The 144,179-nt window shown below is 43.0% G+C and overlaps 1 protein-coding gene across 1 annotated transcript; it reads right to left on the reverse strand.

The window, feature by feature from the left end:
• Positions 1 to 43,961: 43,961 nt before the first annotated feature.
• PPA2 (inorganic pyrophosphatase 2) lies at positions 43,962 to 87,295 on the reverse strand. Its single transcript, XM_044276784.1, has 12 exons — positions 87,081 to 87,295; positions 75,911 to 75,975; positions 64,925 to 64,969; positions 61,223 to 61,276; positions 60,994 to 61,113; positions 60,739 to 60,825; positions 59,198 to 59,324; positions 57,210 to 57,337; positions 52,409 to 52,494; positions 50,638 to 50,707; positions 45,199 to 45,238; positions 43,962 to 44,118 (listed from the first exon to the last, which is right to left on the reverse strand). The coding sequence occupies exons 1-12, from the start codon at positions 87,238 to 87,240 to the stop codon at positions 44,090 to 44,092; spliced, it is 1,011 nt and encodes a 336-aa protein (XP_044132719.1). The 5' UTR covers positions 87,241 to 87,295; the 3' UTR covers positions 43,962 to 44,089.
• Positions 87,296 to 144,179: the final 56,884 nt, after the last annotated feature.

Here is a 144,179-nt window from a genome sequence, read left to right on the forward strand (position 1 = left end):
AGGATTCCATCCAATTTTCATATACATTACATAACTTTATTCTGCGTGTCACTACAAATTTGCGGTTGCCTATGCCTTCTTGATTAGCTTTCATAAAATTTGTAAGGGTGGGATGAACAAAAAAAGTAATACCCAGAATTGTTTTTTTGGGTTTTTTTTTTTTGCCACAGCATCGAAAGTGTTAAACAGCTGGGATGGAATTTATTTCTCATCCCAGCCCCAAGTTCACATTAATGACCTCCAGCCCATGCCGTAAATATATTGTGCAGGTGGACATGAGTTAAATGACCTCTCAATAAAAAATTAAAAAAACAGATTATAAATGTTTCTCTTTTATTAGTCTGCAGCGGTCATTTCATATAGAAGTATTGCAGGCTCCAGGGGTGTTCTGCCTACTGTAACTTGGGGCATTAATGGGGCTTTCAGAGACTTATATACTAATACCCTATTCTCAGGATAGGTTATCAATATCTGATCATTGGGGGGTTTGATGTGGGCCAGTGTTGCGGCCTTTTCCTTAGTCCGTGATGTCAAATCCATTGGTCACATGGCCTTTCTGCAGCTCAGTCCCATTTAAGTGAATGGGACTGATCAGCAAAACCAAGCACAGCTGCTATACAATGTACATCACTGTGCTAGGTATACTAGGAGCCCTCATCCAGGCCCCACCACCCCTGCAAACGGACCATCACCGTGGATACTGGGAGTGCGCCTCCACCGATCTGATACTGATGATCCTATTCTAGTCTAGGACTAAATCCTTTGAAGGGAAACTGTGCCATGGATTTGTCACACTAAACCAACTTCAGCCCTATGTATTGGCAGTTTGGTGTACCAAATCCAAGTGACAGGTTTCCTTTAAGTTGCAACCTTCCTCAGCCATTTTGGAATTATTGATTTAACATGATGAAGTATATTTCGACTTCTCCATATCCTGTTGAATTTCCTCCTCATCTTAGTATTGCTGCACACTCCCATAGGCACAACCCTGCACCTTTGTGCCTAGTCAGATTTAATACATACAGGAAAGGTAGGAAAACTTGCATAACAATACATATGCACCTCTTAAAAAATAAACTTATTGCTTTCTAAAAGCTCTTACGGACTTAAAGATGTTGTCCCATTACACCAACTTATCCCCTATCCACACGATATGGTATAAGTGTCTGATCGGTCTGGGTCTGACCACAGGGGCCCCTGCCGGTCACGAGAACGGAGCTGTGTTCTCCTCTTTACATGAAGATGCAGACACACGTGTGTCTGCCTCTTCAGTCAGCTCTATGGGACTGCTGGAGTTAGCTGACTACAAGGATTCACAATTTTAGCATAAAATGCTCTACACGTTGATTGCAGTGTATAGATGATTAACCCCTTAAGGACCCAGGACAAGAATGCTCATCTTAAATGGCCGGTACTTTACGCCCCAGCATTCTCGCCCGGTGGTCCCCCCCCCCCCCCCCATATGCGGTGCCGCGATCAGCAGCACGGATCAGGCTGTTACTGACAGCAGCAATTTGGAGGTTTCTGCTTCCTCTCTTTAGCCATCGGGTCCCCGCGCTGCGGTGGAGGGGACCCAAAGGTTGCCATGGCAGCCCCAAGCCTTTCCAAGGCCTTGAGGCCCGGCATGTACGGAGGCCTACAAGGACCAGCCGTACATGCTGGTTCTCATAGGCAAACTATCAGTGTATTACACTAAAACATAATTATTATTTTTTTGTTTCAAAAATGCTGTCATTGTGTAAAACGTATACATATTAGGTATTGCTGAGTCCGTAACAACCTGCTCTATAAAAAATACCACATGACCTAACCCCTCAGATGAATACCAAAAAAAAGGGTCAAAAAAGCAATTTTTTGTCACCTTACATCACAAAAAGTGTAATACCAAGCGATCAAAAAGGCTTAAGCACCCTAAAATAGTACCAATCAAACTGACATCTCATACCGAAAAAAATGAGCCCCTACATAAGACAGTCACCCAAAAAAAAAAAAACACAACAACTATGGCTTTTTTTTTTCAAAAATGCTTTATTATGTAAAACTGAAACAAACAACCAAAAAAGTAGTCATATTTGGTATTGTCACGTCCATAACAACCTGCTTTATAAAAATACCACATGATCTAACCTGTCAGATGAAAATTGTAAATAACAAAAATAAAAACGGTGCCAAAATAGCGATTTTTTTTTGTTACCTTGCCTTACAAAAATGTAATATAGAGCAACTAAAAACCATATGTACCCTAAAATAGTACCAACAAAACTGCCACCTTATCTCGTAGTTTCGAAATTGGGGTAATTTTTTGGGGAGTTTCTACTCAGGGGGTCTTCAACTGTGACATGGCCACTTATAATTATCCCAGTGAAATCTGCCTTCCAAAAACCAAATGGAATTCTATTCCTTCTACGCCCTGCCATGTGCCTGTACAGCAGTAAACTACAGAATCAGGGTAATAAATATTGAGTTTTGTTTGGCTGTTAACCCTTGCTTGGCTACTGGAAAAAAAATGATTAAAATGGAAAATCTGCCAAAAAAGTGAAATTCAGAATTTTCCTTTAATTCTTGTGGAACACCTTAGGCCTCTTTCACACGAGCGTGACGGATTAGGTCCGGGTGCGTTCAGTGTTTTTTCCGCGCGGGTGCAATGCGTTTTGATGCGTTCTTCACGCGCGCGATAAAAAACTGAAGGTTTACAAACAACATCTCTTAGCAACCATCAGTGAAAAACGTATCGCACCCACACTTGCTTGCGGATGCAATGCGTTTTTCACGCAGCCCCATTCACTTCTATGGGACCAGGGCTGCATGAAAAACTTAGAATATAGAACATGCTGCGATTTTTATGCAACGCAGAACTGATGCGTGAAAAACAATGCTCATGTACACAGACCCATTGAAATTAATGTGTCAGGATTCACTGCAGGTGCTATGCGTTCACGTTACGCATTGCACCCACGCGTTAAACTCGCTCGTGTGATAGGGGCCTAAAGGCCTCTTTCATACGGGCATCGCATGTGAGGGCCGGATAGGATGCAGGTGCGTCTCGGGAAAATCGTGCGATTTTTGCCTGCAATTGCATTTTTCTGTTTTTTCCGCGAAAGTGCAATGAATTTTGCACGCGTGTGAAAAAAATTGAATGCGGTACCCAGACCCAAACCCGGACTTCTTCACTGAAGTTCGGGTTTGGGTTAGGTATTCTGTAGATTTTAATATTTTCCCTTATAACATGGTTATAAGGGAAAATAATAGCATTCTTAATACAGAATGCTAAGTAAATTAGGGATGGAGGGGTTAAAAAAAAAAAAAGTAAAAATTAAACTCACCTCATCCACTTGTTCGCGCAGCCCAGCTTGTCTTCTTTCTTCTTCTTTGAGGACCTGGGAGAAAAGAACCTTTGGTGATGTCACTGCGCTCATCACATGGTCCTTCACCATGGTGATGTACTATGTGATGGACCATGTGATGAGCGCAGTGACGTCACCCAAGGTCCTTTTCTCCCAGGTCCTCCAAGAAGAAGAAAGAAGACAAGCCAGGCTGTGCGAACAAGTGGATGAGTTGAGTTGAATTTTATTTTTTTAACTCCTCTATCCCTAATTTACTTAGCATTCTGTATTAATAATGCTATTATTTTTCCTTATAACAATGTTATAAGGGAAAATAATAAAGATCGGGTCCCAATCCCGATCGTCACGTAGCAACCATGCGTAAAAATCGCACCGCATCCGCACTTACTTGCGGATGCTTTCGACTCTTGCGCAGCCCCATTTCACTTCTATGGGGCCTGTATTGTGTGACAAACCGCACATGTGCACAGCCCAATTGAAGTGAATGGGTCTGGATTCAGTGCGGGTGCAATGCGTTCACCTCAAGCATTGCACCCGCGCGGAATTCTCGCCCGTGTGAAAGGGGCCAAAGGGTTAACACAGTTTGTAAAATCAGTTTTGAATACCTTGAGTGGTGAAGTTTCTAAAATGGGGCCATTTATGGGTGGTTTCTATTATGTAAGCCTCACAAAGTGACTTCAGACCTGAACTGGTCCTAAAAAAGTGGGTTTTAGAAAGTTTCAGAAAAATGTCAAGATTTTCTTCTAAACTTCTAAGCCTTCTAACGTCCCAAAAAAAGAAAATGTCATTTGCAAATTATCCAAACATGAAGTAGACTTATGGAAAATGTAACTATTTTAGGAGGTATCACTATCTGTTTTAGACGCAGAGAAATAGAAATTTAGAAAATTGCAAATTTTGGGTAAGGCTACTTTCACACTTGCGGCAGTGTGATCTGGCGGGCAGTTCCGTCGTCGGAACTGGCCGCCGGATCCGCCGATCTGCTGCTGCCTGAAAGCATTTGTGAGACGGATCCGGATGCGGATCCGTCTCACAAATGCATTGCAAGGACGGATCCATCTCTCCGCTTGTCATGCGGACCGACGGATCCGTCTTGTAAATTTTTCGCATATTTACCGATCTGCGCATGCGCATGCCGGAACGACGGATCCGGCATTCCGGTATTCTGAATGCCGGATCCGGCGCTAATACATTCCTATGGGAAAAAATGCCGGATCCGGCGTTCAGGCATGTCTTCAGTTTTTTTCGCCGGAGAAAAAACCATAGCATGCTACGGTTTTCTCTTTTGCCTGATCAGTCAAAACGACTGAACTGAAGACATCCTGATGCAAACTGAACGGATTACTCTCCATTCAGAATGCATGGGGATATGCCTGATCAGTTCTTTTCCGGTATAGAGCCCCTGTGACGGAACTCTATGCCGGAAAAGAAAAACGCTAGTGTGAAAGTACCCTCAATTTGGTATTTTTTTATAAATAAAAATGAAATATTTTGATTCAAATTTACCACTGTCATGAAGTACAATATGTGACAAGAAAACGATTTCAGAATGGCTTGGATAAGTAAAAGCGTTTTAAATTTATCACCACATAAAGTGACATTATTCACCTTAAAGGGAACCTGTCACCGGGATTTTGTGTATAGAGCTGAGGACATGGGTTGCTAGATGGCCGCTAGCACATCCGCAATACCCAGTCCCCATAGCTCTGTGTGCTTTTATTGTGTCAAAAAAAGATTTGATACATATGCAAATTAACCTGAGATGAGTCCTGTCCCAGACTTATCTCATGGACAGGACTCATCTCAGGGCTATGGGGACTGGGTATTGTGGATGTGCTAGCGGCCATCTAGCAACCCATGTCCTCAGCTCTATACACAAAATCCCGGTGACAGGTTCCCTTTAAGGTGAATAATGGCAAGACCCTTTAGGGGTTAAAAGTAATGTAATAAAAAGGTAAATAAAAAGAAAACATCAACTAGAGATGAGCAAAGCATGCAGAAATGTGATTTGGCTGCTTCGCCGAATTTGTAAAAAAAATACAATTTGTGACGAATTACTTTGTCATGAAGCGCATTTTTCTGTAAATAGTGGGTGCAATGAGAGGAAGCAGCAATTGCGCCGCTCCCCATCATTGTACCCTTCCGATGTGGCGTTCATAATGTAAAAATTTAAAAAAATAAAATAAAATCATACTTACCTCATCCATTTGCTCGTGACGAGCAGGCCGCCGCCGCCGTCTTGACTCCTGTCACTTGGTGGACTTTAAATCGCTCAACACTAATCATTGGTATCACCACATACAGAAATGACCAAACTTTTAAAATATAAAAACATTTATTCCGTACAGTGAACACAGTAACAAAAAAAAATCAAAACAGTCAAATCGCAGTTTTTGGGTCACCTTGACTTTCAATTGAATAAAAAGTTATCAAAAAGTCATACATACCCCAAAATAGTATCAATAAAGAATACATCTTGCCCCACAAAGAAACAAGCCGTCACACAACCCTAAACATGGAAAAAGAAAAAAGGTTATAGGTGTCAGAATATGGCAAGATTTTTGTTCCATTTTTTGGAGTATTAAAACTTTTTTTTTTTTAACTATGTAAATCTGGTATCTCTGTAATTGTACTGACCAGTAGAAAAAAGATGACATCATTTTTACTGCCCATTGAACCTTGCAAATACCAAACCCATAAAACCATGTTTTGTTTTTAGACAATTATATCCATCTCTATGATAACTACATTATTATATATATTGCGTTATACATCTTCAGTTCTGAGAAGCTCTGTATATCTTTCCATACATGTCTACAAATTGTATCAGCTACTATTGTGATCAGCCATATTCAGCAATGAGCTGCGTTCTTTGGGTTTATTGTGCCTTTAAGGTAAAGATAATTGAAAATCGGGTTGAATCTAAGGCAATTTCATTCAAAGCAACAACAAAAGTTGGACAATTGAAGAACGGCTATTCTTACATATATGTCCGATGTCTCACTCAGTTTGCATTTTATTGGCAGTAACAAGTGTATGACCATATGACAGCAGCCGTTACTTCACTGGTTTTAGCCACCTCTTGCTATTGAGACCTGGAAGGAATATCTACTTTGTGAATTCATTGAAGCATGTAGTTTTTACAGCCTTTAACCAAACTTTGATGGCTATGTCAGATGTTTTTGCAGAGACATGATAATATCCTACAACAGCACACATAGGCACTATAGTAGCTTCTGGGTTTGTTCATGAATTTCTATTAATGCAGCTCAAAGTGGCAGATGTGGTGATGCTAACGATGGCTTGTTGGCCCTGTGGCTCTTTTTCAGAATCAATGGATGCTTAATCAGATTTCTCTTTTTATTTCCCTAATGTCCAATTCATTTGGTTCATTGTTAAAGAGGCTGAGAACTGCAATCTGCTCTTGCGTGAAAACCTTGGCAAACTTTGCCCTGGGTTGGTCCCCTTGTAATTAAACTTTCGCTGCTGGTTGCAAACCTCTGCTGTTCAAGGCAGCAATTAGTAAGCATGACACACTTTGCCTGCTAGGAAAATCTTATGAGTGATATTAACCTGTTAATAAGATGTACTCTGCTGAATATAGTTCTTTTTATCTTTATTTTTAATCTTTATTTTTTTATCTTTATTTATACCTATTTGGCTTATATTCCCCATATATTATCCATGAATGGTCAGTCACTTGTGAATGGTTAACATTAAAGTTAGTAGTTACACATAAACTATAGAAATCTCACAACATCCCTTTTATCTCTTTTGATCCTGACTCATATTGCAAAACTGTAAGAAATACACAAATAATTATTTTAGATGTGTCCTAGGAGTTCAACCACTTCTGTCTCCTGCTTTAGTTATAGAAGGCTGTAAGGAAGTTGGCTGAAGAAGAACCCCTTCAGTCTCTGCAGTAGGAGAACAAGCTCTGCCCCTACCACCCACAAAAAGTGGGTAAAAATTAAAGGTGTATTCCCATCTAGACAATCTTCTTTCATAGTGTACTTTTTGTAAATATTAGGCACTTACCCAATGGTTGTATTTTTCAAATGTTCCTCCTTTTCTTTTTGGGATTTCCTTTCCTCTTTGTTTATAGCTCATTGTCAGGGGTTATGGTCTCTAACACGGGTGGACAAGTGTGTGTGGTGCAATCTCTTCAGTTTATGAGTCTTGGGAACCTGCATACTCACACATGCATGGATGCTCTTGGCCCAGGCAACTATCTGCAACAGGAAGAGGAATTGGAAAAGGCTTGGGTTTAAAGAGGGTGGCAAAGTCCCACAAAGTTAATGATCCCTATTAAAACTTCTATTAGTAGCATCATATAGGCAAGTGGTTTGATGATGTCACAATTTTGTTAATTCAGTTATTTTTTGTTACAAAATGTTTATCTTTTTTATTTTCTTTTTTTCTCCTAAATTTGATTTAAAATCTATTACAGCCCCTTCATGTGTTAAATTACTACTTGTTAATAAATAAAATGAACACACACTTTATACATATTGAATAACACATTTTACACACCCCAATAAAAAAAACATACAAAATGTCCCAAAGAGTATATTCAGCTGAGGAGGCATACATCATCATTGCCTCTGATACTGATATGGTTACAATATTCCTCTACTCCTCCTCATCATGATCCAGTGATGAGGGACCCTCAGGAAGGCACACCTGGAGAACATCTGAGGCAGCCTCTCAGAGTGATCCCGTATGGAATCCACCACCTGAGTATCATCAGCCCCAAATTCATCAGTGTGTGGGCAGCTCAGAAATCCAGGTTGATGCTGCATGCTTGACAGAAATCTATTTCCCTGAGGATTCTATACATTTTTGGTGGCCCAAACTAACTTATATGCAAGGCAATTTATTGTCCATCATCCAATATCAGCATTTGCTCAACCCCCTGATGTGGACACCAGTAAATGCTACAGAGATTATGACATGTTGAGGGTTCATGCTACATATGGGGCTTGTTCAAAAGAAATTGTGCAATATTGGAGCACAAATGTTTTGTACCACACTCCATTTAACAGTATGGCCATGGCACGGAAATGATTCAAATGAATTTAAATCAATTCTGAAATGACCTACGATTACATCAGCGTTACCCTACTCAAGTCCCTAGGTTCCAGCAGTACTGTAGCTTGTGGCACAATACGCAAAAATCTGAAAGGCCTCCCTTCTTGGGCAACCAGTCAGAAATTGAGACAGCAGGGCTCTCTGCAATGAGAACATGTTGGTGGTTAAGTACAAAGACAAGAGCAATGTCCTTGTACTGACAACCGTTCACAGAAACAGCAGCTCCCCTGACCCTCTATTAGGTATCCCTACCACTACATCCAACTACACTACAAACTGCATCCTAGACCACATTAGGCACATGGGAGGGGTTTAAAAACCAGGAAGGAGAGGGCCACAGTATTTATGTAAGTTATGACACCCATATTGTATAATGCTTAATAGGGTTATTCTATGAGTGATGCAAAAAAATGAAAATCTGACATCATATAGTACATGCCAATCTCTTTCTAACAAAGCTAAAACCTGCCCTATACTTCATGTAAACCCCCATTGATTGCTACATTTATTTCAAGCTGGCAGCTCAAGAGGCATGTCCTTGCTCAGGGGGAGTGTCCTGTAACTGTCATTGTTTCTAACAGAGGATATAGCTGTTGGCAGTTGAATGATGGAACAGAGGTTGTGCCAGAGACATGAGGAAAAAAAGAAACAGCAGATAGTGTTATACATACTGATTTTATTGAATAGCTCAGTAGCTAAACTACATTTTTAATTACATGCAATTATGAAAATATTCAGATCCAGGTGCTTGTTTATAAAATATGGAGTTTTTTTTGTTGGGCATTCTCTTTAAGAATACTTAGTATTCCAAAGTATTATCCTGACAGGCAACCAATTAGGTAAACCTCTGTTATGGCTTAATAGGCAGATACTGATGGCAGACCTGGTGCCACAATCTTGTGGTTATATTGGACAGTACACAAAGGCTATTATGACAGATGTGAGTTTTCAGAAAATGGTTGGAACTCCGCTAAATGTGTGGCGCATGGGGAAAGACTTGCGTCTTGCAATATTTTTGTATTTTGTTTATCCAAACGTCATAGCAAGTATAATCTCTGGCGTTTCGGCAGCCCACAGCCTCTTTTAACTGCATGAACACACAATATGCTAGTATCATATATACTTAAGTCAGGGCTCTCTCTGATTGGGGAAGACATTATCCAGTTAATGAACATAAACAATCCATAATATAGATCAATGATACTTATATTACAACAAAACATACACTAATAACAAAGTAATAAAATAAGACAATATGTTGAACCCATATTCTTCCCACTAGTAATATCAGCGTGGTTGTTGCATCTGTAAGAAGAAAAGACTAAAATCAATTTCATATGTACAATAATACATTATGATTAATTGATTAAATGCATTATACACTCTTGAGTCACATTATTATGACTTCCAGCTAATATCCAGAGGAACCTCCGTGTGCAACGCGGACAGCAGCTAGACGGGCTGGGAGTTACTCAATAAGGTCCTAGTTGTCCAGCCATGTAAAATGTTATTTTTGAAATCTGATTAGAATCCCATAAAAAAAGCATGCCTCTCCCATTCCCACTAATCTCACCACTAGGTGAGCTCTTGGCATCACTCTTGGGTAAGGTGAAGCTCAAGGGTGGTGAGTGTGGCACACATATGTGTTGTATGTGTGAAATATGTGGATAATACACACTTTTGCAGCGGACCGGACCGCAGGGGCAGTATGTGAATGCACGGTGGGCTGATGGGGGTAGTAGTCGTACTCACGGTTTTGCAGCTCCCTGGGTCGGCGTGCAGTGATGAGGAAGACAGCACTAAATCCTCCAAAGCACTCTCTATTGCAGGGAACACCAGCCAGATGGAAGTTGAGGTGCCCTTGATGGTAGTGGGTATGCTTAGGGTGCTTTGGTGGCTGGGCCCCTGTGTTGTTCGTGACGCCATCACCGTGAGGTGCAATTAGGAGATGATGTGGAATAAGGAGACCAAGTTTCTTAACAAACTCCCAATACTTTACTGAAGCTGATCCAAAGGTCATCAATGAATGCAAAAGTCATTTACAGCAAGGCAGCTTTTACAGTGATTCAGATTAGTTCCCAGAAGTTGCATAAGGGGCCGTTTTCTATGACAATCAATCTTTCTCCCTTGTTTCTCCAGGCTGGAGGGATGTATTATCTCTGCTGTACTGTATAATCATATACTTCTGTATCCTCTCTAGGAATACTGTATTCTGACAGATGGTCTTTCTGTCCTTGGTTATGGTGGGCAGCTTGTAGCTTAGAATCTCTCCACCTAATGCAAAGGAGACTAGAGCCTGATAAACGACAGTTACCTTCCTTTGCCAATGTTCTCACTCCCTCTCTGGGTTGCCTGGTTCTTCTGTAATCTTTCCCTTCTATGGGCTGGTACATGGAACTAACTTTGGAGTTTTTGGAACTCTCCAAGATGGCTGCTGAGGTGTAACTTTGTCCTCAAACATCACACAGACACACTGACCTCCTTCTCCTTCTTCTCTCTGTACTGTGTGCAGGGCAGAGTCAGCCCTGGGTGGTTTGTTAGAACCTCCCCCTCCCTATTCAACTTTATGCAAACTCATATACAAGCACAATTTACATGAAACACAATCACAGTATTAAGCAGTTTGTTTCAGGACACTGCATCTTTAACTCAGAACAGTGGGGCTCCTGTGTGGGCTGTGAGTACTGCACTGCACAGCTGTGTATACATCTATATTGTATCGTATTTTAAATGAACGTGGCTATTCAAGTGGACATTTTTTCTATATGCGGCCAAGTTTAACACCCTTGATCTAATATATAGACTGGTGCAATGCTCTGAATATACTTATCCTAATATAGTTTAACCGGGCAGCTTGTATGGTTGCAGTATCCTAGTTTAGTGTGGTGTAGCTGTTTGTGGCTCTTTGGACTGGAGGATATAGGAGCATGGTGAGAGTTTGCATATATTATACAAGGTTTTAATTAGTGGTTGAACGGTTACTATTGTCGGTATAGTTATGTCACTTGTGTTCTGGTGTGTGTTGGGTGCGGAGTGTACAATATCTGTTTGGTTAATTGATTAAATGCCTCATATGTCTCATTCCTTATTTATCCCTCTGAGTTCCTGTGTTTAAAGCTGGGGTGGATTTGCCATTGACTCTACAGGGAAATTTGCTAGTGGAAGGATGCCAGGGGCAGTTTATTGTGTTGCACTGAGTTATTTGACTCTGCTAGAGTGGTATTTTGTGCCACAATATGTTATTGCTGGCTCCGCCTATTTTTTTTAGCCATCACTTCTGTCAATTTGGACCCACCTACAACATGAGTACACTTTTATTTTTGTTTTCCAGGGCCACTTTAACCCTTTTTTTTTTGTTTCGTTTTTTTGCGTTTTCGTTTTGCGCTTCCTGCCTTCCCAGAGCCATAACTTTTTTATTTGTCTGTTCACATAGCCATATTAGGGCTTTTTTTTTGCAGGACAAGTTGTACTTTCCAACGCCACCATTTAATATTGCATATGATGTAGTGGGAAGCGGGAAAATAATTCCCCCCCCCCCCCCCAAAAAAAGCAATTCCACCAGCTTTACAGGTTTTTATTTTATTTACGTTCGATGTGCGATAAAACTGACCAGTTACTTTTATTTAACAGGTCAGTACGAATCCAGCAATACCATATATGTTTAGTTTTTTTTGCGTTTTGGTAGTGATAAAAAAAATTATATCTGTTTTATTTTTTTGTCGCCATATTTTGACCCCTATAACTTTTTTGTAATTATGTGTACGGAGCTGTATGGGGGCTCATTTTTTGCGGGGTGAATTGAACTTTTTATTGATACCATTCTGGGGTGTGTATGGCTTTTTGATCACTTTTTATTTAATTTTTTTGTAGAAAATGAAGCAAAATAACTGAAATAAAGTGGCCTAAATGGGAGGAAATGCTCAAAAACCCCAAACACTGTGGTGTGTTTATAACCGGGGGAGCAATTCCTCCGCATGTGATCTGTTGCTAACGGGAATTCCCAGCAAAAATGCATACAATGGAGGATGTCGGCAGCGGACCACATGCACCACAAAAGCATCCTACACAAGATGGGATAATGTGTGGATGCAAATATAAAAATACATAAATCACTGCGAAAGGTGCACCACAATGATATGCAACTCACAACACTGGCTAACCACCCAAGCTGATGTTAAGAACTGAGACTTTAGCCAATGTATTCCTGTCAGGAACACATCGGAGCCCTTTTGCACTACCGTCAAGGTATATCAGTGTGGCATGTGTTCCTACCACTAGACTACCTACGGTGTGTGAACACGGTCTGAGAGGTGCCAAGATACAACTTACAGCCAAGCTCCCACATACCTCCATAGTGAAATAACTAAGATAGTGGGAGAGAAGATAGGGCTGCATGCCCCACCTATAACATGCCATGTGACACAGGCTACCAGGTGCAACAGAATGCTGCCAGCAGTACGCAATGGCACATTCTAGACATATCAAGAAAAATAACTGAAATAAAGTGGCCTAAATCGGAGGAAATGCTCAAAAAACCTAAACACTGTGGCGTGTTTATAACCAGGGGAGCAACCAAAAACGGCAAATTGGCCATTTGGACGCTTTTTTCTGTTGTGCCGTTTGTCGTATGGGTAATATATTTTTATATTTTTAAACTATGGATGTTTTCGCACATCGTGATACCCATAGTTCCCATAGGGAACTATAACAATCAATCATCTTATTGCTATTATCATAGACTCCAATGCACTAGCATTGGAACCTATGATTTTACTAGTTTCCTATGGAACCCTATTACAGGCAAGGGCTCCATAAAAAATGTCTCCTGTCATTACCAAAGACAGGGGCTGCTGCACACAAGCTCCGACTTCTCCGATCGACACACGTGTGAGGCGGAGCACCACCGAAAGAGTGCACTTTTGGTTTTCAGCGCGCTCAGATGCCGTAGTCAGGTTTAATCATGGCATCTGAGGGGTTAATGTCCGCGATAGGCATTACTGCGGATTGCGGACATGAGCCGCAGGTGTCTGCTATAAGAAGCAGGCAGAAACCTGCTGCTATGGCGGCCACCTGCGGCTATGGCACCCGCAGCGCTCCAGAGCGGGCACCATCTTTAAAGACCCGGCATGCTGGGGGTGAAGGGGTTAAGCTCCCAGTCTGCCTCTGGTTTGAAGGGTGTTAATTCAGTAGGCCTCTCTACACAGTAACTATTTTTTTATGTCACCAACTGATCTAGGAAATGCTATCTGCTCTATGATCTGAAATTGGAGTTGGGCAATAGAGTGGAATTTTTCTTTGAATTGATGTGGAATTGGCAAAGTAAATTACCCCCATTGGATTGTAGACTTATGCTTGGCTATGCAATTATATAAATGGTAAAAAAGTTAAACCTTTAAGTGTTAGCATTTTAAGCAGTGATGAGGGATGAGTTGTAGAGGGTGATAAGGAAAGCAAATTTATTTTAAAAAAAATTCTCCACTGTATTCACTGAGGAAGATGAAATGTCAGATAAAATGCTGAGTGTCAAAGTAAACTCCCCATTAAATGTGGTCTGTCCCAGAAAGAAGTGCCGCAGCATTTTAAAAATATTTAAATAGACAAATCTCCAGGTCCAGATGGCATACAACCTTACTAAGAGAATTAAGTAATGTAATAGACAGACCCTTATTTCTGATATTTAAGGACCCTATAATGACAAGGTCTGTCCCACAGAATTGTCAAATGTGGTGCAAAAAGGGGTCAAAAACAGAGCCTGTAAACTATAGGCTGGTAAGTTTTTACATCAGTTATGGGTAAACTGTTTAAAGTTTTTTCTTGGTGGAATTGTGTGCAGAAAATGCAGAATGTTTACAGTTACAATAAAATGGGTAAGATTTTAACAAATCTGATCCACACGCTGCTAAACATTTTATGAAATTAAATCTAAACAAAACTTGACATGTGGTGCAGCTTTCAAAAGTGTTGTCCATGACTGTAAACTAACATCCTAGAGGCCAAGCACAAAAATAAAAAACAGTTCAAAACACACACACTCCCCTATCACTGCCCCATTGCTGCTTTGACACGTCCATGGACATAACATCACAGGAACTGCATGGACATGATTATATAACCATAGCTGAGATAGAAGCAATAAAGGTAAAAGAAATACAGTTGCAAGAAAAAGTATGTGAACTCTTTGCTTACAGTATAACAAGCAACTCAATGCAAAAGCCAAAAATATTTAATGCTGGATTTACAAAGCCTGATGGAGCAGGCGATTATCAGGAAGGAAGCATTCCTTTCCAATAAATGCCTACTCCCCAGTGGATCTGAAAATTTACATGCAGTGATCACCTCCACTGTATGAGGATAAGCGATGACTATTGCTATCACTCATACAAATTTACTCTGCTGCCCATAAACGATGATTGAGGTGTCTGCATAAAAAGATTGTTTCAGCTTAAAGAAAGGCTTACTGGCTTTCCAAAGGAGCCAGGCTGCAACAGAGAGATGAGCTAACCCACACTAATGAATTAGCTGTGAGGTAGTTGCATAGTTACTGACATAAAGAAGTAGAGTAGACAGAACCACAGTATTCCTGCAGATAGTAACATTACCCCACTTACTTCAAGAAGGACTGAAGAGCCCTTAATCCTGGGTGTACCGGGAATGGCTGCATAAAAGGCTCTTATCAATCTATCGACATGAAAGTTCCAAGGATCTTTCTTCAGGAGTAAAACCCTGCAACTCTACAACATAATGGAAAAGCCTGCCACACCACTTAGTGTAAAAAAATCTTTGTATATTGGACAAGAATAGGTGGGGGTCTTCTAAAAGGACACACAGGCTTAAAAAGAGAACAACGATAGGTCTTTTGAAGTTCCATGCTTTAGGGCAGGTCCAACAAAAAAAAAAAAGACTAGATTAATTTGTCTTAAAATCATCTTATAGACCAACAAACCTGGGCCTCAACTTGCCACATGGCTGCTTTACCTGGTCAGTTTATACATGCTGTGTATATATAACTGTCCTTATATACCATATAACTGCTTCTTCCTACTTTCTATACTTATGGTCAATGGTGAGCGCTGACTGTCAACTATATAAAGCAATAATCAGGCACAGGAATTGGGACCAGAGGCCAGTATGTGGGTTGTGTAGAAATAATTATCAGAGGTCAGTATTTAGGTTGTATGGAAATAATTATCCAAATAGCGTGCCTAAGGAAATTCAATGAAAATAAATAAATACATGAAAATACAGATAAATATAATAAACAGCAAAAAAACCAAAAAAAAAACCTGATGAGCTGAAACTGAGACCAATCATGTAATTCTGAAACACAATGCTTGAGATTTTGCTCTAAAGTTTGGTTCACTCTCTTAGTCTGACTGTTAGTCTGCGGTCGATAAGCAGTAGAGAAGTTCAGAGCAATACCTAAATTAGTACAGAAAGTACTTCCAAAATCTGGCTACAAACTCTGAACCTCTGTCCATGTTTTCTGGTAAACCATGAAGTTTCACCACTGGCTGGATAAAGAGAGTAGGCAGAATATCAGCACAAGGCAAGCCATACAAAGGAATTAATATGCTATCTTACTGAACCTGTCCATGACTACCCAAATGGTATCCCTCCCCCTTGAGTTGAGCAACTTGACAGTGAAGTTCATGGATATATGTGTCCATGGTCTCTTGGAGTGGGCAAAGAGCTTAACCAACCAAAGGGTAAAGCACTAAGGGGAGATTTATCAAAATAGTTGCAAAGTAAAATTGGCTTGCCCATAGCAACACCAATTTTGATAAATGCCACAGATGTCACATTCTCCAATAAACCTCTCCTCTTTCCTCATAGCTGCCCAACAAACAGATTGAGACAAGGTCATACACATATTAGTGAAACCTAGATGAGGCCAGTCATCTTGCTACTCTGTCATCTTGACAATCTGAAAACATAACACTCCTAAAACTTCTGGGAACAACCAATAATCAGGATGATTTTTCAAGAAATGCCTGAGATTGAGTAAGCAAGTGTAAGTCGGAAATGTCCTGTGTTAATCCCATCATAATTTTACCAGGAGGAGTGACAGGGGATGGTGCAGGTGTCACCCAAGAAAGGGAATCAACTTTAAGGTTTTTAGAAGCTTGATGGAAGGTAATGGCAAAAATCAAACCTAGAGATTTTACATGCAAAAGATTTTTAGTCAGTATAGACATCAAATTAATTTGAAACTTGTCTCCCTTCCTTAAAAAATCCAAAACTCACTATTATGTGGCAGAGGATTCCGGCAGGCAGTTCCGTACGGCAATCCGGACGCAAACAGATGGCATTTGTCAGATGGATCTGGATGCGGATCCCTCTGACAAATGCATTGAAATACCGGATCCGTCTCTCCGGTGTCATCCGTAAAAAAAGGAACAGGTATTTCTGTGCATGCGCAGACCGGAAAGCCAGATCCGGAAAGCTGGATCCTTTTTGCCAGAACACTTAATGCCAGATCCGGCACTAATACACGTCAATGTAAATTAATGCCGGATCCGGCATTCTGGCAAGTGTTCAGTATTTTTGGCCGGAGAGAAAACTGCAGCATCCTGTGGTATTTTCTACATCCAAAAAACGTTAGCGGGACTGAACTGATGCTCTCCATTCAGAATGCATTAGGATAAAACTGATCAGTTTTTGTCCGGTAATGAGCCCCTGTGACGGATCTCAATACCGGAAAACAAAAACGCTAGTGTAAAAGTACCCTTACCTACATTTCAACTCTACAGCGAAAAAACTTCAGAGAGGAAAAGCACGTGGGTGTAACTTATGGTCCTTAGGATTTTCTTGCAACAGTATAGCCCCTCTCAACAATAAACTGTAGCTCAATATCTAGGTCTCTCAAGATAGAAGAAAATAATGCTTTGAGCGTAGAAAATACCAGCCATTATCCCATGATTAATGTAAAAAATGAAAATCAGACATTATATAGAACATGACTAACAAAGCAAGAAACAGCCATGTACCTCAAATGGATCCGGATCTCTTCCCATTCATTGCTTTGCTAGAATCATTTTAAGCTGGCAGCTGATAGGGTGTGTCCTTTCCGCCGCAGCTCTCTCTCTTTAACTGTCAAGGCCTCTAGCATAGCATTGTTACTGAGGTGAAATAACAGAAAATGAGAAATAAGTAAAAGAAGAAAACACCAGATGGCACTATACAGATATATTTTAGTAAATAACTCGATGGCTATGCTAAATATTTAATTACATGCAACTACAAAAGCATTCAGATCCAAAAGCTGGTTTTAAAAATGTAGAATACATTTTGTGGGACAACCCCTTCAAAGGGAACCTGTCAGGTTAAACATGGTGTCTGAGCTGCAGGCAGCATGATATAGAGCAGTAGGGGAGTAGCAGATTCCTGCATAGTTTTATGAGAAAATATTCAGTAAAACTTGTACTTTATTCATTTATATTCCTGCTGATTCTGGACTTTGAAGTCCAGGAGGCGGTCCTATCAGTGATTGACAGCTATATCTGTATACACAGTCATAGGGGGAAGGCTGTCAGTCACTGATAGGTCTCCTTCCTTGACTTGAAAGCCTAGAATAGGCACAAATTTAAATAAATAAAGTACAAGTTTTACTGAATATTTTCCCATAAACCTATATATCAATCTTCTCAGCTCCGCCTGCTATAAAACATGTTGTCTTTAGCTCAGAAACCATGTTAAATGTGACAGGGACACCAATCAGCAGGATAGGCAACATTTTTATTTACAGCAGTAATGGGGACCACTATAGAAGAAACGTATCTAATAAACCTCTTCAGAAAATCTATTCACAGCCTTGAGATTAGTAGGTTAGAAGTGCCCTATCCTGGAAGGCCTACTCATTACTGGATACATAGAATACCCTTAAGAGGAAATGGTGTTAAAAAAAAACCTCTCCATCTGAAACTCACAATTTATAGGAATGTGTAGGAAGACTGAGCACTCACCAGCTGGACCAATTAGAGAACAAACGGATATATAGCAAAATATTTATTTAATATTATATCTAAAATGCAGCGGAATCAATAATAATATGGTATATAAAATTGATATTCAAAAATACATACACCTATAATAAAATGCAGTCATATATATATAACTTAGACAATATTAAAAAATATATAATAGGCCTAAAAAAAAAAAAAAAAAAAAAAAAAAGAGCAATTATTCACAGTACATATTCAGATGATTGGATTAAATATTTGGTAGACTGCTGATCAGTTCGGCGAGTACGCCAAATGAAGTGTCCAGATCGGAATATTGTAATGAATATGCGATAAGTCACTGGTTAGTACAATAGATGCGCCAGATATGGTATCCAATAGTTATCAATAGTCAAAAGCAGATTAGTATCCCTGTGTTAGTTCACTTCGTATAAGATGCTTTGATTCAATATGGCTAGGTGGACATATAAATGGGTATAGTACACCTGTTATACGCCGTCTAATGTGAGTATAACCGTGGCGTCCCACGAGGCTCACTAGATTAGATTCGGCGGTACCTGAATCTGGTCGCTTGCTTGAGGTGGTTGAAATGAGCGTATAGCTCTCGGCGTGAGAAGTCTTCTGATGATATTCACCGATGCTGCAAGCCTGGACCTGGTTGATGAGTAACAATGTGTTTCCTCCACACTAGCAAAGAAGGGTATACTTCCGGCAGAGTCAAAGTTCAATTGTCGGGATGTTAGGGTCTCGTGAGTTTTTTCATCAGCTGATGTCCGAGTACAATAACCAGACGCGTTTCGGGGTCCTTTCCTGGCCCCTTCCTCAGTGGGGAAGGGGCCAGGAACTTATGACTGGGTGAGTCATAATAGACTTAGCAGCACCCATTTCCACACCTGTATGCGGAGTGAGCCACCATACTATAAATATGAAACTCACAATTCTCCATTTTAGCAAAAATTTGATTCTCGGCAGGAATCTCTTAACATGAGAACAATGTTCTTCAAAAGATGAGGAACATATCATCTATCTAACCACTACGAATTGACCCAAAAACTGATTGAATAAATCATTCAGAGAGTCCTGGAAGACAGAAGGCCATTGCAGAGCCCAAAAGGCATTACTAAGTACTCTGAATGCCCTGTATGGGTATTAAAGGCTGGATCCTGAGATTATATTGTCCCTTAAGGTCGATTTTAGAGAATAAGACTGCTCTATTGGGTTGATAAAATAATTCTGAGGTAAGAGGTAAAAGATACTGGTTATATAAGGTGCTCCTATTCAGTCATCTGTAGTCTAGGCAGGGACTAACTGCCATCTTTTTGGGCCGCAATAAAAGAACCCTGCACCAACTGAAGATTAGGAAAGATGAATAAATCCCTTCTCCATGTTCTCCTTGATACTGTATTGCTTCAATGCCCGAGTCTCCAAAGCAGACAAGGAGTATGTCCTCCGCTTGAAAATCTTTGAACTAAATCAATGGGAAAGTCATATACTCTATGAGGGAAAAGAACATTAAAAGGCAAACCTTATAGACTACTGGCAGGTGAACCTTATAGACTGGTGGCAGCGACAAAAACAGGGAAATTAAAGCATTTTCCCATACAAGCATTTCGACACTGGGTTAATTCTCCAGAACCTCAATTAATTACTGGTTTATGGAGGGCCAGCCAAGGGTAACCCAAAATACAGTAAGAAGGGTGGTGAACAAAAAGTAAAGAAATCTCCTCATGGTGGATACTTTGCACCTGGAGTTTGGAATCTTGACAATCCCTCAGTCTACAAAAGTGTGCAGACATACTCTCCCATTCTATCTTAGAAGGCAACAACAATATACTGTATGATTGGGAGAGAAATTAAGGATGCCTAGAAGAAGCTTCTTTTTATCTTCTAGGCTCTATTTTTCATTAGACTTCAGATCAGACCAGCAAATCAGACCCCCAATGTTAAGACCCCCAATAGGACCTCAGATCAGACCCACAATCAGACCTCAGCTCAGACCCCAATGTGAATGACCCACAATCATACAATAAGAGCCCCAATATAAATAAGATCCCCATTCAGACCTCAGATGAGCCTCTATGCCTCCAGCCATAGATCAGCCCCCCATGCCTTAGATTACATAAAATAAAAATCAACTTACATATCCTGCTCCGGACGCCTCCACTCCTCACCTCAAGCGATCTCTCTTCTTCTTCCTGCCATCATATATGCTGTGATCCGATGCGCACAGTGTGAGGTTACAGAGCGCCCTCATGCTGTGCGCAGCCACAGCACAGCCGACAGCAGAGGACCAGGAAGAGGTTAGTACAGAGTCCGGGGAGCGTTGTATTCATCGCTTTCAGATCCTCTGGTACTAATGAGCACTTCCATAATGGAAGCACGCATTAGTATTTCCCATAAGACGCAATGAATTTTTCCCCCGCTTTGGGGAGAAAAATACGGCAATTGCCATTTTCTTATACAAACTCGAATCCTAATTAAAAATTGTGCTTCCTGATTGATGGGGGAAGGAAGATTGATACCATGAACAGAAATCAATTTTATTCTCCTCTGGGGATAAGTACAGTTAGACAGGGATAAAGAACATTTTGCTTCCGTTTTCTCCTCCTGCAGACTGTCAGCACTCCTCACTTCCTCCAGGCTGGCTGACATCTCAGTAAGCTGAAGGGAAGGCTGCTTTATCATGCAAATCTCGGGCTGTGTAGCTGCTACAAAAGTGAGCCTAGTTAATGCTGACAGTGTAAGCTTTAAAACAAAATCAAGATCACATCGTTAGTACCGCTACATCAGGAGATATAGCCTTTAGAAAGTTAAAAAATGCTGCAATCTGCAACTGGTCATCCTTCCACGATCATGTACCACAGGTGAGTTACTGCACATTACTGCATGGTTGAGACATTACATACAGCATGTGTCACCACAGGGATCAACCTAAAATCTGCTACTATGGCATCACAATACCCCATATATGGTTGTAATCTGCTAATAGGACTCAGGAGTGGGATAAAGATGTATGGCATTTGAGGCCACACTTTGATCATTTTGCACCATTGTGGCATACAGGCTTTAGGTAATGGAATATTAGAAAACCAAAACAAATGACACCATTTTGAGAACATGCTGAAATTTGTTTTAACTAAGGCTGTGCTAAATGTTTCAACCTCTCAAGAGGTTTCTAAAAAATTAATGCACAATAGTGGGTGTAGAATAAAAATTTCAATTACTTTCCATTGCTTTCACATTCAGTCCTGCACAGGGGATTTGCTAAAAAATATCTTTAGTGCAGTAAGAGCAGACAGCTTAACAATGTATTTATTCAATGTCAGTACCTCAATTTATTTCATTTTACCTCATTGTAGAATTCCACATATTAGCCCAAGCATAATAAGGTGGGGTTTGAAGAGATACATTTCATGGAGTTTACTAAAGTTTCATCCACGATTTGGGTGATTAAATCTTTAGTGAAGAACAAACTAAAAGTGTCAAATTCATTATACCCTGAGGTTTTATAGTCGCTACAGGAATTGAAATTAAAACAGAAGGGGGTATAATTAACCTCTTTGCCCACCATGATGTACATGTATGTCACAGGTAGGCAGAGATTGCATGAAGCAAGATCACAGCAGAGGGAGATGACCGTTTTATAGACCAATCCTGGCTGTTTAACCACGGAGATGCAGTTGTCAATAGCAATTGTGGCATATACGCAGTTATACAGACAGAGGGGCCTATCTTTGTCTCTCATCTGGCCTCTCCACTATGCAATGGTGGGGGTTCCAGTTGGTTGCCATGAAGGTCCATAGTCCTGCCATTGTAGTACTTCCATTAAATCTATTCTATAAATTAGAAAAAAATAACAAAAAAAAAACAAAACAGGTATTTGCCTTTGAAAATATCCAAATTATTGAAAAATCATGTTGATTCTGTAAGCTCAATGCTGAAAAAAAAATATGCAAGGACTGACGTTTTTTGGTCACCCTGCCTCTCAAAAAATAATTGAAAATTTCTATGTACCCCAAAATGAAACCAATGGAAACTACAGCTAGCCCCACACAAGAAAGCCTTCACACAGATCTGTTAACAGAAAAAATTAAAAAGTAGTAAAACAAAGGTTATAAATATGTGATTGACATAATCATACTGACCTGCAGAATAAACGTAATATGTCATTTTTACTGCACAATGAATGCCAATAAAACAAAACTCAACAACCAACAATAGATTTCCGATTGATGTTTGTGGGTAAATGCTAGGTCCCGATAGAAAATACATGCAAAGGTAGCTTAACAAAAAAAATAAAAAAAAAAATAAAAGATTGTATCTATTTCAAGAGCAGTTCTCAATCATCTAGCTCTGAGGAGACATCGCGAAATGGTCTTATAGGACCCTTTGAATAGCATGCCCTCATAGTGCACTCTCAAGTAAATATGAGCATACACATGAGATTAGCGTAATTTTGGCTGACCACGGATAAAAAGATTAGCGTGCCAACAACAGTCTTTTGTCTGATGAAAATGTTACTGATAGGTTGGCTGGCTGAAAGTTATGCAGCTGGCCCATAACTAGCCAATCATTTGCCATTGTGCTCAAGGACTTCCTGGTTGGCTAGTTTAGTCTGGCATGTTTTCTGATGGGATCATTCGATAGCTATTATAACTCGGGACGATAATTCTATGGAAAACTTGTCAACCCAAGAGTGGATCCAACACTCCCTGAATTTTATGGCGGCCATCATGGCGCATAACCGGTAGTATTTAGTGTTAGGACCCGTCTAACAGAGATCTCCTTGACGTACGGCAGACGGGCTCAGAGGGTTTTGTACAAAATGCACTGGCCAAGCATCTCACTTTATAAATAAGCGTAGCATTAGCACCATTATTATTGTAATCATAATTTTTGTGACTATGGCATTGTTGTACTTTATCCGATTTGCAGTGTGCTGCTGCATTGTCTTTTTTTCTTCTAGGTTTTTGCCATGGCAGCGTGCACCTGTGCACTGGGAGGTGCTGACTAACCCCCTTTTTGTCCCCATACACAATCATTGCTTCTGGGCAGCATATCATTATTTTGACAGTGTGATCTGCTGGCCAATAACAATGATCGAGGTGACCGCATCGATATTGCTTTGACAAGATGAACAAACTTTTACACTTTCACTCAGGACAATTATCAGGAACAGGAATTTCTAGGAGCCCTCCTTCCCAATAATGGCCCATAACATTGGCCAGTGTATAGGTGCCTTAACAAATGTTTTTAAAGTGTTACAGGATAAAATTAGTTAACTAGAAAAGCTACAATTTCTGGGGAAATTGTGTGAAGTGTTCTTGCCTCCACCAGTAGTCTACAACTGGAGTGGGTGGAGTAACTGGGTGGAGTGGCTTGAGTACCTGTTGTGTCGTTGGAGTGGCTGGAGTAACTGTGGAAAGGTTGGACTGGGCAGAGTAACTGTGTGGAGTGTTTGGAGAGAGTAAATATAGTAAACATTATACTAACCAATTGATTGATCAAATTTAAAAAAAGTGCACATGGCAAGCTTAATAGAGTGAGAAATGCATTTCAACTTTTATTCATATAGCACATTTAATTGCAATGTTGTTGCCCAAAGTGCTTCACAGTTACATTAAAATATACATTTATAAAAAACATTAGCAGCCGATTTGTGTAGGTGGGCTTGAAAATTAGGGAGTGGTGGCAGTTTAGAAATCATGTCCTTATTTTTCAGCTCACACTCTAGCTTTCGTCACTCTGCTGGCTGCTCACACACCTGGGTTCCTATGGCAACTCACTCTACAGCAAGAGCAGAGAAGAGCGGTTAAAAACAAACTTGCTCACTTCACTGGCAGTTGCAATCTTCAAACAGTTGTAGTTTAAAAATTATAAATCCTACAGCGAAGAGCTTTATATCATGAGAATCACAAGATCCAGACATTTTGATGCATAGTATGTCTCTGAAATATTAAAAATGAAGGCACAGTCGCAGTTTAGAAATTGCCCTTCAAATTTGTGGTGGCTAGAGTGGAGTTTCAATGAATGTCAATGGGTGGCGTGATTTGCAAACAAATGGTCATATTGTGAAAACTATCAGGACTATGGCTTAGCCGTGGACATTTTTAGCGGCAGCAGGGATAGCTGAACGTTTTGATATAAGATTTGTGTAGGTGGGCTTGAAAATGAGGGAGTGGTGGCAGTTTAGAAATCATGTCCTGATTTTTCAGCTCCCACTCTAGTTTTGAACATTTCGCCATTTAATCCTATGGGACCAATTTCGCCACAAAAACGCAGATATTTCGTAAACCATTCAGCGAATCGTTCCACAAAGTAATAGCACACCGATCGGGAACAATCTGCAGATTTAGGTATATTACTGTCTATGTAGTGTAAAAACTGTGGGAGGAGTTAGGGTGGTAAATTTGGCTCTAATAATGAGACTATATATGTGAGATAACAGTGGTCTGTTAACAGTGCCATGCAAGAACACTTAAAAAAAAAAAAAAATTTTACTGCACGCACATTAAAGGATCCCTATCTACGGCATACATATTAGGACATCGTCAGACATCATCCACAACTCCATCCTCCGTCAGGCAAAACTCCATCAGCCCTCAGACATCAGACAAAACTCCGTCCTCCATCAGGCAAAACTCCATCAGACATCAGACAAAACTCCGTCCTCCGTCAGACAAAACTCCATCAGCCCTCAGACATCAGACAAAACTCCGCCCTCCGTCACCCAAAACTCCATCAGACCTCAGACATCAGACAAAACTCCGTCCTCCATCAGGCAAAACTCCATCAGCCCTCAGACATCAGACAAAACTCCGTCCTCCGTCACCCAAAACTCCATCAGCCCTCAGACATCAGACAAAACTCCGCCCTCCGTCACCCAAAACTCCATCAGACCTCAGACATCAGACAAAACTCCGTCCTCCATCAGGCAAAACTCCATCAGACCTCAGACATCAGACAAAACTCCGTCCTCCGTCACCCAAAACTCCATCAGACCTCAGACATCAGACAAAACTCCGTCCTCCATCAGGCAAAACTCCATCAGACCTCAGACATCAGCTAAAACTCTGTCCTCCCTCAGACATCAGCCAAAACTCCGTCCTCCCTAACTCAAAATACGCCCTACTACACACACTCTTCACCTGACGGAGCTGCTAGCTGCTGGAGAGGCAAAGGACCTGTGATGACGTCATGACCATGTGACGAGTCACATGTGTGGGAGGGGTCAGATGTGCACAGCAGCTGGTAGAGTGTACAGAACAGTAGCCATCAAATAGAGCTCTGTACTAGAGATGTGTGTGTAACCTGCATGTAGCAGAGCTGTGTACTGTGTTACAGAGATGTATGTGTAACCTGCAGGCAGCAGATCTGTATGTGTAACCTGCAGGTAGCAGAGCTGTGTACTGTGTAGCAGATCTGTATGTGTAACCTGCAGGTAGCAGAGCTGTGTACTGTGTTACAGAGATGTATGTGTAACCTGCATGTAGCAGAGCTGTGTACTGTGTTACAGAGATGTATGTGTAACCTGCAGGTAGGCTGTAGCAGATCTGTATGTGTAACCTGCAGGTAGCAGAGCTGTGTACTGTGTTACAGAGATGTATGTGTAACCTGCAGGTAGCAGATCTGTATGTGTAACCTGCAGGTAGCAGAGCTGTGTACTGTGTAGCAGATCTGTATGTGTAACCTGCAGGTAGCAGAGCTGTGTACTGTGTTACAGAGATGTATGTGTAACCTGCATGTAACAGAGCTGTGTACTGTGTTACAGAGATGTATGTGTAACCTGCAGGTAGCAGATCTGTATGTGTAACCTGCAGGTAGCAGAGCTGTGTACTGTGTAGCAGATCTGTATGTGTAACCTGCATGTAGCAGAGCTGTGTACTGTGTAGCAGAGCTGTATGTGTAACCTGCATGTAGCAGAGCTGTGTACTGTGTAGCAGTGCTGAATGTGTAATCTGCATGTAGCAGTGCTGTGTACTGTGTAGCAGAGCTGTATGTGTAACCTGCATGTAGCAGTGCTGTGTACTGTGTAGCAGAGCTGTATGTGTAACCTGCATGTAGCAGAGCTGTGTACTGTGTTACAGAGATGTATGTGTAACCTGCAGGTAGCAGAGCTGTGTACTGTGTAGCAGATCTGTATGTGTAACCTGCAGGTAGCAGAGCTGTGTACTGTGTAGCAGAGCTGTATGTGTAACCTGCATGTAGCAGAGCTGTGTACTGTGTAGCAGTGCTGTATGTGTAACCTGCATGTAGCAGAGCTGTGTACTGTGTAGCAAAGCTGTATGTGTAACCTGCATGTAGCAGAGCTGTGTACTGTGTAGCAGAGCTGTATGTGTAACCTGCATGTAGCAGAGCTGTGTACTGTGTAGCAGAGCTGTATGTGTAATCTGCATGTATCAGAGCTGTGTGCTGTGTAGCGGAGCTGTAAGTGTAACCTGCATGTAGCAGGCTGTGTACTGTGTTACAGGGATGTATGTGCAACCTGCATGTAGCAGTGCTGTGTACTGTGTTACAGAGATGTGTGTGTAACCGCATGTAGCAGAGCTTTTTACTGTGTAACAGAGATGTGTGTGTAACCTGGGAACTATAAAAAAGTGTAAAATAAAACATAAAAATTCAGATCACCCCCCTTTTCCCAAAATGAAAATAAAAGAACTAAAAAAATACACATCATGGGTGTCGCAATGTGTAAAAACACCCATTGTATAAAAATATATTCCCCATACGGCAAACGGCAAAACAGAAGAAAAAAAAGAGTTCATATGTCCAATTCGCCGTTTTTGGTCGCTTCATTTGCTACAAAAATGTAAATAAAAAGTGATCAAAAAGTCTTAAACACCCAAGAATGGTATCAGTGAAAAGTTCAGATTGTCCCGCAAAAAATGAGCCCCCATCCAGCTCTGTACACATAATTACAAAAAAGTTATAGAGCTCAAAATATGACGACAAAAAAAAAATCTGATTCTGTAAATCTCCTGTCACTCCGAGTTACTCAGAATTGGTAGCCCTAATTAATAAATACATGCAACATGAATGCATATATGCCGCTTCACACAGATCACAAGTGTTAGGCCTCTTGCACATGAACGTTGTTGGTCCATTCCGTGCATTGGGGACAGCAATTTGCAGTCCCCAATGCACGGGCAACGTGCGTGCAGCAGCCGGGACAGATCCAGACCCATTCAACTTGAATAGGTCCGTGAATATGTTCTACTTTTTTGCTGTGCGGAGGCATGGCCAGAAACACCACGGAAGCACTCTGTAGTGCTTCTGTGGGGATCCGATCCGTGTTTCTGTTCCGTTCAAGTGAATGGGTCGACATCACGGATGCGGGATGCACACGGCTGGTGCCCTGTGTATTGCGGAACCGCCGTATGTGGTCCACAATACGACCACAGGCACACAGCGACCATGTGCAAGAGGCCTTACAAAGATGGGATTTATGGTGCACGTCCTCTTATGCTTCCCATATTCCACAGATTTAGATCACACAGCTACTTACAGTTGTGCTGATAAGTTTACATACCCTTGCAGAATTTATGATTTCTTAAAGGGGTATTCTCATCTTCCCTTTTTCATACTTACCTTCCTTGAGCGTGACGTTCACTTCCTGTATTCTTCTCCTGGCCGGGCCGCGCTTGCGCAGAAGACTGAAGATTCTCTCCCGGCCGGGCCGCGCAATGTCCTGAACGCGCACAGCGCCGCGCATGTGCCATGGTGACTGGCCAGGAAGAAGTCATCATGGCGCATGCGCGGCGGCATGCGCGTTCAGGACATTGCGCGGCCCAGCCGGGAAAGAATTTTCCGTCTTCTGCGCAAGAGTGGCCCGGCTGGATTCGACAGGAGAGGTGGCCGTGACCAGGGGAGACCAAAGACAACATCAGGTAAGAGGGGACTTATTTTCTAAAAAAGGATGGGAATTGGGTAATAAAATGTATTTAGAAAAATTATCACTGTCAAATCATTAACAGATTTAACAGTGATCATTAAGATGAGAATACCCCTTTAACCATTGTTCAGAGAATATGATTGATACCACAGACACTTCTCTCTCGCTCACGGTTAGTGGTCGGCTGAAGCCATTTATGTCAAACAACGGTGTTTACTCTTTATAAATCATAATCACAACACAAACTCCCCAAATGACCCTGATCAGAAGTTTACACACCCCAGTTATTAATACCATGTATTGCCCCCTTTAACATCAATGACAGCTTGAAGTCTTTTGTGGTAGTTATGGATGAGGCTCTTTATTTTCTCAGATGGTAAAACTGCCCATTCTTCCTGTTGAAAAAAAAAAGCAATTCCACCACAGTTTTACGTGATTTTTATTTACGACATTCGATGTGCGATAAAACTGACTGGTTACTTTTATTCTACAGGTCAGATCGAATCCGGCAATACCTTATATGTATAGTTTTTCTTGCGTTTTAATAGTGATAAAAAAATAAAAATATCCGATTTTTTTTGTCGCCAGATTTTGAGCCCCATAACTTTTTTGTAATTATGTGTACAGAGCTGGATGGGGGCTCATTTTTTGCGGGGCAATCTAAACTTTTTACTGATACCATTCTGGGGTGTTTAAGACTTTTTGATCACTTTTTATTTACATTTTTGTAGCAAATGAAGTGACCAAAAACGGCGAATCGGACATCTGGACTCTTTTTTTTTTTCTGTTTTGCTGTTTGCCGTATGGGGAATATATTTTTATACAATGGGCGTTTTTACACATTGCGAAACCCATGATGTGTCTTTTATTTTAATTTTGGGAACAGGGGGGTGATCTGAATATTTATGGTTTTTTTTTACACTTTTTTATAGTTCCCAGGTTACACACACATCTCTGTAACACAGTACACAGCTCTGCTACATGCGGTTAGACAAACTGCTCTATATACACAGTACACAGCTCTGCTACCTGCAGGTTGCACATACATCCCTGTAACACAGTACACAGCTCTGCTACATGCAGGTTACACATACAGCTCTGCTACACAGTACACAGCACTTCTACATGCAGGTTACACACACATCTCTGTAACACAGTACACAGCTCTGCTACATGCTGTTACACACACTGCTCTATATACACAGTACACAGCTCTGCTACATGCAGGTTACACACACATCTCTGTAACACAGTACACCTCTCTGCTACACAGTACACAGCACTGCTACCTGCAGGTTGCACATACATCCCTGTAACACAGTACACAGCTCTGCTACATGCAGGTTACACATACAGCTCTGCTACACAGTTCACAGCTCTGCTACATGCATGTTACACATACAGCTCTGCTACATGCAGGTTACACATACAGATCTGCTACACAGTACACAGCTCTGCTACCTGCAGGTTACACGTACATCTCTGTAACACAGTACACAGCTCTGCTACATGCAGGTTACACATACATCTCTGTAACACAGTACACAGCTCTGCTACATGCAGGTTACACACACATCTCTAGTACAGAGCTCTATTTGATGGCTACTGTTCTGTACACTCTACCAGCTGCTATGCACATCTGACCCCTCCCACACATGTGACTCGTCACATGGTCATGACGTCATCACAGGTCCTTTGCCTCTCCAGCAGCTAGCAGCTCCGTCAGGTGAAGAGTGTGTGTAGTAGGGCGTATTTTGAGTTAGGGAGGACGGAGTTTTGGCTGATGTCTGAGGGAGGACAGAGTTTTAGCTGATGTCTGAGGTCTGATGGAGTTTTGGGTGACGGAGGACGGAGTTTTGTCTGATGTCTGATGTCTGAGGTCTGATGGAGTTTTGGGTGACGGAGGACGGAGTTTTGTCTGATGTCTGAGGTCTGATGGAGTTTTGGGTGACGGAGGACGGAGTTTTGTCTGATATCTGAGGTCTGATGGAGTTTTGCCTGATGGAGGACGGAGTATTGTCTGATGTCTGAGGTCTGATGGAGTTTTGCCTGATGGAGGACGGAGTATTGTCTGATGTCTGAGGTCTGATGGAGTTTTGGGTGACGGAGGACGGAGTTTTGTCTGATGTCTGAGGTCTGATGGAGTTTAGCCTGATGGAGGACGGAGTTTTGTCTGATGTCTGAGGTCTGATGGAGTTTTGCCTGATGGAGGACGGAGTTTTGTCTGATGTCTGAGGTCTGATGGAGTTTTGTCTGACGGAGGACGGAGTTTTGTCTGATGTCTGATGGAGTTTTGTCTGACTGTAGGATGGAGTTTTGTCTGATGTCTGAGGGCTGATGGAGTTTTGCCTGACGGAGGATGGAGTTGTGGATGATGTCTGACGATGTCCTAATATGTATGCCGTACCTATCAATTCATAAAATTGATAAAGTGACGTCAAAAGTTTTGATTGGTGGGGGTCTGGGTTCATAGAAATTATGCAGTTTTTGAAGTCAAAACCTAGTGTGGATCAAAAAGGCATCATTAAGGGAGAGAGAAAGCCTACAAGGCAGATTCTACTTCTTTTGTGAATCCACACCTGGATTTAGCTTCAAACCTGCATCAGAAAACCTGAATGTGTACAGGGAGCCTAAGGCTTTTACTACATCGAATGTACTCCATTACATGGTAACATTTTACACAGTACACTTTTGAATTCTACATACCCACCTAATCTCTAAAGTGTGCTCCAATTAACCTCAAATTAAAAACAGCCAGTGGCTAATTACAGAAATCGTACTAAGCTCATTGCATTTATCAGGGGAAATAAAAATTCAGCAGAGCCGCAACTAATATTTGGTGATTTGCATATGGTGCTTGTACCATAAGGTTCCCTCACTTTCAAAGGAGAACTGTATGCAATAAGCATGCATTGCCGGATCATAGGATGAAAGGTTCTACCAGAAACAGGTAAAAGTTTCCTATCATGGCCCCATTGAATTCATGGTGATCAGATTACTGCTGCAGAGGTAACCCACAAATTTAAAACTCCTTTTTTATTCACATATCTGGTGGACTGTCTTCCCTTTATGTGGGGGGGCAGCAGCTCATCATGAGACAATCACACACTTCTCCCAGGATGCATTGCAATCAGCTCTTGTTAGCCAGGTGTTAACAGAAATTGGTCCCTCTCATATAGCCCCAGAGATACGTATAGTATGTAATACCCCAATAATTTCCTTCTCGAGACAGGGAAATTAATCCATGTAATTAATCCCTGTAGTGCCGCAAGTAATTATGATGGCCCACTGTAGTGCCATATATATATCTCCTTGTAGCGCCCTCAGTAGGTATAATGCACTCTGTAGTGCCCCCAGTAGGTATGCCTCATACACTGCCCTGATCAGGTATAATTCCCCTCTGAAGTGCCCCTAGCAGGTATACTGCCCCTCTTTAATACCGTCCATAACTTTAATGCCCTCTGTAGGTAAAATGATGCTCTGGAGGACTCCCCTGCATAACGGAAACGGGACGGATCCATTTTGCAGCACATAGACTTCTATTATGATGGAATGAATAACGGAATGCCTTTAAAGCGTGAACGAATTTCATAAGCGGAAATTCGCTCATCTCTAATCATTTTGTCATCTGAGACCAGGCACAGGGAGTCACGATGATAGCATCATTTCACGACCACCTGAGCCGGTATACTGTCTCATAAACCTCAGGCCTGATGGCCTATGAGAGTAAACTGTAGGGCACAGAGCCATTGACCCTACCTAGACAGAATATGTAGATGCAAAGAAAAAAAATGATTTTTTTCAAACCTATTATTTTTTTTAATGTATTAAAACAATAAAAAAAGTTCTAAATTTTGATATTGCTGTAATTGTACTGACATTCAGGTTGTCATGTCATTTTTAGCAGACAGTGAACGCCATAAAAACAAAGCCCAAAAATCAATGGCAAAATTGTAGTTTTTTTTCCCCCAATTGTATACCCCGGAAAAGTTTTTCAATACAAGATATGGTAAACTAATTGGTGCCATAAAAAAAAAAAAAAAAAAAAAATTATATATATATATTATATATATATACATATATACATATACACACACACATATACATATACACACACACACACACACACACACACACACACACACAACTTGTTCCTCCAAAAAATAAATAAAATAAAAATAAAAATAGAAACAAGCCCTTATATGGCTAGGTAAACAAATCATAGCTTTTTAAGGAAGGGGGGGGGGGGGGGGTTATATGAAAAAAATAAAATAGGCTGTGTCCTGAAAGGGTTAAGAATATGTAATTAGAAAGGGTTAAAAAATTTAATTAGTATAAAACAAATAGCACAAAATATTAAAAGCAGTGTTCTGTATAAACACAGAAGAATCTGTCACAAAACTTTATAAGGAATAAACCCATAGCAGAGCATATTGTTCATCTTTGTCGTACATGTCATATTTTCCATACCTTCATGGAATTTACCGTTTCTCACTTAAGAAATTTTCCATTACTCATTAATAGAATGAATCTGTTTCTTAAGCAGCAAATTAGAGTTTCAGAACTAAATAACTGCAAACTCAAGAAAGTACGAGTTCAAAAAGGCTCTCGACTCAGATCACGTGTTCATGAACTTGGATATGTCAGACTGAACAGAAACTACACCGGACTGAGATTCAGTGATGTCAACACCACTAATCTCTAGCCAAAGTACAGTAAGGGCCCATTCACCTGACTGTATGGCTGCTGTGATTGTGTTGCGGATTGCAAGTAGTCTGCAAAACACAGGCCTTAGCCGGCGAACTCTGTGCTGCAGTGCTGTCCCATTGACTTGAAGGGTCTGCGATTCGCAAGATACGGAAGAAGATAGGACATATCCTATATTTTGCGGTGCAGAGGCACAGACCACGGAAGCCCTTCTGATCCGTGCCTCTGCACCTGCAGTTTTTATGGCTTTTTTTTAGTGGCAAAAAAAAAAAAATACGGAAAATTTATATGTGGAATAATGCTACAGGAAAATGTGGATATTAAGTGTGCTGACAAAAATGGTCATGAAGTAACTATGTCTAAGGGTACAGCCACCCCCACCCATGGCAGGCATTGGCTTCAGTTGGTGTGGCTTGCCCATGTGCAGCTAGAACTGCTCTATGGCTGTATCTTCAAGATCCACATTAAACAGCTAAATTAAAAATGATAGCATAAAGGGTTAAAGAGGCTATCCACTTATGACAATCCTGTTCATCTGTCCTGAAAGGGCATATGGGTGTCATATCATCCAGAGAGGCAGCAAAGACAGTCCCCTGGTCTGAATGACATGGTATGACCATGTACTACATGGATGTTTAGGCCGGCTTCACACATGACTGAATAGCTGCGAATCTGCCCTTACAGATCTTCGTGTGGCATATCCACAGTCCAGTACAGTACCAGCAAAGTGGATAAGAATCTCTAAATTGTCATCCATGATTTTTTGTTAAAAAAATTTATAATGCAGCTGAAAATGTGCGGCTTTATAGATTTAAAATCGACAGCATCTCAATTTATACTGTGGATCTCTCCTGCAGATTTCACCCTTTGCAATGGAGAGCGTGAAATCTGCCAGGTTTCCCACAGCAAAAATCACATATATATGTATTTTTTGAATTTTTGCGCTGGATTTTCAGTCACTTGTGAACCCAGCTTTCCCCATTATAGGAGTTATCCAGGAATACTAATTATACTGCTGTAGTTTAACTAGTCTTGATGCCATTAAGTGATGTATCTTACAGATCTGTTTTTCTATTCACTGGTCCCTCAGGTCTCCTTCCACACGCTGATCCATTGCTCTGGTTTCTTGTCAAGTTTCAGCTATAGGCCTGTTTCAAACAGTCAGTAGTTTACGATTTGGTCTGTATTCGTAGGCTAAAACCAGAATTGGAACCTACAGAGAAAAGGTATCATAGAAATATTTGTGCCTATTCTGTATTTTGGGCCCACTCCTTGTTTTGGCTTACAAATACTGAGGCAAAAATACTGACCAAGTACTGGCCGTGTGAAAGAGGCCATCGAGCAGTGCCCACAATTCACAGACTGCTCTGGCTTCCAGCGTCAATGGTCAGCACCCTCTACACTCACATGTGCAATGGAGACTTGTCCATCGCACCCAGGAGCATGCACAGTGCAGTGCATATTATCTACGCATGTGCAGAAGGATAGGGTGACATCACGGAAGGTCCTTGCACAGCAGAAAATTCTGACTGTGCTCACGGGGTAATAATTTTCCGGGCGTGCACAGTACAAAGACAACGGGACCCAGCCCGTGTACGTGTAGTCATTAATGGGTGATACCAGCAGTGGGTTGAAACCTATGTACTCCATATGGCACGTAATTCTTATGCAAGCAAGTGCAGAGAGGTGGGGAGGCTTAAGAGCTTTGAAATAGTAATGCATTTTAATTAAAAAAATATTTAAAAGTATACCATTGAGACATGCTGTACATAATACAATAAAAATAATTCTTGGATAACCCCTTTAATACCAGGTGGTCAGCTCACCTCCATTTGAATGAGCCCTTAAAAGGAACCAAGCTAAAAAGTAGCTAAGCTAGCACTGTGAAAAACAGCAATAACCATATATAGCAAACATGTTCCTATATATACTGCTTACAACATATAATTACACCTCACAACTGTACAGCCACTAAGCGCCTTTATATTGACTTCTACACAAAATAAATGTTCATCCATCCAACTTGCTGTAGTACAAGTTTTGATGCATTTTGCCATCGTAAACACAGGAGACATGTAAAAGATCAAAAGTGCCTTGTGTGAACTAAACTTACAGAGGTTAAAGGGTTGTTTTAATCAACTTAAAATTGGTTGCAGTGGGATACATACAAACTACAAATAGATGGCGTGGTGTCAAAAGGCAGGAAGTGCTCAACCCCATATGCAGTTGTGCATCTATTCCCAGGGCAGCAGATCCTGCACTTGTGGCCCATTGCTAATGGCGATCCCCAGCAAAAATGCATACAGTGGAGGATGCCCGCAGCGAACCACAAGAAGACATCCTACACAAGATAGAAAAATGTGTGGATGTAAAAAGCTATATGAAATAAACATTAATAAGGAAGGTGCACTACTGTGGATGCAAACAAACAAGCCTGACTAAACCCTCAAACTGGTGTTAAAATTAAGAATTTCGCCAATATATCCTTATATGAAGGACATATCTGAGCCTGAGCACCGCGCCAAGGTATCTCAAGTAGCTCGGGACCTAATGCTAACCTACCTGTGCCGTATGGGCAATACTATTATAGGAGAGTATGGGATGCAAATGGTTTTATTATATATATATATATATATATATATATATATATATATATATATATATATATATACTGCCAATGGTTCCCGGGTCCCCACTGTTCTTGGCAGGAAATAAGTATGAATACCGCCCAGCCTATCATTGGCTACAGTGACAGCCTGACATTCCCAGCCATTTGCTGCCGTGTCAAGATCTCTGCAGGAAGTACAGCACAACGTTTGTATCCTACTGCAACCTTTCTTTAGCTGTAATACCCCTATAATATTTGATAACCTGGTGCCCTTTAACTCTCCCCATAAGATTACAAAGCAGAAAAAAAACTTCTTAAAAAGCCATTCTGCTAACTTGTAGTCACTATAAGGGGACATTAACACATTAGGTTTTACAGCCGAACTTTGGCTGGGACAGCCGCACTGAAATTCACTGAAAACCCGCCAGCGACCCCATTCCTTCTGCCTCCCATACATCTTTTCAGCAGAATTTCAGCATGGCTTTCTGAGCCAAAGTTCCTCTGTAAAAAGCGTCAAGTGAATGTGCCCTAATACTACTAGGATATTACAAAATCAAACTTTTCCACTCCTCCTTACATTCCATATTAAGACAATAGGCAGTACATTAACTATCACTATTGTTATGCAGCACTGACGTCTTCGATTTGAATCAGATCAAGAGTGACAGGAGGTTTCTTCTAGGTACTTGGATTTCCTCCCTAAAACATGCTGAGGGCTTAATTTCATAGCTAGTTTTCCTATTGTGAATGTCTGAGATATGGGGAAGAATATGTAGAGCCCTTTTGAGGACAGGAACTTTATAAGCAATGGGAAAAACATCAGGAGAAACAGAAAACCATTTACCTCAGATGTAAATGTCTAATAGACTCTTACAAAGTGGTTCTCCTTGGATAACAAATGACTACATAATGCTTTATCTATACTATGGATGAGCAAGGCAACCTCACCATTAGGTCATCGTGTCTTAGGTCTTTATTTGGCTTTGCACAAAGATGCATTGCTCATTGTAACAGTCCTTTACCGGCTGAGAGATTAAGTTTATACTGGAAGTTCTCCAGTAGATCATTTACCAAACTGAAAATGACCTCAGTCAACGTGCTTATTTCACCCCATTGTTTCTATACAGCAATGGAAATGACAGAACCTGCTAGAGGGAAGATTTTGCTATAGATTTACTGGTGGCGATGGCACTCAATGTGACTATGCAGAATAGCTTAAATAAATCACCAGGCAGTGTAACTGGGGGATGTCTTAATATCTTTACTTCACACATTGCATGAATCAAGAATTGCTTTTAACAGTTTGCCAATATGTTTGCATGCTGTCAGTGGAAAGAGAAAAAGCCAAGCACTTGACTCCATGCCAATATTCTGAAAGGTTCTGGGGAATGGAATTTCAAACTACTAGCATTCAAAGAACATCTGCAAAGAATCAATGAGCTCTTTAAGAATACTCACAGGAAACATTTAAGTCGAAGAAAAAACTGATCTTGTGTTTGCATTAGAAGTTTTCTGCAGGTTTCAAAGTACATTTAAATATGCTCATCCTTCCGTTCCCGCAACACAAATCAGAACGGATCCTAGCATGGACTCTAATGCAAAAGCTGCATGTTGGCCACAACTGTCAGACCACTGAAGGCTAGGCCTCCCAACTCAATCACAATGTACTGTATGGTGTTCACCTTTACATCAACAACATGGAACATCTCTGGGCTGATAGCTACATGTGTGAAGGGCAAACTCCGGTAGATCTCCGGACCGGATATTCAGGAGTTTAGGTATGAAAACAGATTAAGCCTGTTTTTCTTTGTACCAGTTTTGATAAATCTCACCCTATGTGCAAACCCATATCTACTACTAGTCTAGTTATCGAGATTCTTGCCTTTCTCGGGTACTGTACGTAAAAGGGATGCTGATAAAATATTCAGTGAATACCCAAACAATATTTAGTCCAGTATCAAAAGAGAAGCTGAAATGTAGAAAAAATACAAGTGTGAACTGTCATAGAATTTTTTTTTTTCTGGATTTGTAGAATCCAGAGATTAAGAATTATCAGCTCACTGAGATATCAGTTTACAGCTACTGTCTATTGGACTCTATGGAGGCAGAGGAGCTACTGGCTTTATTATATCTTCCCAGTGCTTGGCTCACAGATTCACTGCTCAGTACTGCTGTATAATATCCTTCATTCTACTGCACTTGAGGGTGTGCTAAAGACATAAGAAAGCAGGATCTTCTGTACATGTGCAGTGTATTGGAGACAGCATAGCAGCTAGTCTCCAGCCACTTGTAGGGTGTCAGACTGTGCAGGAGAACACATCTACTGGTAACACAGGTACAATTTACTAAAGTCCTAGTAGGAATAATAAGGGAACTGCAAAACAAAAGTAATATGAAAATGCCCCGGTATCAATTTTTCATGGGGAGTAGTTACTAAAGCAGGCATGTGAGGAAAACCAACATGTCCTCTTTAACGACAAGTCACCCCAGGGTTTGCCAAAACATAAAATAACTGCTGCTCCATGCTGGACTTTGCCTGGCTGAGCACTGGCCTCAGTTGGGCAACAGTGAGGCCATTGATTGGCTGCAGTGTCATGTTTTGTCATCATGATGTCATTGCTGCACCCATGTATAGAAAGGCCTGTGGGGAGAGACAGAACAGTAGTACTCAATCTAATAGCTGCCTTTATTATTTTACGGTTTATCCCCAAATTACCAATTCTTTGGTTGAAAGGGGTCTGAAAAACTCTTTAATAAGGGGTGTTAAAATGGATGGTCACATCCATGGATAGATGGTGTGGTGGGTAGATTTGTTTCACCACTTCAGAACTCACCTTTTAAAAGAAATGTATCACCTATGTAATGTTTACTAATTAAAACCAGATTTTATTTTAATTTTCTGTATATGATGAGGGCTGCCATCATAAATATTTCGAGATATGCTTTGCAGCAGCCACATGGACTAAGGGCCACAATGCACAGGATAAAACTTACTGACTTCCATGAGAGCATTTTCTAGGCATGCTCAGTGTCTTGCACATAGGTCATTGTACAGGGATAATGGTGGATCCAGCGATATCTACATGGTGTTCTCAGTCACTGAAACCATGCCTGTGGTTATGAGAGGACTGCTAAAAGTGATCACTTCATAATAAGTCTATAATTTGGTTTAGTATGAAAATTGCAAGATTTTAGGATTTTGTTTAAATATAGCGACAAGAAAATAAAAAAATATCACAAATTTTAAACATAAAGGTTAAAATAAAAGTTCAATTAAAAATGTAATTATTTAGGGTACATTCATGTGACCGTATTTATGGACCCATTCATTTCAATAGGGCAACAAAAGATGTGGACAGCACACTGTACTTCTGTTCCACGGGCCAGCAAAAAAGATAGAGCATGTCCTATTCTTGTCAGTAATTGCGGACAAAAATAGGCATTTCTATCATAGGGTGGACCGCAAAACACATATGGTCATGTGAATGTACCCTTTAAGAACACAATTTAGCAGCTGGCTGTACAGTAAAGTATGATATGATAGGATACTAAAAACAAGAGAGCTTTATCATTTTCCATAGGAATGTCTTGTAATATAACATTCATTGTAACAGACGTTCTTTACAATGTTCCCTACTGCTTATATAAATACCCGAGCTAGTTTGGCAGCCATACCATAAGTAAAGTTGCTTTTCCCACTTAGAATCTGATATCTTCTTTTTTGAACAAAAAATGCAGCAATTCATCCTATTATCTAGTACTAGCTGAAGGACCCGGCTTCGCTCGGGTATATTTAATTTTATGTGACATCTAAAGCACCCCGCCCCCTTAACAGTGACCTCCACAGCCCCCCACCCCTTAACACTGACCCCCCCACCCACAGTGCCCCATCTCTTAAAATTGGACCTCCACAGCAGCCCACCCCCTTACCTTTACAGCAGCCTTCCCCTTTAACAGTGAGTTTCACAGCACACCAAACCCTTGACAGTGACCTCCACAGGGGCTCACCCCCTTAAAGGGAACCCGTCACCGAGATTTTGTGTATAGAGCTGAGGACATAGGTTGCTAGATGGCCGCTAGCACATCCGCAATACCCAGTTACCATAGCTCTGTGTGCTTTTATCGAGTTAAAAAAACGATTTGATACATATGCAAATTAACCTGAAATAAGTCCTGTCCCTGACTCATCTCACATACAGGACTCATCTCATGTTCATTTGCATATGTATCAAATAGTTGTTTTTTTACACAATAAAAGCACACAGAGCTATGGGGACTGGGTATTGCGGGTATGTCCTCAGCTCTATACACAAAATCCCGGTGACAGGTTCCCTTTAACAGTGGCCTTTACAGCAATCTGCCCCTTAACACTGACCTCCCCTGCGGACCATCCTCTTAACTGTGACTTCCACAGCAGCCTGCCCCTAGGGTGGCCAGAGGTCCAGTATTCGTGTGGCTTTTAGACTCCCTGTCTTCCGTCTGGTGCAGGGCTTGGATGGACACAAGGATGTCCTTTTGAATAGCACACTCTGTGAGCTGCAGGAAGAAAGTCACCATCCCTCCCACCTCTGCAGCTGACAGAAGTTGATTTTTAACTTCATTTTTTCAATCCCTGTCAGCTGAGTGGGAGGGGGTGTGGCCTTTTGAACAGCTCACTCTAAGACAGCAGCACTGTGCAGTCTGTGAGCTGCAGTCACCCTCCCTCTCACCCCAGCTAACAGTCAATTTTTACCTTAACTTTTTCAATCCGTCGGCTGATGAGTGGGCGTGGCCTAACTGGATCAGGGGTGTGGCTTAGTGGGACCTTGGGGCGGGGTTAGTCTTGAGGGTGGACACATTGTGGCAGGGGGCTTGTCTGGGCTCCTTCCTGCAAGAGTGACTCCCCTCTGGGCACCTTACTGCTCATTTGCATACCAAATAAACTGGATTTTCAGAGGATAAAAACATCTATTGCTAGAACAAAGGCACAGGTACTAAGTGCTATTAGGCCATAACTTTACTTCAATAGAAATTATCCTGTGACAGATTTCCTTTAAAGCTCTCCTACAGCAGTGAAGATAAATGGCTGGGTTGTTATGGAAACCTGTAGTAAAACTGTATGTGGAGGCTGGAGGACCTGCAAAGAATTACAGCAGTTTGCATATGTGCTTCCCACTTGTGAAGGGACCAAAAGGTAATTGGACAGTATAATCATAAATCAAACTTTTACTTTTTTATACTTGGTTGCAAATCCTTTGCAGTCAATCACAGCCTGAAGTCTGGAACGCATAGACCTCACCAGACGCTGGGTTTCATCCCTGGTGATGCTCTGCCAGGCCTCTACTGCAACCGTTTTCAGTTCCTGCTTGTTCTTGGGGCATTTTCCCTTCAGTTTTGTCTTCAGCAAGTGAAATGCATGCTCAATCGGATCCAGGTCAGGTGATTGACTTGGCCATTGCATAACATTGCACTTCTTTCCCTTAAAAAACTCTTTGGTTGCTTTTGCAGTATGCTTTGGGTCATTGTCCATCTGCACTGTGAAGCGCCGTCCAATGCGTTCTGAAGCATTTGGCTGAATATGAGCAGATAATATTGCCCAAAACACTTCAGAATTCATCCTGCTGCTTTTGTCAGCAGTCACATCATCAATAAATACAAGAGAACCAGTTCCATTGGCAGCCATACATGCCCACGCCATGACACTACCACCACCATGCTTCACTGATGAGGTGGTATGCTTAGGATTATGAGCAGTTCCTTTCCTTCTCCATAATCTTCTCTTCCCATCACTCTGGTACAAGTTGATCTTGGTCTCATCTGTCCATAGGATGTTGTTCCAGAACTGTGAAGGCTTTTTTTAGATGTCATTTGGCAAACTCTAATCTGGCCTTCCTGTTTTCGAGGCTCACCAATGGTTTACATCTTATGGTGAACCCTCTGGTGAAGTCTTCTCTTGGTTGTTGACTTTGACACGCATACACCTACCTTCTGGAGAGTGTTCTTGATCTGGCCAACTGTTGTGAAGGGTGTTTTCTTCACCAGGGAAAGAATTCTTCGGTCATCCACCACAGTTTTTCCGTGGTCTTCTGGTGTTGCTGAGCTCACCGATGCGTTCCTTCTTTTTAAGAATATTCCAAACAGTTGTTTTGGCCACTCCTAATGTTTTTGCTATCTCTGATGGGTTTGTTTGTTTTTTCAGCCTAATGATGACTTGCTTCACTGATAGTGACAGCTCTTTGGATCTCCTCTTCACAGTTGACAGCAACAGATTCCAAATGCAAATAGCACACTTGAAATTAACTCTGGACCTTTTATCTCCTCATTATAATTGGGATAATGAGGGAATAAAACACACCTGGTCATGGAACAGCTGAGAAGCCAATTGTCCCATTACTTTTGGTCCCTTAACAAGTGGGATGCACATATGCAAACTGCTGTAATTCCTACACCGTTCACCTGATTTGGATGTAAATACCAAATTAAAGATGACAGTCTGCAGTTAAAGTACAGTCGTTGCCATATTAGTTTTCACAATATTTGCTGCTAAACTGCTTTTAGATCTTTGTTTCAGTTGTTTCTGTGATGTGGTGAAATATAATTACACGCATTTCATAAGTTTCAAAGGTCTTTATCAACAATTACATGACATTTATGCAAAGAGTCGGTATTTGCAGTGTTGGCCCTTCTTTTTCAGGACCTCTGCAATTCGACTAGGCATGCTCTCAATCAACTTCTGGGCCAATTCCTGACTGATAGCAACCCATTCTTTCATAATCACTTCTTGGAGTTTGTCAGAATTAGTGGGTTTTTGTTTGCCCACCCGCCTCTTGAGGATTGACCACAAGTTCTCAATGGGATTAAGATCTGGGGAGTTTCCAGGCTATGGACCCAAAATGTCAACGTTTTGGTCCCCGAGCCACTTCGTTATCACTTTTGCCTTATGGCACGGTGCTCCATCGTGCTGGAAAATGCATTGTTCTTCACCAAACTGTTGTTGGAAGAAGTTGCTGTTGGAGGGTGTTTTGGTACCATTCTTTATTCATGGCTGTGTTTTTGGGCAAAATTGTGAGTGAGCCCACTCCCTTGGATGAGAAGCAACCCCACACATGAATGGTCTCAGGATGCTTTACTGTTGGCATGACACAGGACTGATGGTAGCGCTCACCTTTTCTTCTCTGGACAAGCCTTTTTCCTGATGCCCCAAACAATCGGAAAGAGGCTTCATCGGAGAATATGACTTTGCCCCAGTCGTCAGCAGTCCATTCTCCATATTTTCTGCAGAAGATCAATCTGTCCCTGATGGGTTTTTTTTTGGAGAGAAGTGGCTTCTTTGCTGCCCTTCTTGACACCAGGCCATCTTCCAAAAGTCTTCACCTCACTGTGCGTGCAGATGCGCTTACACCTGCCTGCTGCCATTCCTGAGCAAGTTCTGCACTGGTGGCACTCTAATCCCGCAGCTGAATCCTCTTTAGGAGAAGATCCTGGCGCATGCTGGACTTTCTTGGAGGCCCTGAAGCCTTCTTAACAAGAATTGAACCTCTTTCCTTGAAGTTCTTGATCATCCTATAAATTGTTGATTGAGGTGCAATCTTAGTAGCCACAATATCCTTGCCTGTGAAGCCATTTTTATGCAACGCAATGATGGCTGCACGCGTTTCTTTGCAGGTCACCATGGTTAACAATGGAAGAACCATTTTAACCCAATCAGCCTGACATAATGATCTCCAGCCTTGTGCTCGTCAACATTCTCACCTGAGTTAACAAGACGATTACTGAAATGATCTCTGCAGGTCCTTTAATGACAGCAATGAAATGCAGTGGAACGTTTTTTTGGGGATTAAGTTAATTTTCATGGCAAAGAAGGACTATGCAATTCATCTGATCACTCTTCAAAACATTCTGGAGTATATGCAAATTGCTATTATAAAAACTTAAGTAGCAACTTTTCCAAATTTCAATATTTATGTAATTTTCAAAACTTTTGGCCTCGACTGTACATCTTGTTTGTTTCATTTCAAATCCATTGTGGTGGCGTATAGAGCCAAAAATGTTAGAATCGTGGATTTATGGACCTGACTGTATGTATATGTTTTTTGTATACATTGAATGTAAGATTTAAAAAAAAAAACGCGATATGAGCTTAAGATGGTCAGTAAATTGGAGAGTGTACATACCAACCAAGAAGATTGCCCCATTACTGGAAACTGCTCTTCTAAAGTCTATGACTGACCTATGACCAGGTTTTCCCTCCTATAGTACAAGTCATATTTTTTGGGGGTAAAACAAAGTTGTACAAGCATAAAGTACATACAAAGTACGAGCTCAGCAAAAAGATTCCACATTTCAAAATTCTAAAGATACCAAGGAAATGACTTGTGCACTTTAACAAAAGAAAATGTGTTTATTTACACAGCCATCAGGATCCACGGCGTAATAAAATAATATATACACAGATACACTGTCCAAGGATCTTGACAATGTGCTCCGACAAAGTGAGGAAATAAATGTTTCACTTTTTAATGAAGTGCCATAGGTCAACTGCAAAATAAAAATAAAGAGGTTAGCAAGACATCTCCTGTAAGGGGAAAAAAAATAAAGTGACATCAGAAACGAGACAGATCAGATCATTTGCTTTGAACTACATACAATCACTTTCACTACCTTTTGTGTCGCCCCTATTCCCTCACAGATTGCAAGCTCTTGAGAGCAGGGCCCTCACTCCTAGTCTTTCACTTGTATTTTAGCCTGTAATCCTGTGATGTCTATTTTGATTTAAACATGCGCGGAATATGGTAGCACTGTATAAAAGGTTTTTATTTCATTAGCCAAACTATACAAAAAAAATATATCAAAAATAGACGGCAGTTATTGCAACAAATGTTCAAAGTAGTAACTTTGGCTAGCAACTATAATATATAGGGGAGGAGATATACAGGTCTGGGGGCTCTCTTTCAGGATCAGCAGACCAGGGGAATCTGTAGTGGTCGATATGCTGGATATGTTTAGAAGCTAGAAGATTCTATCCCAATTGATGTGCAGTTCTTTTAAATGTAACACCCCTCAAGAAAGGCAGCCCCAACATGCTCCTGGGTGTCACAGCAATTACATCAGGATGCCAGTGTAGGGTGCCTGAGTTTTTCAGCACTCAATGGCATTCTAAGTTATAGAGGCGTCTGAAGTCACAGCCATGATACTGACTGACCATGTGATGAAAGAGAGAAGAGAAGGGAGCTCCTTGCTCAACGAATCTCCCAGTCTGTGATGGCTACACTGGCCTGATCCTGCACCACACTTCCGGGGCCCTCATACTGAAGGATTTATGCCCAAGAGCTGCTGCCTGGCCATCCTGGTCTCTGCTCCAGCACTGCCAGTGGTAAACCATGGAAGGAAACTGGCTGGAAAGGATCTTCTCACCTTCTGCTATATACTGACTGGATAGTCTTCCAAGCATCCCAAGGGACAGGAATCAGACTCATTCTAGCGGGGAGGAATTTTTTGAACTGTTTTCCAAGTTGCTTCCTGTCCCTAGGAGGCAGACAACCACTCCTGTATGGTGTTAGGAAAATACAGTATTTCTGTTACAGTTATGATAAATCTCTTTCATTGTTACACACTGACCTTCAGGGGGCACTGTACTTGATTCCCCCGGCAGTGGTGCCTGCAAGAAAAAAATAAATTTGCTTTCTTATTACAGTTTACAAATTTTAAGTTTCAAGCTGTATAGCTTAGATATACGTTTTTGGTAAAAGAGCAATCATAAAATCTAAATCTTAGCTTTCAATTGTTGACTAATACAAATCAGCAACTTAAAGTTGCAAGGATCTCAAGGCCTAAAGGGGTTGTCAGAGTTATTTTTTTATTAAGTAACTAGGCAAATGTAACAGATTTCCAATTATCTCCGGTGGATCGTTTCTCAAATCTCACTGAGGGTCACATGACCTGTGATGTCAGCTTCTCTCCCTGCTCTGATAATGTTGGTGCACAAGCCTGAGAGATCTGTACAGGAGACGTCACTGTGCTGGCCACGCCCCCCTGCACTGCCAGCTGCTGCTTATTGCCCTCTCCCAGCATTCTTAACCCCTTCAGCTGCACAGACTCCGTGCTGAAGTGTTTACTGTGCAGCTGCAAGCAGTGAGGAGACAAATGCTGGGCACAGGAGCTGAAAGAAGTTCTGCAGAGCATTGCAGGTAGGGGGAAGATCCTGTGTGTATTAGCAGTGTCAACGTACAGCTAGGACTTGTAGTTCTATACATACAACATGCTGCTGAGTCTCCAAGCAGGCAGAGATGTCACTCAGGGCAGCACTTGTATTCACTCCCTTAGCAGTGCAGGGGGAGGGGCAGAGATTGTTTTTATTGCAAGTAAACAAAGGGCCAGAAGAGAACCAGGGAAATGAGGAAATAGATATTATTTTGCCTAAAACTTGCTTAGCTTAGTTATATCGCTGACCATCCGATTTACAGTGCTATATCTCTTTTCCATAACTCGGACAACCCCTTTAAGAATTAAATAAGCCATATAATTTCAACGGCAAAGTAAATGTACTAATAAAACCATTTGACACATGGTAGATCCTTGCACTTAAGTTTGGTTAAATATCTGTGGCAACAATGTCTCAGTGTGTTTAAAAGGGACTTTCCAGCTTTGCCCGTGTCCACAAGTCATTGTTAGACCAGAAGGTAAAGCGGGGGAGGGGGATCTGTGAGGAGATTACAGCTTTTATTTAATCTATTCACAGCATTCTGATTAGCTTTAAATATCTTTTGTTTCTGCTGGAAACCCCTTGGATGTCAAAGACTATGAACAAGTACTCGGTCATTTGATCACAGAATCTTTGTATCGTGCAAACATTTGCTGTTTGGACATCAGTAAGTGATAATGTAATCATACCGTGTTGAAACCTATCAATGATGTTACCCTTTAACCCCTTAAGGACCAGGCTCATTTTCACCTTAAGGACCAGGCCATTTTTTGCAAATCTGACCAGTGTCACTTTAAGTGCTGATAACTTTAAAACGCTTTTACTTATACAGGCCATTCTGAGATTGTTTTTTCGTCACATATTGTACTTCATGACACTGGTAAAATAAAGTCAAAAAAATTAATTTTTTTGCATAATAAAATACCTAATTTACCAAAAATTTGGAAAAATTAGCAAATTTCAAAGTTTCAGTTTCTCTACTTCTGTAATACATAGTAATACCCCCAAAAATTGTGATGACTTTACATTCCCCATATGTCTACTTCATGTTTGAATTATTTTGGGAATGATATTTTATTTTTTGGGGATGTTACAAGGCTTAGAAGTTTAGAAGCAAATCTTGAAATTTTTCAGAAATTTACAAAAACCCAATTTTTAGGGACCACTACAGCTCTGAAGTCACTTTGCAAGGCTTACATAATAGAAACCGCCCAAAAATGACCCCATTCTATAAACTACACCCCTCAAGGTATTCAAAACTGATTTTACAAACTCTGTTAACCCTTTAGGTGTTGCACAAGAGTTATTGGCAAATGGGGATGAAATTTGAGAATTTCATTTTTTTGCCTAATTTTCAATTTTAACCCATTTTTTCCACTAACAAAGCAAGGGTTAACAGCCAAAAAAGACTATCTTTATTGCCCTGACTCTGCCGTTTACAGAAACACCCCATATGTGGCCGTAAACTACTGTACGGCCACACAGCGGGGCATAGAGTGAAAGGTACGCTGTATGGTTTTTGGAAGCCAGATTTTGCTGGACAGTTTTTTTGACACCATGTCCCATTTGAAGCCCCCTGATGCACCCCTAGAGTAGAAATTCCATAAAAGTGACCCCATCTAAGAAACTACACCCCTCAAGGTATTCAAAACTGATTTTACAAACTTCGTTAACCCTTTAGGTGTTGCACAAGAGTTATTGGCAAATGGGGATGAAATTTGAGAATTTCATTTTTTTGCCTAATTTTCAATTTTAACCCATTTTTTCCACTAACAAAGCAAGGGTTAACAGCCAAACAAGACTGTATCTTTATTGCCCTGACTCTGCCGTTTACAGAAACACCCCATATGTGGCCGTAAACTACTGTACGGCCACACAGCGGGGCATAGAGTGAAAGGTACGCTGTATGGTTTTTGGAAGCCAGATTTTGCTGGACAGTTTTTTTGACACCATGTCCCATTTGAAGCCCCCTGATGCACCCCTAGAGTAGAAACTCCATAAAAGTGACCCCATCTAAGAAACTACACCCCTCAAGGTATTCAAAACTGATTTTACAAACTTTGTTAACCCTTTAGGTGTTGCACAAGATTTAATGGAAAATAGAGATACAATTTCAAAATTTCACTTTTTTGGCAGATTTTCCATTTTAATATTTTTTTTCCAGTTACAAAGCAAGGGTTAACAGCCAAACAAAACTCATTATTTATGGCCCTGATTCTGTAGTTTACAGAAACACCTCATATGTGGCTGTAGACCGCTGTACGGGCACACGGCAGGGCGCAGAAGGAAAGGAATGCCATACGGTTTTTGGAAGGCAGATTTTGCTGGACTGGTTTTTTGACACCATGTCCCATTTGAAGCCCCCTGATGCACCCCTAGAGTAGAAACTCCATAAAAGTTACCCCATCTAAGAAACTACACCCCTCAAGGTATTCAAACTGATTTTACAAACTTTGTTAACCCTTTAGGTGTTGCACAAGATTTAATGGAAAATAGAGATACAATTTCAAAATTTAACTTTTTTGGCAGATTTTCCATTTTAATATTTTTTTTCCAGTTACAAAGCAAGGGTTAACAGCCAAACAAAACTCATTATTTATGGCCCTGATTCTGTAGTTTACAGAAACGCCTCATATGTGGTTGTAGACCGCTGTACGGGCACACGGCAGGGAGCAGAAGGAAAGGAATGCCATACGGTTTTTGGAAGGCAGATTTTGCTGGACTGGTTTTTTTGACACCATGTCCTATTTGAAGCCCCCCTGATGCACCCCTAGAGTAGAAACTCCAAAAAAGTGACCCCATTTTAGAAAGTACGGAATAGGGTGGCAGTATTGTTGGTACTAGTTCAGGGTAGATATGATTTTTGGTTGCTCTATATTACACTTTTTGTGCGGCAAGGTAACAAGAAATAGCTTTTTTGGCACGTTTTTTTTTTTTGCTATTTACAACATTCATCTGACAGGTTAGATCACGTGGTAATTTTATAGAGCAGGTTGTCACGGACGCAGCGATACCTAATATGTATACAATTTTTTTTATTTATGTAAGTTTTATACAATAACTTCATTTTTAAAACCAAAAAATTGTTTAGTGTCTCCATAGTCTGAGAGCCATAGTTTTTTCAGTTTTTGGGCGATTATCTTGAGTAGGGTCTAATTTTTTGCGGGATGAGATGACAGTTTGATTGGCACTATTTTGGGGTGCATATGACTTTTTGATCGCTTGCTATTACACTTTTTGTGACGTAAGATGGCAAAAAATTGCTTTTTTTGCACAATTTATTATTTTTATTTTTTATGGTGGTCACCTGAGGGGTTAGGTCATATGATATTTATATAGAGCCGGTCGATACGGACGCGGCAATACCTAATATGTATACTTTATTTTTATTTATGTAGGTTTTACACAATGATTTTATTTTTGAAACAAAAAAAATGATGTTTTAGTGTTTCCATAGTCTAAGAGCCATAGTTTTTTCAGTTTTTGGGCGATTATCTTGAGTAGGGTCAAATTTTTTGCGGGATGAGATGACGGTTTGATTGGTACTATTTTGGCGTACATGCGACTTTTTTGATCACTTTTATTACCTTTTTTGGGAAGTAAGGTGGGCAAAATTTCAATTTTCTCATAGTTTTTATTTTTTTATTTTTATGGCGTTCACTGTGCGGGGAAAGTAACATGACCGTTTTATAGATCAGGTCGTTACGGACGCGGCGATACCTAATATGTGTAGTTTATTTTATTTTTTTTAATTTTTATTCAGTGATAAATGTTTTTTTTTTTTATCTTAACTTTTTTCACTTATTTTTTTTTTTTTTTGACCCAGACCCACTTGGTTCTTGAAGATCCAGTGGGTCTGATGTCTGTAAAATACAGTACAGAACCTATATAGGTATCTGTAACTGTATTTTACTTACACTGAACAGATCTATGCTTTCAGCATAGATCTGTTCAGCACCATGGACAGCAGGACGCCTGAGCAGGCGTCCTGTTGTCATGGGAACCTTCCCCGTCTGCTCAGTTATGGTCAGAACTGCGCAGACGGGGAAGGGTAAGGACGGGGCTCTGGGGGGGCTGTCTGGGGGCTCTCTCCCTCTCCCATCGGGGGGCTGCAAAGGCACAGCAGCCCCCCGATCGGAGAGGGAGGGAGCTCCCTTTTACTGTTAACCTTTTCCATACAGCGGTCCGTACGGACTGCTGTATGGAAAGGGTTAAACGGCTGACATCGCATCAACGATGTCAGCCGTTTATACCAGGGTGCCAGCAATGTGCTGGCACCCTGGTATACCCACTGTACACCAACGATTATTCAATGGGAGGCGGGCGGGGGATCGCGATCCCGCCTGCCGCACCGCCCGCCTCCCGCAACGCCCCCACCGCCTGCGACACCCCCCCTGCACCACCCGCTGCCATCAAATCATGCAGGGGTGCGGGGGGGTGTACTATATTGATTTTAGACACTCTAAAGTTTCTGATCCCCGCGGTCAGGGACCGCGGGGATCAGAAACTGCAAAAAGCGCAGCAAACCGCAGGTCTGAATTGACCTGCGGTTTGCTGCGATCGCCGACACGGGGGGGTCACATGACCCCCCCTGGCGTTTTAACAGGATGCCGGCTGAATGATTTCAGCCGGCATCCTGTTCAAATTAACCCCTGCGGCGCCGGAATGCCGATTTTAAAGTCAGGACGTACCGGTACGTCCTTGGTCCTTAAGGACTCGGGAAATAGGGCGTACCGGTACGTCCTATGTCCTTAAGGGGTTAACAGTTCTTTACATTTAAGAGAATAAAGGTGACGTGACAAGCCTGCAAAGCAATGCAATACTACATCTAAAAAAAAAAAAGACAATAAACTCACAGCTTTGATTATAGCAGCGGCTTCTTCTTCACTGCAGCAAAAAGGGCTGTCACTAACCAAAACGTTTTTACTACGGGGCAAAAAACAAAATGAAATTGTCATTTGGTGCATTTCATAAAATTATTACTTCCTATAAGCACTGATCACCGCTGCCACACTTCTGTGTTCCCAGGGTGCACTGGGAATATAGGTAGAGGAGTGGGGATGCAGCCATCCGCACCGACAATAACTGCAATATGTTCCGGTATACCTACTGTCAAGCACTGATCGCCGCATCCCTGTTCCTATCATCTCATCTTCCAGCGATAACCAGAGACGCGCTGGGAAGGTTGAGGGCAATGCTGCTGCCAGAGACAAGCGTTGGCAGCAGATAAACTGTCTGCAGGAAAGCGTGTCAAATCATTTTTAGTAAAGTTCATAACATATATGGAGGCAGAGAGAACAAAGGCAGGCCGAGAAGCCTGCCTCTGCATGATTCAGCCATCCAGTGTCTTTAGTGTTCTGTAAAATGCTGAAGATAGATTGTCCTTAGCAACCGTCATAGGACTGCTAAGGTGAGACTTTACATAGTGTTCTAATAAAAGTGATCATATTTACATAATAAAGTAGCATACAAACACACTCAATGTCCCTACACAAAGAAAAGAAATAGCAGTTATACTTTAATGCATTAAAACCTCACATATATATTAAGGAAAAAAACATTCAAATATGAAGAAAAATGTATGGACATTACATTAAAGAGGTTCTCTATCTATTGTTCTGTGGATAGGAGATAAATGCTGTTTAGTGGAATAATCCATTTAACGACAAATGCTTCTTTCTCCACTCAAACTCCTCTTTTCCTCCACTATAGAACCTACTATCATACAGGTCAACATCATGGTAACAAATAAAATTATTTTTATATAGTAAATTTCAAGAAATGCAGCACAGAAGCTGGAGAAACCTAGGAAGCTACCCAGGACATTGATCAGGACCTGCTGCTAGTTCAGTGGAACCAGGCACTATGATACTGCATGCAGGAACATCTCATAGCAGGTAATGTCTGCCCAATCTGAAGCAGAGCTCAGAAAAACAGAATAGAATAGACCAGGATAAGCCATTACACAAACACAATTGACCATTGTGATAATTCATCTGGAATAAATGATATGCGTTAAAGGGGTTGACCCATTAAGGCAATTTATCCCATATCCAAAGGGGACTGGATAACTATCTGATCAGCAGGGGTCTGACCACAGGGGCCCCCTTTTAATGGAGTTCCAGACATGCATCCAAGTCCAACGTTGAACTCTATGGGACTGTTGGAGATAGCCGAGTACAAGTTAGCCACAGCAGCTCCATAAAGCAGAACAGAGTGGCAGCGCACATATGGGACTTCGCAAATGAGGGAGCATGGGCCCCTGTTCTCGTAATAAGCAAGGTCCTAGCAGCCAGACCCCCACCGATCAAACATTCATCCAGTATCCTGTGGATTGGGGTTAATTTGTCTTACTCCAAATTTAGGCATTTGCCTTGTGAGCATTAATAACACTGTTTCTGTGCAGGTTACATCAGCAGTATGCAAGATGTCCACCAGCACACTGACGTGAGACAGTTACATGACAATTGTTAGAAGGCTTCAAGCCAAATCTTTAAAAAGTAATAAATAAAAAAAATCAGCACTAGTTCTACTGGACTTTTACTACAAGAGATCAAAATGTGCATGGACACTGTACAAAGAACAAGAGTATCCAACAGTCCAGCAGCAAAGACACCCATAACTTACCACACTATATCACCACACTCTGACTTCTTATGAACCATGTTCAACCAAAATTCATGAGTTTCTTTAACAACGTCAACCGCAAATGCCTAAGAAAAAAAAAAAAAGAAAAAAAAAAATTCCTAAAAATGTTATAGAATAGTACTAGCATTAGATTCCTTAAGAAAATGGAGCAGGAAGTAACAATGTTCCCAGAGCTCTGATGACAAAGCCTGTGCCAGTAGTAGGATCTTCCAGAACAAAGGACACTTGTGACTCAAACACGTGTACATAGAGCCGTACAGGGCAGAAGGAGTCCCATGTTTGATTGCCAAAACTGTGAAAAAGCACATGTTTAAAACTGAAGACATCTACTGTGAACACCAATTGGCACCATTACTTTCTGCTTACTTTTTACATGTTTTCAGCCACAGAAATGAAAACGACCGAAAACTGCTACCAATGACTTCACTTTAACATCTGTTTGAAGTTCATAATTTTCAAGGACGGCACATTTCCATTTTAAGAATAATGAGCAACTAATTTATTAAACAAGTGTTCATAGCCGCTTCCCGCCGCAGACAGTTTTGGCCTTCCTGAAACCACCTCATTCTCCGTTTCTGATGTGTCATTGTGTGGTAATAAAATAACTTTAAAATGTTTTTAATTATCCAAGTGATTCTGACATTGCTTTTTCGTGACAGATTGTACTTCATGTTAGGCTGTATTCACATCTGCTTCACAGGCTTTGCTTGGGGCCTGTTGCAGGTTCCATAAAAAAATAAAAATAAAAAAAATAACCGAGATTACGGCAATCTGACTATCTGAGCAACGAGGAGATTCGTGGATACAGGCGGTGCTGGGCTCCTTCACAGGGTGGCACGACTGGGCTCCAGAACTGTTAGTACAGCCCCTTAGGCTCCGTACCAGGCTGATTTACAATATATATATCTCTATATCTATATATCACCACTCAGAGATATGGGACATGTATATTGTGGACATGCTAGCGGCGATCTAGCTGTGCATGTCCGCATCTCTATAGGGTAAAAAGGAGGTGACAGGATCCCTTTAAGATGTTTCCATTCCAGCTCCTACTCCATCCATACCAGATTTTCTGTGTTACCACTTTTCCAGCATGCCTGTCAGTATATATTTTTCTATGTCCTGTATGTTATGAGGAAGGGCTTGTATGCCCAAAACACATAAGTCACAGTGATTTTAACCCCTTCCCGACCAGCGCCATAATATAAAGGCGCTGTGGGAAGTGACATCCCTAACAGCTGCACCTGCTCGATCAACTGCAGAGGACCGGCTGTTCCCGTTAGCGCATTAATCCTCACTATGCCACGGTCAGTGCTGACCGTGGCATGTGCAGGGTGTGTTGAGAGAGCTCCCTCTCCTTCCCCATTGGGTCCCCGCGCTGCTGTGACGGGGACCCGATGGCAGCCTGATGCCTTCCACAGGCATCGGGGCTGCCTTCCATGTAAGCCTGTAAGATCCAGACCCCTGAATCTCACAGGCAGGAAGGCTGTAAGCGTATTACAGTGTGTAGTACACTTACAGCTAATGCATTACAATACAGAAGTATTGTAATGCATTGTACAGGGGATCAGACCCCCAAAAGTTGCAAGAAAAAAAAAAAAACACAACATTCTTTTCCCATAATAAAGTAATAAAAAGATTGTAAAAAAAAAAAAAAAAAAAAAAAAAAAAAAGTATACATATTGGGTATTGCCGCGTCCGTATCGACCGGCTCTATAAAAAATATCACATGATCCACCCTGTCAGTGTCAGATGAATGCACCTTCCCTCACAAGAAGTGCAATACCAAGCGATCAAAAAGGCGTATTTAGCCCAAAATTATACCAATCAAACCGTCATCTCATCGCGCAAAAAATTAGACCCTACCTAAGACAATCGCCCAAAAAAAATAAAACAAGATTTAATTCTGTTCAAAAATGCATTTACTGTGTAAAACTTAACAAAAATAAAAATACTACACATATTGGGTATCCAACATTGGGTATCACCGCATACGTAACAACCTGCTCTATAAAAATATCACATAATATGCCCCCTCAGGTGACTACTGTAAAAAAAAAATTTTTTTTAAAACTACACCAAAACAGCCTTTCACCTTGCCTCAAAAAAAGGGTAAAACCAAGCGATCAAAAAGTCTTCTGTACCCTAAAATGGTAGCCAATGAAAAGGTCTCCTAATCCCACAAAAAATGAGCCCCCACATAAGACAATCACAAAAAAAAAAAACACATGGCCATGGCCCACAGCAGTTTACCACCACATATGGGGTGTTTCCGTATCCAGGAGAAAATGGATTAAAAAAAATTATGGGGTGCTTTTTCTCCTGTTACCCCTTGAGAAAATGAAAAATTTGGGGCTAAAGCAACATTTTATTGGAAGTAATGAAACTTTTCATTTTCACAGCCAAGTGTTTTCAAATTCTGTAAAACGTTTAGGGGGTCAAAGTGCTCAGTACCCCCCTTAATATATTTTTTGAAGGGTGTAGTTTCCAAAATGGGGTCACTTTTTGAGGGTTTCCACTGTAGGGGTACGTCAGGGTCTCTTCAAATACAAAATGGTATCCAAATACCATTCTAGCAAAACCTGCCTCCAAAATCCATATGGCGCTCCTTTCCTTCTGACTACTGCCACGTGCCCATAGAGAAGTTTACCACCACATATGTTGTATTTCTGTAAAATGCAAAATCAGAGTAATATATATTGAGGTTTAGTTTGCTGTTGACCCTTGCTGTATTGCAAGAAAAAAATTGATTAACATGAAAAATCTGCATAAAAATATGAAAATTTTGAAATTTCGCCTCCATTTTCCTTTAATTCTTGTGAAATACCTAAAGGGTAAACAAAGTTTGGAACATCAGTTTTGAATAATTTGAGGGGTGTAGTTTCTAAAATGTTTCCATTATGTAATCCCCTCAAAATCACTTTGTAACTGAATTGGTGCTTAAAAAATGGTTCGGGAAATTTTGTTGAAAATGTGAAAAACTGCTTCTAAATTTCTAAGCCTTCTAACGTCCTAAAAAAATTAAAATTAAATTTAAGAAATGATGCCAACATAAAGCAGATATATGCAGAATGATGACTGATAACTATTTTATGAGGCATTACTATCTGTCTAAAAAGTAGAGAAATTCAAATTTATAAAATTGTGAAATTTTTCCCAAATTTTCGGTAAATTTGGGATTTTTTTTTTTATACGTAAAGGAAAAATATATTGACTCAAATTTAGCACTGTCGTGAAGTACAATGTGTCATGAGAAAACAGTCTCAGAATGGCTTGGATAAGTAAAAGCGCTCCAAAAGTAATTAACACATAAAGTGACACGTGTCAGATTTGCAAAAAAATGGCCTGGGCAGGAAGGTGAAAACTGGGCCGGGGTAGAAAAGGTTAATATTTTTCTACTATGTTCTGAGTCAATAAAGGAATTTGTTTTTATTTCGGGGCCGGATCTATTCAAATTTTTCCTGCATTGTGCCGGGTTGACAATCCAGATCGCGTATACCATACCTGTATGGAGGCGAGCTGATCCAAATTTATTTTTCATTCGGTGGCATAGCTTTTTCATTCGGGGGCAGAGTACATCAGGGAATAATGCAGTATTTTTGGGCAGTGGGCAATGGACAAAAAGCAGCAATTCCACCAGTTTGACCAGCGTCCACCATGTGGTAAAAATTACATGTTTTCCTTTATTATGCAGGTCAGTACGATTACCAAATTTAGATTTTTATTTCATTTATTATGGGATACTTTTTTTTATTATTTGTGTTTATTTTCTCTCAACGTAACTATGTGAAGGCTTAATTTTTACAGGATAAGTTGCCATTTTCATTAGTACTATTTTGGGATAAATACAACTTTTTGATAGCTTTTTTTATTTCATTTTTTTGGGCTGCTGGATAAACAGCAATTCCAACATTCTTCGTGGAGTTTCACTTTTACAGAGTTTATTGTGCAGTAAAATGACAATTTAGGCTACTTTCACGCTCACGTTTTGTGCAGATCTGTTCAGATAATGCAACCGTCTGCATCCATTCACAACGCATCCATCGTGTGCCAGGACGGATCCGTTTGGCTCAGTTTCATCAGGTTGACACCTATACGCTGCAAGCAGCGTTTTGGTGTCCATCTCCAAAGCGGAATGGAGACTGATCGGAGGCAAACTGATGCATTCTGAGCGGATCCTTTTCCATTCAGAACGCATTAGGGCAAAACTGATCCGTTTTGGACCACTGGTGAGAGCCCTGAACAGATCTCACAAACGGAAAGCCAAAACGCCAGTGCGAAAGTAGACAACTTCATTCTGCTGGTCAGTATGATTTCATATACTGTACATGTTTTTTTTTTTACATTTTACTCCTTTTACACAATACAGACACTTTAAAAAACATAATGTCATATTTTATCTTTCTGTCAACAAAACTGTGTAACGGCTTGATTTTGAGGGAAGAGTTGACGTTTTCATTGTCCCCATTTGGGGTACATATTACTTTCTAAGAACTTTTAATTAATTATGTTTTGTATGTTATGGACAAAAAAAAATAAAAAATGACGGTCCTTCTCCCCACTCGGACTCAGAATGTGAATTCCAAATTAACCAATCAGTATGTTTTTGGAGTGTGAAAGTAAACCAGAACACAGAGGAAACCCATACAAACACGGGGAGAACATACAAAGCCCATGCAAATTTTGCCATTGGTCAGATTCGAACCCCAATGTAAGGCAAGAGTACTAGACAGGTTCTTTGTAAAGAAAGATCACTCCTAACAATATTCTCTGGACTGACCTGATCTTTAAATTGTCCATTAAAGCCAAACTGGTTTTCCTGTTTCCCATCAGGCACTTTATAGGTTTTCAGCCATTCAACAGTAGCCTCGAGATAGCCAGGTTTCAACTTTTTGATATCATCAATGTCTGCAACAATATACAGTGAAAAGACTGAATAGGTTAGTTGCTATCAGTACAATTTACAACAGCTTCCCAATCTTTTAATAGACCAGCAAGGATAAAAAAATATTTTATTTAAGAATATTTCACGCATACAATTTCTGTGATGGAGGCACAATGAAAATAAGGGGTTATTCACCTACTGAGCGGCACATAGAGCTGGAGCAATAGAAGGATCTCAGCGAGACTACCGCTACATCTCATGTTATAAAAAGCTTGATTTTTTTTGTCTATTGAGAACACCCTCCCCCACTCCAATCCTAACACTCTTTCAGCAGAATGATGTACTGATTGAACATAAGTCAAGCAAGGTCGAGTCACTGAAACCTTAATAATAGTCTCAACTGAAATAAGATAGAATGCAAGATCCAAAATTTCATTTGGCACACTGATCAAAACCCAAAACCAATTTAAAATGGAAGCCACTAAAACTTAAAGGGGTTCTCCCACAAAAAATATTCCACAGTTTTCAAACCAGCACCTGGATCTGAATACTTTTGCAATTGCATGTAAAATTTTGTATAGCTACTAAGCTATTCAATGAAATGCATCTGTATAGCGCCACATGCTGTTTATTCATTTTCTTATTTCTTTGACCAGCTCACTGAGAAGGTCGCACATGCTCAGTTTCATCCTACAACTGCCTCCTGAGCTGTGATAGGGAGCGCTGAGACACGCCCCTTTAGCGTGATAGGGAGAGCTGAGACACACCCCTTAGCTGTAGTAGAAAAGACCCTCCCCTTGAGCTGTCAGCTTGATATGAATCTAGCAGAGAAATGACTGGGGAGATCTCTGGATCCATGTGAGGTACAGGGCTGGTTCTAGCTTTGTTAGAAAGAGATCATATACTATATGATGTCTGATTTTCATTTTTTACATTGGACAAGGGATAACTGAATTGATTGCACTCAACACTACAAACATGTTGACACATAACAAACAGAAGCATTGCACCCAAAATGTAAAGAAGCATACGTACAAAACAGTTTTTTTGTTTATTGTTGTTTTGCTAAGGTGACCGTTTTTGCATACATGAAAACAGGAAGTGCAGCCATATTGGTTACTTGCAGATTAACTCCTCTAAAGGTGCTGACTAATTCAATAATAGTGGCCACTAGTCCATCATTTTCTGAGAGGTTAATTAAAAAAATGTCACAATCCAGGTGGCCTGATTTGCAACTAATTGGTTACTGCATCAAAAAAAATAAAGGGCTTTTCCAGGTTTCTGATATTAGTGACCTAATCTCAGGATAGGTCATCAATAGGCCATGACTGAGGGGCCAACACCTGGCACCCCCACTATTTAGCTGTTCCCCGCAGTATCTGGCACTGCAACTAGCACCATGAACAGGACAAGAAGAAAAGCTCCACTCAGAGTGAAGTGGCCGTGGCTGATTAATTTCAGCTCCTATTCACTTCAATGGAAGCTGGGATGCAGAAACCCAGCATGGCCACTACACTGTCAATGAAACCATGATTCCTTTTCCATTCAAGGTGCTAGCTCCAGAATCAGAGGTTGAAGGGAAGGGATCTAAAAGGGATGCCGGGTGTCAGATAACCACTGATCGGATATTAATGACTTATCCTCACGATAGGTCATCAATATCAGGGAAAAACAAAATCATCAGACATAGGTTACTAATATTTGATCACTTTTACATTTTGGGTGGAAATACTTTCATCTGGGTCTTGGGGCAGGTGCCTAGGAGATCAACTCGCAGCAAATATATCCAAGCTATGAAATAAAACGTGACATTTAGACAAAACAAACACCTATACACAACCGTCATGCAGCAACGCAATCACTTCTACTGTAATTTAACCAACCATTGAATTTGTCGGCTTCAGGATCTTCAATATTGATTGCAATAATCTTCCAGTCCATTTCTCCTTCATCTATCAAAGCTAGAACTCCAAGTGGTTTTACTTGAATTACTTCTCCCCTAAAGCAAACCTGCAACACATGATTCATCCTGTTAAGATTTTACTACGAAATGCTTTTAATTTGATCATCTAATCTTTCCCTAGCAAGCAGCCTCCCATCACTACTGTATGGGCAAAGCCGCTATTCATCTGGGGGGACATCTTTTTAACAGGAATCAACTGAATGAAGAATTAGGGCTCCTGCACGCGAACGTGTGCGCCTCATGCTGCAAACTGGAAATAGCGGTCTGGAATTTATGGGAAACTGCCGTGTGCAGTCGTTTGCAGATCCAGTCACTTGAATGGGTCCACATTCCGCAAGATTCAGTCTGTACCACCAAAATATATAGAACGTTCTACTGGAAGCGCTGCGTAGGGCTTCTGCTCTGTAACTTGCGGACCGATTCAAGTGAATGGGTCCACATCTGTGATATGGAGTGCACACGTCCGATGCCTGTATATTGAGGACCCGCTGTTTGCGACCTGCAATAGGTGTATGGGCCACAGATGTTCATGTGTATGAGCCCTTAGAATTCTCTAAAGTGTTACTTATTTTGTTCCTTTGATCCAAATAGTGTACATAAATAATCCTGTCTCCACAACATTACACAACCCATCTTTGACACTGACTATGCCCAGGCTGATACAATTGACATTGGGTTGGCAAATGATTCTCACAGCATTGCCATCACACCAATATTTGTATGCTTTTCATAATTCTTGCAGATTTTTTTTTTTTTTTTTTTTTTTTTTTCCAGTAAAACTACATGTTAGGCTACTTTCACACTAGCGTTTTTCTTTTCCGGTATTGAGTTCCGTCACAGGGGCTCAATACCGGAAAGAAAAATGATCAGTTTTTTATCCTAATGCATTCTGAATAAAGAGCATCAGTTCAGTCCCTCTTACGTTTTTTGGCCGGAGAAAATAGCTCAGCATGCTGCAGTTTTCTTTCCGGCCAAAAATTCTAAACACTTGCCGGAGAGAAATGTATTAATGCAAGGTTCCGGTACTAAGTGTTCCGGAAAACCAAATCTGCGCATGCACAGACCTTTAAAAATGTGAAAAAAATAAATACTGGATCAGTTTTTCCGGATAACAAACAGAAAGACGGATCTGGTATTGCAATGCATTTGTCAGATGGATCCGCATCCGTCTCACAAATGCATCCGTTTGCGTCCGGATTACCGGACCCAGCAGGCAGTTCCGGTGAAGGAACTGCCTGTCGGAATCCTCTGCCGCAAGTGTGAAAGTACCCTTAAACCCATTGCTAACATTACGCTCTACTTCGGGCATGTGAAATTCAAGTGCCTGACCATTGTTTCCCTGTCATCTGCCTTTGGGACAATCAATGTGTTCAGCAGACATCATCTAATGTGTATGTCCAACCTAAGAACTAAACTTGAAGACAAAAAACACTAAAGATTGTTTATGAAGCAAAAAAGCACCTTGGAGCCGATTTCGCAGACATCAATAGGGTCATTATCGCCACAACATTTCGTATCTTTGTCTTTATGACCAGGATCTTCCCAGGTCTGTTGAACAGGGCAGAAAAAAAAACAAAAAAAAAACAACACAGAAATCAAAGAAGCTCAAAAGATAGTTTTCCAGCAGCAACCTCCACACTCTCAACCATCTTCCCCAGAAAAATAATTAGCAGTCTTGGTCAATACTAAATGCCTTTAAAATACAAACATTTTTACCTGAGGTAAAGCGCCATAGTTCCAAATGTATCCCTTGTGAGGGAAGATATTTGACACATATCGAAGTTTTCCTTTTTTTACATCTTGTTTAATTGGATTTAAAGACTCCTTTGTTGCAATCTAATAAAAGAAATATTGTGCATAGAAAAGCGAGACTGAAATGAAACCCCACAGCCAGTGGACATCGAAACAGTTTCTCAAACGTAAATCTCAAAAAGTAGCCCGTTACCTCCATTTTGGCATTCGTCCATCGTGGCACTTCAACCACCATGTTGAATATGTTCTGAAATATAAATTAAAGGTATTTGAATGACAGAGACCTATAGAAAAGCCCTGGTGGGCACCTGCATATCACCAATCAAAAAGAATGAAACCTGTAACCACATTTCAAAGGTTATTGTACAGGTACATAGCAAGCTTGAAACTTCAACGGTAACTAGGTGCCAGTGCGGTGCACATGACTTCTGCCATGCTGCTGGAGCAGGGTATTAGACAAACTGCATTCCCTGTTGCTGCGCCTAAGGGCTTGTTCACACGATCGTGTTTTGCGTTCCATATACGGAACCATTCATTTCAATGGGTCCGCAAAAGATACAGACAGCACTCGGTGTGCTGTCCTCATCCGTTGCTCTGTTCCATGGCCCCGCAAAAATGAGGAGTCCAGTAAGCCTCAAAGCTGCTTCATATCTGTTGGATGGCATGGGTGGACTTGAACACCTAGATCAATATCATTAGGGTGACAAAAAGTTTTCTGATTGTCCTAACATAAAAGTCAATGACCTTTCTATACAGTTTAGTCATGTAAAAACTAATTTGCATAAACATTGGCATATGGGAAAGACATGCAAATGAGCAGAATCTGCCATGTTTTTCAGCTGAAAACCATTTGCATGGAAAATTTGCAATAAAAATTTGCGATTACAATATTCGCAATCTACACTACTCATGAATAGCGCCATCTATTGGATTCATAGTCTTTTCATAAGACTATCGATCCAATAAATGGCGCTGTTCATGAGTAGTGTTGATCGCTAATTTTCTATGCAAATGGTGTTTCAACTGAAAAACAAGCAGATTTAGATAATGTGCCATATGCCCATGATTATGCAAATTAGTTTACATGAGAAAACTGTATAGAAAGGTTATTGAATATTATGTTAGGACAATCAGAAAACTTTTTGTCACCCTAATGATAATGATCTAGGTGCGCAGGTCCACCCAAGCCATCCAACAGATGTGAAGCAACTTTGACGCTTACTGGCTCTCACTCAGATAAGAGCTGATTTGGAATGTCTCATAGTGCACAAGGCTGCCATTGTAAGGTATAACTGTATCTGTGTCATGGATAGATTGTTGGCTTGCACATACCTGGCTTTTGGTATATAGCCTTTGTGTGGTTGTCTATTGTATGTCATAAGTAATAGGAGTCCAAGATGCATCCAGACATCCTTCCCATGCTGTTTCGAAACCATTTCGGTGGTGTTTCCATCAATTTTTTAACCTTTTTCTGTGAACCAGACACCCTCTCTTCTTCAAAGCACGGGGTGCCTGGTTTAATGCTCGGGTCGCCCATTAATTTTCATTGTGTTCAATTGTGCTCGAGCATACACAGCATTCGGCCGAACACGACGATGTGCCAAGCATAGCGATGCTCGAGCCGAACTGCTGTTCGGCTGAGCATGCTCACTTAACACTAGTCTATACAAAAGCCATGTTTCTGATAGGTGCCTCAAACAAAGACCTCTCCTGTCACATACCTGGAGCACTTTAAATCAATTATCCCATTTAGAACACCCATTTCCATATTCTCTATTAGGGAAGCCTTAGTTAATATAAGGGGATGGGTCCTCTGGCTTGGGATGCTCATCTCTTGACTAAAGAGGAGAGCAGTTACAAAGTGTGTTACGGTGAAGGACCTGTATTACACAACGTCCACCTATCTGAATGTGCATAGTAACACTTCATTTCCCCTGTGGTGGTGCTGAGGTAAAAAAAAGCAAGACCAGCTTACATGGGCCAAGGCTTGCTCCATATAATTGCCCCATGTAATGCCTCATTCAGTGTTTGGTCAGTGTTTTGGTCAGCGATTTTGAGCCAAAACCAGGTGCGGCTCAACACATAACAGGAGCAAATCTTTACCTTATACCTTATGTGGAGGCTTCAAACCTGGTTTGGGCTCCCGATCACCGATGGAAATCACTGACCAAAACACTGGCGTGTGAAGGAGTCTTAAGAGGACCTTTACCGCTAGGTTTCCTATACAGATTACAGCTGATCACTTATAGTTCTAGCAGGGGGAGCACTTTGTGATCAGCCTACTGCCAAGGGGGCCCTTCATATTAGTATGGGTCGCCTAAAGAGGTATATTGAGGATTGACCATCAATATTATTAAAATCCTTGAATGCCCCTTTAAGGGAGAGTTCCCATCTCTGTTTCATTTTCCATTCTTCTGACCCCTCAGAAACAGGAAAAAATAAATCAATAAAAAAGGATCCTGTACAAAAAACAGATCCTTTTGCACATTTCACATCTGCTTGAGCCATTTCGGTCAGAGATCCATTTTATTAGATGGGGAAAAATAAGTCCTGCATGCAGTACTTTTTTTCCTGTAAAAAAAAATAATAAAAAAAAATAAAATCCAGTTTTTTTTTCTGTTTCTCAAGGGTCAGAAGAATGTAAGGTGAAACAGATATGTGAACTTTCCCTTAAAGGGGCATTCAAGGATTTTAATACTGATCAATCCTCAAGAATGGCCATTAACATCACATCGCATTGATCATGTAGAGAAAAATAATACAAGGCACTTACTAATGTATTGTAATTGTCCATACGACTCCCTTTGCTGTCTGGATTCATTTTTCCATCACATTATACACTGGTGCTTTTTCCTATAGTGTGCAAGCATGACCACCACTGATGGATTGCAGGGTGGTCTGTAACCATGGAAACAATCAGTGTATAATGTGATGGAAAAATGAATCCAGCCAGCAAAGGAGGCAATATGGACAATCACAATACATTAGTAAGGGCCTTGTATTAACTTTCTCTACATGATCAATGACACTTAGGGTACTTTCACACTTGCGTTGTTTGATTCCGGCAGGCAGTTCCGTTGCCTGAACTGACTGCCTGATCAGGCAAACTGTATGCAAACGGATGTCATTATTTCTGACTGATCAGGCATTTTTCTGACTGATCAGGATCCTGATCAGTCAGAAAAATGCATTGCAATACCGGATCCGTTTTTCCGGTGTCATCAGGCAAAACGGATCAGTTTTTTTCATTTTTTTCATTTTTAAAGGTCTGCGCATGCGCAGACCGGAATGACGGATCCGGCATTCCGGTATTTTGAATTCCGGATCCGGCACTAATACATTCCTATGGAAAAAAATGCCGGATCCGGCATTCAGGCAAGTCTTCAGTTTTTTTCGCCGGAGATAAAACCGTAGCATGCTACGGTTTTCTCTTTTGCCTGATCAGTCAAAACGACTGAACTGAAGACATCCTGATGCAAACTGAACGGATTACTCTCCATTCAGAATGCATGGGGATATGCCTGATCAGTTCTTTTCCGGTATAGAGCCCCTGTGACGGAACTCTATGCCGGAAAAGAAAAACGCAAGTGTGAAAGTACCCTTACTGAAGTGAATGTAATGCTTCACGTTTTCATACATGCAATTGCCTGTCTATCTGGAGTAGATGTTCTTTGAATATGCATTGCCTGTCAAGATCCTGGCTTCAAACACAGTATGTGGTACTCAACTGAAGATTTGTTTTGGCAATCTAAACATATAGGACCAGTATTCAGGCCAAGCTGGAGAGCAAAGATCTAATGACGAGACTGAAACTGTATATAACTCCGCTTTACTACAGAATTAGGAAGCTTGGTTGATAATGTCTCTACCAACTTGTACGATTAGTTCTCATTACCTTAGCCCAATTAGACTTTGATTTCTTTGCTGGCACATCAAGGTCCTTAAAATAAAAAATAAAAATGTAAAAGAATTTGGCAGGAAAAAAAAGTGAACATTCAATTTGCATAAACTACTTTAGGGATTATATGAGAAGAAAAAAAAAAAAAAAAAAGGGTCTGCATCTTTCCAGGATCTTTTATGCTTGTAACACAACTCTTGCACTACTGACGTCATCTTCCTGGCTGCAGCAGTGATGCTCCTTGCACACAGATCACTGTGTAGCCAATCACTGGCCTCAGCAGTATAAGCGATTTTACTGATGAAGCCAGCAATTGGCTGCAGTGATGACATTATTTGCACAAAACATCAATCCTCCAGACAGGAAAACCGCGGTGGAGAGAACTGGTGATCGATGCTGGAAGGGACGGGGGAGAAAAGTGGGAAGTATCACTTCTTTTGTTATTCTAGACCATTTTGCCACTTTCAGACGAGTGAGTGTCATGCTGCAGACTCGCAGCGCAGCACCCGGCCTGAACTTCCAGCACTGCCGGGGTTGCCTAGCATTATATTGATTTATGATGCTATGTAACCCTTACAGTTCTGGAATGTACTTGATAACACTGACATAATGCGGTCAGTGTTATCCAATACATTTCAGACCTCTAATGTTTACATAGCATCATAAATCAATAATAATGCTATGTGATCCCGGCAGTGCTGAAGTTCAGGCCGGGTGCTGCGCTGTGAGTCTGCAGTGTGCCACTCGCTCGTCTGAAAGGGGCCTTACAGCTGTCGTCTGAGTTTTTATTTCACTTGAATAACCACTTTAAGATCAGTACAGAAATAATAATACAAGGCTTTGCTGTTACTGCACTCATACTGAGAAATCTTGTTAAAGGGAATGTGTTATAAAAAGAACCTATTGATTAAAGAAGGTTAACTTTTTAAAAATTTTGTTAATTTTTGCCCCCATGTCCCCAACTATAATAAAAATAAATGTCAAGACTTCCTGTTCTTTGAGAGCTAGACTAGAAATAACCTCACTGACTCTCTATGAGAGAGTTTTCTAGTTATGATCTGTCGCCTGTGCCCGAGGTCAAGAAGGAGATTGTTATTAGTGGATCCTGTACAGAGGCGTCATTTGTCATTGTACTCCTGCCTGTGATAATAATGTGATGGCTACTGAAAAGTTACCTGTACAGGACAAGAAGTCCTAACAAATTAAGCTTAGCGGCCAGTACAAAAACTGCACAGTTTTAGGAGATATATAGGGCAGCAACAGTCACTTTAGAGCTATATTTCTAGGGCTCATGCAAGCAGCCATTCCACGTATTAGGGACCGCAATTTGCCGGGCACACACAGCTGGTGCCCGTGTATTGCGGACCCGCCAACAGCCGTGTGCGTGAGCCCTTATAGAAATGTACGATTTCAGTAATTAAAGTACGTTACAAAAGTGGACATGAACACTGCCCCGATACATTACAAAAGTAAAGAGTTACACTTTAAATATAGATTAGGACATGGAAAAATGTAAAAAAAAAAATTATAAATAATTAAAAAAATCTGCAAAAAAAATTCTAAGAAAATAAAAATAAATGGGGTGCCCATGACGCCACCCCATGCGACCAGGGACCTCCCATCCGGGACAGGAAACCTGAGAAGATAAAAGGTTCACACCCCCACCAAGCACCAGTGATAGTAATAAACAGTACTCCGGAGGTGAATACACGTAAGAAAAAGAGAGAAGAGAGATCCAATACGGTACATTATATCTCTTCTGAACTCTAGAGAGTTTTCCTAAGAAACTTATCAAGGAGTAGCAGGCTACTCCGTATATAACCTATTAAGGTAACTATAACACCTATAGAGACATTCTATAGAGACTTAAAGCTGCCACATGCATTCTCAGTGTGGAATCCCTAAGCCCCTTATCCAGGCCAGCTTGTAAAAAGTCTAGGACAGTAGAGACATTTGGAGGAGAGAAGGGGTCAGGATTGATCCCTAAGAAGGAGGAGAAGACCTCCTAGATCTTATTATATTTCCTAGCTGTAGTAGCTTTCCTACTTCCCAGAATGGTGGTCACTACTGATTGGGACAGACCCTGACCTAACCAAATCCCCCTCTCAGTCTCCACACTGCCAGGTGCAAGATTTTTGGATTGGGATGCAGGATTGGGCCTTGATACAATAGATCCTCCCGGGGCGGAAGAATCCATGGGGGGCTATCGCTAGGTCTAGGAGGCAGGAGTACCAGGACTTTTTCGGCCATACTGGGGCAACTAGGGTAATTGTCGCTTTCTCCCTCTGGACTTTCTTTAGGACCTACGGAATTAGGGAAAAAGGAGGGAAGGCGTAACCCTCCTCCTGAGACCAATCCTGTGCCAATCCGTCTAGGGCTGTTGGATCGTCCAAACGATTTAGGGAGAAGAATCTTTCTACTTTCCTGTTCTTCCTGGAGGCAAATAGGTCTACCGTGGGGAGGCCGAATTTTTGAGTTAGGCCTCATGCACACGACCGTTGGACCGTTTTCCGGCCCCCCCCCCCCTCCCTCCTCTGTAGTACTGTAGATTCATTGGTGGCCAGTGGGCGCGCTCCCCCCCCCCCCCCCCCCATCATTGGTGGCAGCGGAGAGTACCGATCGGAGTCCCAGTTTAATCGCTGGGGCTCCAATCGATAACCATGGCAACCAGGACACTACTGCAGTCCCGGTTGCCATGGTTACTTAGCAATTTGTAGAAGCATTATACTTACCTGCTAGCTGCGATGTCTGTGACTGGCCGGGCGCTCCTCCTACTGGTAAGTGACAGGTCTGTGCGGCGCATTGCTTAATGATCTGTCACTTACCAGTAGGAGGAGCGCCCGGCCAGTCACAGACATCGCAGCTAGCAGGTAAGTATAATGCTTCTACAAATTGCTAAGTAACCATGGCAACCGGGACTGCAGTAGCGTCCTGGTTGCCATGGTTACCGATCGGAGCCCCAGCGATTAACCACTTCAACCCCCCTAGCTGAAACACCCTTAATGACCAGGCCACTTTTTACACTTCTGCACTACACTACTTTCACAGTTTTTTGCTCGGTCATGCAACTTACCACCCAAATTAATTTTACCTCCTTTTCTTCTCACTAATAGAGCTTTCATTTGGTGGTATTTCATTGCTGCTGACATTTTTTACTTTTTTGTTATTAGTCGAAATGTAACGATTTTTTTGCAAAAAAATGACATGACATATTTCACTTTCAGTTGTAAAATTTTGCAAAAAAAAAAAAAAAACCCGACATCCATATATAAATTTTTCGCTAAATTTATTGTTCTACATGTCTTTGATTAAAAAAAAAATGTTTGGGTAAAAGTTATAGCGTTTACAAACTATGGTACAAAAATGTGAATTTCCACTTTTTGAAGCAGCTCTGACTTTCTGAGCACCTGTCATGTTTCCTGAGGTTCTACAATGCCCAGACAGTAGAAAACCCCCACAAATGACCCCATTTCGGAAAGTAGACACCCTAAGGTATTCACTGATGGGCATAGTGAGTTCATAGAACTTTTTATTTTTTGTCACAAGTTAGCGGAAAATGATGATTTTTTTTTTCTTTTTTTTTTTTTTTTACAAAGTCTCATATTCCACTAACTTGTGATAAAAAATAAAAACTTCCATGAACTCACTATGCCCATCACGAAATACCTTGGGGTGTTCTTCTTTCCAAAATGGGGTCACTTGTGGGGTAGTTATACTGCCCTGGCATTTTAGGGGCCCAGATGCGTGAGAAGTAGTTTGAAATCAAAATCTGTAAAAAAATGGCCTGTGAAATCCGAAAGGTGCTCTTTGGAATGTGTGCCCCTTTGCCCACCTAGGCGGCAAAAAAGTGTCACATGTGGTATTGCCGTACTCAGGAGAAGTTGGGGAATGTGTTTTGGGGTGTCATTTTACATATACCCATGCTGGGTGAGAGAAATATCTTGGCAAAAGACAACTTTTCCCTTTTTTTTTTATACAAAGTTGGCATTTGACCAAGATATTAATCTCACCCAGCATGGGTATAGGTAAAATGACACCCCAAAACACATTCCCCAACTTCTCCTGAGTACGGCGATACCACGTGTGATACTTTTTTGCAGCCTAGATGCGCAAAGCGGCCCAAATTCCTTTTAGGAGGGCATTTTTAGACATTTGGATCCCAGACTTCTTCTCACGCTTTCGGGCCCCTAAAATCCCAGGGCAGTATAAATACCCCACATGTGACCCCACGGTATTCAATGAGGGGCATGGCGAGTTCATAGAATTTTTTTTTTTTGGCACAAGTTAGCGGAAATAGTTTTTTTTTTTTGTATTTTCTCACAAAGTCTCCCTTTCCGCTAACTTGGGACAAAAATTTCAATCTTTCATGGACTCAATATGCCCCTCACGGAATACCTTGGGGTGTCTTTCCGAAATGGGGTTACATGTGGGGTATTTATACTGCCCTGGCATTTTAGGGGCCCTAAAGCGTGAGAATAAGTCTGGAATATAAATGTCTAAAAATATTTTACGCATTTGGATTCCGTGAGGGCTATGGTGAGTTCATGTGAGATTTTATTTTTTGACACAAGTTAGTGAAATATGAGACTTTGTAAGGAAAAAAATAAATAAAAAATTTCCGCTAACTTGGGCCAAAAAAATTTCTGAATGGAGCCTTACAAGGGGGTGATCACCCATATAGACTCCCTTATCAGCCCCCTGTCATTGATCACCCCCCTGTAAGGCTCCATTCAGACGTCCGTATGATTTTTACGGATCTACGGATACATGGATCGGATCCGATCCACAAAACACATACGGACGTCTGAATGGAGCCTTACAGGGGGGTGATCATGGGTGATCAGGGGTTCATAAGGGGTTAATAAGTGACAGGGGGGGGGTGTAGTGTAGTGTAATGGTGTTTGGTGGTACTTTACTGAGCTACCTGTGTCCTCTGGTGGTCGATCCAAGCAAAAGGGACCACCAGAGGACCAGGTAGCAGGTATATTAGACGCTGTTATCAAAACAGTGTCTAATATACCTGTTAGGGGTTAAAAAAAAAAAAAAAAAAAAAAAAAAAAAATCGCGTTCACAGGAAATCTCGCCTCTCGCGAGATGACGCACGGATGCGTCCAGGAGGAATGAATCGACCGCCTTCCGGAAGCATCCGTGCGTCGGTACTCTCTGCTGCCACCAATGATAGGGGGGAGATTTTAATTAGGAGGGGGAGGCCCACTGGCCACCAATGAATCTATAGTACTACAGGGGAGGGAGGGGGGGGCCGGCCGCACTGGCCACCAATGTGTTAAATACGGGGAGGGGGGGGGCAGTCATGTACACAGTTCGAGTATATTCTAACCTGAAGCGTCCCCATCACCATGGGAACGCCTCTGTTAGAATATACTGTTGGATCTGAGTTTCACAATCTAACTCAAATCCGATGGTATATTCTAACAGAGGCATTCCCATGGTGATGAGGACGCTTCAAGTTAAAATATACCATCAGATTGGAGAAAACTCTAATCCGATGGTATAAAAGGGACTCCTGACTTTACATTGAAAGTCTATGAGGGACGGATCCGTTTGCAATTGCACCATATTGTGTCAACGTCAAACAGATCCGTCCCCATTGACTTGCATTGTAATTCAGGACGGATCCATTTGGCTCCGCACGGCCAGGCGGACACCAAAACAACTTCATGTCCGTGGATCCTCCAAAAATCAAGAAAGACCCACGGACGAAAAAACGGTCACGGATCACGGACCTACGGAACCCGTTTTTGCAGACCTTAGAAAAAAAAAAAAAAAGGTAGTGTGCATGAGGCCTTAACTGGGAGAAAACCTCTGGGTTTAGGCACCAATCTCCCGGTTTTAGCCCTTCCCCTTTATGTGGACTGGCGACAGGGATAGAGGTTTCTGTTCTGCTAGCTGAAAAATCTGGTGACAGAGTATTGCCAGAGAAGGTACCCTTGTTCCACCATGATGGTTGATGTATGCAACTGTTGTCAAGTTGTCCGAGTATAGAATTATCTTCTTGTGGGATACGTCCGGGAACTATCACTTTTAACGCCATTTCTACTGCCTTTAGTTCTTTGAAGTTTGAGGTGGCTTTCCTGGTATTCAAATCCCACCTCCCTTGCCAACCTTTGTTCTCCGAGTGAGCCCCCCATCCCCATGGGCTGGCATCCGTCGTTATTATCGGATTCAAATTTTTATTGCGAATTTTTCAACTTTTAGACAAAGAAGATTATAGCACTATATTAGCTAAATTGCTCTATATTCGTTTTTTTGAATATTCGCTATATTGCTATATAGTCTTGTTTTAGAATATTACAAATATTCGAAAAAATGAAGTTATAGCAATATAGCGAATATTCGAAAAAAACGAATAGAGCAATTTAGCTAATATAGTGCTATAATCTTCTTTGTCTAATAGTTGTAAGTTGAAAAATTTGAATCCGAAAATTCGAACTACGAAAATTCGCATATAACACAATCATTACCTTGCCGATTTTTTTCAAGAAAAAAAAAATCGTGAATTTTCGACGAATATTCTAAAAAATATTCGCGAATTCGAATATGACCCCTGCCGCTCATCACTACTGAAAAGATCCCAAACATGCTCCCTGATGGAGGTTATCTTGGCAGATGGGAGGAAGGTTTTCTCTACTCGGGAGTCTAATAGGATGCCTAAAAAAAAAAAAAAACACAAAGTCTGAGATGGTGACAGGCAAGACTTTTTCCAATTTATTTTCCAGCCCAGGCTCTTTAACAGGGCGCAGGAAACACCAATGTTTTGAATCAACTTTTCTTTGGTCTGGGAAATAAACAGGAAGTCGTCTAGATATGGCAGCAACGGAACCCCTGACAATCTTAGAAAGGAAGCCACCTCCACAATCACTTTTGTGAAGATTCTGGGGGCTTGTGAAACCCCAAAGAGTAGAGCTTTGTATTGCAGGTGTAGACACTCTCCCTGAACCCAGACTGCTGTCCTCAAAATTTTTTGGGAGGACACATGAATTGGCACATGGTAATATGTGTCCTCTAAGTCCAGAGTCGCCATCCAGCAATCTCTTGATAGGAGATCTATGGCTGATCTTATGGTCTCCATGCGAAACTTCTTGTATTTGAGGAATTTGTTTAATTTCTTCAAGTTCAGGATTACCCGGAAGGAGCCATTGGAACTGGGACAACTACCCCTTTCCGTAGGAGAAGCAACACCTCTGACTCTAAGGCCTGTCTTTTGATTTGGTCCTTGGGGCAGTCTGTCTGTATGAATTAATCCTGGGGACAGGTCAGAAACTCTAGCCGAAACCCCTCTCCAATCCCTCCCAGGATCCAACCATTTTTGGTTATAGTCTTCCAGGCTGGGAGAAAAAAAAAAAAAAAAAAGATAAATCTTCCCCCTACCTGGGATTCGGCGTCATTGCTTATCCTTAGGTCTTTGGTCTTAAAAAGGAAACTGCCGGATTTCTTAGGAAATTTATCCTTTTCCCTTCTGTTTTTTATTTTGGTATCTACGAAAAAAGGGAACCGGAAAGCCCTCTTTTTAGTCTGAAAGCCCGTCACCCTCACAGGGGATGGAGCACAGTCTAGCCTTTGAGCCCTGATCCGCTTTCCAGGATTTCAGCCAGATAGCTCTCCTAGCCGCATTGGACATGGCGGATGATCTGGCTAAAAACCTAATTATATCCGTGGAGGCATCTGCTAAAAAGTCGGCGGCCTTAAGAAAGGTAGGAAGGGAGGCCAAAACATCTTCTATTGGCTTTTTCTCACAGATGCTGTTCTAACTGTTCCAGCCAGATATGCAGTGATCTAGAAACCCATGACGCCGCAACAGCAGGTCTCAAGCAGGTAGAGGACGATTCCCACACCTTCTTTAAATAAAAATCCGCTTTCTTGTCAAGAGGGTCAGACAGGCTACCCAAGTCATCAAATGGTAGAGCAGACTTCTTGGCGATCTTTGTAACCGGAGCGTCTACTGTAGGGGCCTTGTCCCAACTAGCTGCTACTTTCTCGTCAAAGGGATATTTCCTTTTAACTGAGTTTGGGATAAAAAAGTTCCTATCAGGATTTTTCCATTCCTTCTTAATTAATGCTTGAACATTCTCGTGAATGGTGACAACCCTATGCTTCCTGGGGCCTAACCCCTGAAAAGCTATATCTGCTGTAGACTTAGCCTGTTTCACATCTTCCAGTTGCATGGTTGCTCTGACAGTATTAAGAAGGTTTTGGGTGTCTTCGGGCGGAAAAAAGGAACCCCCCGCTTCCTCCTCCGCTGACGATGTAGCGTCATTAGAGAGTAACTGGCCTGCTTCTCTTTCCTCCACATCGGAGCGGTCTATATCCAAATCCCTAACATCCAGGGCCTTTTCCGGAGACCTAGGGCGGCTTTCACTCAAAGACTTTAAAGAGGCCTTGACCTCAGATCTTATTAAAGGGATTCTGTCACCTCCCCTAAGGCAAAAAACGATTTAAAAGCAGCCATGCAGCACAGCTTACCTGGATTAGGCTGTGCTGTTCTATCTTGAAATCCGTCCAGCAGTTACTTCAAAAAACGAGTTTGATCAATAAGGAAATGCGTCCTGAAGGTGCCCAGAGGGGCGTTTTTTTCTTCTGAGAGAGCCCAGTACCGCCCCTCTTTCAGTGCCCAGCCCGCCTTCCTAGTACTTTCTAACCGCCGCCCCCAGCCTGCCACAGCCTCCCCTCCCTCTCCTCCCCCTCCCTCACGCCGAACGAAGTCTCGCACAGGCGCAGTAACCACTGAGGGCTGCGCCTGTGCGATCATCAGGAGACTGAGGGCGGCAGCTTCATCTTCGTCACTGGGCATGCGCCGAGCCCAGTGACGTCCGATGTTAGCTCTTTCCCTCAGTCAGCCTGGTAGGAAGCGCAGAGGATTGCCGATCGGCTGCTGCACCCTGCGCTTTCTCCAGTCTGCCTGCCTTTACTTAATATAATAATACCTAATTCGCCCCAACAAATACTTATTTCTTTCCTGAAGGGAGGGTGGGGAAAGAAATCGCTGGCCGTCTTCACTGTGGCAGGCAGACTGGAGAAAGCGCAGGGTGCAGCAGCGATCGGCAATCCTCTGCGCTTCCTACAAGACTGACTGAGGGAAAGAGCTAATATCGGACGTCACTGGGCTCGGCGCATGCCCAGTGACGAAGATGAAGCTGCCGCCCTCAGTCTCCTGATGATCGCACAGGCGCAGCCCTCAGTGGTTACTGCGCCTGTGCGAGACTTCGTTCGGCGTGAGGGAGGGGGAGGAGAGGGAGGGGAGGCTGTGGCAGGCTGGGGGCGGCAGTTAGAAAGTACTAGGAAGGCGGGCTGGGCACTGAAAGAGGGGCGGTACTGGGCTCTCTCAGAAGAAAAAAACGCCCCTCTGGGCACCTTCAGGACGCATTTCCTTATTGATCAAACTCGTTTTTTGAAGTAACTGCTGGACGGATTTCAAGATAGAACAGCACAGCCTAATCCAGGTAAGCTGTGCTGCATGGCTGCTTTTAAATCGTTTTTTGCCTTAGGGGAGGTGACAGAATCCCTTTAAGGACCTCATATTTTTGGAGAGGCTTTGGGATTCCTCCGCCACCAACTTATCAATACACGGGGTGCATAACGGTTTAGAATAGGAGGATGCCAGGGCGACTTTACATCCCGCACACTCCTTATGTTTCGTTTTTGAAGGTCTTTGCCACCTAAAGAAACCAAGCAAACAACACCCCATTAATAAAGAAAAAGATCCATCTCACCACTGATCTTTGTCCCCACTCCTCAGGACTGGTACCGGACTAGCGGGCCTTGAGGGGTTCGGCGCGTCCATCTACCGGCTCCGCCATCTTGCAGGGAAACAAGCTTCTTCAGCACAACGCTGTGTGCTACATCAGCTGGCTGGATTCCCCCAACTGCCACATTTATATTTTAAAAGACGCGCCTAGGCCACTCCGGCGCTTCTTCCTACTAGAGGGAAGCCGCCTGAACATTGCCATAGCGGCTCCCTCGGATCAGCGCCGGAATGCGGGGGAGAAAACAGACTGGAGGTAGCAGCCCCGGAGAGCCTTCAGCCACCTGGGGGAGGCCACCTACCGGATCAGAGCCCGGGCCTCCCCCCAGCTGACGATGAGGACCATCTTAGGAGCTTCCCAGGGACTTCCTATCCGGAGGACAGGAAACCTGAACTGGTGCTTGGTGGGGGTGTGAACCTTTTATCTTCTCAGGTTTCCTGTCCCGGATGGGAGGTCCCTGGTCGCATGGGGTGCCGTCATGGGTGAGGGGAAAAAAAGGCTGAACAGAAAAAGGTGATTTAAACAGATCATTTTCTGATGACACATTATCATTTAAAAAGCAGAATATGATTTTAAAAGGGGTATTCCATTAACACCAAGTCATCCCCTATCCACTGGATAAAGTCTAACTTTTAGATTAGTGGGAGTCTAAGGGGGGGTCTTTACACGTTGGCGATTTTGTTAGAGAAAATTTATGTGACTGAAAATCTGTTCCATTCGCCTGAATGAGGCTTGCAGAAATCCATGTGCTTGCAATTAAAACAACCCCTTTCACATGAATGAAATTATTTTCAGCTGCAGAAACTTCTGCAACAAAATCAGCCGTGTGTGAAGGCTGTCTAAAGCGCTGGAACCCCCACCAATAACGTGTCCCTCATTAACATGGGGCAGTGTGCTGCTCCACTCAATGGCTAATTGACTGCCAGAGATAGGGTGCTGTCTTTGGTAATTCCATATACTTTGAATGGAGCAGTGGGGCTCAACCTGCCGCTCCAAGAGTTATCCCCCATAAAGTGGGCAGGGGATAAAGGGGTATTCTAGTAACAAGTCAAGTTTGACAAGTTCAGTTGAACAGCTTGCTGGTTCCAAAAATGAATGAGCACCTTGCTACTAATCTCACATGGAAATGAGCCATCACTGATTTACGTAAATATACAGCCATTTGTATGCAGAAACATCACATCTGTATATGCATGGTTTCTATGTAAATGTTAAATTGTACCTCTTCAGTTCTTGGATACAGGGGGATGTCATGAAAAGGAGAGATGAATTTACCATCTTCATTCTCTGCAAAGCAAAGAGAACAACTTTACAAAAATAAAAACTTGGAAACCTTTTAAAAACCTTGCATGTGCTACCACTAAAATGGAAAAGCATGATTCACACTTAGAACATCAAGGTTTCATCCAGTGAGTACTGCCTGAGCACATGTATTAATGTTTTGCTAGAAGCACATGGCTAGAACTTTCTTGATCTGGTTGCTGCAACCCACTTCCAAACTGGTGACAACTGAGTTGAGAGCAAGATTTAAAAAAACAAACAAAAAAAAAAACACTTCCTTGGCTATGCATTTGTGACCAGAAAAATAAAAATTAGAATAGACCTGTCCAAAAATCGGAGGTGCCCATCTCAACCTTAAGGCCCCTTTCACACGGGTGAGTATTCCGCGCGGATGCGATGCGTGAGGTGAACGCATTGCACCCGCACTGAATCCCGACCCATTCATTTCTATGGGGCTGTGCACATGAGCGGTGATTTTCACGTATCACTTGTGCGTTGCGTGAAAATCACAGCATGCTCTATTTTGTGTGTTTTTCACGTAAAGCAGGCCCCATAGAAATGAATGGGGTTGCATGAAAATCGCAAGCATCAGAAAGCAAGTGCGGATGCAGTGCGATTTTCACGCACGGTTGCTAGGAGACGATCGGGATGGAGAACTAATCATTATTTTACCTTATAACATGGTTATAAGGGAAAATAATAGCATTCTGAATACAGAATGCATTGTAAAATAGCGCTAGAGGGGTTAAAGAAAAATAAAATAATTTAACTCAACTTAATCGCGCAGCCGGCATCTCTTCTGTCTTCATCTGTGCTGTGTGCAGGAACAGGACCTGTGGTGACGTCACCAGTAATCACATGGTCCATCAAAGAAAGAAGACAGAAGAGATGCTGGCTGCGCGATCAAGTGGATTAAGGCGAGTTAAATATATATTTTTATTTTTTTTTAACCCCTCCAGCGCTATTTTACTATGCATTCTGTATTCAGAATGTATCATTTTCCCTTATAACATGGTTATAAGGGAAAATAATAGCAATCTACAGAACACCAATCCCAAGCCCGAACTCCTGTACGCACGTGAGAAAAATGTGCATTACAATGTTTTGCACTCACGCAGAAAAATGGTGCATGTTCCCGCAACTCCCGTCCGAAAGAGGCCTAATTCTCACCACTCAAATCCACAGGTCTCTTCAGTCCTGCCTGCACACTCAGACTCCAGGTAGTGGTGATGGGTAACTTGTATAGTCCATGCCAAACCTCGCTGGAACACTGGGGCAGATTTGCTATTGCAAATACATTAAAACCTTTGGCTGATTGAGCCAAAATTCTGTTGTAGGTGCCTTACACCACACATTTTTCCTCCATACCTGACAAGGGCCAGGGCATGGCTTAAGATGAAGCACCACACACTAAAATTTCTACAAGCCAAGCAATAGTTTGCAAAAAGTTAGTTTAAGGCTACATGCACATGACCGTATGTGTTTTGCGGCTGCAAATTGCGGATCCGCAATAAATAAATATATATATTTTTTTTTTTTTCCCGGAACCATTTTAACAATGCCCAAAACAGACAAGAATAGGACATGTTCTATTTTTTTTGCGGGGCTACGGAATGGACATACTGATGCGGACAGCACACGGTGTGCTATCCGTAATTTTTGCGGACCTATTGAAATTAATAGGTCCGTATCCTATCCGGAAAAAAAAAAGGGACACGGAAACAAACGTTTGTGTGCATAAGGCCTAAAAATGTGCCAGATTTACTATTCAGCTTTAGCCACCGAGATAAATCTTACACATTTCAAGACTACATAATGTTAGAGCAGATTAGCAAATCTGCTCCAGTATGTTCCAAATGCATGCACAATTGGTTCAATTATTGAGTCATCTATGTTGCTGATCAATGTGATTGTAGAAGCATAAGGCTAGGGCTACACGACGACATGTGTCGCGCAACTTTTATAATGATACAGTCTATGGTGTCGCACTGCAACATGCTGCGACAGACAGTAGCAAAAAATACATCCAAGATGGATTTTTCTGCAACGGTTGCATCGCAGTCGTAGAATGTTGTCGCGCGACACACGTCGTCATGTAGCCCTAGCCTAAAGCTGTGTCTATGGCTTCTTTTCATCTTGCTTTAATATGGAGGAAGGCACATTAATTTTAGAGCGCTCTTCTGGCTGCTGCATGGTTGACCAGGAACCTTATTTAGGTCTAGACTAGAGGATTGATACTTGTGTGCAACATGATGTTCAACCCGGTCAAATGATCTCATCCAGTGTCAAACAAAGTGCTGCCTACTGTAGTAAACTAAGCCAAAGACTAAACTGAAGAGATCCAAGTCACATTTCTGCAGCCTTCTAAATGAAGACACTGTGATCCACGTTCCAAGCCAGAAATAGTTATGCAATGAAGGGCCATCTGTCTAATAATAGAATAAAAAGACATTTTAACGTACCCTGCAGCCACCACTGCCTGAGTCTCCAAGCGGTTTATTTCTAGACCGACATTTTCTCTATGGTGACATGTCATGCCGGCAGTGATGGGTTATGGTTGGTTTGCAACTTTGAATGAAGGCCACTTTACTATACCATGGAGTAATTAGAGACCCAGAAATTGAGTTGCAAGTCAGAATAAGGGCTCATGCACACGAACGTATTTTCTTTCCGCTTCCGTTTTTCTATTGCCGACCATATGTGGAACCATTCACTTCAATGGGGCTGTAGAAAATACAGGAGTTAGGGCTCGTTCACATGAACATATTTTGCATATGGAACCATTCATTTCAATGGGTCCGCAAAAGCACTCCTGTCCTATTCTTGTCTTGCGGACAAGAATAGGCATTTCTCTATCAGGCCTCCTGTTCCGTTCCGCAAATTGCGGAAGGCACTTTTGCGGACCGTAAAAAAAAAAACGGCACTTTCCTGTGAACGAGCCCTTACTCAGTGTGCATTCCATTTCCGTTTGTCCGCATGGTCATTCCGCAAAAAAGTAGTTCATGTCCTAATATTCTCCGCAAATCAAGGTCCGAGGCCTCATTTAAGTCAATAGGGCCGGAAAAAATACAGAACGCACACGGAACACATCCATATTTAATCCGTATTTTGCAGATCCATACTGTAGAAATGCTATGCTCAGCCCATATTGCTCATGTGTTTGGGGGATTAATAAATTACTGTTTCTGTATACGATTCGCAAAAAACGGATCAAATACGTAAACCATACGGATATGTTTTGTGCAATAACGGAACGGAAGAGGACCTTTCATCAGAAAAGAGTGTGTTAAATTCTTATACGACCTTATGGGGCTGCTCTCACTGATGCCCGGACACTTTTTTCAAATTGACCCCCGTTCGGCCGCTACGCTCTCCGTTAGTTTCGTCGCCTCATGCAAATGAGGCGACAAAGTTATAGTAGGCGTCGTTCTGGCAATGCTCTGCGCTGGGGACTCCAAGATGGCGCTCGGTTCGGATGTCTAGAAGCTCAAGTTCACGAATCTCGCGAGAACTGGACGCACTCGCTGCCAGGGAGAGCATGACCGCCCCCACCAGAACTTAGAGAACAACGCCTACTATAACTTTGTCGCCTCATTTGCATATAAGGCGACGAAACTAACAGAGCGTAGTGGCCGAACGGGGGGGGTCTATTTGAAAAAAAAAAAAAAAAAAGTCCTATAAGAATTTAACACACTATTTTCTGTTGAAAGGTCCTTTTTTTTTTTCTCCTTTCCTTCTCCGATTTAAAAACACCTCAGATACGGAACAGATCCGAGAAAAACGGACCGCAAAACAACGGTCGTGTGCATGAGCCCTTAAGCAGAGAACAGCTTCTTAGACATCAGATCAGACGTTGCTGGATACTACCGTTCACTGGCGGAACCCATAGACCAGTGATGGTTAACCTCTGGCACTTCAGCTGTGGTGAAACTACAACTCCCAGCATGCCCCATTCTTGGGAGTTGTAGTTTTACCACAGCTGGAGTGCCAGAGGTTAGCCATCACAGCAGAGAACTGTAGTATCTGGCAATGCCTGATCCGGTGAACTCCAGCAGGCTGTCCTCTGCCATATCAGGCTACCACACATATTAATGTAGCCTAACTTACCAGTGGAAAAAATGCTACTGGACTGGTGCAAGTGGCTTCTAAAAACTACAGTATTCGGCCTCTTTCACACGACCGTATGGCTGGTTCTGCAAAAACTAAAATGATTTTTTGCAGACCCATTGACTTGAATGGAGCCACGGAACGCGATTTGCAGGCAATACTAAGACATGTTCTATCTTTCAACGGAACGGAAAAACAGAAATGGAATGCATACAAAGTACATTCTGTTTTTTTGGTGGAACCATTGAAATGAATGGTTACCTACACGGAACGCAAAAAACGTCCCATAAACGAAAAAAAAAAAAAAAGGATCTGTGAGCCCTCTACAAAAATGTATACTGCACGTTGTTTGTCAATGACAACAAAAAGGGGTTGTACAAGCCTAAAGGCAATATAAAGTCAACATAGGGGTCCCTTGATCAGGACCCCCTACATGAGCAAGGGCAGCTGTTCTAGCAAGTGGAGAACAGCACCCTAAGGCCTCATGCACACAACGTTTTTTGTATCAGTGTCTGATCCACATTTTTCAGAAGATTGCCCATGGATGCATTCAGTTCTATGGGACCGTTCAGTGAATTATACAACATGGTCTTTTCTTGTCCGTACTGCAGACAATAGCCATTTTGAGTCATGGGAGTGAGGAAAAATGCAGATTGGATCTTGGGTTTGCGGACCACAATCCGGACACAGTTATTTGCATGAGGCCTAAATAAACATACTACCATTCACTTCAACTGGTGTAAGGTTTAATTTTTCCTGCAGAGATGAGACATTTCCATTGAAGCATCGTCATTGAAAGCCATAGGTTTAAAATAAATAACTGAATGAAAATGTACTGAGAAAAAGAAACTTTATTGTAGCGGCGAATAAAATACAAGTTTATGCATTTTGGGCTACACTAGCCCATTCTCAAAGCATATCGACATTGTAATAAGTAAATTAAAAATACTAACCAAATTAAGGGTCCATTCTCTGATCCACAATACACCCGGCGGGCCCGCTCATAGAACTGCCCATTTTTGTCCGCAATCGAGGACAATAATAGGACATGTTCCATTTTTTTTCCAGGGCCGCGCTCTGGAAATGCGGATGCATCCATTCCTGCCCCATAGAGAATGAATGGGTCCGCACCCGTTCTAGATAATTGCAGAACGGGTGCAGACACATTCTACGGACATGTGAATGGATCTTAAGGATGAGGAGGTAGTCTAGCTGGTCACTAATAAATGCGAGGCGAGAATTGGCAAACACAAGTAGGTATGAATTGTTACTAAAGGATAAATCAAGTAAGATTAAGATAGTACTGAGCAGCTTCAAGTTTTTAGCACGTTCTATAGCCAGGAACATCATGAAGCGACTAAGATTATCAGTAGATAATAGTAATAATAGTATATTCCAAGTTCTGAGAAGGAGTTGTCCTGATATAGAAATTTTGCAGAAGAGCTTATTCACACAAACATATTTTTTCCATGTCAGTTCCATTTTTTTTTTTTGCAGCCTGTATGTGGAACCATTCACTTCAACAGGGCTGCAAAAAAAACAGAAATAACTGAGCATTCAGTGTCCACATGGTCGTTCCACAAAAATAACCAAAAATCATGTGCATGAGCCCTAAAGGGTTATAAACATTTCACAGAGGGCCCATATCTAATATTGTCTTGCCTAGATTATGTATGGAGAAACTGTAAAAAAAAAAAAACAGTGTCAGGCAGCTGCTGCCAAGGCCAATAAGATAATGGGTTGCATCAAATGGGGCATAGATGCCCGTGATGAGAACATAGTCCTACCACTTTACAAATCGCTAGTCAGACCACACATGGTGTACTGTGTACAGTTCTGGGCTCCTGTAAACAAGGCAGACATAGCAGAGCTGGAGAAGGTCCAGAGGAGGGCATCTAACGTAATAACTGGAATGGGGCAACTACAGTACCCTAAAAGATTATCAAAATTAGGGTTATTCACTTTAGAAAAAAAAAGACTGAGGGGAGATCTAATTAATATGTATAAATATATCAGGGGTCAGTACAGAGATCTATCCCATCTCCTTATCCCCAGGACTGTGACGAGGGGACATCCTCTGCGTCTGGAGGAAAGAAGGTTTGTCCACAAACATAGAAGAGGATTCTTTACGGTAAGAGCAGTGAGACTATGGAACTCTCTGCCTGAGGAGGTAGGTGATGGTGAGTACAATAAAGGAATTCAGGAGGGGCCTGGATGTATTTCTGGAGCGTAATATTACAGGCTATACAGCTGTCTTTTTTTTATCCCAATTGCCTAAAATTATTCTCCAACCTGTTAGAAAGGTACATTATGTAAATTGTAGTGAATGTAATCTTACCAGTGAGTATTTGTGAGTTATAACCTCCCTTCTGATCCTCAGCTGTGTCATGTGACCAACTCTCTGATCTCCACAGGACAGGACGTCAGTTACTTCTCTATTCATTCCTATGAGCCTGACATTGAAGCTCCCATAGGAATACATAGAGAAACTGGCTTCCCATCCACACATAAGATGCTGTGTTATTTGGAAAGGCAGTGTGTTGGTCACATGACACAGCTGAGGATCAGAAGGGAGCGGATAACTCACAAGTACAGTCTCTGGTAAGAAAATTACCTTCACTAGATATTACATCATGTACCTTTCTAACAGGTCAGAGAATTGAAAACATTTGTGGGAGTTCTTCACATTTATTTTTATTTTTTTATGTGGCCACAAGGTTTGTCTTGCATGTAAATTTGAGAAACCCACTCGGCAATTTTGTTCATTCAAGGGTAAGACTTTCACACTTGCGTTCAGAGCGGATCCGCTTGGTGTCTGCACAGACGGATCCGTACCTATAATGCAAACGCTTAGATCCGTTCAGAACGGATCCGTTTGCATTACCATGAACATGATAGTGCAAACGGATCTGTTTTGACTTTACATTGAAAGTCAATGGGGGACGGATCAGTTTGAAAATTGAGCCATGTTGTGTCAACTTCAAACGGATCCGTCCCCATTGACTTACATTGTAAGTCTGGACGGATCCGTTTGCCTCCGCACGGCCAGGCGGACACCCGAACTCTGCAAGCAGCGTTCGAGTGTTCGCCTGCTGAGCGGAGGACAAACGGTGCCAGACTGATGCATTCTGAGCGGATCCGCATACATTCAGAATGCATTGGGGCCGTACGGATGCGTTCTGGGCCGCTTGTGAGAGCCTTCCAACGGAACTGACAAGCTGAGCCCCGAACGCAAGTGTGAAAGTAGCCTAATGTGTATAAGATACTTACCTACATCAGTTGTAATAGAGCATTTGTAGAGCACCTCATTAATTTTGCCATTTGACAGGTGCAGTATTTGTGTTGAACCACTGATGCCTTAAAAGTGAAGATCCTCAGACACAAACATTGATAATACGACTGCAGTTAACCTTTTACCGGTGTCTAGGTATTTCACTACAGTTGGGGGGGGGGGGTCAATAACTTAGGTTATAAGAGGGTGTCAGTTAGAGGAGGTGATCTGAGTAGGAAACACTTGGCTAGGGAAACTTCCAGGATTCTCACATTTGGGACTTGCATTGGGATTGACAGTGAAGCGAGACGTAATCCTCCATTATTGACTTGTTGTCCAATTTTCACACCAGTTTTGTATATTGAAGTAGTTTCAATAACTATTTATGTTTGTTCCAGCATCATTACTTTTTGCATAGGCTCCACACAGACTTGTAAATCAGAGGTCATGCTTTGTATTTAGGGCTATTTAAAGGGGTTGTGTCATCTGGAACTTTAATAGCACATCACTAGGACATGCCAAAGTCAAACAATTTTCTCAGAGAAGGGACCCACACCTATCTCCAAGACAGGTGCCCTGGAGTATAAGAAGGGTGACAGAGTGCTCCTCATTAAGTTCCAAAAAAGCCGTGCGCGCAAGCTGGGCTACTTTTGGCATACCCATAGAAATGAATGGCGAGCGCAGCCACCACTCCATTCACTTCTATGGGACTGTTAGAAATAGTAAGCAATCTCAGCAGTTTTCAGAACTCCCACAGAAATTAATGGGGGTGGTCAAGCATGCTCGACTGCTCTCGTCAGGGGTCCTGTCATGCAGATGGGACCCGCACGTACTTAATGTTGGTCGCATATCCCAGTGCAGTGATGGCAAACCTTTTAGAGAGAATGCCCAAACTGCAACCCAAAACACACTTATTTTTCTCAAAGTGCCAACACGGCAACTTAGAGGTTTTGGTTTAGAAAAAAAACCCGCCTACATTTACATAGGCCAGACTGGCAATTAAAAGCAGCCCTGGAACCTAAACATCACCAGCCCTTGGAAGCCCAGCAGAATGTCTGACGTGCTCCTTCCTGCGCAAGGCAATGTTGCTGAAGACCCTCGTAGCACTAGTGGAGGACAGGCGTACAGTCAGCCCGGACGCATCACCGTGCCTCACTTTTAAAAGGGGTTTTACCATCACATACAATTGGGGCATATCGCTAAGATATGCCCCCATTGTCTGATAGGGAGTAGGGACCCACACCTACAACAAAAACAGAGAAATGAATGGAGGGCGCACTGCACAGCCACCCTGCATTCATTTCAACAGGGCCGGCAAAAATAGAGCGCTGGCTCGGCCATTGCCGTCTGCCCCATCGAAATGAATGGGAGCGGTGGCCGCAGTGCGCTCCAGCCACAGCTCTCCCCGCTTAGTTCACCTTGTAGGTGTGGGTCTCAGAGGTGGGACCTGCACCTATCAGACAATGGGGGCATATCCTAGCGATATGCCCCCATTGTACGTGATGGGAATACCACTTTAAAGAGCAGACTGGCCGGCCTGCTTATAATCCATGCCATAGGTTTGCAACCAATGCCCTAGCGCATTTAATGCACAGTATAACACATGAAATGTGTAGAGCAATATATCCACTGCAGTAATATCTGACTTATTATATCTGAATTAACGAGGTCTCCTATTGGTTGCACACACAATTTGGTTAGTATTTTAAAGAGGACCTTTTTTTTGTTAAACCTAGTACCTTTACAAGCAGGGTACGCTCCGCTGCTGCATGTTCTTTTTGCAAACGCCTCTCGGCTGCCCCCGTTCTGTTTTCGCACCCTGTCTGCTAATAGATAGCATCAGTACAGGGAGGAGGCGCCAGCGCTTTTCAGTGGGAGTTTCCTTCTCCTTTGCTGTGGCGCGGTCTAATCACATTGGACCACGTCCCACCAGGGAGAAAAAACAGCTCTCCTCCCGCCTGGGTGTGACGCTCTCTGCTGCGATTGGACAGCGTCACAGCCAGAGAGAAGGAGACACCCATTGAAAAGCGCTGGCATCTCCTCCCTGTACCGATGCCATTAAATAGCATACAGGGCACAAAAAAAAAAAACAGAAGGGCACAGTGGAGCGGTTTGGGGAAAAAATAAAATGATAGTTATAGCAGCATCAGTGGAGAGTACCCCATTTGTAAAGGTACTTAGTTTTGCTTGTCACAACGTCAATATGCTTTAAGGGTGCATGTAGCCCGAAACACAGCAATGTTATTCCCTACAAGAACGTTCCTGTTTTCTGGAGATCGACGCTCGATAGGGCCCCTTTCACACAAGCGTGTGCGATGCGCGACATGAACGCATAGCACCGGTGTTCTGCCAAATCTCTATACCTTGCGAAAAGTCTTTCCTGGAAGTGACGAGGCTGAACAGAAATTAGCTGGAGGAGGGAGTGTGGGGCGCTGCGCAAGCGCACATCCACCAGCTTAGCAAAGAATTATTGCAGCACCGCGATAGAATTACTTCTACACCGCGCTTGCGCACTTAGGGGTATAGAGATTTTGCAGCGCAAAATGTTTCATCAGATCTCCCTACCCCTGAGTGTGCAGGCGCCCACAAATCATCAGTTGCAGTTCAGCTCTACTATGTGGTGAGCTCGGTATTCAGCACTCAGCTCTGCGGTAAGGATGAACTGCAAATGATTTGTGGGCACCTGCGCACTCAGGGGTAGGGAGATCTGATTAAACATTTTGCGCTGCAAAATCGCTATACCCCTAAGTGCGCACGTGCGGTGTACAAAGTACTTCTATCGCAGCGCTGCAATAATTCTTTGCTAAGTCGGTGGATGTGCGCTTGCGCAGCGCCACGCACACCCTCCTCCAGCTGATTTCTGTGCAGCCTCGTCACTTCCGGTATAGACTTTTCGCAAGGTATAGAGATTTGGCAGAACACCGGCACCAAATCCTGACCCGTTCCTTTCAATGGGTCTGTGTACATGAGCTTTTTTTCACGTATAATTTCTGCGTTGGGTGAGAATCGCAGCATGTTCTATATGCTGGGTCTATCACACAGCCCTGGCCCCATAGAATTGAATGGGGCTTCAGTAAAAAAGTTTTTTGTAAATCTTTTTTTTCCCACACGTGAAATACGTATCAAAAACAATTGCACCCATGTGGAAATAACTGAAATATTGAAGGCAATCCCAGACAAAACTGACTGAATTTGCTTCTGAAACAGTGCGAGTTTCACTGGAAACCCCCTTACGCAATCTGCATTGTTCACAGTCATTTCCACTGTGAAGTTTTTGTACAAATTCAGTTAGTGTATGGGTTAAAAGACAAAAAAAAAAAAAAAAAACACAAGCCCACAGCAGGTCACTTTGAGGTGCAGCCATTATACATGTGCAGTCTGCAGTGGGGGCCACGAGCCTTGTCACTGCCTCATACAATTCCACCTCCCCCTCTGACAGCCAGCCGTGTTATAAACTCCTTTTCGCTGGCGTTTGTCCCGCGTCCAGGGCAGGTTTCTTTGATGAGTACAACAGGTGTGGCAAGGTGACCGGGGAGACCAGCCGGCACTACAGCCATCCAAACAGCAGTAGTGACTGGTACCACACTGCTACACCGCACGGTGGAAGGGCTTATTTGTAGTCTCCGCTAGGTCCATGTGGTTTGACGGGAGAGGGGAGTTCCAATGCTCCTTGACAGCAGCGCGCCAGGCTCATCCATCAGAACACCCCTCTCCAGAAACTGCTCCTACTTACTGAAGTAGAGCCGGTACTCGGCAGTGTTGGGTCGCCCCCGCTCCTCGGTGCTGTAGCGCTGCATGCTGAACCAGCGGCGACACGCTACAGGTCTTCCGGGACTACAGGCGGTCGCGGCTCGGTAGAGCTTGAGCAAGCCGCAGCGCCATAGACCGCTCATGTTTTATCCCCTCCTCTGACAGTGAGGCACTGCCCCTGCATGTACACTAGGGCGAGCCGACACTGCCATCTACACGCCTGACAAGGGCAGGGCAAGGAGACCTCCTAGCCAGAACATGGCCGCTGGGAAAATAAAGCGTCGCATAGAAAATGGCTGACCAGGCTGTGACAGCTATAATGAGCCGTGCCGCCGCTCATTGGCGTCCTTGTCAGTGCGCACGTGCCGGGAATTTCATTGTCAGGTTCCCGCGCAGCCCCGTGCACACAGAGCGGTGGAGCCTGCGTGCTGTCCGCACCTGACTGAGGCTGCAGTGATTCTGCTTCAGGAAAAAAGGCGCCAAATAGGGCCCGTCCGAGTAGCGGATTCGGCTGTCAGTGTATTGCAGGCTATTTATTAAAAGTGCCACAGCAGTTGATGAGGCGACATTTGTTATATTGATAGTCAATGATGTCGCAAAAACATCCAGCCATGTAGAATTTTTGAGCAACTGTCCCCAGTATGGCGCAGTCACCGTTAAAAAAAAAAAGTTGAGCAAATTTTTGTGATATGAATGTCGTAACGTAATGTCCGTAAATTAGGAATAGAACATGTTGAGGCACATTTACTGAAGTGTCTGCACCACATTTTTGTCATATTTTCTCCTTGATACCCTTGGTTTTCTTGTGTCCGCACAATTTAGTAACATTTTTTAGACTTTGTTTTATAGTTTGCGGCGCCTGTGCGATTTTCAGACTTTACGACTAATTCTTCAGGCGCACTTAGGTACACCTTTTTTGAGGACATATTTAACAATGTGCACCAATTTGTCCGTCCTTTATTGGCGTACAAAGTGACTTAAAACTACAACACTTTGGGGGAAGTATTTTTTGTCCACATGTGGACGATTTTGTGGCGCAATTGAGATTATTATATTTTTTTGGTGCACTTTTTCAGATGTGTTCTACAATGTAATCTTTGACTTTTTTCAAAAAGCTTTTTCTCTAATAAACTTCGTTTTACTTTTTTTTCTTTTTTCTTGCTAATGTACAGGGATAGGGAACATTTTTCTAATATACTTTATTTAGGGAAAACCTTTATAGTATAAAACTACGGCAGAAATGTCCCTGAGGCCTTTTTCACAATGTGTACCGCATTTGCAGATCCGCAATACACAGGCGCCGTTCCGTGGGCATTCCGCATCACGGATGCGGACCCATTCACTACGGACCGCTTCCGTGGAGTTTCGTCCTGTACTTCCGTTCCGCAAAAAGATAGAACATGTCCTATCTTTTTGCGGATTGCGGACCCATTAAAGTGAACGGGCCGCCCCACGGTTGGTGTTCATGCATTGCGGCCCGCAGCACGGCCACGGGGCGCACATGTTCGTGTGCAAGAGGCCTAAGGCCCCTTTCACACCACGAGCGAGTTTTCAGTGCGGGTGCAATGCGTGACGTGAACACATAGCACCCGCACTGAATCCTGACCCATTTCAATGGGTCTGTGTACATGAGTGTTTTTTTTCACGCATCAGTTCTGCGTTGCGTGAAAAACGCAGCATGTTCTATATTCTGCGTTTTTCACACAGCCCTGGCCCCATAGAAGTGAATGGGGCTCCAGTGAAAAACGCATTGCATCAGCAAGCAAGTGCGGATGCAATGCATTTTTCACTGATGGTTGCTAGGAGATGTTGTTTGAAAACCTTCAAAGTTTTTTTTATCATGCACGTGAAAAACGCATCAAAACGCATTGCACCCGCGCGGCAAAAACTGAACGCAATCGCAGACGGAACTTGCTTTCAAAATGGTGCGAGTTTCACTGAATGCACCGTGAACGCATCCGGACCTAATCTATCACACTCATGTGAAAGAGGCCTGAGGCCCCTTACTCACGGACGAGTTTTCCGCTCGGGTGCAATGCGTGAGGTGAAGGCATTGCTCCCGCACTGAATCCGAACCCATATACTTCAATGAAGCTGTGCACATGAGCGGTGATTTTCATGCATAACTTGTGCGTTGCAGGAAAATCGCAGCATGTTCTATATTGTGCGTTTTTCACTCAACGCAGGCCCTATAGAAATGAATGGGGCTGCGTGAAAATCGCAAGCATCCGCAAGTAAGTGCGGATACGGTGCGATTTTCACGCATGGTTGCTAGGAGATGATGTTAGTAAATTGATTAAAGTCAATTTACTATATTATTTTCCCTTATAACATGATTATAAGGGAAAATAATAGCATTCTTAATACAGGATGCTTAGTAAAATGTTGCTTGAGGTGTTAAAAATAAAAGCAATTAAGGGTACTTTCACACTAGCGTTTTTCTTTTCCGGCGCCGAGTTCCGTCCTAGAGGCTCAAATCCGGAAAAGAACTGATCAGTTTTATCCCCATGCATTCTGAATGGAAAGTAATCCGTCCCTCTGGATGCCTTCAGTTCAGTCTTTTTGACTGATCAGGCTTTTCAGAAAACTGTAGCATTTTATATTTTTACCTCCGGCCAAGAATCCTGAACACTTTGAACGCCGGATCAGGCCTTTTTCCCATTGACTTGCATTAACGCCGTGTGTTCAGTCAAACCGGATCCGGCTTTTGCATGTGAAACCCGAAAAATGTGAAAAAAAAGTTAAAGTCCATAAATGGCGGATCCGTTTTTTCCAATGCATTTTTTTATTGTGATCAAAATCCTGATCAGGATTCAAATGTAATCCATTTTCACACGTTTTTCCGGATCCGGCGGGCAGTTCCGGTGTCGGAATTGAACGCCGGATTTAAAGAGGACCTTTCACTACTCTACAAACTAAAAACTAACTATACCTGTGGGCAGAGCGGCGCCCAGGGGCCCCCCTGCACTTACTAGTATGCCTGGGCGCCGCTCCGTTCGCCCGGTATAGGCTCCGGTGTCTGCGCTCCCTCTGACTAATTTCTTGTAGGAGGCGTGTCCCTTGCTGCACTGCTGGCCAATCGCAGCGCACAGCTCATAGCCAGGCTATGAGCTGTGTGCTACGATTGGCCAGCAGTGCAGCAAGGGACACGCCTCCTACAAGAAATCAGTCAGAGGGAGCGCAGACACCGGAGCCTATACCGGGCGAATGGAGCGGCGCCCAGGCATACTAGTAAGTGCAGGGGGACCCCTGGGCGCCGCTCTGCCCACTGATCTAGTTAGTTTTTAGTTTGTAGAGTAGTGAAAGGTCCTCTTTAAACAATGCTAGTGTGAAAGTAGCCTTACTTACCTCATCCACTTGATCGCGCAGCCGGCATCATCTTCTTTCTTCTTCTTGCAGGACCTGCAAAAGGACTTTTAATGACGTAATCGCACTCACCACGTGGTGAGCGTGGTGACGTCAGCACGGGTCCTGCTGGATGAAGATAGAAGGGATCTGAAAGAAGACGATGCCGGCTGTGTGATCAAGTGGATAAGGTGAGTTCATTTCTTTTATTTTTTAACCCCTTAATCGACATTATACTTAGCATTCTGTATTAAAAATGCTATTATTTTCCTTTATAACCATGTTATAAGGGAAAATAATAACATCTACACAACATCGAACCCAAACCCGAACTTCAGTGAAAAAGTTCTGGTCTGGGTACCACATTCAGTTTTTTATCTTGCACGTGCAAAACGCATTGCACCTGCGCGATAAAAACTGAACAACGCAATTGCAGTCAAAACTGACTGAAATTGTGTGCGCACTCGCGCGGGTTTCCCACAATGCACCAGGGGCGCCTGTCTGAAAGAGGCCTAAGGGTCCATCCACCAGTCCGCAAAATGGGTCCGGATCCGTTCCGCAACATTGCGGAACGTATCCGGACCCATTTATTTTCAATGGGGCCGGAAAAGATGTGGACAGCACACAGTGTGCTGTCCGCATCCGCACTTCTGTTCCGCAGACACGGACAAGAAAAGGCATTTCTTTTTAAAGTGCTGGCAATGTGCGGTCCACAAAATGCGGAACGCACATAGCCGGTGTCCGTGTTCTGCGGACCTCAAAACTAGGGCTGCAGCTAACGATTATTTGAATAATTGATTAGTTGTCGATAATTTAATCGATTAATTGGGAAAAACACCAACATTAGAAAACAAAGAGGTTTATATGATTTTACTTGAAAAATTATGTTCAAAGGCCATATTAAAGGAGGGGATCTGTGGATGGCACTGTTATGGAGGGGATCTGTGGATGGCACTGTTATGGGGGATCTGTGGATGGCACTGTTATGGAGGGGATCTGTGGATGGCACTGTTTTGGAGGGGATCTGTGGATGGCACTGTTATGGAGGGGATCTGTGGATGGCACTGTTATGGAGGGGATCTGTGGATGGCACTGTTATGGAGGGGATCTGTGTATGGCACTGTTATGGAGGGGATCTGTGGATGGCACTGTTATGGGGGATCTGTGGAAGGCACTGTTATGGAGGGGATCTGTGGATGGCACTGTTATGGAGGGGATCTGTGGATGGCACTGTTATGGAGGGGATCTGTGGATGGCACTGTTATGGGGGGGATCTGTGGATGGCACTGTTATGGAGGGGATCTGTGGATGGCACTGTTATGGAGAGGATCTGTGGATGGCACTATTATGGAGGGGATCTGTGGATGGCATTGTTATGGGTTAGGGGATCTGTGGATGGCATTGTTATGGGTTAGGGGATCTGTGGATGACACTGATATGGGGGGGATCTATCGATGACACTATATAGCATCTTATGCTATATGTGTCATCCACAGACCCCCCTCCCCATAACAGCCCGGCCCGCTGCTCACAGCAGACTATTCTGGCAGTAACTTTTACTCAGCGCATCTTTATTACCTTACAATGAAGCTCAATTAACAGGCAGAGCGGGCGGCGGCGTAATGTCACTCACTCACGTAAAGCATCTGCTCTGCCCACTTTATGAATGAAGGAGGCGGAGCAGGCGCGTCACGTGAGTAAGTAACGTTACGCCGCTGTCCGCTTTGCCTGTTAACTTACTGGAGCTTCATTGTAAGGTAAAATAAAGATGTGCTGATTTAAAGTAAACCGCCCGCCCGCATAGCAACGAATTGGCGATTATTCAACAACAAATCCCGTTATCGAATATTATCGATAAAGTCGATTAATCGTTGCAGCCCTACTCAAAACACTTGCGGACGTGTGAATGGACCCTTAGCAGCGCTCTCAAACAATCCGTCTTCCTTAGGCTACTTTCACAGTAGCATTTTTGCTGGATCCGGCAGGGTTCAGCAAAAACGCTTCCGTTGCTGATAATACAAACATCTGCATCCGTTATGAACGGATCCGGTTGTATTATCTGTAACATTGCCAATACGGATCCGTCATGAACTCCACTGAAAGTCAAAGGAGGACGGATCAGTTTTCTATTGTGTCAGAGTTAAACGGATCCATCCCCCATTGACTTGCATTGTCGGTCATGCCGGATCCATCTTGCTCAGCATCCCATGAAGGAAAGAAAATTGCAGTATGCTGCGGTTTGCTCTCCAGTATAGGAACACAACCAAACGGAACGGAATGCATTTTGGTGCACTCCGTTCTGTTCAGTTACGTTTTGTCCCCATTGAAAATGAATAGGGAGAAAGCGGAAGCGTTTTTTTCCAGTATTGAGACCCTATAACGCATCTCAATACCGGAAAAGAGAAACGTTAGTGCGAAAGTAGCCTAACAGGGCAGTGCTGCACTGACTAGGAAGTAGGGTTGTCACGATACCAAAATTTTTATTAAATTTTGATACCCTTAAAAAGTATTGCGATACTCGATACCATTTGATACCACGCAAAAAAAATAAAACACCAAAAATGCAGTGTGCATTCCACATTTTATATGGAACGGCCGTCCCATAATAGAACAGTCCTATCTTGTTTTTTGGGGGACAAGGTGATTTTAAAAAATGGCGAATTGCGTGTTTTTTGTTGTTGTTTTTTTCTGTTACGGCGTTCACCGCATAGGAGATACTTTTTAATATTTTAATAGTTCAAACTCTTTCGGACTTGGCGATAACTAATATGTTTTTTTATTGTTTATATATTTTATTTTGTGAAAGGGGACAATTTAAACTTTTAATATTTTGGTGTTTCGGAGGCTCGTGATTTTACTGGTGGGTCTCAGTTCGGAAGCTGCCACTGCCACCAATGAAATTTCTGAGGAGGAGGGGAGAGGACCCTGTGGCCACTGCCACCAATGAAGATAATTTGATTTGATTCAACTTTATTGTCATTACACATGTTTAAATACAGGGTAACGAAATACAGTTTGCATCTAATTAGAAGTGCAAAGAGCAACAAATGCAATAAAAACAAGTTATATATACAGATAAGGATAGTGTAGAAAGTAGGAATAGTTATGTACAAATAGGTATACAGGTGTTTATGTTGCTATGTAGAGAGCAAATATACATATGTACTATGGACAAATATACAGATGTACTGATGTATACATGTATACAGATGTGCTGATATAAACTGCCTGTCCCAAAAAAAAGTTCCCACCCCCCAAAAAAAGGACACACAATCTAATATTTTGTTGGATCGCCTTTAGCTTTGATTATGGCACGCATTCGCTGTGCCATTGTTTCGATAAGCTTCTGCAATGTCACAAGATTTATTTCCATCCAGTGTTGCATTAATTTTTCACCAAGTTCTTGCATTGATGATGGTAGAGTCTGACTGCTGCTCAAAGCCTTCTCCAGCACATCCCAAAGATTCTCAATGGGGTTAAGGTCTGGACTCTGTGGTGGCCAATCCATGTGTGAAAATGATGTCTCATGCTCCCTGAACCACTCTTTCACAATTTAAGCCTGGTGAATCCTGCCATTGTCATCTTGGAATATGCCCATGCCATCAGGGAAGAGCAAATCCAGTGATGGAATAACCTTGGTCATTCAGTGTGTTCAAGTAGTCAGCTGACTTCATTCTTGGAGCACATACTGTTGCTGAACCTAGACCTGACCAACTGCAGCAAACCTAGATCATAGCACTGCCCCCACAGGCTTGTACAGTGGGCACTAGGCATGATGGGTGCATCACTTCATCTGCCTCTCTTCTTACCCTGATGCGCCCATCACTCTGAAATCTTGACTCATTAGACCACATGACCTTCTTCCATTGCTCCAGAGTCCAATCTTTATGCTACTTAGCAAATTGAAGCTTTTTTTCTGGTTTGCCTCACTGATTAGTGGTTTTCTTACTGCTACACAGCTGTTCGGTCCCAATCCCTTGAGTTCCCTTTGCACTGTGCGTGTGGAAATGCTCTTACTTTCACTATTAAACATAGCCCTGAGTTCTACTGTTGTTTTCCTTCGATTTGATTTCACCAAACGTTTAAGTGATCGCCGATCACGATCATTTAGGATGTTTTTCCCGCCACATTTTTTCTTCAAATACGATGGGTCCCCACAATCTTTCCAGTTTTTAATAATGCGTTGGACAGTTCTAATCTTAACCCAATTTTAGTAATTTCTGCAATCTCCTTAGATGTTTTCTCTGCTTGATGCATGCCAATGATTTGACCCTTCTCAAACAGACTAACATCTTTTCCACGACCACAAGATGTGTCTTTCGACATGGTTGTTTAACCACTTCAACCCCCCTAGCTGAAACACCCTTAATGACCAGGCCACTTTTTACACTTCTGCACTACACTACTTTCACCGTTTATTGCTCAGTCATGCAACTTACCACCACAACTTACTTTTTTTGTTATTAATTGAAATGTAACGAAATGTTTGCAAAAAAATGACATTTGTCACTTTCACTTTGACGTGGTGAGTGGCTTATTACGCTTTGGCCAAAATGTACACCAATGCCTTATTCAACATCCAGCATAAAGGCAGGGCAGAGTGCTGGTTGCAGAGTGCGATTGCATTTGTGTTTTTGCGTTTGTATCTGTATTTCGCCGTAGCAATCTGCACCTGCATAGGGTTGTGCGGGCTGTACCCCCAATATTCTTTTCTTTGAAGTATATATTGGAGGCGTGGCGATCTCCAAGCAGTCATGCACACCTGACCAGTTAGTATGCCCTGGAGGCTGGTTTTAAAGTCAGTATAAAGCTGAGTCTGCTTATATAGCACCTACCAGTATCCATTTGGCTCCAGGAGAAGTATATAGTGGGCTCAGCATGCATGTTGGTACTTGCATCCCTGGATCCGATGAAAGCTGTAATGGCACCGGACGGGGTTAAAGGCAGAGTGTGCCTGGCGTGCATGCTGTACCTACACTCCCTGGACTTTGTGTGGCTATCATGGCCCATAACAGGTAGGAACTAGTGTTAGGGACCACTCATGAAGGCGACCTTGACGTGGTGAGTGGCTTATTATGCTTTGGCCAAAATGTACACCAATGCCTTATTCAGCATCCAGCATAAAGGCAGGGCAGAGTGCTGGTTGCAGAGTGCGATTGCATTTGTTTTTTTTTTGCGTTTGTATCTGTATTTCGCTGTAGCAATCTGCACCTGCATAGGGTAGTGCGGGCTGTACCCCCCATATTTTTCACTTTCAGTTGTAAATTTTTTTTTAAAAAACGACATCCATATATAAATTTTTCTCTAAATTTATTGTTCTACATGTCTTTGATAAAACAAAAATGTTTGGGTAAAAAAAAAAAAATGGTTTGGGTAAAAGTTATAGCATTTACAAACTATGGTACAAAAATGTGAATTTCCGCTTTTTGAAGCAGCTCTGACTTTCTGAGCACCTGTCATGTTTCCTGAGATTCTACAATGCCCAGACAGTAGAAAACCCCCACAAATGACCCCATTTCGGAAAGTAGACACCCCAAGGTATTTCATGATGGGCATAGTGAGTTCATGGAAGTTTTTATTTTTTGTCGCAAGTTAGAGGAAAATGATGATTTTTTTTTTTTTTCCTTACAAAGTCTCATATTCCACTAACTTGTGCCAAAAAATAAAAACTTCCATGAACTCACTATGCCCATCATGAAATACCTTGGGGTGTCTTCTTTCCAAAATAGGATCACTTGTGGGGTAGTTATACTGCCCTGGCATTTTAGGGGCCCAAATGTGTGGGAAGTAGTTTGAAATCAAAATCTGTAAAAAATGGCCTGTGAAATCCAAAAGGTGCTCTTTGGAATGTGGGCCCCTTTGCCCACCTAGGCTGCAAAAAAGTGTCACACATCTGGTATCGCCTGAAATTTGAGGAAGGATCGTGTTCTCCCAGCCTTACTGTAGAGAACAAAACTATTATACAGAGCCAATTGAATTAAATATATAGACACCTTCTTATACCAGCGTCTGGTTCTGCGGGAAACTAAATACGGAGACAACAGCTGGTCATTGAAGTCCACCCCTCCCATGTGAAGGTTATAGTCGTGGACTGAGAGGGGCTTTTCAATGACACGGGTTGCTCGCTCAATTTGGATTGTTGTGTCTGCGTGAATGGAGGAGAGCATGTAAACGTCACGCTTGTCTCTCCATTTCAACGCGAGCAGTTCTTGGTTACACAAGACAGCCCTCTCCCCCCTTGCAAGATGGGTGGTAACGAGCCGTTGGGGGAAGCCTGCGCGACTACTTCTAGAAACAAATGCCTGAAGAGGGCCACACTTGTGTAGAAATTGTCCACATAAAGATGGTACCCCTTGCCAAATAAGGGTCTTCCCACTGCTCCCCAGGTAGTCAGGGCAACCGACCGGCTCCAGGGTCTGATCTTTTTCCTCATAGACACGAAACCGGGCGCGCTTGCTTGGGATGTATTGTTTGAAGCCAAGGCGCCCGGTAAAATATATTAGGGACTCGTCTACGCAGATGTTTTGCTCAGGGGTATACAAATCTGCAAATTTCTGGTTGAAGTGGTCTATGAGGGGCCAAATTTTGTGGAGCCGGTCAAAAGCTGGGTGGCCTCTGGGACGGGAGGTGGTGTTGTCGCTAAAGTGCAGGAAACGCAGGATGGTCTCAAATCGTGTCCTGGACATAGCAGCAGAGAACATGGGCATGTAATGAATTGGGTTCGTGGACCAATATGACCGCAATTCATGCTTTTTGGTTAGACCCAGGTTGAGGAGAAGGCCCAGAAAAATGTTAATTTCGGAAACTTGGACTGGTTTCCTGGTTTCCACCGGAAAGGCTGGGCATAAAAACTTCCCGGGTTGGCGGATATAAATTGAGTGGCATACCGATTTGTTTCTGCCACAACTAAGTCCAAGAGCTCCGCAGTCAAGAACAGCTAAAAAAATCCCAGGGCCGAACCGATCTGAGCTGTCTCAACCCGAACTCCAGACTGGGCGGTTAGAGGGGGAACTACGGGTGCGGCTGAAGTTGGGGACTAATGAAAATAGTGGTGATTTATTCACTCAAGCAGCCAGTATACAGCGACGTTTCGACCTCAGTTGGTCTTTATCAAGCAGTGAGTGACCATATCCCAGTGTGCCTTAAATAGTGTGTATGGGTGGATACAATAATGGATGTATATAGTTCCGCCCCCCAGTGGGAGTATACTTCCATTTACACAAAACATGATTCAATTAACTGAACATTCAACAAATACTTAATTATCATCAAAGTAATTAAACAGCATATAAAGTGATGAAGTGGACATATTCCCCTATATATTACCTGTGTATGAGGATCTCCACGCTATCCCTGCACTCCACGCTAGTCCCGGTAACATGCCAGACACTGGCGTCCCCTCCTTTACAATACGCATGCTCAAGGACCTGCCACAGCACCTAGGCAACGGAGGCGTTCCCCAGCATCGGCCAATAGGAAAAAAGGCTGTTGATGACGTCACTAGTTGCCGATTCCCAGAGCAAATAAGAATATTCCTCTGCTAGGTGACTGGAGCCAATAGGAAAAATGGGTTTATCGTGACCTCAGCTGTTGCTGTGTGGAGGGGAGATTGCTCCCCCCCTCAACACAGACTCAATGCAGGACAGCTAGCTCCGGTCGTCAGGGAGACAGGGACGCTCCATAATAAAAACGGAGCACTCCATGTCATCTGGCACACCAGGCCAGTCGGACCTGCAGCCATTTATTAGTAGGGGGAGTCAGTCAACCTGCCAGGAGGTTTTTAATGGACCATCCATCCATCCATCTCCAGCCGTAAATACATCATATTGAGCACATTACCTCCAGGGTGACAATCGGCAACCGCCACTTGCACACCCCCTTGAGGCAACTGTGTTCACATCCATTCCACCCCAGGAAACTGGTCACCGCTCCCGTCCCTACCACGGGACTGGGCGTGTGTCCAATTATTTTGGGGATGTGGATACACAAGCATGACCCCCGTGGTCCATAACAGCCACCCGCAGGGTCGAGAGTGCACCCACTCATGCATCAGCTAGAGACCACCCAGGAGACAACATGGTCCCCCCAGGGATACAACCAGCGACAGCCGGCTGAACACCCAGTCGGGGTTCCCATGTTCCCATGTATTCAGCCCCAAGAAACAGATCACACCTCCATATTCAAATATATGGAGTGGCGTATGTCACGTTATTTAGGGGGATTGTGGACACAAAAAATGCCCCACAGCTGCTCATAACAACCAGCCGTAGGAACAGGATTGTGTCCACACATGCAGGCAGTCCAAACACACCTCTCCAGACAGGAGTAGCCAGACCCATCCCCAATTCGTTCAAAGCTGGGCATAACATCCCACAGTCTTCCAAATTGGTATCCAGATTCCCCTTTACCTTCGACTAGTAGCTGTAGAGAGGTACCACGAGTTCAACAGTCGGGGATAGACCAGGATAAGCGTAGAGCGCAGAGGAACACATAGGGACCCACCATCCACAGGCTGGAAAAGGAGAAAAAAATTTATGTGTAAATGTGTTCATATCACCATGGTCTATTAAAACCTAACACAACATACATGTTGGGCACAAAACTTAAGATACAGTATTAAAAAAGCTCCTATACACGGAATAAAGGGGTATGAAACGAGGATCACAAAATCAGGCAAAAAACCCCAAATTAAAGTCCCTATTAAGACCCCTGGGCTCCAGGGTGTCTAGTCTATGAATCCATTTTAGCTCTAGACGTTTCAACAAGGTCTCTCGATCCCCTCCTCGTCGGGGCTGTCTAATCCCATCAATAATTTGGAACCTCAGCTGTGAGACGTTATGTCCAGCCTTGAAAAAATGTTCCGGGACAGGGAGGTCCAAAGCAGGTTTACGAATTTTAGACTTATGCTTGTGTCAGTCTTTTTTACATTCTTGGGTCGTCTCGCCCACATATAAAAGTCCACATGGGCACCAAAGTATATAAATCACAAAAGAAGAGTTACATGTAAAAAATTGTCTGATACTGTACCTCCTGCCTGTCCTGGGATGTACGAAGGAGTTCCCTTTCACCATGCTGTTACAATGACAGCATCCGAGACACGGAAAACATCCCGTTTTTTTACTGGCTTGTAATTTGAGAGGGGTTTGATCAGCATGGACTAACCTGTCCTTAAGGTTCGGACCTCTTCTATATGAGAACAATGGCGGGTTCTGAAACTCTGGAATTCCCGGAAAGGCCTGTGTCAAAAGACCCCAGTTTTTCGTGATCACTGCTGCTACTCTACTGCTCAAGCATGTATATCTTGATACAAAGGGAATTCTGCTCGATGTTTTTTTGTTAGATTTACTATGTAACAACGCTTGTCTCTGTGTATCAAGAACCCTATCTTTATGCCTATCCACTAGTGGTGCAGGGTAACCCCTCTCTATGAATTTCATTTTCATTTCCTCTAGTCTGGTCAGTGATACTTCTTCTTCGCTGACAATTATTTTAACTCGTAAGAGCTGACTATATGGAAGTGACTTGACCATACCTCATGGATGTGCACTATCGTACTGTAAGATGTTGTTCTTGTCCGTTGTCTTGATATGTATATCAGTAATTAACGAGCTGCCCTGTATATACACTGATGTGTCTAAAAACTAGCTTTTCAGTGGAACTCACTCTAGTGAATTTTAGATTCTGATGTATGTTGTTCAAGTATTCATTAAACCCCTGCAGATCGGTCTCAGTTCCGGTCCACACAAAGAAAATGTCATCAATGTATCTCATCCAGCCCCTTACCTGATTGAAGAAGCTGGATGGATACACGGACATTTCTTCAAAATGTGTCATATAGATGTTCGGGTACGATGGGGCCACATTGGACCCCATCGCAGTTCCCCGACTTTGTATATAAAACTCGTCCCTAAACAGGAAGTAGTTACAGGTCAGCACGATTTCGAGCAATGATAGAATGAACTCTGCCTTCCTCGGTGTATATTGAGAGTTTTGAAGGCTATGTTTCACTGCCTCCAAGCCCTTGTCATGGTCTATACTTGTATATAGGCTGACGACGTCAAACGATACAAGCTGATCTCCTTCAGTAAATGTCAGCGTTTCCAACTTACAGAGGAAATGGGTAGTATCCCTAACATAGGATTTAGCCCTCATTGCAAATTCCTTTAAGATGTGATCTAAGAAGATGGCTATTGGGGAAAGCAACGAATTCACACCCGATACTATTGGACGTCCGGGCGGATTGTCTCTATTTTTGTGAATTTTTGGTAAAGTGTATAACACCGGTGTAATGGGATGTATAGCAATCAGATATTTATGAAGTGAATCATCAATGGTCCCCTCGGCATATGCGTCGTCAACCAGGAGCCTAATTCTCTGTGCGATTTCGAATTTTGGATCCTGGCTGACAAGGCGATATACCGAGGTATCATCAAGTTGACGCCTGATTTCCTGCTCATACTTAATAGTGTCCATAATCACTATTGCGCCCCCTTTATCAGCGGGTTTAACAGTGACATCCTTCCTGTTGCTCAGTTCCACTAGTGTAGCATTCTCGGACCTGGTGAGGTTGGATTTAAATCTCAATTGTGGGGATTGTTCCCTCAGCTTTAACATGTCTTTCTGCACTAATGTGATGTAGGCTTCAATTACCTTGTTGTTAGGGGGGGGTGAAAAATTGCTTTTAGTCGGGATTTTGTAATCTCGTAGGGACAAAGTACCACTCCCTACATCTTCAGACCCTCCTACAGCATCATTTATTGTTTTTTCAGAGAAGAAGCCTTTTAGCCTCAGACGCCTGAAAAAAGCATACATGTCAACCTCATAGTCAAACCAGTCCACCTGTGTGGTAGGGCAATAGGACAGTCCCCTGTCAAGTATAGCAAGTTCAGAATCAGTGAATGTGGATGAAGAAATATTTACCACTAATGATTCGGTCTTTGTTTGTTCAGAGGGGTTTCTCTGGACTTGCTGATCTGTTCCATTCGACCCGGACCTATTGGTGGTCTCCTTGATCTGGTGATGATTGTTTTTCCTCCACCGTTTGTGTTTGGACCCTCCTCTTCTTTGTTGCCTAGTTTTTCTTGGGGTCTCGCCCCTCCATCCTCTAAAAAAAGGGCATCATCGCTAGGTTCCTCTGACGATTCCGTAGTAGTCGCATTCTTATCGGTCTTCTCGCTGTACTGTCTACGTTTAGACTTTGGTTTTCCTCTTTTTGGTTGATTTCCTTGTCGTCCCGTTATTTGTTTTTTGTATATATCCCCTTTTAGATAGTCATCCAGGTCCCTGTGCCATTTCTGCCTTTTGGTGATTTCAATATTCTGTCAATATTTCTGTAAGTCGCCGTCAATCTTGGTTTTTACTGTTGCTGCTTCTAATGCGGGTAACAAAGTATCCAGTTGAGCCTCCAACGTGTCAACCCGCTTGCGATTATTTTCTATTTCAATCTGCAGAAACTCCATGTTCAGCAACATAACGTCCATAGAGTAGCGATTTGAAATCCTCTCAAGCTTTGCACAGAAGTCCTGATTATTGGGTAACAGGATGGGTCTAAGGTGGGATCTGAGACCCCTGGGAATACGTTCTGCTCTATAATATTCACGTAGAGTTGAAAGATGGAGTTCATGTGAAATACCTGACTTTTTTTCTTGTTCCAGTTTGCGTTTGACCAAATCCACAGTTGGTTTATTTAAAAAGGATTCTTCCTCTGAGGTGTGTCCCAGTATCCGGACTACCTCCTCATCCGTGTATATGGAGCTTCCAGCTGCCGCCATTTTGATGATATAAACATACAATAAACCTTCTCTAAAAATAAAAGAAGTCCATTCTTTAGTGTGCACGCCAACAAAAAAAGCCACAATGTAGAAAATTCAGGGGTTGGCAGCACTACTCATCCCACTCATTTGGGTACTGACCAGGAATGCGTATTGTGAAGCAGGGGACGCCAGTGTCTGGCATGTTACCGGGACTAGCGTGGAGTGCAGGGATAGCGTGGAGATCCTCATACACAGGTAATATATAGGGGAATATGTCCACTTCATCACTTTATATGCTGTTTAATTACTTTGATGATAATTAAGTATTTGTTGAATGTTCAGTTAATTGAATCATGTTTTGTGTAAATGGAAGTATACTCCCACTGGGGGGCGGAACTATATACATCCATTATTGTATCCACCCATACACACTATTTAAGGCACACTGGGATATGGTCACTCACTGCTTGATAAAGACCAACTGAGGTCGAAACGTCGCTGTATACTGGCTGCTTGAGTGAATAAATCACCACTATTTTCATTATTCACCGGCGAGTGCTGCGGATTATTGAATTGTCTGGATGAGTTGGGACCCCCAGCCAGGATCCCTATCTGCGCGCACCATTTGGCTTGTAAGCCATTTCCTGGTCAGTACCCAAATGAGTGGGATGAGTAGTGCTGCCAACCCCTGAATTTTCTGAAGTTGGGGACTGCCAATCAGGGTTTGCCAGCACCTCAGGGATTCTAGGGGCTCTACGGGCCTGTCTGTGCGGTGGCTGCGACGGGGTAACTACTGCACGTGCCACCGTACCAGCTTCAACTGCCCTTCTGGTGCTCGCCACTTCACCATGTTGTACGGCCGTGCTGGTACTAGGTCCAGGATGGGCTGCGCTGCTGGTGTATGCCTCACCACGTAATCCGACAGCGCCAGCCCCACTCTGCTGCCCTTGAAGAGGATCCTGCGCAACCTGTGGTCTAGCGACATGGGGCCGGGTACGCCTGGTGCTATCAGGGACCTCAACCTCCTCGTCCGAACTTTGAGTCAGACTGCCACTGCTTTCTACAGGTTCATATTCTGACCCGCCAGATTCATCAGATGAGGGTTCCCATTCCTCATCCGACTGGGTCAGAAGCCTGTAGGCCTCTTCAGAAGAATACCCCCTGTTTGACATTTGGGCTACTAAATTTAGGGGTATTCCCTGAGACTACCCAAGAAAAAAAGCAAGCCTGTCTACAAATGGGAGGCTAGCTAAGTACCGGAGGCTGCTGCGGTTGATAAAAAATATCAAAACTGATTTTTTTATCGCCGCAGTGCGTGTAAAGTGATTGTGCAGTGATCAAAAAAATATATATTTTTGGGCACTGCAGCAGGGCGGGCGTGGGTGAAGGCACGTGTAGGCGACCGATCAGGCCTGATCTGGCAAACACTGCGTTTTGGGTGGAGGGCGAGCTAAGGTGACACTAATACTATTATAGATCTGACTGTGATCAGTTTTGATCACTTACAGATACTATAAAAGTACAAATGCTGATTAGCGATACGCTTATCAGCGAATAAGTGACTGCGGTTCAGTGGGCTAGGCGTTAAACGATCGCTAACTACCTAACCAAGGGGCCTAAACTATCCTAAAACCTATCAGTCAATACCAGTGAAAAAAAAAGTGACAGTTTACACTGATCACTTTTTTCCCTTTGACTAGGTGATTGACAGGGGCAAGAAGGGGTGATCAAGGGGTTAATTGGGGTGCAGGGGGGTGATCTGGGGCTATGTGTGGTGTTTGGTGCTACTCACTGTGAAGCCTGCTCCTCTGCTGGAACCAACCGACCAAATGGACCAGCAGAGGAGCAGGGAAGCCATTTAACACATCATATTTACTAATATGATGTGTTAGATGGCTTGTGATTTGTCATTTTAAAAATCGCCAGCCTGCCAGCCACGATCATTGGCTGGCAGGCTGGTGACGAAAATGTGCTTGTTCATTTGCCGGCCCGCGATGCGCATGCGCGGGCCGGCTCAGTCCGAAATCTCGCGTCTCGCGAGATGACGCACGGATGCGTCCAGGAGGAATGAATCGACCGCCTCCCGGACGCATCCGTGCGTTAAGCGGTCGGGAGGCGGTTAAGAAATGAGAAGCAACTAATTGCATTAGTTGAGGTTACATAACTTGTTGCCAGCTGAAAAATAATTGCCCATGCAGTAATTATCCAATGGGAGGCTCATAACTATTTGCTTAGTTAAATCCAGGTGGCGACTTTTTTTTTTAAAACTGTTCTATATTGCTATACAGACGGCAAATACACAGATGTACTATGAACAAGTATACAGATGTGCTATGTATATACAAATTTACAGATGTACAGTGAAGAACAGAAGTATTTGAACACCCTGCCATTTTGCAAGTTCTACCACTTAGAAATCATGGAGGGATCTGAAATTCACATTGTAGGTGCATTCCCACTCTGAGAGACAGAATAAAAAAAATAAAAAAACAGGAAATCACATTGTAATGTCTGATTTTTTAAGAATTTATTTGTCTTGCGCTGCTGAACCATTTGACCACCTGAGAAAATCAGTGTTAATATTTGGTACAGAAGCCTTTGTTTGCAATTACAGAGGTCAAACGTTTCCTGTAGTTCTTGACCAGGTTTGCACACACTGCAACAGGGATTTTGGCCGACTCCTCCACACAGATCTCCTCTAGATCTGTCAGGTTTCAGGGATGTCGCTGAGCAACACAGAGTTTCAGCTCCCTCCAAAGATGTTCTATTGGATTTAGTTCTGAAGACTGGCTAGGCCACTCCAGAACCATGACATGCTTCTTACGGAGCCACTCCTTGGTTATCCTGGCTGTGTGCTTCAGTTCGTTGTCATGTTGGAAGATGCAGCCACGACCCATCTTCAATGCTGTGACTGAGGGAAGGAGATTGTTGCTCAATATCTCACAATAAATGGCCCCATTCATCCTCTCTTTAATATAGTGCAGTCATCCTGTCCCCTTCGCAGAAAAGCACCCCGAAAGCATGATGTTACCACCCCCATGCTTCATAGTAGGGATGGTGTTCTTGGGATGCAACTCATCCTCCTTTTTCCTCCAAACACGACGAGTGAAGTTTAGACCAAAAAGTTCTACTTTGGTCTCATTTGACCAAATGACATTCTCCCATGCCGCCTCTGGATCATCCAGATGGTCATTGGCAAACTTCAGGACTTAAGCAGGGGAACCTTCCGTGCAATGCATGATTTCAAACCATGACGGCGTAGTGTTCTACCGACCTTTGAAACTGTGGTCCCAGCTCTCTTCGGCCTCATGCACACAACCGTTGTGTGCATCCGCGGCCGTTGTTCCGTTTTCCGTCTTTTTTCGCGGACCCATTGACTTTCAATGGGTCCGTGGAAAAATCGGAAAATGCACCGTTTGGCTTCCGCGTCCGTCATCCATTTTTCCAGTCCGTGAAAAAAATATGACCTGTCCTATTTTTTTCACGGATCACGGTTCGCGGACCCATTCAAGTCAATGGGTCCGTGAAAAAACGCGGATGCACCTTATAAGCCTTCCGTGTGTCATCCGCGTCCGTTTTTTCTGCGGATTGGTTGCCGGGAAACCTGTCTCCAAGTCATTTTGCACAAAAAAAAAAAAAGGAGACGATTGGCAAGCCTTGTTTGTGAGGAGATTTACCTCAGACAATAATTGTCAGCAGGAAGTTTGGGGCAAGTTCACTATCAAATAGACAAAATGCCAAAATGGAATGTGGAGAAGTTGATAACATTAGTACAAGAAAGGCCCGAGCTATGGGACACTCGCTCCTCCGCCTATCAGGACCGTGTACGGAAGGAGATATCATGGGAGAAAGTGGCCCGTCGCCTCAAGCCACGCGAGTGGGATAAAGAGGATAACCGAGGTCGTGCAGAACTAGGTACGTGCAAGCAATGTCGCAATGAGGTTTGGTACTTGTGTAGTCCCTTAAGAAAAAGTAAATTACTTCAGAGAATTCCCAATCATGTCCCATAGGAGGCCTGGCTTAATTGTGTATTGCAGGGATGCTCAACATGTGGCCCTCCAGCTGTTGTTAAACAACACCTCCCACTAGGCCCTGCTGTACCTGAAGGCCTGCTGGGAGTTGTCATTTTGCAACAGCGGAAGGGACGCAGGGTGAGCATCCCTGCTCGCGTGGTATGTACATGTAGGGGCCCAGCTGTAGGCGAAGCAGGTGAAGCAGCTACATTGTGTCCATGAGCTTGAAATGCCCTATCCGGGAAGAGGGGGGAGTAGATTTAAATACTTTGTCATGGACCCCTCCACAGTGTCTGCACAGTTAGATATACAGGAACAGTATAGGTAATCTAAAAAAGCTAGAAACTGCATCCTGAGAAAAGAGAGTGTTCATTACTAGCCACTGGACTTGAGGCGGCTTGTAAGGAAGGTGTTGCAAACAAATTACTGTGGTAGGGGGGCCATCTTTGACATTTGTCATTGTGGCCAGTCATTTATCTTTACGCCACTGTGTATGTTTGTACTACTTTTCTAGTATTATTTTACGCCCCCTTCCTGTTTTAATGTCTGTTCCCACCTTACCTTCTGCCCACCGTTGTAATGTATTCTGTGGCTTTTTTGGGCAAGTTTGAACACATGTGCCACGTTGAACAGTATCTTTAACCCCTTAAGGACACATGACGTACCGATACGGCATGTTTCCCGAGTCCTTAAGGACACATGACGTACCGGTACGTCATGGCTTTAAATAGCGATGCCGGCGCCGCGGGGGTTAATCGGAACGGGATGCCGGCTGAAATCATTCAGCCGGCATCCTGTAACAATGCAGGGGGGGGTCATTTGACCCCCCCGCATCGACGATCGCAGAAAACCGCAGGTCAATACAGACCTGCGGTTTTCTGCGTTTCCGGTCCATTCGGGTGTCCTGTGACCCGATGAACCGGAAAAAGACTGCGATCGGTGGCGTAATTTTACACCACCAATCGCAGTCCGAGGATTTGCAGAGGCGGAGCTGGCCCTGGTGCTGAACGCCGCTGTCCAGGGTGCTGATTGGTGCAGGGGAGAGAGGCGCGAGATTCAAACTTCCTGCGCTCCTCTCTCCCCTCCTCTTCCTGTTCTGCACGAGCACCCGGCAGCATCGTCCAGCACCAGCTCCTGTGTCCCCCTAATCGCCATCCATCACCCTCCTGCACCCATCGCCACCCAGGTAGGTTAGGGTCAGTGAGGGAGAGGCACCTTTAGGCAGGGATAGAAGGGAAAAGTTAGAAAAAAAAAAAAAAAAATCACATTTATTCCAAACTTTTTTTTTTCAGCTACCAGACCCCAGACCCCCCTGCCACTTGCCCCCCCCGCATCCCCCCCACCACCAGCCCCCCCCTCACCACCAGACCCCCCCCCCCCCCCCACCAGACCCCCCCACCACCACTTTTTTTTTTCTGCGTGCGCTGACTGGCCGGCACTTTTTAGCGTCCGTCCACTGTTAGCGCATCGCCCGCCCCACCGCCCCACCACCCCACCGACCGCTGATCAGCGTTGAACCGCTGATCAGCAAGTTTGAACTTTTTTTTTTTTTTTTTCTAACACTTGCCCATTTTTTTTGCCTGGACTTTTAGTACGTGAACACCCGTGCCCCCACACACACGCACATAGAATAAAGGTTTACACGCACGCACATACACACGCACACACACACACCCATGGCCCGCCGGGTGTTCTCGGCCGAGGAGGCATATGCCCAGATTGCCTCCGACTCTGAGAGCCCCAGTGAGGATGAGAATGACCCCACGTTCCTTTTGTCATCCGCATCCTCCTCATCATCATCGGATGACGATGAGCCACCAAGGCAGCGGAGACGCCGCCAGGCGGAGCCAGGGGCCACACATGCTGGGGATCCTGTGGCCCACCCTAGTACGAGCCGCCCTGGGGTTCGTACTGGTTTCCCGGCCCACCAAATAAGTTCACCGGAGCCCCCTGCCGATGAACTTAGCTGGTGTCCCCCAGTGGACTTTGAGCCTGAGATTCCGGATTTCGCTGGCAATCCTGGAATCCAGATTCCCACAGTGGGGTTTACTGAAATAGACTTTTTTAGTTTTTTTTTCAGTAACCCACTGGTGAATCTGATGGTGGAGCAGACGAATCTGTACGCCCAACAGTTCGTCGCTCAAAACCCGGGCTCATTTTTGGCTAGACCCGGTGGCTGGACGCCGGTCAGTGCAGCCGAGATGAGGACATTTTGGGGCCTCGTGCTGCATATGGGTCTAGTGCAAAAACCCAGTGTCAGGCTGTACTGGAGTGGGGACGTCCTATACCAGACCCCACTGTACAGTACGGCCATGACACGCTCCCGGTTTGAGGCCATCCGGAAATGTCTGCATTATTCCGATAATGCAGCATGTCCCCCCCGAAGTGATCCTGCCTATGACCGGCTGTACAAGATACGGCCGGTCATCGATCACTTTGGGGCCACATTTCAGCAGGCCTACGTACCTGGAAGGGAGGTCGCGGTTGATGAGTCTCTCGTTGCGTTCAAGGGGAGACTCAGTTTCCGCCAATACATTCCCACAAAGCGGGCGAGGTATGGCGTGAAGCTATACAAAATTTGTGAGAGTACCTCAGGGTACACTTACAAATTTCGTGTGTACGAGGGGCGAGATTCCCGGATTCAACCACCAGAATGTCCCCCCACTCTGGGTGTTACCGGGAAACTCGTGTGGGACCTTATGTACCCACTGCTGGATAAGGGTTACCACTTGTACGTGGACAACTTTTATACCAGCATTCCCTTGTTCAGGTCCCTTGCCGCCAGATCCACGTTCGCTTGTGGGACCGTGCGGAAAAATCAACGCGGCCTCCCTGCCCACCCCCTCCAGGTACCTATCCCCAGGGGTGAGACCCGTGCACTTACCAGTGGAAACCTGTTGCTGGTCAGGTATAAGGACAAGAGGGATGTCCTTATGCTGTCCACAATCCACGGTAACAGCACCACCCCAGTCTCTGTGCGAGGTACCACGGCAACGGTCCTCAAGCCCGATTGTATCGTCGCCTACAATCGGTATATGGGAGGAGTTGATCTCTCTGATCAAGTCCTCAAGCCATATAATGCCATGCGCAAAACCCGGGCATGGTACAAAAAAGTTGCGGTCTACATGGTGCAGGTTGCCATGTACAACTCTTTTGTACTATCCCGAAGCGCTGGCAGCACAGGGACATTCCTCCAATTCTATGAGGCAGTCCTCAAAGACCTGATCTTTTCGGACCGGGAAAGAGCAGGCCGGAGTACCTCGGGAACTGGAGGCGCCCGGATCGTCCCTGGCCAACACTTTCCAGGTGTGGTCCCCCATACTGGAAAGAAGGGACGAACCCAAAAAAGATGCAGAGTGTGTCACAAGAGGGGGATACGGAAGGACACCACTACTCAGTGTGACACTTGCCCCGATCATCCGGGCCTCTGCATTATCGATTGCTTCAGGGAGTATCACACTTCCATGGAGTACTAAATTTTTATAATCTCCAACAGTCCCCTAGAGAACATAAAACACTATGGCTCTCAGACTTTGGAGACACAGAAACAATTTTTTTTCCCCAAAAAAATATTAGTTTTAGTGCAGGCATCCTCAAACTGCGGCCCTCCAGATGTTGTAAAACTATAACTCCCAGCATGCCCAGACAACCTACAGCCATCAGCAGGGCATGGTGGGAATTGTAGTTTTACAACATCTGGAGGGCCGCAGTTTTAGGATGCCTGCTTAGTGTCTCCAAAGTCTGAGAGCCATACATATTGGGCATCGTCGCGTGCGTAAAAGTCGTCGCTATAAAAATAACATTTGACCAAACCCCTCGGATGAACGGTGTTAAAAATATAAAATAAAAACGGTGCCAAAACACCCATTTTTGGGCAAAATTTCCATTTGAATCCTTTTTTTCCAGTAATAAAGCAAGGGTTAACAGCCAAAAAAAACTCAATATTTATGGCCCTGATTCTGTAGTTTGCAGAAACACCCCATATGTGGTCGTAAATGGCTATATAGCCGCACGGCAGGGCATAGAACGAAGGGAACTCCATATGGTTTCTGGAAGGCAGATTTTGATGGACAGTTTTTTTTTTTGACACCACGTCCCATTAGAAGCCCCCCCTGATGTAGCCTAGACTAGAAACTCCAAAAAAGTGACCCCATCTAAGAAACTACACCCCTCAAGGTATTCAAAAGTTACTTTATAAACTTTGTTAACCCTTTAGGTGTTCCACAAAACTAAATAGCAAATGTAGAAAAATTTTAGAATTTAATTTTTTTGTTACCTTGCCTCAAAAAAGTGTAATATAGAGCAACCAAAAATCATATTTACCCCTAAAATAGTACCAAATCAACAACCACCTTATCCCGTAGTTTCCTAGATGGGGTCACTTTTATGGAGTTTCTACTCTAGGGGTGCATCAGGGGGCTTGAAAGGGTACATGGTGTAAATAAACCAGTCCAGCAAAATCTGCCTTCCAAAAACCGTATGGCGTTCCCCTTCTTCTATGTCCTGCCGTTTAGCCAAATAGTAGTTTACGACCACATTTGGGGTGTTTCTGCAAACTACAGAATCAGGGCAACCCATTTTGAGTTTTGTTTGGCTGTTAACCCTATTTTTTTCAGTAATAAAGTAAGGGTTAAAATGGAAAATTTTCCAAAAAATAGAAATTTCTAAATTGTTTCTCCATCTGCCATTAACTCTTGTGGAACACCTAAAGGGTTAACAAAGTTTGTAAACCCAGTTTTGAATACCTTGAGGGGTGTACTTTCTTAGATGGAGTCACTTTTTTGAAATTTCTATTCTAGGGGTGCAACAGGGGGCTTCAAATGGGACATGGTATAAACAAAACCAGTCCTGCAAAATCTGCCTTCCAAAACCCATATGGCGTTCCCCTCTTTCTACGTGCTCCCGTTTGGCCAAACAGTAGTTTACGACCACATATGGGGTGTTTTTGCAAACTACAGAATCAGGGCAACCCATATTGAGTTTTGTTTGGCTGTTAACCCTTACTTTATTGCTGGAAAAAATGGGTTAAAATGGAAAATTTTCCAAAAAATAGAAATTTCTAAATTGTTTCTCCATCTGCCATTAACTCTTGTGGAACACCTAAAGGGTTAACAAAGTTTGTAAACCCAGTTTTGAATACCTTGAGGGGTGTACTTTCTTAGATGGAGTCACTTTTTTTGAAATTTTTATTCTAGGGGTACAACAGGGGGCTTCAAATGGGACATGGTATAAACAAAACCAGTCCTGCAAAATCTGCCTGTTCGGCCAAACAGTAGTTTACGACCACATATGGGGTGTTTTTGCAAACTACAGAATCAGGGCAACCCATTTTGAGTTTTGTTTGGCAGTTAACCCTTGTTTTACTCCTGGAAAAAAATTATTATATTGGAAAATTTTCCAAAAAATAGAAATTTCTAAATTGTTTCTCCATCTGCCAATAACTCTTGTGGAACACCTAAAGGGTTAACAAAGTTTGTAAACCCAGTTTTGAATACCTTGAGGGGTGTACTTTCTTAGATGGAGTCACTTTTTTGAAATTTCTATTCTAGGGGTGCAACAGGGGGCTTCAAATGGGACATGGTATAAACAAAACCAGTCCTGCCAAATCTGCCTTCCAAAACCCATATGGTGTTCCCCTCCTTCTATGTCCTCCCGTTCGGCCAAACAGTAGTTTACGACCACATATGGGGTGTTTTTGCAAACTACAGAATCAGGGCAACCCATTTTGAGTTTTGTTTGGCAGTTAACCCTTGTTTTACTCCTGGAAAAAATTGATTATATTGGAAAATTTTCCAAAAAATAGAAATTTCTAAATTGTTTCTCCATCTGCCAATAACTCTTGTGGAACACCTAAAGGGTTAACAAAGTTTGTAAACCCAGTTTTGAATACCTTGAGGGGTGTACTTTCTTAGATGGAGTCACTTTTTTGAAATTTCTATTCTAGGGGTGCAACAGGGGGCTTCAAATGGGACATGGTATAAACAAAACCAGTCCTGCCAAATCTGCCTTCCAAAACCCATATGGTGTTCCCCTCCTTCTATGTCCTCCCGTTCGGCCAAACAGTAGTTTACGACCACATATGGGGTGTTTCTGCAAACTACAGAATCAGGGCAACCCATTTTGAGTTTTGTTTGGCAGTTAACCCTTGTTTTTTTCCAGGAAAAAATTGATTATATTGGAAAATTTTCCAAAAAATCTAAATTCTAAAAATGTATGTCCATTTGCCATGAAGTGTTGTGGAAGACCTAAAGGGTTAACAAAGTTTGTAAAAACAGTTTTGAATACCTTGAGGGGTGTAGTTTCTAGAATGGGGTCATTTTTGGGTGGTTTCTATTATGTAAGCCTCACAAAGTGACTTCAAACCTGAACTGGTCCATAAAAAGTGGGATTTTGAAGATTTCCGAAAATTTCAAAATTTGCTTCTAAACTTCTAAGCCTTGTAACATCCCCAAAAAATAAAATATCATTCCCAAAATGCTACAAACATGAAGTAGACATATGGGGAATGTAAAGTCATCACAATTTTTGGGGGTATTACTATGTATTGCAGAAGTAGAGAAACTGAAACTTTGAAATTTGCAAATTTTTCAAAATTTTTGGTAAATATGGTATTTTTTTATGCAAAAAAATTAACTTTTTTGACCCAATTTTAGCAGTGTCATGAAGTACAATATGCGACGAAAAAACAATCTCAGAACAGCCTGGGTAAGTCAAAGCGTTTTAAAGTTATCAGCACTTAAAGTGACAGTGGTCAGATTTGCAAAAAATGGCCTGGTCCTTAAGGTGAAATAGGGCTGTGTCCTTAAGGGGTTAATCTTCTCTCTTGGCAGTTACATGAAATAGTCTTTTGAAAAGCCAATCTCCCCATATTTTCGCCATTCATGAAATTGTCTACCATTCTCTTTCACCCACAAGTGGAGAAGTGCATTTTTTAAATTTTAATCATTCCATAAATTCAACGCGCTTTTCTTTTGTAAATTCCAAATTTGAGGAATTCTCAGTTTATTCAACTTTGGATGTTTGTTTTGACAGTGAAAAATGTCAAGGTCCGCTGGAACAGCTGCAGGGACCAGTTCCGGAGGGAGCTCAATGAAAAGGGCCGCAGCGGAGAAGGGACATCCTGAAAAAGGCCCTACATCTATACACAGCAGCTTAGCTTCCTTCGTCCGGTGATGGAGTTGAGGCCGTAAGTTTTATTTGTTACCGTCAAAAAAACATTTTGATTCAATTCATGTCCGAAAACACCATGCAAACATATATGTGTTATACCTTTAGGCTAGGTCAACACGACGACATTTGGTGCGCATCAAAAAGTCAAGCAACAGATAGGATGCAACAGTTGTGGGGCAACATTTTGATGCCATAATCTTGTGCGACAACTTTTAAAAAGGCAGTTTTTGTTGTTGCACTCTAGCATGCGACATTTGACGACTGCGATGTGTCTGTTGCTGTAAAATCAGTCGACAATGGATTTTAGGCGACTGTGGCGTTGCAATCGCAGCATGTCGCATGTTGCAGTGCGACACCCTTGACTGCCTGTAATGACCGGCGTCACACACAGGGAGGAAAACAGGGAAAGCCCTGCCCAACGGAGAGGGAAAGGTGGTGACCCCTAACTCACCTTGCGGCTGGCACCTGACTGCCCTGACGTCCCTAGACGGGTTCCTCACCCGTGCGGCGATCACGTGCCTAAACCCTGGCTTTCACAGAAATGAGAACTAGATAGTCAACGGGCCGGTGGGATCGCTAGTCCGCACCACTGCACAAAGAGGGAAACACCAGGGAGAGGACAGACAAATACAAACAAACCCAAACACCCAGGTGGGCGACCACAGCAGTCCACAAAGGTCCAACAGGGATCCGGAGGGTAGCGTTCTGAAACAACCATCCGAGAACGCAGCAACACTGCTCCAGTGGGTCAGGATAGATGTCCAGGCAGGAAGCTCTATCTCTGGCAACCAGAGAAGTGTGAGAGAGGAATATAAGGAGGTTGGGAGTGCTGGACAAGGAACAGCTGAGGAGAAGGAGCTACGGATCCCTGAGTGAGCCAAAAGGGTTTGCATTGCTAACCCAGAAAGCTACCAAAAGGAAAACAGCCCTATCTTAAATAGGGCGTGCAGCCAACCGCTGCGACTTCCTGACCCCGGGTATAACGGAGTCAGGCGTGGTTCTCGATACCCTCGTGACACTGCCATTCTAAAAATTGATGCGCAACATTGGTGCTACAAAATGGCTCGCCACAAATGTCGTCGTGTAGACCTTGCCTTACTCCAAGTGTGTGATGCAATTTTGGAAGTTGCAGGTTTTCTTCACACATAAGGGGGTTGCCTTTCGACAGGATCGCCTGAGCCACCAATGTATCCACTAAATTTGAGAGAAATCTCCCTTTTTGTTGTGTATTTGGAAATTTATGCCTACTCATTGTTGGTTTTTAGTGTAACCGACTTTTTCAAAGTAAGTTACTTACCTCGTCAACTATGGCCATTTTGATAAGATATGCGGCTATTGGCTTACAGCAAATAGTCTGTCCGCTGGCAGTTGGATATAATTCTCCAGCATACCCCTGATTGGGAAGGTGGACACATTGCTCTTGCGGCACATTACAATATTTTTGCAAATAGGAATGCCTAAATTTGCTGTGTGCATGTTCCTTGACTAGCATCTGACCAGTATAATATGCAAATTTGTATAACTTATATCATGATTTATAACGGATTGTCAGTACACCCTGGAACTCTATCAAGGGGTTCTCTTACCCCATTGTTCTTGGTTTACCAGAAATAAAAGTCCGGCATAACCCTTGAGCTGGACGAGTAAATGTCGTCAGGCACATCCATACTGGGACACTCTGGCAACGTTTAAAATGCATCCCCCAGCATCTGGGGAATGTTTTCAGCTATTTGGACATTAGGACATGCTGGTAGTGAAATTTAGAACCAGTTAAGGTGGCACATTTCTTCAGTACGGATGGCCGAGAAGGCCAGAATCTCTTCTATTGGCTAAGGCCAAACCTGCAAGATTCAAATCTGGCTCCCAAACAACACCCCTTTGTTTAGTGGTTTAAACGTACGCTACTGAAACACTGTACATATCAGATTAGCCCAAATGAGAAAAGTATGCAAAGTGTCATTTGCTTGAAAATGTCAAATAGATGGTTTATTAGACCTTTTGTGATATATGTTGCATGCACATACATATATTAGCCATATTCATTGTCCAAAAATAGTTTGGGATGTGGGATGTTGGATTGGCAACTTGAAAAATCAATAATTATTAACATTTGTGTGATTTATATCTACAGAACTGTGGACAATCTGGAGGAGAGTGACGAATCCGAGGAGGGCGGTGAAGAAACCCCTGCGGTATTTTCGCCGGAATCCAGCCCCCAACATTCCCCAGTGGTGGAAACCACTGAACCACCCATGGCAACCAGTGGTGGGGAACCAGAAAGGCCAGAACCAAGACCACAGCCCAGGAGGAGGAGGAATGCCCGTCAGTCATCCTCTGAGCTAGCGAATCGGGAAATGATAGATGCCCGAGTCATCCAGTTCCTAGCTCAGAGGAGGACTGATGGGCATGAAGAAATCATGCTTAGGGGGCTTGCGCCAATGCTAAAGCTGGTTCCCCAAGCTAGCCAGCAACAATGTGTTGCCTCCCTTTTGTTGGTCCTAAAAATGTTCTCCCTGCCATACCAGGGAGACATTTTATTGGATATCAACAATTTACTGCATAAATATATGGTGGCCACCAATCAGCAGCCACCACATCCTTTCCATGGACATCAATCTGTGGGTCCCACTTTCCAGGGCTCCCAAGAGCAGAACCCTCCCCTTGCCCAGTCCTTTAATGTGGGCATGTTTGCAGCTGCTCCCCCTCAACCAGCCCAGGTGCGTCCGGCGTCGTCGTACGCCCCTGGCTCGTTTTCAAGAGACTTATTTGATTTGTAATTTATATTTTATTTGGTTTGTGTGCTGCTTTTGATTGCATTAGTAAGTCACAAAATTACTCCGTTTGAAAACCCAAAAAAGTTTTATTGTTTTTCAGTTAAAATATTTTACAAACAATCAATTGACTTATGTTTTTTCATTTATACAACACAGTGGAACACTTCAACCAGTTTTAGTCACAACAGATATTCCCCCAAAAAAGCCCCAAACACACTTCATCTTGCAAGAGAATATTTTGTATTAAAAATTGGTAAAGAGGTATTAGAAGGTTTGGGGATTCTAATTTTAAAAACAAAATTCCTTGATGTTAGTCATCGCCCAAAATACGAAAAAAAATTGCAAAGATTAGGTATTTTAAAAATAGAATTCTCCAAACCTCAGCCCGCAAGCCCACGTCAAGGGTCCTCAGTGTCTTGCGAGTCCCTACACTCAACTATACCACAGTAAATATTTGCAAACTATCTACAAAATAAAAAAACACTAATGAGACCAGAAGATTTCAAAAACTGCCACGAATTGCGTCCCTCTGCCATGGCAAGGACCCCTCGGGGCTTGAAAAGTAGTCTGCATAGAGTTCCCGAACTGCAAGTCCAGCAGTCCCAGGTCGCCTATGCAGGGTCCGATCCAAACCCAATTCTGATGACGTCGGAAGGTCTTCCATGTCACCAGAAGAGGAAGCCTCATGAATCCTGGTGAAGTTGTGTAGAACAACACAAGCTTGAATCACCAGGGTAGCATTATCCGGATTCATCTGTATGGATGACAAAAACACCCTCCACTTGCTGGAGAGTATCCCGAAAGCGCACTCAACATACCGACGGGCACGAGTCAACCGGTAGTTGAAGATACGCCTCCTGACATCCAAACCACGCTTTGGGAAGGGCCGCATAACATGGGTAGTTAATGCAAACCCTTCATCCGCCACGATGACAAATGGAGCCGGCGGACCAGCAGATCCGGGCAGTCTTCTGGCCTCAGGCAGGGCAAGCTGGTTGGCACGAAGCCGCTCACCCATTCTAGAAGCACTAAAGATGCGAGCATCAGCAGTGCTTCCATAGGCCCCAATATCAACCATTATAAACCGGTAGTTACTGTCAGCAACAGCCATCAGTACTACCGAACAAAACTGTTTATAATTGAAGAATCGGGACCCTGAGTGAGGCGGCTTCTTCACACGGATGTGCTTGCCATCCATTGCCCCGATGCAGTTTGGAAACTGCGCAGAAATTTGGAAGCCCTCAGCAATCCGAAACCAATCGTCCGCCTTGGGCTGCGGCATCACCGTCTCTCGGAGTTGCTGCCAGATGACTTGACAAGTGTGACGGACAATCCGAGATATCGTCGAGGTTCCGAGTAGAAACTCAAAATGCAGGGATGCAAATGAGTTACCAGTAGCAAGGAATCTGTAGGCAAATGGAAAAGAAAGTTAAAAATCGACACAAAAACAAAGTGCACAGCAGATGCAGGAATCACATTTAATGTTTTAGAACCAAATAATTTTCAAAAAACAAGGGCAATGGAGTCAAACCTATGGCACGGACGCCAGAGGCAGCACTCTAGGGCCTGTCTTTGGCCACACGCTCACCCTTAAATCTCAATTGAAAAACCCTAATAAAATAACTTTGCATTTGCATACCATTCATCAGCAGAGGCCACACTAAGAACGGGACATACAGCACTGAATGTAGACAGTCTATTATAGTTGTGATGAATACTACATGGAAGCTAAACGAATTTGGAAACTCGAATATGTGGTAAGTTGTGGGTTAAATTTGGGGATCACATTGTTAACTAAACAGCTCCATCACACTACCTAATGGCCTTTGTTGAATAAGCCAAACCCCTTAAAACCCGTAGAAAAGGGCTAAGAGCCAAACAATACCAGCTATTGGGGTGAGGCCAGTATTAACACAAGTGCACAACTGTGTTTGGAGCCTTGGAAATGATGACATTTTACCGCCACTTCTGAAGTATGTTAACATTGTACACAATTAGTATGGTACCTGAAAAACCCTTGAGTTTCATTGAACCAAAACTCACACAAAATAACGTCCTGCGCGGTATCTAGGTGACAAACTGGGGGATGCATGCATAAAGGGCTCCTGACTGAGGGCACCAACTCTTCAAGCCAATATAATAACACAGCACTCGACAGTAGTTTGAAACCAAAAAGAGTTATTCACTCATACAGGCAGGTTACTGCCTGCTGGAACCTGGCTAACTGACTAAATAATTCAACTTTATACACTAACTACTGTCCAGTGCATTGGATTATTGCATTGTCTCTTAAACGTTACCTGAACACAAGTTGCAAACTTGCAGAAAGGTGGAATACTGAAATTCAATTTAGAATGTCATACGATCGTGATTACCTGGATTTTAAAGCACAAATTAAATTTAGCAATCAGACAAATTAAGCTTACTTTAAGCAAACAGTAGCACATGTCTAACAGCAGCCATTTTCTGGCACATGTTCCTCCAGATACAAGCACGGCACATTACTGGTGTAACTTTACAAGTACTATACTGCTTACCTCAACGTGACGATGAGCCTTTCCTCAGGTGAAATGCTGCGCCTCATATTGGTGTCCATAAAAGGTAAGGACAGTACGTAGAGACGACAGCAAGCGATCAAAGGTACCCACTGACATCCGACAGAAGGCAAAGAACTTCTCAGGATGCAGCCGCAGATCTTTGTAGAGGGTATGGAAGTGTCCTTTCCGGTAACGTTGTGAAACAATCGGATGGACCCAAAATCGTCGCCTTCTACGCGGTTCCTCCTCCAACAAAGGAGTGCGCTGTCCCCAACGCCAAGAAACCAGCCAATGCAGCACGACCTCTTCCTCTGAATCCGACATGGTGATACAGCAAAGAGTAGCAGCCAAAATAACCTCTGTACTCTGGAAAGACTACAGAAAATGGCCACAAAACCAAACTCAGGTGCCCTTGATTTATACCAGTTTCTAGGGTGGAGTTAGTAAAAATTCATTTTTTTCAACAGACCATGATTTTGGACGGTCCGCAAAAAAAAACGGACACGGAGACACACGGAAGCACAACGGATGAAAAAACGGATCACGGAACAACGGAGGCCCGTTTTGCGGACCTTAAAAAAAAGGTGTCATTGACCAGCTCCTCCCTTGTAGTTCTGGGCTGATTCCTCACCTTTCTTATCATCAGTGCTACCCCACGAGGTGAGATCTTGCATGGAGCCCCAGTCCGAGGGAGACTGTCATCTTAAGCCTCTTCCATTTTCTAACAATTGCTCCAACAGTTGATTTATTTTCACCAAACTGCTTGGCAATTGCCCCATAGCCCTTTCCAGCCTTGTGGAGGTCCACGATTTTGTTTCTGGTGTCTTTTGACAGCTCTTTGGTCTTGCCCATGGTAGTAGTTGGCATCTGACTGACTGTGGGGTGGACAGGTGTCTTTATAGAGTTCAGACAGGTGCTACTAAGTTAGATTAATTAATGGAGTAGAGGTGGACTTTTTAAAGGCACAGTAACAGGTCTCTGAGAGCCAGAATTCTTGCTTTTTCTCAGGTGTTCAAATACTTATGTTCAGCAGTGCAAGACAAATACATTCTCTAAAAATTATACAATGCGATTTCCTGAATTGCTTTTTTAATTCTGTCTCTCAGAGTGGGAAAGCACCTACAATGTGAATTTCAGACCCCTCCATTATTTCTAAGTGGGAGAACTTGCAAAATTGCAGGGTTTTCAAATACTTCTGTTCCTCACTACAGGGAGTGCAGAATTATTAGGCAAATTAGTATTTTGACCACATCATCCTCTTTATGCATGTTGTCTTACTCCAAGCTGTATAGGCTCGAAAGCCTACTACTAATTAAGCATATTAGGTGATGTGCATCTCTGTAATGAGAAGGGGTGTGGTCTAATGACATCAACACCCTATATCAGGTGTGCATAATTATTAGGCAACTTCCTTTCCTTTGGCAAAATGGGTCAAAAAAAGGACTTGACAGGCTCAGAAAAGTCAAAAATAGTGAGATATCTTGCAGAGGGATGCAGCACTCTTAAAATTGCAAAGCTTCTGAAGCGTGATCATCGAACAATCAAGCGTTTCATTCAAAATAGTCAACAGGGTCGCAAGAAGCGTGTGGAAAAACCAAGGCGCAAAATAACTGCCCATGAACTGATAAAAGTCAAGCGTGCAGCTGCCAAGATGCCACTTGCCACCAGTTTGGCCATATTTCAGAGCTGCAACATCACTGGAGAGCCCAAAAGCACAAGGTGTGCAATACTCAGAGACATGGCCAAGGTAAGAAAGGCTGAAAGACGACCACCACTGAAGAAGACACACAAGCTGAAACGTCAAGACTGTGCCAAGAAATATCTCAAGACTGATTTTTCTAAGGTTGTATGGACTGATGAAAGGAGAGTGAGTCTTGATGGGCCAGATGGATGGGCCCGTGGCTGGATTGGTAAAGGGCAGAGAGCTCCAGTCCGACTCAGACGCCAGCAAGGTGGAGGTGGAGTACTGGTTTGGGCTGGTATCATCAAAGATGAGCTTGTGGGGCCTTTTCGGGTTGAGGATGGAGTCAAGCTCAACTCCCAGTCCTACTGCCAGTTTCTGGAAGACACCTTCTTCAAGCAGTGGTACAGGAAGAAGTCTGCATCCTTCAAGAAAAACATGATTTTCATGCAGGACAATGCTCCATCACACGCGTCCAAGTACTCCACAGCGTGGCTGGCAAGAAAGGGTATAAAAGAAGAACTAATGACATGGCCTCCTTGTTCACCTGATCTGAACCCCATTGAGAACCTGTGGTCCATCATCAAATGTGAGATTTACAAGGAGGGAAAACAGTACACCTCTCTGAACAGTGTCTGGGAGGCTGTGGTTGCTGCTGCACACAATGTTGATGGTGAACAGATCAAAACACTGACAGAATCCATGGATGGCAGGCTTTTGAGTGTCTTTGCAAAGAAAGGTGGCTATATTGGTCACTGATTTGTTTTTGTTTTGTTTTTGAATGTCAGAAATGTATATTTGTGAATGTTGAGATGTTATATTGGTTTCACTGGTAAAAATAAATAATTTAAATGGGTATATATTTGTTTTTTGTTAAGTTGCCTAATAATTATGCACAGTAATAGTCACCTGCACACACAGATATCCCCCTAAAAAAGCTAAAATTAAAAATAAACTAAAAACTACTTCCAAAAATATTCAGCTTTGATATTAATGAGTTTTTTGGGTTCATTGAGAACATGGTTGTTGTTCAATAATAAAATGAATCCTCAAAAATACAACTTGCCTAATAATTCTGCACTCCCTGTATAAGCCTGTTGCCACTTAAAGAGATCTTGGGCGAAATTTCTCAGGAGGGTTATATTTGAAGTCAGTTTTGCTTGTGTCTGTGTTGGAGTACTTTATGCTCAATTTATCAAATATTGTATGCTGATAAATTTGTCTTATGCTTAAATGTAACAGTTTTGTCTAGAAAAGCTACTCCTGTTTTCCTACTGGCGTGAGATTGAAACTTAAAAAAAAAAAAGTTTCAGTGATAAATCTGTTGTGAAACCTAATTGTGACTTTTTGAACCCAGAATTCTGGAGTGAAGGCGTGATGAATCAGGGACTTTTTTTTCACCAAACTTGTTGCCTCTAATCAAGTCTGTATTTTGTTTTGCAGTGTTCACCTGACTGCATAGGTCACGTGATATTTTTATAGAGCAGGTTGTTTTTTTAAATTTATGTTTAAGAGATTGTCATGTACTATATGATGTATGATTTTCATTTTTTACATTAGTCATGGGATAAATCCTTTAAAGGGATTGTGCCAAGTCCTGTTGAGCCACAGGATAGGGTATAACCAGCTGATAGCCTGGGGTCTGACCGCTGGGACCCCTACCGATCACAAAAATGAGGGTCGTGTTCTCCCATTCTGATGGAGCGGCAGGTCAGGCATGCCTACTATCGCTCCATTCATTTTTTATGGGTGCACTAATAGATAATCCCATAGATTTAATTCCCCTCTGGCTGTGCGTAGATATACGACGCTGGTCCAGAAGGGGTTAAACACGCTGTTTATTATCACTGTCAACTATCTGTTTACCCATGGGTGTATACAGTATGTCTTTCTCACTCATTATTTGATATTGCGGTCATTGATAAAGAGAACAAGATATAAAAAAAAGTCCTAGGAGACCACAGAGTGTCACAATTTTCAGTCCAATAAGAGCACTTTTTGATTCATGTAGAATTGGCTACAAATGAAATTAAAAAAAATTCTATGAATCGGACACAAAACAAATGAAAAAAATTCTCTAACAGGTATATATGAAAACTGGTACTGAAACTGAAAAAAGTTATAATGCAGCTTTATACTTTTTTTTTAATCATTGGTGCTATAATCAACCGGTCAGATTATAAGGGCTTTCTTTTTTCTATATTTTTGCTTGCCCGAGCATTCATAAAAGATCGGCACTGTGTAATGAGTTTTTCCATGAAGGCATTCAAATGGCCTACCAATATTATTTGTCTTGCTTAGCAGAGAGTGGCAAATTACCAAGATACTAACTACACAACGTGATAATGGTTAGTTTATCACTCAGCTTTGCAAGCAATCTGCATAGATGACGCCTCTAATGATCTATCAGACTCGCACCACTCCAAACTTTTATTATAATGAGTAACAGTAACCAGGAGAACTCTGCGCTCATTAAGTGTTTATGCATAAATATTTATAGCAGAGAAAGATGACGTTTCTTGCTTAGTCTGTGCACGTTCTCACAAGTTTTTCTATCAGAAGCTCTGTTGTGTCAACACATCCTGAGTTGTACAGTGCTGATTATAATGGTAGATGTGGTCTGGTGTATTGAAAATCATACATAATTCAGAATAATCAGATCTCCTAAATACCAGTTTTATAGTAACATTTTTATGTCATGGTATTAAGTTGTATAGTATAGTTGAGTTAAAAATACAAAACTTTTGTCATTTACAATATTTTTATGTGATTTTGCTTGGTTCACACTAGTCCCTGAAGCATACCTAATAGCTTTTATTTTCCATCCAATACAAGATACTGTCATTCAAGTTTAATAGTTACTTTTCAGGATCCACATGTACATTATGTGATATCTAAATAAATCACCTTGCCTGGTCCTTGCTTCTCTGTTCAAGTTCCCTGGCTCTCTTCGCTGGTCTTCATATCTTCGTCTGTCAATGACTAGCCTCTGAATAGCATGTTCCCAAGCCACAAGTGACCCAAGCAGCCATGCTACTTGAGGACATATCACTGCTGAGGCCAGCCATTGGCTGCAACTGCAAACGTTAGTCCATTTGTGTGGAAGTTAACAGGCAGGGACTAGAAGTCCAGAAAAGAGAGCCATGGAGCCTTGAAAGATCTGTAGGGAGCCGGTAAGTATAGATTTCTTCACAAGTACTGCTGGAAATCCTGGACTACCACTTTAAGTCTCTTTGTCTTACCTGGGACAAAGAGGAACCCACAGCAAGGACCCAGAACAACATATCTTCATTCTAGTTTTAAAAAAACACACTCATATAGTGAAAGGACACAGGGAATACAATAAGGGTGAGTTCACATCATCGTTTGTTTTTATGTTCTGATCCATCAGAAGAAAAGAAACCTTAAAACACTGATCCTGAGCATTAGTTATGCACATTTGGCATCCGTTTTAGCCATTTTTGTCTGAGATCAGGCAGGAATTTTTTCTGTCTAAAATAACGGATCTCAGATGGAACTACAGATTTTAGATACAGTCAGGTCCATAAATATTGGGACATCGACACAATTCAAACATTTTTGGCTATATACACCCCATAATGGATTTGAAATGAAACGAACAAGATGTGCTTTAACTGCAGACGGTGAGCTTTAATTTGAGGGTAATCAGGTGAACAGTTTGCATATGTGCCTCCCACTTGTTAAGGGACCAATATAAATGGGACAAAATAATAATTATTAATCAAACTTTCACTTTTTAATACTTGGTTGCAAATCCTTTGCAGTGAATTACAGCCTGAAGTCTGGAACGCATAGACATCACCAAACGCTGGGTTTCATCCCTGGTGATGCTCTGCCAGGCCTCTACTGCAACTGTTTTCAGTTCCTGCTTGTTCTTGTGGCATTTTCCCTTCAGTTTTGTCTTCAGCAAGTGAAACGCATGCTCAATCAGATTCAGGTCAGGTGATTGACTTGGCCATTGCATAACATTTCACATCTTCCCCTTAAAAAACTCTTTGATTGCTTTTGCAGTATACTTTGGGTCATTGTCCATCTGCACTGTGAAGCGCCGTCCAATGAGTTCTGAAGCATTTGGCTGAATATGAGCAGATAATATTGTCCAAAACACTTCAGAATTCATCCTGCTGCTTTTGTCAGCAGTGACATCATCAATAAATACAAGATAACCAGTTCCATTGGCAGCCATACATGCCCACACCATGACACTACCACCACAGTAAAGTCTTCTCTTGATTCTTGACTTTGACACACATACACCTACCTCCTGGAGAGTGTTCTTGATCTGGCCAACTGTTGAGACGAGAGGCCTTAATGTCCGTCACTGGGACCCACATCCTCTCCTCAGGACCATAACCCTCCCAATGAACAAGGTACTGAAGAGAACCGCGGACAAGACGAGAATCCACAATCCTAGAGACCTGAAATTCAAGATTCCCATCAACCATAATCGGAGGAGGAGGCAAAGGCGAGGGTACAATGGGTTGAACATAAGGTTTCAATAAGGACTTATGAAAAACATTATGGATCTTCCAAGTCTGAGGAAGATCAAGACGGTAGGCAACAGGATTGATGACAGACAGGATTTTGTAAGGCCCAATAAACCTAGGACCCAACTTCCAGGAGGGAACCTTCAATTTGATATTATTGGTAGACAACCACACCAGATCATCAACATTCAGGTCCGGACCAAGCACACGTCTCTTATCTGCCACACGCTTATATCTCTCACTCATGCTCTTTAGATTATCCTGAATCTTTTGCCAAATAGATGACAAAGATGAGGAGAATCTGTCCTCATCAGGTAAACCAGAAGACCCCTCTTCCGAGAAAGTCCCAAACTGCGGATGAAACCCATATGCACCAAAAAATGGTGACTTAATCAGAGGACTCCTGACGACGGTTATTTAAAGCAAACTCAGCAAGGGACAAAAAAGAACACCAATCCTCTTGATTCTCTGCCACAAAACGGCGCAGATATGTCTCCAGATTCTGATTGACGCGCTCTGTCTGGCCATTCGACTGCGGGTGGAAAGCAGAAGAGAATGACAACCGAACCCCCAAGCGAGAACAGAAAGCCTTCCAGAATCTGGAAACAAACTGCGTGCCCCTATCAGAGACTATGTCTGAAGGAATACCGTGCAATTTGACAATGTGATCAATAAATGCCTGCGCCAGCGTCTTAGCATTGGGCAAACCAGGAAAAGGGATGAAATGCACCATTTTGCTAAAACGGTCCACCACCACCAGAATCACAGTCTTCCCCGAGGAACAAGGCAGGTCCGTTATGAAGTCCATGGACAGATGTGTCCAAGGACGGGAAGGAATGGGTAAGGGAAGGAGAGGACCTGATGGCCGTGAATGAGGGACTTTGGCACGAGCGCAAGTCTCGCAGGCTGCCACAAAACCCTCAACCGACTTACGAAGCGCAGGCCACCAGAATCTCCGAGCGATGTGATCCAGTGTGCCTCTTGCCCCCGGGTGCCCAGCAAGGACCGTATCGTTGTGTTCCTTAAAAATATTGTGTCTTAAAGCGAGAGGCACAAACAACCTCCCAGGAGGACAAAGATCAGGAGCCTCTGACTGGGCTGCCTGCACCTCTGCCTCCAATTCAGAAAAAAGAGGAGAGACCACCACACCTTCAGCCAAAATGGGACCCGGGTCTTCAAAATTCCCGCCTCCCGGAAAACAACGTGACAGGGCATCTGCCTTCACATTCTTAACTCCAGGGTGGAACGTGACAACACAATTAAACCTAGAAAAGAACAAAGACCATCTGGCCTGTCTCAGGTTCAGACGCTTGGCTGACTCCAAGTAGGCCAGATTTTTATGGTCAGTAAATACGGTAATAGGGTGTCTGGCTCCCTCTAGCCAATGGTGCCATTCCTCAAAAGCCAACTTGATGGCCAACAATTCCCTATCTCCCACATCGTAATTTCTCTCTGCGGAGGAGAGTTTTTTCGAGAAAAAGGCACACGGTCGCCATTTGGCAGGAGAGGAACCCTGAGACAAGACCGCCCCCACACCCACCTCAGAAGCATCAACCTCAACTATGAAGGGTAAAGAAATATCAGGTTGCACCAAGATGGGAGCGGAAGCAAAACTCTCCTTGATATTAGAAAAAGCCTTACGCGCCTCTACTGACCAAGAAGAAAAATCTACCCTTTGGTTTAACAATAGAGGAATAATTCAAAATAAACTTCCTGTAATAATTGGCAAAGCCCAAAAAACGCATCAGCGCCTTCTGATTCTCAGGAAGCTCCCACTCAAGCACAGCGCGGACCTTCTCGGGGTCCATGCGAAAACCAGAAGCGGAGAGAAGAAACCCCAGAAATTGAATTTCTGGAACCGCAAACACACATTTTTCCAGTTTCGCATATAATTTATTCTCCCGCAGGATGAGCAAGACCTGATCTAAATGTTCCTTATGAGTTTTGAAATCAGGAGAAAAAATCAAAATGTCATCCAAATACACTAATACAAATTTTCCCATCAAATGATAAAAAATGCTGTTCACGAAATGCTGAAAAACGGCTGGGGGATTCATCAAACCAAAAGGCATAACAGAAATTTTCAAAATGGCCTTCAGGGGTATTGAAGGCCGTCTTCCATTCGTCTCCTTCTCTGACCCTGACCAGGTTGTATGCCCCTCTTAGATCTAATTTGGAAAAGACTTTAGCCCCAACAACCTGGTTAAACAGGTCCGGGATCAGAGGAAACAGATAAGGGTTATGAATAGTGATATGGTTCAGCTCCCTGAAATCCAGACAAGGTCTTAAAGAACCATCTTTTTTCTTAACAAAGAAAAAACCAGCGGCAACAGGTGACTTCGAGGGTCGTATGTGTCCTTTTCTCAGACTCTCAGAGATATAAGAACAGAGAAGTATAGGACGGCTCACCCCTGTGCTGGTGATGTATAGGTGCTCCAAACTAGTGCGACACCCTACTCACCAGGTTTAGACAAATGTATATAAAGTGAATGGGCACTCTGATAGATGGAGTCATATACAGAATTAATACCAGATTTATCCAATTTAATAATACAAGTATAAAATCCTAGCATAGATTACCATAAAAAATATATAAAATACATATATAAAATACACAACTTAAAATATTGGCACTGTATGGTACTGTAATATACTGAATAATATTGACTGATGTTAGTCCGACAATTAATATCCTCACGATTGTTCGATGGACTTATACAATGTTCATATGGAAAAGGAGAAAAAAGGAAGAAAAAAGAAAAAAGAAAATCCGGAGTTCCTCAATATGGTTATAAATGAAGATTATTATACAGACTCATAGTGATCTTTGCAGAAAAATGATGATGGTAGCAATTGATATTGTTATTTTCAATATACGATGGTATATGTTAGTGATACCGCACTCAGACGGTTTCTATATAGATCTTTCCCAAAGAAAAAGGATGACAGCAAGCAATGCTTGCACAAATTTTGCTCAGCTCTCGGTATGAGCAGCTATTACTCACAATTAGCAGCTTCGGTTCGTGGCGTCCCACGAGCTGTCCTTAAGTGGTGAGATTGCTTCTTTCTTGGAAATTTTTCATACAGTTAGTATACCGAGTCTTTGTTCTTTCTATTGGAACACGACTGTGTGGAACTATAACACACGCGGTCTCAATATTTGAGCTGACTTCCCTTGGCGTTCCACGTGTCTCCGAATATATGGAGCTTCAGTGTTTGCTGAAATACCTGCTGTAGACCGGTAGTTTGCAGGCTGTGGATACCGCCAATGGATTTCTTTAGTGAAGCGCTTCACTTGTGGGCCATCTAGTCGATGTTATCCAACATATGTCCGGCTATTTGAGTCTGATGACCGAAGGTTACCGCCAGACGCGTTTCGGGGACTATACTCGTCTCCTTCCTCAGTGGCTATGTTCGGTCTCTGTATGTGGCCGGATTTTATACGTTTCCTCTCTGGATTGTCTGGAAAAAGTGGACTGAAAGTCCATGGTGAGTCAATGTTAGAATGTCTTTGTAATTGGCTCACCCTGTCAGTGCGATATATGTGCGTCTTTCTATGATTTCAGAGGAGTCTGTGTCTCTTATTTCTCCAGTTTCTGTGCGTTATATGCAATCAGTTTGTGACATTTGTATAGCTCATTGTATCTAAAATAATAGATTGTTCGAATATAAAAAGTTGCCAACTCATGTGAAATACAGTCTGGAATAGGTATCAATGTGCGATCAATGTTTAAAATCATTGCAATATATATTTATAAAATGTTTATACACAATCATTCTCAAAGTTTCTAGACAATAATTTAAAAAATATTTTTTTTAAAAATATATATGCATCATATATGGTTTTGAATTATATATTAATATTAATTGTCTACCATATTCTGTTGTTCTATTTGTTCTTTTTTCATTGCGGGCAAACTCCATAGACATTATGAACATGTCATTTTCCCATATATTCCAAACTATTTATCTGGTGATCTCCTATTTCGTCCTAGATTCCTACCGCTGCGGTTGTCTTGCGGTATATATGCGTTTTGAATATATAGACCTTTATCTAAAATCTTTCTTTATTTCCCCGAACTGGAATTGCTAGTTATTATCTAGCGCTATATATATCATATAGGATATCTATTTAATCTGGATACTTTTCAATGCCTGATTTCATGCAAAATTGTTATAGTTCCACACAGTCGTGTTCCAATAGAAAGAACAAAGACTCGGTATACTAACTGTATGAAAAATTTCCAAGAAAGAAGCAATCTCACCACTTAAGGACAGCTCGTGGGACGCCACGAACCGAAGCTGCTAATTGTGAGTAATAGCTGCTCATACCGAGAGCTGAGCAAAATTTGTGCAAGCATTGCTTGCTGTCATCCTTTTTCTTTGGGAAAGATCTATATAGAAACCGTCTGAGTGCGGTATCACTAACATATACCATCGTATATTGAAAATAACAATATCAATTGCTACCATCATCATTTTTCTGCAAAGATCACTATGAGTCTGTATAATAATCTTCATTTATAACCATATTGAGGAACTCCGGATTTTCTTTTTTCTTCCTTTTTTCTCCTTTTCCATATGAACATTGTATAAGTCCATCGAACAATCGTGAGGATATTAATTGTCGGACTAACATCAGTCAATATTATTCAGTATATTACAGTACCATACAGTGCCAATATTTTAAGTTGTGTATTTTATATATGTATTTTATATATTTTTTATGGTAATCTATGCTAGGATTTTATACTTGTATTATTAAATTGGATAAATCTGGTATTAATTCTGTATATGACTCCATCTATCAGAGTGCCCATTCACTTTATATACATTTCTCAGAGATATAAGCACGCATAGCGATCCTCTCAGGTTGGGAAAGATTGTATAAACGAGATTTAGGCAGCTTGGTGCCTGGAATGAGATTAATAGGGCAATCGTACTCCCTGTGCGGGGGCAAATCCTGAACTCCACTCTCAGAGAAGACATCCGAAAATTCTGAGAGAAAAGATGGTACAGTCTTAGTAGCAACCTCAGAAACAGATGTCGTGAGGCAATTCTCTCTGCAAAAGTCACTCCAACCATTTATTTGCCTCGCTTGCCAATCAATGGTGGGGTTATGTTTAGTGAGCCAGGGTAGCCCCAACACTAGAGGAGTAGGCAAACCGCTAAGGACGAAACATGACACATCCTCAACATGAGCATCACTCACAATTAAACGGATATTGGGGACTATGCCCTTTAATGATTTCTGAGAAAATGGAGCGGAATCAATAGCAAAAACAGGAATATCCTTTCCCAAAGTGCGCACCTGGAAACCATGAGTTATTGCAAATTGATTATCAATGAGATTGACAGCTGCTCCACTATCCACAAAAATCTCACAAAAAATGCTCTTGCTCTCTAGCGCCACCCTAGCAGGCAGGACAAAACGGGAACTACAAGCAAACGGAAAACCTTCAATTTCCTCCTCAACCCTGCCAATAGTAACAGACGGAACATTTTCTCATTCAAGATTTTATTGAGTTTTTCAAGGCAAATAAAACAAAAGCACTGAAGCAAAGCTGAACATACTTTTCATTGATTTCCATATGCTGTAACGAATATCAGTTTCCAAAGTAGATAATATCAGGGAATCCACCCCTGAATCAAAGACGTATGCAGTAAAGAAAAGTAATTGGAGAAAGGGACATACAATGGAGACAACAGGGGAGATACACAAGGAAGAAAGGGGAGGGGCAAGGAACAGACACGAGCACTGGTTACAAGTGTGCATCCCGATACTCACTGGAGGTGCGAAACGTCTCCCATGGGCTCCACGCCTTCACAAAACGGGCGACGTCCAGTGGGGAAATGCAGATTAGGTCCTCCATCCTTTGGTGGAGGGCAATTTCCTCAAACCACTCCATTAACAGGGGGGAGGGAGGGTGACTTCCAGTGGCGGGGAATGACCGTTTTGGCAGCTTGAAGCATATATTTCAAGAGAGAGCCTTATAGGCTGGGATGGTGAGGTCAAAGGCGAAGAGCAAGAGGGATTCGGGGGTATTGGGAATGGGAATCCCTGTCACTTTGCGCACAATAGAATGCACCGAGTCCCAGAAAGGGCGCAGGACAGAGCAATGCCACCAGATATGAATCATGGTGCCCTCCTCTGATGAACATCTCCAGCATCTGTCCAGCACAGACGGAAACCACTTGTGGAGAAGAGCGGGCACTCTATACCACCTGGAGAGGACCTTGTAGTTGGTTTCCTGCGCTTTCGTGGGGATCAGCGCCTTTGAGTCAGAAGGAAGGCTCTCTGCCATTGGGAGGGGGTGAGTTGGACACCTAAGTCACGTTCCCACGCCGAGCAAAAGGGAGGAGAACTGGAGGAGTGTTGCTGAATGAGCAAATTGTATATAGTGGAGATGTCCCTGAAGACTGCTGATGGAGCCAGGCACATTTGCTCAAACTTAGTGAGGGCTCTGGATAGGTCATGAGTTCTGCGCAAGGTCGAGTAAAAATGTTGAAGTTGAAGGTGCTCAAAGGTATGCCTGGGACGAATAGCAGAGGGCTCTAACAACTGATCGAGGGGTTTCAGCGAGGACCCGTGTAAAACATGGCAAAATCGAAGAGGGCGCGCGCTAGTGCCTGACAAGAAGGTACGCGAAGGGCGCCCCGGTGAAAAGTCAGGATGGCCTGTAATTGGGGTCAGGGGACCTTTAGTATCAATGAGTGAGTGGGGATTACGTGCGGAGCCGAGTATTGCAAGGGTGTGGTTAACCGTGAAAGATAGGGTTGGTGCGGGGACGCTGGACGATCCTAACAACCAAGGGAGCGTTGCGGGCGGGATAGGTGAGGAGTCCCTAGCCATATGGACCCACGCCTTGGCGGAGTCTACTCTCAACAGATCCAGTAACCTGGCATATGCTGCGGAAAAGTAATACAGTTTACAGTCCGGCAGACCCACCCCACCCAGCTCCTTAGATCTGGTCAGTAGTTCATACCTTATCCACGGTCTACCCGGAGCCCATACAAACCGAGTGAAGGAGCGTTTCAGTTGCAACCAATAGGCCGCTGGTATATGGATTGGGACGGTCTGCCGGAGGTAGAGCAATTTCGGCAACAGGTTCATCTTGAGGATATTGACCCTGCCAAACCAGGAAAAGTCGCGGCGATGCCAAGACTCCAGATCCGCCTGGAACCGCCGGAGGAGCGGGGAGAAATTCAGCTGGAAGAGTTGAGAGAGATCCGCCGAAACTTTCATGCCTAGATACTTTATACCCGAGGGTGGCCAGGCGAACGGGAACGAAGTATGGAGGGTGGGGAGGAGCTCTCGGGGCAAAGAGACGTTTAGTGCTTCTGACTTTGACATATTTACTTTGAAGTTCGTCCAACTGCTGAAACGCGCGAGCTCGCGGAGTAGGGACGGGAGTGCAATACGTGGATTAGTTATGTATAATAGAAGGTCATCCGCAAAAGCGGCGCACTTGTGCTCTGTCTTACCTATCTTGACTCCGGAAATATCCGGGTTCCCACGAATAGAAGTGAGAAGGTGTTCCATCACTATGACATATAGGAGAGGGGACAGCGGGCAGCCTTGGCGCGTGCCATTGCGGATAAGGAAGGGGTGGGAAAGCGTGCCATTTATCTTAACGCAGGCAGATGGGTGCTGATATAAACTAAAGATTTTCCCCAGAAAATCCGGGCCACACCCCAGTCCCGAGAGGGCGTATCGGATCGCCTGCCAGGAGACACGGTCGAAAGCCTTTTCCGCGTCGAGAGATAAGATCATAAGAGGGGTATTGGCCCTTTTTACATGGTGGATTATATCCAGAGTCCTAAAGGTATTGTCGCGGGCTTCCCTCCCAGGGATAAAACCTACCTGGTTGGGGTGTATTAAGTGAAGTAGGAACGCGTTTAGACGGTTAGCGAGAAGCTTGGCAAATAACTTTAGGTCCACGTTCAACAGGGAGATGGGCCGATAGCTGGGGCAGAGATGCGGATCTTTATCAGGCTTGGGAATGACCGTGATATGGGCCATGGTAGTTTGCGCCGGGAAGGGGCACCCAGCGGACACATTGTTAAAAACCTTCGACAGAAAAGGAGTGAGGGGGGCCGAAAGAGATTTGTAAAAGCTGGCCGTGAAGCCATCGGGGCCAGGGCTCTTGCCGTTTGGCATGGACTTAATCGCCTCCTGCAACTCCATCTCTGTGAAAGGGGTGTCCAAGCTGGCACTTTGGTCAGCTGACAGTTTGGGGCCACGAGGAGAAGAGCTGGAATGCGGGTCCTCCGGCACATCCTGAGGGTCAGGGAGATTGTATAGCTGGGAATAGAACGACTGAAAGGAGGAGGCAATGTCCTCATTCATGTGTACCATACAGCCCAAGGAATCTTTAACGGCCGAAACGTGGGAAGCAGCAATATGACCCCTGAGAGCTCTCGCCAGCAGGCGTCCGCATTTATTACCGTACTCATAGAATTTTCTACGGCAGGTTTGGACCATCCGTTTGTAAGACGCTTCCAGAAGGCGACGCGCATCCATGCGTGCGTTCTGTAGGTCACCAAGGACAGCTTGAGAAAGGGCTCGCTTGTGAAGGAGCTCTAAGGAGGCAAACTTCTGTAGGGCATTCTTCAGGGAGATGGCCTTTTCTTTTTTAAGGCGGGAGCCATGTCTAATGAGAGTCCCACGGAGGACACATTTTAAGGCCTCCCATTGCATGGGAAGGGGGGTTTGGTCTGAGGAGTGATCGGAAAGAAAATTGGACACAGTGGCGTGGAGATCCGCTGCACATACCGTATCCAGCAAAAGGGACTCATTTAAACGCCAGTTCCACTCAGGCCTGGCCAGGGAGGGGAGCACTAGAGAGCAAAAAACTGGGGCGTGGTCGGACCATAGGATATTGCCAATGGACGTAGAGACCAGCCAGGAAAGGGCGGGTAGCTGGACTAGGATGTAATCTATCCTGCTATACGAGGAGTGGGGGGCCGAGAAAAAGGTAAAGTCTTTATCCGCCGGGTGGTGAATACGCCACGGATCGCACATTTGTAACTGGTACAATGCCTTTTTAACCCGTTTAATGGCAGCGTAGGAAAGGGAGGCTTTACCTGAGGAGTTGTCGAGCGTGGGGTCAAGGGTAAGATTGGGATCGCCGCAAAGTACTAGGGTGCCCCGGATCAAGGGCGTGACTTTATCCATTAAATCCACGATGAAGGGGACCTGGTGGCTATTAGGAGCATAGACATTAAGAATTGTAAATTCCCGACCACCAATGAGGACTGTGAGGATCAGATATCGCGCCCCAGGGTCGGCTACACATCCCAGTACCTGGTGCACCAAAGATTTGTGGATCGCTATGGCGACCCCTTTGGACTTGTTCTCAGAGTTGTTCGCGAGGTGCCAGGACGTGTAGTGTCTGTGGCGGATAGCAGGGGCCTTACCTTCCTTAAAGTGAGTTTCCTGGAAGCACACAATCTGCGCTCTTTGACGGTGAAAGTGATACAGGATCTGGGATCTCTTCTCGGGCATGTTGAGGCTCTTGGCGTTGAGTGACGCGATCTTGTGCGACGTCATGTCTAGAGCAGAGGGAGAAGACACAAGGGACAAAAAAGAAAAAAAAAGGGGGGTAGACGAGCACGAGAAGGGAAGAGCGAGAACGAGGAGAGAGAGGGACGGGAAAAGAAAAATAAGAAAGAACAAGTAGATAACTACTCGGATCAAACAGATCCAAAGAGACAATCGCTGGGGAGCAATCAACTCCCAGAGGGTGTCTCAAACTATTTGGGGAAAGTGACAACCAGGAAAGAGCGGGCCTACTGCAGGCCCTGGCAGACAGGAGAACACAGGTATGACAATAACTATGCCTACTGCCAAGGGGGCATTAGGCAAGAAACAAAAACCCAAGCAACAAGGCATCTCAGTAGTAGCGGAACAGAGGTCTCAAGCGAAACCACAGGTCCGGCTTCAGGAAACAAAGTCCGCAGCAACTTGAGATCTGCCAGCACGGATTGAGGAGCGGCGTCGTCCCCGTCCAGAGGGGGTCAGTGGAGCCGTCGTCGGCAATCTGGCAGCAGCTGACAGGAACGAGCTGGTCGGACTTTGCCGGGTCGGTGTAGGTTGAAGTACAGAGGGCCAGGGGCCCAACTCGACCATTGGGAGATCCAGGTGGCGCAGAAACTCAGGAAGATCTGCGGGTTTGCGAAGCGTCACGGCTTGGCCCTTGAGACCCGCATGAAGAGCGAAGGGATAGCCCCACCGGTAGGGGAGGCCTCGTTCCCTGAGAAGGTCCAGGAGGGGTCGCAGGGCAGCTCTCTGGGCCAGGGTGTGACGGGAGAGATCTTGAAGAAGCTGGAGGGGAGCTCCATCAAATGACAGAGGTGAGGACCTTCTGGCCCTGTTCAGGATCTGCTCCTTGATCACGTAGAAGTGGATTCTGCAAATGACATCCCTCGGGTTGGAGCCATCCGGGCCAGGGGGTCTAAGGGCCCTATGCGCCCGATCAATCTCAACGTGGGAGCCTGGCAGTCGACAAAGGAGTCTGTTAAACAGTCCAGTGATGGTACTTAAAAGGTCAGGCGCCTTTACAGATTCCGGCAGGCCACGTATTCGTATGTTATTATGGCGGTTACGGTTTTCAATGTCGTCCAAGTGCTGATGTAGGGTATATAGCTGGGTCTCGTGGGACTGGATCGTGTCCCGCAGGGCTGAGACCGTAGTCATCAGAGATGTGTGGTCTTGGGCCACAGAGTCAATTCTGGAGTCCAGGACGGCCATTTCAGTACGGACTTGTGAGAATTCGCGCTTGCACTCCTGCAATATGTTAGTGGCAAAACTGGACAAGTCCGCCTTAGTAGGAAGAGAACAAATGAGAGTGCGCAGATCTGCCATCGTTGGCGGCCTGGTGTCATCATTAAACAGGTCATCTGAGGCAGAAGGGGGCCTTGGACCGGTAGAAAGATGTGTAGGGCCCGGCTTTTCAGGAGAGACCCCTGACGAGGGCTGATGGTGCCCATCCCAGGAAGATTCAGTGGACCAGTGTGGGGGAGGCAGCCAGAGAGGGCCCAGGGGAGCGTGATGGCGGCCGGAAGGGGTCCTGAGCAGCATGTGGATCCTCATCGAGGTGGGGCTCCGCAGGAGGGGGCTGCACATCAACCAGAGAGGGGAGGTCAGCCGGTTAGATGGCCAGAAGGGGGAGGCAAGGGGTCTCAAAGAGCCTGTCAGCTGGGAGGGAGAATCCCCAGCGTCACATCCCCCGCTGAGGGAGACCAGAGAGGGGCCCCTGTGACTGACCTGTTGAACGGGTGTCATCGGTGCTGCGTCGGTGGCAGGAACTGGTCCCGGCTTAATAGTGAAGCGCGGGGAGCGAGGCGGCATGGATGGCGGCGGGGAGTAAGGCGGCATGGATGGCGGCGGGGAGCGGGGCGGCATGGATGCTGGAGAGGCCTGATCCAGAGCGTGTTGGTCAGCCGCGCCAGGTGAGGAGGAGAGATGAGGGGGCACGGAAGAAGAGCGATGCCGAGAGAGCTGTACGGCCTGGGTCACTTGGGCTGCCGGGCTGTGTGCAGGTTAACGCGCGGCCTGAACGCCGGCGCCATGCTGAGATCCGGCATGTAGGCTAGGTAGGCCAGTGCCCTGGGGAGAGACGTGCCGGGCAAAGAGCTGGGGCAGATCTCCCTGAGATGCAGCCAGGGGAGCCGATGGATGGGCTCTACCCTTTTTAAGTGTTTTCCCCATCTTGATAGGCTTGATTGAAGCGGAGTCTGCCAGGGGTGCAGAGGAGCTCACAAAGAGTGCGTCCTCACTCGATCATGGCTGGCCATGCCCCCTCTTCAGACGGAACATTTTTAAAAGATTTTTTCCTGTTTGTTTCTTTATTACTCCCAGAAAACTGCCTGAATCTCCTAGAGGGACAAACATTTGCCAAATGATTTATACCTCCACAACAAAAACAAACCCTCCCATGCGAGCTGAATCTTCTATTGTCAGAAGCAATCAACCCCAGCTGCATGGGCTCCTGCTCAGAAGGGGCTGACAGCGACCGAGACCCCTGCGCACAGAATGAGACCGCTGCACTGTCCTGGGACTGAGTATGACAGGAAGGAGATATCTCTCCTCTCTCTCTAAGACGCCTGTCAATAATAGACGTAGTCTAGACTCATCATATATCTGACCCAGGGCTAAAAAGAATTCATCCACTGAACGGAGAGGCCGTGCCCCCTCCGGCAGCGAAAAGGCCCAAGACTGAGCGTTACCCCTGAGCAGCGATATAATGATCCCCACCCTCCGTTCCTCATCACCAGAGGAATGGGGAAGAAGGCGAAAATGGAGTTTGCAAGCCTCTCTAAAACGCACAAAATTCTCACTACCCCCGAAGAACGTATCCGGGAGCGAGATCTTAGGCTCAGAACAAACTCCATGAACGCAAGCTGAACCGGTCACTTGAAGCTGAGAAAAAGTCTTACGGAGATCAGCTACCTCCAATGAAAGACCCTGGAAGCGTTCAGCCAAAAGTGAAACCAGATCCATGCTTGAGACGGTTTTGGCGGCTTATAATGTCACGGACGGTGTACAGGAAACAAGACAATGCAACATGCATATATGACTCACTGGATCCAAAGCTAAGGAACCAAAAGGGAGACCCCTGCACAAGAGCTGGCACTTTCCCTGGCTGCTCAGCCTATGCAAAAATCCCAAAGGTGGATGGTTGCATATCCACGTACCTCGACTATATAACACCTGAACACCCTACAATAGTGAGGGGACACAACCACCGGCTCCCTACACCAGACACGGAGGGATTCAGGGTCACCTGGGATCCAGCAAACAGAAAATAACAGATAAATGTACAGCACTTAACTTAGTAGCAGACTGGGAAATAGGATCAGCATGCACACACACTCCAGGAAGAAGTATAAGCCGCCCAGTAAAGCATTATGGGGAGGAATTTAAAGGGAAGCAATCAGTCCAACTACATGACAGCTGAGAGAGGCTAACGAGATGAGGAACTGAATACCACAACAAAGAAAACTCAAGGAGGAGGTTCTGAAAGGCCTCTGTCAGAGCTTCTCAGCTGTCTGGTTGTGACACCTATACACCCAAGCATTCTGCTAGCATTTCCTGCTGCTCTATGACATTGTCTGCCTACCTTTAAGTCTTCTGAAATAATGACCCCTAAATCCCTTTCCTCAGATACTGAGGTTAGGACTGTATCACTGATTTTATATTCTGCTCTTGGGTTTTTATGCCCCAGGTGCATTATCTTGCACTTATCAACATAACATTTTAGTAGCCAGATTTTTGACCATCTAGTTTTCCTAAATCCTTTTCCATTTGGTGTATCTCTCCAGGAACATCAACCCTGTTACAAATCTTTGTATCATCAGCAAAAAGGCACACCTTACCATCGAGGCATTCTGCAATTTCGCTGATAAAGATATTAAACAATATGGGTCCCAGAACAGATCCCTGAGGTACCGCACTGGTAACAAGACCATGGTCTGAATATACTCCATTGACTACAACTCTGTTGTCTGTCCCTCAGCCACTGCCTAATCCATTCAACAATATGGGAGTCCAAGCCCAAAGACTCTAATTTATTGATAAGCCTTCTGTGTGGGACAGTATCAAAAGCCTTACTAAAGTCTAGATAAGGGATGTCTACTGCACCTCCGCCATCTATTATTTTAGTCACCCAATCAAAAAAATCTATAAGATTATTTTGACATGATCTCCCTGAAGTAAACCCATGCTGTTTTTCACCTTTTAATCCATGGGATTTTAGATGTTCCATAATCCTCTCCTTGAGTATGGTTTCCATTAATTTCCCCACTATTGATGTCATGCTTACTGGCCTATAGTTGCCCGATTCCTCCCTACTACCTTTCTTGTAAATGGGCACAACATTTGCTAATTTCCAATCTTCTGGGACGACTCCCGTTACCAGTGATTGGTTAAATAAATCTGTTAATGGTTTTGCTAGTTCACCGCTGAGCTCTTTTAATAGCTTTGGGTGTATCCCATCAGGCCCCTGTGACTTATTTGTATTAATTTTAGACAGCTGACTTAGAACCTCTTCCTCTGTAAAGACACATTAATCAACAGATTCATTAGTCTTCCTTCCTAACTGAGGTCCTTTTCCTTAATTTTCCTTTTATAAAAACTGAACAGAAGTATTCATTTAAGGCAGTCAGCTAGTTCTTTATCTTCTTTCATATACCTTCCTTCTTTTGTTATTAATTTGGTAATTCCTTGTTTTAGTTTCCTTTTTTCATTTATGTATCTGAAGAATGTCTTATCGCCTTCTTTCACTGACTGAGCTAATTTCTCTTCTGCCTGTGCTTTAGAAGCTCTTATAACTTATTTGGCCTCTCTCTGCCTAATCTTATAAATTTGCCTGTCATCCTCTTTTTTTTTATTTTTTTTATTACTAAATGCTATCTTTTTGTTTTTAATGATTTTGACCACTTCTGCTGAGTACCACAGTGGTCTCTTCCTTTTTTTGCTTTTACTGAAAAGCCTAATGCACTTTTCTTGTGCCTTCATTAGTGCCACTTTTAAGTAGTCCCATTTCTCCTGGACTCCATTGAAACTGTTCCAATCTGATAGGGACTCGTATACCACTAATCTAATTTTAGAAAAGTCAGTTTTTCTAAAATCTAAAACTTTTGTTTTTGTGTGGTGTGACTCAGTCACTGTACTTATAGTAAACAACACTGACTGGTGATCACTAGATCCCAAGCTTCCCCTAAAGTAATATCAGATACCAAATTCCCATTTGTGAATACTAAATCTAAAATGGCCTCCTTCCGGGTTGGCTCCTCAATCCTAGTAGGGAATTTAGAATATCTGTACTCCTGGCAGAACTAGCTATTTTGGTTTTCCAGTTTGCATCAGGAAGATTAAAGTCTCCCATAATGATAACTTCCCCCTTCAATGTCATTTTAGCTATTTCCTCAACTAGTAGATCATCTAATTCTTTGACTAGGTGGTCTATATATCACACCAACACGAGTTACCTTATGATTATCAAGCTGCAAGGTAACCCAACTGACTCTAAATTGGTCTCGCTAACTTGTATTAAATTAGATTTTATGCTATCTTTCACATACAGGGCCACCCCTCCGCCCTTCTTGTCTTCTGTCTTTCCTATATAGAGAGAACCCTGGTATTGTTATATCCCAGTCATTAGTTCAATTGAACCACGGCTCAGTAACAGCAACTAAATCAATATTCTCAGATGTTATTATAGCCTCAAGTTCATTGATCTTATTCCCTAAACTGCGAGCATTTGTAGACAAGACTCTGAGCTTGTCATTTCTTAACCTACGTGCTACTGGCATCTTCTGGCATTGTTCTGGGGGGCAGTCGGACTGCTGGATTGTCACTCTTTTGCCCCCCCCCCCTTTCCTAGTTTAAATGCTCCTTAGCAAATACTTTGTTGTACAGTTATTTTCCATTCCAACGAGCGCTAACATGAGACACAAAGCCAAACCCTTGGTTCAGACACCATTCACCAAGCCATACATTGAATTCCTTAATGTGCATCTTCCTGTCATGCTGAAGGTTATGCACAGGCAAAACTGCAGAGAATGAAACAGTTGATGAAACCTCTCGTATATCATTTCCAAGTGTGTGAAAAGCTTCCTTCACCTTTGAAACCTCATTGCAAGCCAGATCATTTTTCCCAAGATGGACAATGACATCCACCTTCCTTTCCTGCTTTGCTTGCCTAACAATATTAAGGATACGTCGTCTATCCCTGCTAGCGGTAGCACCAGGGAGACATCTCACAACACCATTTTCCTCAAACGTCACACCTCTTATGAAGGAATCGCCCACCAACAGCTGCTTACTATCAGTCCTAACCTTCTCTTTTTTGTCTTTGGCTGCAGTTTTGCATACTTTAGGCATGGGAGATGATTGTTTCTCACCCACTGTGCTTGAGCCATCCTCCATGTTGCTCTTGCACTCTGAAAGTGCTGCAAATGAATTATGGAGAGCCACAGACTGTGGGACATGTCTTCTATCAACAACTCTCAGTCTACCAGAGCCTGCTGTAACCCATCTTCCATTTCTAGGAGGCCTCTGTGGCAGTGGTATTGCAACGTTCTCAGCCTGAGTTTGTTTAACGGTTAATTTACAAATCTCAGATTTCAAAAATGCTATTTCCTGTTGCATTATGGAGAGCTGTCTACAGATCAGACAGTATACAAACCTCCGAAGAGTGGAACCTCAAATAAAAGCACAACAATTCCTGCACAGAACCAGGTCTGCCATTTTAAAAAGGGGAAAGATTTTAAACAAACAAATCTTACTTTTTTAGATTGTATCCACCTCCAGATTACCTCCTGAGTATCTCCAATGCACTTATAAAAAGCAACACTTGAAAAATGAGCAAGCTATGTTTCTATGATGGATTATCAGAAGTTTACACTTTTAGGGCTCATGCACATGACCATATGGCGTTTTCAGTGTTTTGTGGTCCGTTTTTAACAGATCCTTTTTTCCATTTTTTGTTTCAGTAGTGTTTCCGGTTCCGTTCCGTTTGGCATATACAGTATACAGTAATTACATAGAAAAAAATTGGGCTGGGCATTACATTTCCAATAGATGGTTCCGCAAAAACGGAACAGATACGGAAGACATACGGAGCACATTCCGTATGTGTTCCGATTTTTTTGCGGACCCAGTGACTTGAATGGAGCCACGGAACGTGATTTGCGGGCAATAATAGGACATGTTCTATCTTTGAACTGAACGGAAATACGGAAACAGAATGCACACGGAGACACTTCAGTTTTTTTTTAAGTAACGCATACTGAACTAAAAAAACGGCCAGTATACTGAACGCAAAAAACGTTTGTGTGCATGAGCCTTTAATGAAAGTCTGAGTAAGTAGTTTTTTATCAATGTCTTTTGTGTGCCTTTTAGTAACATTAAACAAACCAGTATTATTTTTCTTGTTAAACTACAGAAGTGTAAAGTAATTACCGTGGGGGAGCTACAGTCTGATTTTTAGTTCAAGTGTGGCTGAGATAGTGTGTCCGAACGGGGTCTGCCTGCAGACGCACCTCGTGTAAGACACATTAAAGGCAGGGAATCGAAACAAAACGTTACAGAATATGTTCAAGGGCCGGCACAGATCGGCACCAAAAGCGATTGCATATGACCTTTGATATAGCGATCTATACAGATACTAATACAATCACCCAGCCGATACTTAAAGAGCTGATAAATAGATGGAATAAGGGTGTTACAATAGCACCTATTAGAAGTATAGACGCTGTTATTTAAGGCAGGAAATATAGGTGAAGCAACCTGTATCTATACTGCCTAAATCTCAGCTACACTTGTACATTTTTAATATTTTCTTTTTCTTCCCGATTTATTTTAATAGTAAAAACAATAAACGCTAATTTTTAAATAACCACAAACGGGAAACCAGTAGCCTTTGGCTAATTGAACCATATTATTATTTCTCAGGTCCAAAGGGTCCTTGAAGAAAAGTAATTTAGATATAACATGTAGTGTTGAGCGCGAATATTCGAATTGCGAATTTTTTTCTCGAATATCGCAATTTCGAGATTTTGCGAATATTTAGAATATCGTTCTATATATTCGCGAATTCGAATATTCTTTTTTTTTTTTATTATTATATTTTTTTCTTTCCCACTTCTCTAAAGTTGTTCTTACCTGTCCTTTGGATTCCTGGCTGCTCCAGTCAGTGGCGTTTTCAACTTACTGCTATATTCCATATTAGCTAAATTACAATCTAATCTATATGTGTATTTTACGAAATTTCGCAAATTGCAATGCTAATAATATAACACGAAATAATCGCATGAAGATTTCAATTTAGCACTGCTATATTCCATATTCTAGCCTAATATGGAATATAGCTGTGCTAAGTTAGCACTGCTATATTCCATACTAGGCTAGAATATGGAATATAGCAGTGCTAAGTTGAAATCTTCATGCGATTATTTCGTGTTATATTACTCGCATCGCAATTTCGACTTTTGCAAATGTTCTTAATATTGCTCTAACTTCGTCTTTTAGAATATTACGAATATTCTAAAAGACGAAGTTAGAGCAATATTAAAAAATTTCGTAAAATACACATATAGATTGTAATTTAGCTAATATAGTGCTATAATCCCTTTTTTTGCCTCTAAATTTTTTTTGCCTCTTCTGAACTTAAGTTTTGTAAAATATGTACACTATTAAAAAATATTACTATAGCAGTACATTAGCTTAAATACAATCTATGTGTATTTTACGAAATTTCGTAATATTGCTCTAACTTCGTCTTTTAGAAATTTCGTAATATTGCTCTAACTTCGTCTTTTAGAATATTCGTAATATTCTAAAAGACGAAGTTAGAGCAATATTAAGAACATTTGCAAAAGCCGAAATTGCGATGCGAGTAATATAATACGAAATAATCGCATGAAGATTTCAACTTAGCACTGCTATATTCCATATTCTAGCCTAGTATGGAATATAGCAGTGCTAACTTAGCACAGCTATATTCCATATTAGGCTAGAATATGGAATATAGCAGTGCTAAGTTGAAATCTTCATGCGATTATTTCGTATTATATTACTCGCATCGCAATTTTGGCTTTTGCAAATGTTCTTAATATTGCTCTAACTTCGTCTTTTAGAATATTACGAATATTCTAAAAGACGAAGTTAGAGCAATATTACGAAATTTCGTAAAATACACATAGATTGTATTTAAGCTAATATACTGCTATAGTAATATTTTTTAATAGTGTACATATTTTACAAAACTTAAGTTCAGAAGAGGCAAAAAAAAATTTGAGGCAAAAAAAGGGATTATAGCACTATATTAGCTAAATTACAATCTATATGTGTATTTTACGAAATTTCGTAATATTGCTCTAACTTAGTCTTTTAGAATATTCGTAATATTCTAAGAGACGAAGTTAGAGCAAATCACGAAATTTCGTAAAATACACATATTAGCCTAGCCATAGTCAATTAGCATAGGAACGTTGCCTTATACTATCAAGATAAATAATCGCAATACGCGGAAAAAAATAATTCGTATATTATTCGCGATAATTGGAATAATTACGAATATTCGATTTCGACGAATATAACACGAATATTCGCGAAATCGAATATGGCACCTCCCGCTCATCACTAATAACATGTGCAACCTTTCCAGTGTAATCTGCAGCTCACCGATGACTGAGAAGAAAAATAGCTTCCATTAAAAAAAAGCATAGAAAAACTAGAATTAAAACTAGCTTCTAAAACTTATACCACAGTATGGGAGATTTCCCCTAATGAC

The sequence above is a fragment of the Bufo gargarizans genome, chromosome 1 (genome assembly GCF_014858855.1).
Source record: "Bufo gargarizans isolate SCDJY-AF-19 chromosome 1, ASM1485885v1, whole genome shotgun sequence".
Taxonomy (NCBI): Eukaryota; Metazoa; Chordata; class Amphibia; order Anura; family Bufonidae; genus Bufo; species Bufo gargarizans.

Coding starts and splice junctions, on each gene's coding strand:
- PPA2 (XM_044276784.1), bottom strand. CDS start 87,240: ATGAGCGGTCTATGGCGCTGCGGCTTGCTCAAGCTCTACCGAGCCGCG. Junction 61,114..61,222: donor GGACGAATGCCAAAATGGAG/GTAACGGGCTAC, acceptor TTCTTTTATTAG/ATTGCAACAAAGGAGTCTTT. Junction 57,338..59,197: donor TGAAGCCGACAAATTCAATG/GTTGGTTAAATT, acceptor ATATTGTTGCAG/ACATTGATGATATCAAAAAG.